The 140,089-nt window shown below is 37.2% G+C and overlaps 2 protein-coding genes and 3 pseudogenes across 4 annotated transcripts; all 5 read right to left on the bottom strand.

Moving 5' to 3' along the window:
- Positions 1-1,684: 1,684 nt before the first annotated feature.
- HAG1 (histone acetyltransferase of the GNAT family 1) lies at positions 1,685-19,672 on the bottom strand. The gene is made up of 13 exons (XM_090019610.1): positions 18,880-19,672; positions 17,699-17,763; positions 16,569-16,649; positions 15,034-15,105; positions 14,195-14,363; positions 12,331-12,374; positions 10,126-10,225; positions 6,904-6,972; positions 6,544-6,598; positions 4,940-5,058; positions 3,082-3,175; positions 2,239-2,380; positions 1,685-2,158 (listed from the first exon to the last, which is right to left on the bottom strand). The coding sequence occupies exons 1-13, from the start codon at positions 19,507-19,509 to the stop codon at positions 2,092-2,094; spliced, it is 1,707 nt and encodes a 568-aa protein (XP_089875736.1). The 5' UTR covers positions 19,510-19,672; the 3' UTR covers positions 1,685-2,091.
- Positions 19,673-46,312: 26,640 nt separating this feature from the next.
- AARE (acylaminoacyl-peptidase-like protein) lies at positions 46,313-88,680 on the bottom strand. Of its 2 annotated transcripts, none has more exons than XM_090019609.1 (19): positions 88,478-88,680; positions 82,565-82,746; positions 82,012-82,321; positions 81,612-81,833; positions 81,286-81,525; positions 81,108-81,185; positions 70,061-70,196; positions 69,195-69,346; positions 69,018-69,100; positions 68,795-68,925; positions 68,502-68,580; positions 67,293-67,497; positions 66,443-66,503; positions 66,206-66,328; positions 65,006-65,203; positions 54,413-54,481; positions 47,374-47,450; positions 47,186-47,270; positions 46,313-46,732 (listed from the first exon to the last, which is right to left on the bottom strand). In XM_090019609.1, exons 1-18 carry the CDS (start codon positions 88,600-88,602, stop codon positions 47,207-47,209), a joined length of 2,535 nt encoding a protein of 844 aa, XP_089875735.1. In that variant the 5' UTR covers positions 88,603-88,680; the 3' UTR covers positions 46,313-46,732; positions 47,186-47,206. The 2 variants fall into 2 exon arrangements, with proteins under 2 accessions (XP_089875735.1, XP_089875734.1); XM_090019608.1 differs by having other exon boundaries at positions 82,565-82,773; positions 88,478-88,627.
- A 1,390-nt stretch (positions 88,681-90,070) lies between these two features.
- On the bottom strand, positions 90,071-90,694 carry LOC149827768 (pentatricopeptide repeat-containing protein At4g21065 pseudogene; annotated as a pseudogene).
- A 118-nt stretch (positions 90,695-90,812) lies between these two features.
- Positions 90,813-91,592, bottom strand: LOC149827767 (pentatricopeptide repeat-containing protein At2g22410, mitochondrial pseudogene; annotated as a pseudogene).
- A 1,354-nt stretch (positions 91,593-92,946) lies between these two features.
- On the bottom strand, positions 92,947-134,539 carry LOC149827766 (light-inducible protein CPRF2-like; annotated as a pseudogene). Its single transcript, XR_016434694.1, has 7 exons — positions 134,192-134,539; positions 132,550-132,643; positions 130,939-131,140; positions 93,919-93,998; positions 93,703-93,824; positions 93,245-93,463; positions 92,947-93,208 (listed from the first exon to the last, which is right to left on the bottom strand). The product of XR_016434694.1 is annotated as a light-inducible protein CPRF2-like (transcript).
- Between the last annotated feature and the right edge of the window lie 5,550 nt (positions 134,540-140,089).

The raw sequence follows: 140,089 nt of genomic DNA, 5'->3' as shown, positions 1-140,089 counted from the left end.
CATGAACCAGTATATTGCATACTTGACACAAGTCACTCTGCAAAATTGTGAGAAATCTTACAAATGTGAAGTACTAAATTCGACAACTACCCGACCTAACAATCATGGGTTCAACTCTAGCAGCATCAAACACCGATTCACAGTGAACCACCACAACCACGAATCCGAGGAAATAAGCAAACAATTACAAGTTGATATGAGAAGAAAAAGACTGAAGCACTCATACTCGTGATACCTCATAAGTTTAGGGCAGATTAAACGGTGAAACTAAAAAAGTCATATAATCCAATCATCACCATCACCATCACCATCACCATAATACAAACACCCACAGCATTTGAATAAGCAAAACAACAAGACCCCTTGGCTACAACAGCCACGTCATTTTAAAACTAATACAGACGTCCACACAAGCTCAGTTCACGCCGATGGGTTGTGAGACAACACATTGCATTGCTTGAAAACAGAATACACTGCAAAAATCGCAAGAATCCTACCTTTTTCATAAGCTTTTCCCTCTTTGCTACAGCAACCACGTGAAGACTCCTCTTTCCTTCCCTAACTGTGAAAGAGAGAGAGAGAGGGAGAGAGAGATAACGAGAGAGGGGAATAGCGAGAGGGAGATAGACCCATGTCAAAAAATCTGAAAGCTGGTTTTTTGCAGACCGCAGTCTGACTTTGAAAGTTTTCTTAATATTGGAGTCTGGTTCAAAAAATACTGCAGGTGACCAACGAATTACAATCCACAGGTAATTTCTACTCGTCACTCATGAACTTGATTTTGTCTTGAGAGATTATTTAATGGAAATAGCTTTGCTGAGATGAGATAAAAATGTAAGATCTAGATGTAGTACTTTAATTTATCGTGTTATGGAAATAGACTTGCAAGAGAGGAGATCGAAATGCAATCTCTAGTGTGAATTATCCATAATGAAAAAATAAAGCCCATAGACATGAATGAAGACAGCTATTGAACACCATTCATCAAATATTTGGATTAGAATGGAGACTGACTTCATATTCATGATGATTCATCTGTTCCAAAATGGTATCATACGTTAATCACATTATAATACCTGAATTGCATTCTCCTTTTTCCAGGTGCACATTTGCCAACAGAATATTGTTCTGTGAAAACTTGGCATCAGTGGATGGAATAGCGATTCCAAGGAACCTGTGGATTTTATCAGAAAGTTTGGACATGCATTCTACATGTACCATTGAACATATGGATGTTCCATTGGCATACTAAATACCAAAAAATTGATTTTGGTATTAGCTATTAGTGATACGAGTAATAATGAGTACACTTGAAAGTTTTGGTTTCCAGAATCAATAGCTCTCTCTCTACGTGTGTGTATGCCCAGCATGTGGCAGGGGTCCCGGGTTCTGCCACGGAGCACCAGTACAATTTGTTAATTTGTGAAATCACTCACTGTACAAGTCTGAAGGAACCATACTTATTTCTTGGGAATAAATATCTTTGCTATCTGAGAAAAAAACAAACTTATTTCATGAGAAGGCCTTTCGAGTACATATTTTATGAGTTGTCCAATCTATTGCAAGTTAGTGAACACCAAGATACATGTCATCTTTTAAACAGCATTTTAGCCAGCATGACAGGTCTCCTGACTTAATGCCGGTTTTCTGTCTTAAGAAAAAAAAACATTTCAGCCAATTTACATTTTCTCTAAAAATGGGATCTCATATAAGATCATCATATGACTCACATCGGTACAACTGTTTGAATCTTATAATTACATAAATGTGATCATCTTTATTTCTGTCAGAAAAGCAATCTGACAACTGCCTTAAACTAATGGCAACCGATTTGGACAAACCTTCTTAGAGTTAAATCTTCACATAACTCATGGCCGATGCTGAGTTTCGTCATCGATCAGGCAATTAAGAAATGCAGAGGATTGATACCTTCATAAAGGCTCCACCCTATACCCAATCTCATTTCCACAATTTTTGGTCCTTCCAAACATATAATTTTGGAAATGCTAGAATGACGTGATGTAACAAATTGCATCATGTGGAAGCATGAACTTGCTTATGTTTTTCCGGCTCATACTCGTCAATTTAAAATTATTGTTGTGCCTTGCTGCAAGCCTGGAGTCCGGCTTGGACTTTGTTTGAGAAGAAATTCTCCAATCTAAGCACCAATGTATGCAAGTCAGAGTAAACTCGAAGCATTTTATCCATTACGCATAAATGCCAATGATGGACACTCACTTGGTAGCTAACTTATAGTAAATGGTATCAGGAGAGTTATACGTGCGTGCATTCGTGAACATCCTCTTCATATCTGCAACAAACATCTCAAATGTGACATAGTATTGCTCCGACTCCAGCCTTTTTGACATTGTCTTCAAATCTAGGAGGGGGAAAGCAACAAGAGGAATAACAGTTAATAGATACAAATCAGGACTTACAGATTATTTTGCAGCTACTGTTTGTACAAATATACAAATTGTCAACCTGTACAATTTACAAAAACCAACCAACTTGAAGGAATTTCCACACAAATATTACCCCTACCACTATCAATAAAATCCATTTTAGCAGGTCCCATAGAATAGAAGGGAGGAATACAATACTAACTAATAGACTGCAACACAATTTCCTAAATGTTTGTGGATCAAGACCTAAAGATATGATATAAAAAATTTATTTAGTGAAAGCGTATTGGAATCTGTAATCAGGTTTTCTAAAAGTTAAAAATCAATGGTTCATAATGAAAAAAAAAATTAATAAAATCAGGATTTTATGTTAAAACAACTCTAATCAAAGTATTTTCCTAATAAACAAACCACACTAATTGCATCATATGCATGCATGGGCCAATTTGAGCAGATAAAGTTGATACCTATAATTATATGCTACATGGTACAGTATTATTACACATACAAAAAACCTTGACACATACATTTAGCATGCATGTATTATTAGGAAAGATACTTCAGTTTCTATTATTTTTTCCAAGTCGATATTTCATCGAAATTAACTAGTGAAAATACAATCTGTTAAATAGAAAATGTCGGTACGAAGAAAAGTAATAATTTTAACACATCTCACCTATGGGGTCCTTGATAATATCATAATAATCAGGGACCTCATGAGCGTTAACCGGATCTCGGAATGGCCAAGCATCCTGATGATCATTCATTGCCTGTGCAGTGGGAAGATGGCCAGTTAATGCTGTAAAATGTCCACCAAAGATCACCAAAGGTTAAACAAGTAAAATTTATTTATGATTTGTCGGCAATCTCTAGCATGATTCTGATCTGGAAAGACATGAGATAGTTAGAATAACTTGCATGTTCCTCAGTTTCTTCCCATTCCCTATGGTCTTTTGCAGAAGTCCCACATACGAGTGCAAGCCAACCATCAAACATATTACTTGGGCTATAGTCCCAATAATGGGTAAATAAAGCACTTGTTTATTGCATCTTATTATAACTTGCATGTTCCTGAATGAATAGGTTGGTTGTGCAGATATAAGCCTTACATTAGGTATAACACAAATTGCTAAGTCAGCTATAGCTAATGTTACGTGCAATTTGTGTAATGATCAGTATTGTTAAAATTGTGCCTCAAGGCACAAAAGGAGCAGCTCGCCACAAGGCGATGGCCCTTTGGCCTTGAGGCACACATAAAAAGTGCAAACGGTCATACTAGCCACTCTTCTTATCAGGTCAAAGAGGTGCACACCTCATTTTATTTGGGTCAAATGGGGGCCTCCATTTGACACAAAAACGGGGGATGCCGGACTGATTAGGGCCTCTCTCTCTCTCTCTCTCTCTCTCTCTGCATACGCATGCAACACATGTTGTGTCCTTGTTAGAAGACCGACCTTATTATTGTTCATCAAGTTGAAAATTAACATTGTTTTGACAGCTAACCTTTTTAAAAGTTAACATTGTTTTGAAAATTAACACTGCTTTGTCCCTCTGAATTCTTTTTCCCACTCAAGGGATGAACCATGTAACCAGCTAATCTTTCTAAAAATTATATTGATGCGATAATTTTGCTGTTCAAATAATTGTCATGCTATTCATATCGATCACATTTCAAGTTTGCTTTGTTCTATATGTTTTCATGTGGAAGTTGCTTAAATGTTTCTATTTCATCTCTTCAAGTAACAATCTCAATTTCATTTGATATGCATCTGGATAGATATCAGATACTCTTTAATGAAATCTGAGATAGCCTACTTTTCATTTACTTTTCATTTAATGTTTTCTTGTGGCCTACTTTTAGTTTCTTAGATACTTACATAGATTAATATACACATTAATGTTACTTTTACATGTTAATCTCATATTTGTTGGTATTTATTTGAGATTTTTTATTTCTTATTAGTTGTTGCATTATCATTAAAGCATTTTTTATTTCTATTTTTAGATAATTTTTAAAGAAATTTTTTAAGGTTTTTTATAAATTGAGGCTTACGCCTTGCTTCAATTTTTGATGGAGTGCTACACTACGCCTCAATGCTTTTCACAACAATGGTAATGATAAATGCATGTAAAAGTTCCCTAAAAAAGAATCTCTTTGCCAAGAATTTTTTCTGTCCTGACACCACCCCACATTGAGTTCTAAAAGCCACACAGTTATGGTTTGTAGACGAGATGTACAAGCTGAACATATGGTGTTCATGCTTGGTTCGCTTTTGTGGCAAGTAGGATGGAGCTCGAGCTAAATGACTCGAGTTCGAGCTGGCTATTTATGAAAAAAGATACACTGTCCCAAATGCTGGAAGTAATAGGATTTGAACTCTAGACCTGTGGAAACAAGCTCAAGCAGACTCATTAAAAAAAAAAAGAGAAAACCTGATTCTGCACCAGACCACGCCCATTTCAATCTGAATAAGTGTGCATTCATATGATAGATATACATACAATTAATGAAAAGCAGTGGAATTTAGACTTGCCTTTAACAGTGTTCGCATGAAAGCATTCAATGACTGCCTATATGCAACACTATCTATAGGCGCATTTGTTACTCTAAACCGTGAATGTCCCCATTGGTCTGGAGTCCATCCTGCCTCCTCTGTAGATCAAATTGTCCGAACAGTTACACAATCATAGTAAAACTCTGTTTATTGACAAAAGCAAATTTGTATAGAATGAAATAATAATACATTATAGTTTGAAAAATCTATATTGAATATAAAACACAGATATTTTCACTAACAATTAAAAAAAAAAGAATAATTACTGAAGGTGTACACTTCGGCATTTGACCATTGATAATATAGGACTCAAGGCAATTAGTCTAGTGAGAATGAACATATACTAAAAGCACAAATGGAACACTCTAAGGGTGTGTTTGCCTCAGATATCAAATCTGAAGTGGTCTTAGATCCTAGGATCTCAGTGAGGCCAGTGTTTGATAGTCCTCGACAATTCTTCCATAGCGGTAAACACACACACACACACACACACACACACACACACACACACACACAGAGAGAGGTTCACGTATCTCTGGGGCCTGGGCCCACATCATCCTTCCTTTCATCCCCCCTTTCCCTTTAGCCATATATGAATGGCTGGCCATCCTCCATTCTGAGATCTGAGGATCTCGAATCCACAGAATGAGTAAATCATGAATTTGGCATCGGCATCATGCCAAATTCAATTATCGAATCTCAGATTCAATGCAATCAAACAAATTCTAAGACCCAACTTAACATTAAGAATCGGCCAAGGTTAGATGCTCATAAGTGGTAAGCCAAGGAAGAGAAAAAAACACATAAAGAATTGACACCTCAGTTTTTCGATTTCTCAAGAAATTATCCAGTAGATAAATCAGCACGTAGAAGCTTCTTTTTCTAAAGAAAATCTTTTAAGCTTTGATTTATAAAAATCCTAATGAAAAGAAAAAGAAATAATTCAAATTTAAAAGAGGTCAAACTTTATTGTCTTACACTGTGCAAAGGATATATGGAAATCCTATGCATTCTAGAAGTAATTATTTTTAATATTTTATATAGAAAATTATCAGATTACTTGCTAACATAATCTCAGTCCTCAGAAAATGGCCAAATAGACACTGCAGCACTAGGGTCATCATTCACTGATAAAAACAGAAATTTGAAAAACATCAAACTGTTTCATCCAGTTCTCTCACAATTAGGCACACAAACAGAAATCTGCAACTTAACATGCAGAACTGCCTGCTAGAACAACATAATTTCCACAACATAGAATGAAAAAATGGAGGCTTCACTTTGATTCACATAACTACTGGACATCTGCACAAAGGATACAAAATCTACACATGAAACTTATATGCGAGAAATGTTGAATTATTGATGGAATATAAATCCAGAGCAAGTTATTCACAACATTTTGAGTAGATTAAAGAAGGATGACAAATGATGTTCTAAACATATGAAAAACAAGAACGTTTCCAAACATGCCAAATAACAACTTCACAATAGAAAAAAGAATGTTTCCACATTCTCTATGGAAACTAAAGAATAACTGCTCAAGCATCTTGATCCATGAGAGAAATATGTGATTTACTCACTCAAGCCAGGAATGTCTTCAACCTTAGGCACCTTCTTGGGTATCCCAGCTTCTTTCTGGAATCATTGTCATGTAGAAAAATCAGCTCATGAAAGATGCAATTCATCACCAAAAGATCTCGATTGCATCGTACGTAAACAAAGAATCCACAAGCCGCAATGCATAGACACATACATATGCATTCTTTTGGTGTGTGGTTTCAAAATCAAATTATAGGTATAAAGGAAATTTCATTTTAATGAGGAAGAAAACAAGCTCCCATCAAAGATCTCTATTTCAATGAAATCAAATAGAGAATCTAGTAGTGCAAAACTTAAATACATGAAAAAATTCATATCAAATTACATAATCATGTACAGACCTTCTGAAAGTCAATCCCAGGATATACTATGTGACAATTGGAGAGTTCCCGTATTTTCTCATCAATTGCCTGCCATAGAAATGCAAGAGCGTTAGATGAAAAAATCACCATATTCTACAGAATCAAGGATGCCCATAGAGGTTGATCCATCATAATCTTTCACTCCTTCAGTACTTCAGATCAACGAATATCATGAATATTAGTGTACAAAATCTCATTCAGCTTGTGCAAGTCTTTTAAATACAAAGACTAAATTTCAAACATTTGTACAACTGGAACCTCAATAATACAAAGGATGAAGACTGAAAAGAACATGCCCTGAAGTCACAAGAGATCATAACAGTATGTCACATTTTTCCCACTTACGGAGTTCTGTAACCTCTCCCTCCCTAAATTGCCCTGATATCTTAGGTTTTTAATTTTTTTTCATTCAATGAGTATGAAAATTGCCTAATTTTCGTCCTTCCCCTGCATTCAGTGCGTTCAGAATATTGTTATAGTACCTTAACAAATTCTTTGCACACAAAATTTCAAATGTAAGATGTAGTTAATCGCAAGCCCTCTGTGTCCTCTGTGTGTGTGTGCGCTTGTGTGCACATGTGATTGTATTGTAGATGTAGGTATATACCACTTAGTAGAGTCAAAGGGAAATCTAGTGTAAATTTCATTTGCTTTACAAGAAATTCCAGAATCACAAGGTTTAAGTTTTTGTTATATGCTGTATTTTGTGCTTTAGGAATACAACTATAACAGAGTCTCTCTCTCTCTCTCTCTCTCTCTCTCTCTCTCTCTCTCACACACACACACACACACACAAACGCACGCACGCACACACAATCTTATTGCTTTTCTATTGTAGAATAAAAACTATTTTAAGAAACAAAAGGAAGAGTATCATACAGAAGTTTCAGTTATCTAAAATATGCCATGGTAAAACTTTTTTTTGTCCCACTTTGCGTTCAATATTGTTTGTTTACGAAAAATCATTCCTTGTACCAAATCACTTCAGTCAAAAAGTTATTTTTTTATTTAAAGCTTTTATATGAGCCTTTGATCTTTCGACTTCTTCTAAACAGAAAAAAAGCATTCTAATCCTACACATGTTTTATTCTGAAGTATACAGATCACACCTGCAGGACTGGATCTACAGTACTATTGAAAAATTAATGGAGCCTACTTGATAGTACGGCACTATTAATAAAACCACATAGATTCCATTTGCATATACATGTGTACATCCATATATGCATATAGTTATACACAAACACATAAGCAAGAACACTAAATTTCGAATTGAGCTTGGGTACAGTCTGGCACGACCTAGAGGCTTTGTTAAATCCCAAGTGAAAAATCCTGGCTCAGGCTGCATAAGGAAAGAAGTAATGAAATGAATCATCAGTTCCAACATTTCCATTTTGGACTTTGTGCTACATTCCTTTTCCCTTTTCTGCTCTGAAATAAAATTGAGAACTGCTTGCTATGTCACAGGGATTCGGCTAGCAGGGTGCCGCACCCGCATCGACGCGACTCGACGCGGGTGCGGCACCGGGTGCGGTCAACCCGACCCTGGGTGCGTTGACCGCACCCAAGGTCATTTTTTTGGATTTTTTTTTTTAAAAAAATTCCCTATGAAATGGGCTGCGGAATTTTTTTTTAAAAAAAAATTGGGTTGCTCAGCCCCTTGTCAACCAACTCCTCACAAAGGAGAAGAAAAGGAGGGGAGGTTTTTTCACCTCGAAAGGCCGCAGCAACGGGGCCGTCGGGGTTGCTCGCTGTCTGCGGCGATCATTGGGAACCATAGCAGAGAGGGGACAGCGACGGTGCTGTCGCCGGCAGCTGTAAACGTCAGGTGACCGGAAGAAACGAGACCGCCGATGTAACAGGGAGAGAGGCTCAGTGGAAGGGGCGCCGACTTTCTTGGCGTCGGGGTTCTGGCGCAGCCGATCGCCAGTCAGGAGGTCGCCGTTGATGTTGCAGGTGGCCGCTGGGAGGTCTGCCGAACTCAGAGAGGGGGAGGCGAAGAGGTCGGCAACGACGAGGGACACAGGCGGCGAAGGTGGGGGATCACCGGAGCTTGGAGGCTGCCGTCGGCTTCGATCGTCGACGTCCTGCGACACAGGGGACGAAGAGGGGGGGTGCTTGCGTCGTCGGGGTGTCTGCCAGACTGAGAGAGGAGGCGAACAGGTGGCCGGCGGCGAGTCGCCGACGCTCGGTGGCCGCAGAGAGGAGCGAGAGGAGAACGGGCGAGGAGAGAGAAGGGGCGAGGGTTTTTGCCCCCCGCCCGAGACACCTGCGTCTTTTAAAAGGCGCAGGTTCTCGAGGCTTCGAGAACCCGGGTCCGGGTTAGGCTCGGGTCTGGTTCGGACCCGGATCCGGGCTCGACACAGCGGACCAAACCCCGACACGTGTCTGGCACGAGTCTGACACGTTTTTTTTACGGGCATTACACATGGACCAGCTACCATACATTCATACATATACACTATACATGATTCGCACCCCCGCACCCGGGTTTTTTGGAAGTGCCGAATCCCCACACCCGCACCTGCACCCATGTGACATAGACTGATTGCTATTTATCATCTTGACTCTTATGCAATTCGATGTATTATCATGCATGCATGTTATTCTAACTATTGATTAAGTCAATATGCAAATAGTATTTTGTATGAAAATCAACCTTGCCCAGCTTGTTTTCTTTTGTACGTGAAGAAAACATTGCAGCTTGGATCATTTAAGTGCTAAACATAGCCCATATTAGAAGTCATCCATGCCAAGCATCTGGAAAGGTAGGGCTCCTAGCCACAGAAGCTCTAAAGAAGAAATCTAGAATTGTTTCCTACTCAACCCTCCACTTGATGCACCCATTCTTGTCTATTTCATACTAATGATGTGCAATACACGTGTGCTAAGAGCTTGTACTAAATTAAGGCTATTGAAAAAGTTGAACAGTTTTAGAACTCAACTGGTTTTGATTGGGTCAGATAAAAGTGTTTTATCAATTCGACTTAAGCTAACAAAAGGGGAAATTATAAAATTGGTTTCCCATCTCTATATTCCAGCCAAGGCCATTTTCTTATCAACAGGAACCACAATATGATGATTATATTGTCCACGATTTGAATAAGATTTCAAAAGCACAACGTACATATGCTCCCATACATTCACTATATCATAAGACAAACAGCATCAGATAGATTAAACTTCAACATTGAGCATCACCTGTCTCTGGCGCCGAATCATCGCAGATAAATCAGTATATGGAAGCTTTGGGTCTATTTTGCACTCCATAAGAATGCCCCCATCATAATCTTTGATATACCTGAAAATATTATATTTTGATCTGATCATCAAAATCAAGCTCTGCAATTAAGTAAATATCTACTTTTTTGTTAAAAAACACAACCTAAAGGTGGAATTGCGTTATTGTCAAGAGAACATCGTTACCCAGTTTGCTCTCTCTCTCTCTCTCTCTCTCTCTCTCTCTCTCTCTCTCTGTAATATATAAATATATATATATATATATACACACACACACACAAAAGCTGGCAGGTATGAACCAGGTTTGCAGCAAAATCTATGTGGACCAATGCTGGCTGCAGGATTCTTAAAAAAAGAAAAAGTGCAAACAACTTCTAGCGGCCTTTTGAAACAGCTGCTAAAGGCATTTAATGTCAGTTTCAAAATGCGGCTAAAAGCCTAGGATCTTTAGCAGCATTTCCATGCATTGCTAAAAGACCCTCTTTGCATGGCCTATAGGTGTGCCATCCAATCTGCTCGATCAAACAGCATACATCAGTTAGTGGGATGGCTTGCACGAACCATGGTTCATATGTACCTATTGCTCTACAATCATGCACGCATGTGTGTGTGTATATCTGTCAAAGTTCTGTCTAAAGTGATTGGAAAATGAGTGAAAATTTCTTGAGCTCAGGTGCCAAAGAGACATGATTGCCATTAAAGTGTCCCTTAAATATTGAAAATGTCCAAATTTCAGCCAGTTCCCCCTAGGGGTGTGAACTGTTTGGATTCAGGTTGGACATGGCCAATACCATATCCAACTAATCAGATATTGGCTAAATGGATTTGGATTCAGACTCGGATGGTGAAAAGCTCATATCAAATCCATTTTTTACATGTAATCTGATTCTAATATCGGTCAAATCTGGATATCCATCGATTTTGGCAGCAAAAAATCAAAACCATATCCGCATCTGATTATAATTGGATATGGTTTTGGTTTCTCAAATCTGACTAAACAGAGCCGAGATCAATAAAATATCGGATAAAATCTGATACATTAACATCCCTAGTTCCCACCATTATAATGGAATAGAATACAGAATGAGATCGAGGTGGATTCTCTGATCAAGATTGTAGCCTAAGTGGCATAAAAAGACTAATTTAAAGTAGTTGCATGAACATTAGGCATTAGCAAAGCACGTGCATGCATGCACACAGACACATTATATACATGAAATGTTCACAAAAGCAAAACAATTCTCAAAATATTCTGGAGCATTTCTTATTCTTTCATCTTCTAGAAAAGTTTTTCATGGGAAGAACTTGGGGAATGTGAAAATAAAAGTAGATACCTTTTGGAAGATCAAAAGCAAATGAAACATTTGAGAAAGGAAATATGTTTTCCTAGAACGAGAAACATACAAAGATATGAGAAGGAATCAATGTCATTTTTTTTCGACAGAGAAATCTGGGGTTAGACAGACCCCTACTAGTTATACAACCATATACCATTGGGATTTGAACTTGCAACATCCCAACACAAGGTGACGTGCACTAACTGCTCCTGCCAGACAAGCGGAGCACCCGTTGGTGAGAAGGCATCAATGTCAATTGAATTTTTCGTTTTATCATCAACCTTGCAAAGTTTTCCAGATGTTAAAAATCATGCAGATGTTTTCTAATAGACTAAGAAGAAAATAAAAAATAACAATATTTCTTATCACTTTGAATCTAAAAATGGAAAGAAGACATTTCTGCAAAGAAAATGTGACAAAAATGAAAAAAGGTATAATATTGGAAGTTTTTGTTTGTTAATACCTTGCAAAGTCTCTAAAGATTTTAAAAGACAGATATTTGTGAAGTATTTATCAATTAGAAATTCTCTAGGGATAATTCAGTAGATATGACAATGTCATAATTGATTAAGCCTAATATTTGTAAATTTAGAAATTCTGATAATTTGGTAGGCAGGACAATGTTATAATTGATCCTTGAAAAATTTTTTTTAGGGGGTGGAATTGATCCTTGTAATTATACCTAAAAGTATGAACACATGAAATTTCTTTCACCTTGCTCATAGCTACATTGAGATTCTGACATTTTCAGATCATGCTTCAGGCTGCCAAGCTGAGTGAATGAAGAAGGCCTAATCTACTAGCATTTTAGAAAAATTTAGAAAATTACCCTTGCCATTTATCCTTTTCGAATTCAATTTCCTTCGAAAATCCCTGCAAACACAAAATGCAAAGATCACTGAGACGCTGATGGAAAAGATCAATGACTAGAAAGTTAAATATGCATTGGGCAAAGGGTGAAGACAGAGGAAAACTCATTTCTGAACCAAGTAGATGAACCATAAACTGATTTTGAATACCTTAATCAATAGATCTAGAAAATACCTTGAAGAAAATATGATCCCAATTTAAGACCATCACACATGGCGCGGCGGACTTCTATTTGTCAAGCCCATATTCAAGCCTAAAATTCTCCTTTCCTGTTAACAATTATATAATTTTTGTAGTAGCTTTCAAGCTATCTGTATGTGTTCTTGACAAAAGTACATGTGCCTCTCTTGCATACGCTCTGATTCCTCTATCATGGTTTCAGTACCCACTGATTGACTGGGCGAATACTTCATTATTAATGTCATCTACGTGTGTCCAGGGCTCCAGGCTGCTGTACAGTTCATGTTAATAATGTCAACTTTGGGCTTTATAGCATGAATGTTCACGTCTCAATACTACTCTTAGGTCAGTGCATTTTGATAATCAAGACAGTGAGTGAACTTCCAAGAAGACCACTTGAGACCTCACCCATCATTTATCAGACACCATAGACCCTTGCCTAGGTTTTCACTGACCATTTTAGCAGCCTTAGATGATGCAAATCCCAAGCTGCTCTGGTATCCATCACATTGCAAGGTCTAGTCTATCTCATATCCCTTGTTTGACCCGGTTACGACTGATGTTTCTTTCTTTTTATCATACCTATATAATAGCTATACTTACTGGTTTTACCATCATTTGTTTCTAATTTTACCTTTTACCTCTTTTCTGTCTGCACATGTATTTGAGTATTTTTTTCTCTTTTTTCCTTTTTTCCCACAGAAGCTTCAAATGGTGGGGTGGCACAAGTTTTTGCATCATAAAGATAGTTTAAAGTTCTTGAAATACAAATGGACATCTCATTAGGCATTTCATTAAAAAATAAATGGTGGCGAAGCAGTTCTCAAGACCACTAAAACCTTGTTTTGCGAAAACATTTTTATGAGTGGTCTCATTCTCTTCCATGATTGCAAAGTACAGGCAATTGTTTGAACACTTTCAGACAAATTTTGCATTAGGTTCTCACTCTACACCCTCCCCTTCTCAGGATGCCAATAGAAGCATCAAACTTTCTCATTTATGCCGATCTTTACATTTCTAACAATATAATGCAATCATGGACACGAAAGAATAAGAGTGGTCATTGAATATATGGATGCCATATGAAGCAGTTCCACATAGGGGTGGCAATCGTGTCGGGTTGGCGGGTCGACCCGACAGGTTGGCGGGTCAGCATACCTCAACCCAAACCGACCCGTTTATTAAACGGGTCGGCTGTGGCAAACACGAACCCAGCCCGTTTAATAAACGGGTAACCCGACACGACCCGCCAACCCATTTAATAAATGGGTTGGGTCGGGTAAACGGGTTCTCAGGTTTGCGGGTCGGGTTGACGGGTCGGGTTGGCAGACGGGTTGGCGGATTGACCCGCCCGACTAACCCGTTTATTAAACGGGTCAGCCGGGTTGGCATACCCCCAACCCGAACCCGCCTAAGAGGCGGGTTGGCAGGTCGTGTCAGGTTTTCCCACCCCTAGTTCCACAGGGAAGTTCAGTCAATATGGAGTGAAATTGAGAAAACGAAGAATACAGCTGATCATATATCATACTGAAAGTAAAAGACAGGAACATATCAATAAATAAGAAAATTTTGGACAAAAATGAGGTGCTCATCATGTGTACCTCAGTACCTGCTTTATAAAATGGTCCCTCAAAAGAAAGTACCTGTTTTATAAAATAACCAACAGCATTATTGTCGGCATAGGTTAAAAAATGGGTGAGATGATCGACATCACGAGCATGTTGTTTCAGGTGGTTCATCAGTCTTGTACCATAGCCTTTGACTTGCTCATCAGCTGTAATAGCAAGAAAAGCTATCTCTCCAAATTTCTGGCTGACATATTTCAAGGACAGGGCATTGTTACAAGATACAGAATATAAAAAAATACACATTTGATCAAAAGTTTGAGTATCAAATGAGTTAAAATTTTCTGAGTAAATTTTGTTTGGTAACTACTTAATTCTCTTCAAAAGTGAAAAACAGAATAAGTTCAAGAAGGTTGGATGACAAGGAGCCAAAGAAACAAAAGACAAATAAAAAAACACAATGAAGTCACAAGTAGTTTAAAGTCAGTAAGAAGTGTATTCCTGCATGACAAGAACTTATCTAACTACAATCCAGACTAGACCATATAATGGCAAATTTTATTCTCCATGTTGGATGCAGATGAAGATCGATTTGGCAGGCTGCTTGCACAAAGAGCTGGTTTTCATGATATGATCAGGGTATAAGAAAGAAGAAAAGATTGGTTTTGGAATGCATATGTATATACATGTGCATGCATATCCATGCAAAAGTTTTTTTACTCAATAGAGGTCTTAGTTGAACCCTAGATCATGCTCATAATGCCCTGCATTGTGAAGGGCAAACTGAACTCGAGAGTTTTTGCACATCACAAGGGACATGGAACATAACAATCTTCTACTATCAACTAATGCAATATGTCACTTCACTCAAAACAATTTCATTTGAGAGGACAAAACGTAGATTTAGCTTCCCTTACCTAGGATATGGACGATATGTTATGCCCCCTACGACCAGATTGTTCTTGATGATCATCACAGACTTGTGACTTCTGCAACAGTACATTGAACACAAGCATCAAACAACCTCTAGATACCAAAAAAATGGAGGAAATAATACAAACTTATCTTAATTATTAGACAATCTACTGCTGTTACTCATAGTGCTTAGATTATTCAAGGCAAAAAGTCATCAAGCATGTCAGAAATGTAAAATGGCATAGAATACATTTATCAGTAACTTGACTTTTGTTGGATGATAGGTTATGAAAACATAGCAGGGAAAAAAGAGCACTTATTTGGTTCTGAAAAACATGGCATTTTCTTAATACAAATGAACTCTAGTATCATGCTATTCTAATGTTAGGGGCACTCAGAATTATTTACTCATGGCAGTCCATTATCTGTGCATATAGTATGTTTGTTCTAGTAGAGTGCCATGCAGTAAGCATTAAGAAATAGCAGATTACTGAAGAATGAAATTCCAAAGTAAAACACAGCATCACATAAGTCCGCTATTACAGACGAGAATAATGATTCTTTGTGGACAGAAATCAAGTAATTAAAAAATCCAGGCTTTTCTTGTCCTTTTTCCAACCAAAACTTACTGCATGGAGCATGCTGGAATCAAGTCACATGACACTTTCAAGGGCACTATGGAATAACTCCTGAAAGAAACTATGAAAAAGGGGAAAACGAAAACATGACCATGTGCAACTAAATGAACAATGTGACTCCAAAAATAAACAAATAAAATTAAAAAGCAAGCAGATAGCGAGTCTACTGTGCTGAAAATTCCAACATGTGACAATTCTGGTAACACTGTGGCTCACACCTTCACAACAATACTAGCATTAATCCGTCTTGAACTTGAGTCTAAACAAACTAAAGTCATGCTCATGTTTAAGCCTTAAGGACCTGAATCATCTTTCTATCCCATGGCATAAAACTCCAGAAGACAAGAATCCCACCACCCAGACTCCAGAGCTACTGTGTTATGGACCTTATGGTCCTAAATTACGATGAAGAACAAATGTCACATATAAACATGAGTCCTTGAACATATCTCTGAACACATCATAAGAGATATGCTGGCTGCAAATAATTCTAGATTGCTTGGGTTTCTTAAGAGTTAAGATTCTATTTGCATGTGCGCAGAATCTTCCAAGAGCACCATCTCAAAATTCAACAACCTTTAAATAGGAAAAGATTTTGTGAACAATTTAGCCTGTTTACATCTAATCAGAAAGTAGAGGTGGCATCCAATCATAAGAATGAATTTCATCTAATAAGCATGAGCTACTCTGAAAAGTGCATGTCATTCAGTCACAATCATAGGCTTGAATATCATATATAAAGCTCAAAAGAGATATGCATGCATGATGGTCAAAACAACCAGATATATAAATCAGAAAACAATTATCAGTTCATTTAGCTTCGACAGACAAATGTTCTATTCATTTAGCTTCGACAGACAAATGTTCTAAAATTGCTGAATGAAAGCATAATTTACTACCTATCCATCACGAGTCGGACTATGTATTCCCTGGGCATATTAGGCAATTGCCTAGCAAAGATGTTCTTCAATCCAATCAACCTGTTGAAAACAAAAACCAGAAGCTGAATCAAAGTAAGAGACAAATCCAATCCATCTGATTGTTAAAACATTTCTAAAAATAAAATGGGAATGCCAGACAAAATGTATAAAATGGGAAACTATCAAGATAGATCCCACTTTGCCAAGGCAGTCCAACAAATAAACTCTACCAGTGTCAACCACATGTCAATAACAATCGTCAATAAACACAATAAGACATGGTGTGGGCATGTCATGACACTTTTATCTTATTCTGTCTGACACGTGCAGACAACCAGAGATGCTTCTTCATGGTATCTTATAAAGTTCATACAGACAAGGTACATATAAGGTCTTTCTCGAGCGATGAGCAATGTTGAGCTTTTATACAAATCAGCAATTAATGAATTATGAAATGAGAAGTGGTTTTAATTTTCTTATTTTTTGTAAGTTGTTGTGGCAATTTAAACCTATCTCTTTGTAAAGTTGAAACATGTCTGTCTATGGTATCTTAGTTCAACTGACTAAAATAACCAAAATGACATCAAAAGTGGTGCCAGTTTTGAAAATATATAGTTTCATTCAAATATGCCTGAATGAATTTTACCATTGCTGCAGTAAAAGGAAAAGTGGAATTGGTGAAATTTTAGCTGTAAATCTACCAGTTTGTGATGGTACCTTATTCTCTACTACACACAATAAATGAATGTGAAAGATTCGTTGGAGACAAAGATAGGTTTGTTATTTCAAGTGCTCGCTAAACAAAAAGCATGTTTTAAGACCTATGGCTTCACAAATAATGAATACAAAGCACGGGGCACAGCATAGAAGTGTGACCCTATTAGTTATTTAGCATATGAGGGACACCAATTTACAAACCTGCTGTTCTCCTTTTGGCAGTGAAGTGGCTGATAGTTAGCCAACTTAAGATGCTTCTATAAAATATAATTTCACCATATAGTCCACTATTTATAACATGCACTAGGCACCTTCCTATGCATCTCTTCCGAGGATTGTGCATTGCTGAAAGAAGAAAAAGATGAGCATAGGTCCAAGAAGGAGAAGAATACCAAATCATATGCTCATCGATCCCATCATTGGAATAGCATGCAAACTTGAGTGTTCCAGCTTCTTCCTAAGAAACAGAACCCGCTCAATTTTATTTCAACCAGATCCAACAAATTTTACTTTATGTAGCCAAAAAAAATGAATAAATGAATGAAACATTGACTCAAGCAAGCTAAAATGAGAAACGAACCCAATTAAGAGCTTAATAAATATGACCACTAAGACAAATATTCAAGAGAGCTCTTCTTGAATAATCCTTCATGAAAGAAGAAAAGAATAACAGAAAGAGTTTGATGTAAAGCAGTGAGAGAAGCTCTATTGGACATCGTACATCCAACATTTGGTGGCAAGATCCACAAAAACGTGTGTGTACACCATATGATGTCCTAGTTCAAAACCACAATAGATTAGATCACGCAAAAAACACATGCAACTATGTTTTCTGGAGCATCCTAAAGATGACCTAACAAAAATGGGTCCCTACAAAACATGTGTGTGTGTGCAACAAATATTTGGTACAATCATTTGTACATACAATCTAGTAGAAAATGTTTTTTTTACGGTTCTACTCTTACAGGTGTGAACTACAGTTTGTTTAATAGAAAACAAGGTTTTGAATCATGTGTTTGCAACATGTAAGCAGGTTTTCAAGGTCTTTGAAAATTAACAGCCCACAACAGACCAAAATTTGAAGCAGAAAAGTGCTATTTTTATGCCAAAAAAATATGATCCAAGGTGCAATCGTTGCAAACAAACCATGTTTAACACATCTACTATGTCATATTGAGTGGTTGCAACTTACAACTTGCGCCTATGATTTTCCAACTCTCTCTCTCTCTCTCAACTTACAACTTGCGCCTATGATTTTCCAACTCTCTCTCTCTCTCTCTCTGTATATATATATATATATATATATATATATATATATATATATATATATATATATATATATATATATATATATATATATATCATGTAAGTGGGGCAAATTAAATGAGTATTTTGAAACTGCAGGCAAATTTGTGTCATAAGGGGGGGGGGGGGGGGGGGGAATGTTTAACTCGGGATATAAATAGCTAAAACTTTAGCAAAATAAAAAACAAAAAACAAGTCTTTTTAATTATTTCTAATAACGCCTGAAAATTATGAAAAATTAAAATACAATCACAATTCCAAAAATTACCTCTCTCTTTAAGCTCTCTTCTCTGGCACTATACGCCCCGCTGGTCTGTATGTTCTCCGTGAAGATCCCCTTGCCGGGATCATCCTTCACGACGATCCCCGCGCTAAACCCCACAGCCGGCGTGGCTGTTGCCTGGGCGGCCGGAGCCACGGCTGGCGCAGCGCACTCTTCCTTGGCGTTCTCGGATTCGGGCTTTGCCGGCGCGTTCTCGATCTTAGGCTTCACGTTCCTCGCGGAGGAATTCTCGAGCCGGGCGGCCGTGAAATTCCGCATGGAGTCCTCATCCTCGTCCTCCTCCTCATCGTCGTCGTCGTCGTCCTCCTCCTCCTCGGCCTCCGCCTCCTCCTCGTTCTCGGAGTCGGATTCGTCGGGGTCGGAGTCGGCACGGGCGGAGATGCTGTCAAGGTCGTCGTTGGAGGTAAGGGCTCCGTCGCGGGTGTCGGAGAGGGAGGAGGGGTAGAGGTGGTGGGGGTGATGGTGGGGGTGGGGGTGGGGGAGGTGGTGATGGTGGGGCGGGAGGGAGGAGGAAGGGAGGTCCTCGTTGAGCTTGCGCTTGTGGGCGGAGCTGGAGACGGAGGCGGAGGCGGAGTGGGAGGGGGACGCCGAGTGCGCGCCGGAGTTGCCTTCCATTTCTCTCCCCCCTTCCCCCTCGGTTCTAGGGTTAGGGTTTCAAGGAGTAGCTTAGGGTTTTAGCGGTGGGACTCCGAGCGGCGGTGACGCCACCGTCGGCGATGACGGTTTGCGGTTTTGGGGTTAGGGTTAGGGTTCTGGGGTGTTCCCGGTCTCTCATCTCTACGGGAGGTGGCTCGTCCTGGTTGTGAACAAAAACGGTTCGGGTCCTGGACCGGGTCAGACCACTCGAGAGTGGAGTACTGTCAAAGGATCGGGTCGGGTCGAGTTGGATCTGGACCATGATATGTTGTGGTTCCCAAGTCCATATCTAAGTGCAAGTGATGAATCCGGATGGTCAGAATTAGACCCAATTTACTTCATATGTACGGTTTTGGTTATATACTATATTCCCACGTTCAAACAGTCCCATCGGCTTAATCCTCGGGTCTACTGACCCAAGTCCAAGTCCACGTGAGGACTTTCTAGATCCAATCAAGACTGATTTGGTTATTGCCCTAGAATTAGAAGCAAACTGGACCTGTCTCTTATTGTATTATATGTGGAATTTAGTAAATACCCACATTCAAACAGAATCCCATTTTCTTACACCCTTAGATGTCTCAAATCTCAAGCCGAGATCAAGTCCAGATGAGGAATTTTTGATCCAATCAGTTAAGATTTGGTTAATGCCCTAAAAATAGAATCAAACTGGATTAGACTTTATGGATAACTCCATCAATCCATGATCCACATGCATAGTTACAAGTAGGGTGTCAACGGGTTGCAGTCCCACTAAAATGGTAGGTCCAAACCTGGATCTAACTAAGTGATGCGGGGTCTGACTGAATTTTTCATAAGAAAAACCATACCTTAATCTGACAAACATAAACCAGACTCAGTCCATACCAGGTAAAATACTAATTTTAGGTAAAATACTAATTTTAAGTGTTTTACATTAAAAATTTGTGGATCTTAATCGAAACTTGGATCTGATCTAGGTTTGATACCCTTTCTTTGTAACCAAACCCTGACCTTATAGGATTGGTACGGGTATAGATCAGGTCATGCCCAATTCGTTGAGGGTGGCAATATTTGGTTATCCTGACCATCCAAACTAGTAAAAAACATGGGTATGATCCTTAACATCCAACATAATTTGCTTGTTAGGAATACATCTTGTGATACAACCCAACTTGGTTTACCCCACACCTAGTGTAATGCTTCAAAATTTTAATATGAAAATTATGATTTTTTTATATAAATACTTAATTTGACGTGGGATCTTATTTATGGTATTGTGGAATGAAATTCTAAAGAGTTAGCCTGCACATTAACTAACTTGTAATAGCTCCTTAGAACTAGATTTGAAAAAAAAATAGCATAGATAAGACCAAGCATCAAATTACATATTTATAAAAAATCATGATTTTTGGGTTAAAATTTTGGCACGTTACAGCTTTGGTATCATAGCATAATAAAAATATTGGCTCTTGATACGTCCAGCAGTCTGACATCGCTCGATAAGTAAGTTCTAATTTATTTATTTTTTGCAATTATGGTGTTATTGTTTGATAAACATTTATTTGCGTAATTACGAACCTAGAAAAAAAATGCTAGGGACATTACATGAGAGGCTTGACTATAGGGCCTATGAACTTATACAAAAATTTGTTTTTTATATTAGAGGTAGTTCTTGGATTTGATGATTTGATATCAAATTTTGAAGACAATTTTTTTTTAGAATAATATAATACTCACAATTTTCATTTTTAAAGCTATTAATCAAAAGATAAAAGCAATATATCTAGAATTTATTCATTATTTAACCTCAACTAAATTTCGTAGACAAAAAATTTTTAAGGATGAAAAAACCACAAATTTTGAATATTTGTATGATGAATAACGATGAATTTAATGTTAAAATATTGTTTGAACTTAAGTTGAGATTTAATTTCAAATTGAACTCCAATTTGGATTTATGATGAATTTCAAGTTGAGAAATTATTTAGAATCGATTTTTGATTTTTAAACTTGATTTAATATGGATTTAGGTTGGACTTAATTTAGGAGTTTATTACGGAATGAATTTGGGTTTCAATTTAATTTGAATTGGTATTGAGAGTGTTTGAATTTGGAGTTTTATCGAGTTTGAATTGCAAATTGAAAATTTAAATTCAAATTTAATAAATAGGTTTCAAATATTATAAATGAATTTTGATTTGATTCGAATTTTCATCTAAATTAAGATTAATTGAATGTCAATTCAAAATGTGAATTATACATTAATTTGAATCTCAGTTGAATTTGAAATTATAATTTAATTTGAATTAATAGTTAATTAAGAGTAAATTTATATTATAATTTAATTTTATTTGAATGTAATTTAATGTGAATTTGGTTTGGATTTTTAGAAGTCAAATTCAGATATGAGTTTGATGTAAGTTTACCTAATTTGGTTTGGATCTCAATTGAATTTAAAATTCAAATAGAAATTCATAGAAAATTTCAAATAGGCAACTTAGTGGAATGAAAAAATAAAATTTAATTATAATTTATGAATTGTTGGAGTCCAATTCTAATATATAAAAAAATTTGTGATTATTTTAATACATATAAGCTCGAGTGATTTACATGCCTAATATGAATTTTCGCTAATAGACTTTGAATAAATACACAATCTATGATTATTGTTACTATTCTGCAATATGGATTTCTTTTTAAAGCAGTATTTGGGTTTGGATCTTGATAGGGGATCCAGAGAAAATAACCCACAAGAGAACCATGTTCGGAATATCCGCTTAAAATGTTTTTGTTCTTAAAACATATTCTAGATCCAAAGAGAAGATCTGAACTCAAACGTATTTGTATTGTCCTACAAGACTTTGATCTGCATTATTTGTATCTCTGAATGAGTCAGGTCAGCCCAGTTGAATTCAGGTAAGGTTTAAACCCATATCAAGATTTAAACTGGACTTAGGAGAAATTTGGATCAATTTGCAGGACCCAAATGGATCCCACTAAGAAACAAATAGTTTTGATCAATTTAAAAACTCAAATGGATCCTGCTAATTAAGAAGTGTTGTGGATCCATTTGGAAACCCAAATGGATACCACAAAATAAAAACACAATTTAGATTCATTTGAAAACTCAAATGGATCTTGCGAAATAAGAAGATAAATTGCCACAATCCTTCATTGAAAGGAAAAGAAGAAAAAAGAAAAAAAGGGGTAGGCAGCCACAATCCGCCATTGCCACCGAAGCCACTGCATCACCGGGAATTGAGCCTCCATTGTCGCCACCTTCACCCCTATCGCCACCTTTACCCCAACCTTTTTTCACTCACCGAAGTCCCACACGAACCCCTAGGTAGTCCTTACACTATTATTTTTGGATAATTATATAACATATATATATATATATACTTATTTTCATATGCATATAAATACATATATATTTACGAGAATACATACATATATATAATATGTGGAAAATACAAGAAGTATTAGTTATAAGCTCTTACTAGTTCCTCGAATAGATTATGAGGTTTTACAAGATTTTGAAACATTTACGAACATTTTAAATATTTATGAGCGTTGAAATATCTATGAGCTTTAAAAATATTTATGAGTTTTTTGAAATATTTATGAGCTTTAAAAATATTTATGAACTTTTGAAATATTTATGAGCTTTTGAAATATTTATGAGCTTTTGAAATATTTACAAGCTTTCGAAATATTTATGAGCTTTGAAATATTTATGAGCTTTAAAAACATTTACGAGTTTTTTATAAGCTTTTACAAACTTTTGAGGTATTTACGAGATCTAACAGAATTATGAGTGTTCGCATGTGTATGAGCTTTTGCAGACCTTGTGAAGCCTATATTCGTATGTCAAGTTATTAAAATGACTTCTTATAGAATTCGGGGTTCATGGAACCGGTCATGACAAGAAGCATGATTTTATGTCCTCTCTTTTTGACACATGAAATGAGGCTCTATTTGTATGAATGTGGACTCATATTGAAGGTGGGCATTCGAAGAACCGGTACAATGTCATTGGGCATGCAGTGTGTATGACATGTAATATAATATGGGCATACACGTACTTTTGTTGGCTCATACATGAGCTTAGATTGATACGAACCCGTGAGGTGCAAAAAGGTGCATTGTACCATGAGGGATACGTGAATACACATATACACATAAAATGTTGAGTTCACCTTCGCAGATGAAGTACTTGTATGGGCAAAAATGCGCTCGAGCGATGTCTGAATGGGTTGGGTACATAGGAATGAATCATAATTACCCTAAAAGGGTACTCAGTTATTGAACCCTGAATCACCCAATGATATGAGGCATATATAATGATGAGATCCCTTAATAAGAACCATGTAACCCATTCAAACCTATGGTCTACCAAGAGAGGTAGCAAGTACAAGCCTTGAGTGACAATAGAGTTCTATGGGAGCAAGGTGTCCCAAGATTCTCCAGTCACTCAGAGGTTAGGAGACTGGGGATATTAAGGTATCCTAGGTGATATATTCTCAACTATTGTAACTAGTCAATGATGCATCCTATATATGTATACGTCATAGCGGGTTTTCTCTCGGTCACCAACTGCCTACTTTGGGTCCTACTTAGTTTGGCACCTGGGTAAAAGTGCAACTCATGAATAATATACCTTGGATCATCGCGGTTGTTTGAGGTAATTGTTTCTCCCACGTACCTGAGAGGACTATTCAAGAGAAATAAAGATTCTTACTCACACAGTTTTGGATTGAAAATATGCATGCACAATTATTGATTTTTGAGAAATGTCATACTATTTTCTGTCAATTATTATTATATGTCTTGACAAACTATCTTAGAATTGAATCATGCCTTGATGAACTGTGACATCTTGTATGGAAAGAAATATTTTAATATTATGTAATTACCTGAGATTGGCGTATACCTAACAGGCTTTCACGAGTTTAACCCCTTAAAGGAATTTCAAGTGATTGACATGTTGGACAGTGGATGGCGAGATGCAGAAACATCATCGAGAATTAGAACCTCTGAGGAACCAGTGCTAGACTTAGGATGATATTTCATTTTTTTTTTACTAAGTACTTGTATAATTGCTACTCTGCATGTTTCATCCATCTCACTGCATTTTGTGAACGAATACTTTTAGACATATAAATCTGTTTGGTTTTTAACCGTGAATAGTTATTTGAGTTTATGTTGTTAAATATTTATGTTTTTGGGATAACATTTTATCTTATTAAACTTGAAAATGCTAAGAATCCTTTTGAATAAATGTCATACAATGCTATGGTCAAGACACTAAATGCCCTGACTGAGGTCATGAAATAAGAAAAGAAAGTCATACAAAACCTAGAACATCAAGTTCAACAGTTGGTCAATGGGAATGCCAACCGAGAATGGTTTAGTGATGGGCTAGAATGCCAGATATGTCATGGGATTCACCACTGTCAGTTGTGTCCATGAGAACTAGAATGCCTCTATTGTGGAGAAACATGTTATTCCACTTTTGGCTGTCAACTCAGGCAAGCCCATAGCAAAAAGCAACTTGTAGCAGACCTAATTGATGAGGCCTCGTGCAATGGTGGCCTCCGAGATACACCATTTTCAGTAGAAAAGATTTCTCCAAACTCATCATAAAGCACACCTAATGGCGAAGAGCCTATCTACACTATGCCCTCACCCGTCTATACATTGGCTTAGCCCCTCTACACCCTGAACACACCCTTCTACACTTTGAATTCACCCTTCTACACCCCAGCTTCACCCTTTTACCCTCCATATGGAGTGAGGCGTACAGGAAATAGGAGAAACTATGTTAACTACCATAAGTAGAACCGAAGGATGAATAAAGATTTTTGTTTTGGAGTTAGATTATTGAACTCTAATTAGATAGATTTCTTGTCGGCGTAAGTTAACCAACAAAGATGGATTTTGAAAACCTATTCAGATATGTACTAAGTTGACTATGCTTAATATATGCTTTTACTATGTGCTTATGGGTCATGGTATGAGTTGTTTATTTCTTTTACAAACCACTGACACTGTCACGAGCATATTTCCTTCAATGGGCTAGCACGACACGATGGTCCTTCCTTACCGCCGCAAGCCTACTTGTCAGCTCGCTTGCCAGTCACAGAAGCTTGTAATCAGAGTGCAAGAGAGCAAGAGAGAATAGAGGGAGAAGAATTGCAATCACAAGAAGCAATCACAATGAGGGTGAATAAAAAAAAGCTCAACACATTTAATTAATTCACAATTTTGCCCGAGGGCTATTACAGTTCAAGCATACGGGCTGCCCCTTTAGGGTATTGATTCACCTAAACTGGGCAACTTACATCATACTCAACAAAAGCAAAACAGACTCTAAGCAGAACTTTACAATGTAAGTCACAAGGGAACATGCTCCCCCCTTCAAATCATGCGTCGTCCTCGATGCCATCTTTTTCATAGTAAGCCCTGACTTCAGCTGGGTAGCGACTGTTCATTCGGAATGCAGGCTCCCACGTTGGTTCCGTTGTTTCCTCCCACTATACTAGATATTTCTTCGCTTTGCCCAAGTAGTTGACCTTGTGACGAAGGATCTTACTGAGGCGCTTCTCGGCCCGTTGTGCTGTTGGGGCCCTCTGCATAATAGGAGTGCATTATGGCACACCACGTTCTGGATCTCTATCGTCTGGATGGAACTGCTTGAGGTTGCACACATGGAACACTGGGTGCACCTTAAAGTCTGGGGGCAACTCCAGCTTATACACCAGCTTGCCCACCTTCTTTGTGATGGTGAAGAGTCCTTCATACTTTCTGAGCAGTCCGCAGTGCCATCCGCGGAAGATGCCTGTGCGCCCAGGATATAACTTCTCCAACACTTGGTCCTCAACTTGGAACCCAACGGGCCGACGATGCTTGTCCGCCCACTTCTTCATTTTCTTTGTTGCGTTGTGTAAGAATGCCTTTGCCAACTCATTTTGCTCATGCCAGTTGCAAACAAACTGATAGGCAAAGGATGACCTTCCCTTTTTTTGTGCGGCAAGAGTGTGCGGGGTCAGTGGCTACTGCCCCGTGGCTATCTCAAATGGGTTGTGGCCTGAAGACTCGCACTTCTGCAGATTGTAACAAAATTGTGCCACGTCAAGGAGCTTTACCCAATTTTTCTGATTGACACTAACAAAGTGCCTAAGGTACTGCTCAAGTATTCCGTTGATGCACTATGTCTGCCCATTTGTCTGCAGATGGAAGCTTGTTAAAAACAGCAAATCAGAGCCAAGTAGCTGAAATACTTCACGCCAGAACTTGCCCATGAAGCGAGCATCGTGATCACTCACAATGCTCTTTGGTATACCCAATGCTTCACTACATGCTTTACGAACAACTATGCAGTCTTCTCTACATGGCACTCCTTAGAAGCTAGGATGAAGGTAGCATACTTTGAGAAACGATCCACCACAACCAAAATAGAACTGAGGCCCTCTACCTTTGGTAGACTAACAATGAAGTCCATGGAGATGCAATCCCAAGGACGTTCTGGAATTGGCAGAGGCTTAAGGAGACCGACAACCTTCTAGTTTGTTCATTTATCTTACTGGCAGATAAGGCATGTTCGTACATACCCCTTAACATCGTTCCTCATTTGCAGCCAATAGTAGCCGTGCTCAAGAAGTGTTAAGGTCCACTCCTGATCAGGATGGTTAGCACATAGTGCATCATGGCACTCCTTAAGCAGTTCTCGGTGGAGGCTTTCCCACCGCGGCACGGAGATGCATCCCCCTTTTGTCATGAGAAGGCCATCCTGTAGCCAAAATCGCCGAGTCTTTCCTGTCTGTGCCAGAGAAATAAGGTGTTGTGTTGTCGGATCCTGTTGCGTCCCTTCGCGTATGTGACTCAACAATGTGCCCTCCAAATGCACTTCAGAAGTCTCTGTGCACGCAACTGCCAGTTCAGCCCTGCGGCTCAGGGCATCCGCAACAACATTGGTCTTTCCAACCTTGTACTCCAAGGCAAAGTCAAACTCAACCAAAAACATCTGCCACCAAGCTTGTTTAGGTGACAACTTTTTCTGTGTCTGAAAGTAGCTCGTTGCCACATTGTTCATCTTGACAACAAACTCGACACCTAGAAGGTAGTGTTAACATGTCCTAAGGCAATACATGATGGCAGTCATCTCATGTTCATGCACCGTGTAATGCCTCTCTGTATCCTTCAACTTTCGACTCTCATATGCAATCAGATGACCCTCCTGCATAATAACTCCACCAATGACAAAGTCTAAGGCATCTGTGTGCACCTCAAAGGGTTTTGAGTGATCAGGCAGTTGCAACACTGACTCCCTCACTAAGGCTTTCTTCAAGCCATCAAAGGCATCTTGGCACGCTTCTGTTCAGAGTCATACCCGATTCTTCTTTAACAAATCTATGAGGGGTGCAACAATGAGGGAATAACCTTTGATGAAACACCTATAATAATTTGCCAAACCAAGAAATGATTGCAATTCTGGCACTTTGTCTGGCAAAACCCATTCATGGATGTCGCTTATATTCTGATTATCCATACTCAGCACACCACGCCCCACAACGTGGCCAAGTAAGTTGATCTCCTCCTGCCCGAAGAGACACTTCTCTCGTTTGACACAGAGGTCATTCTCCTACAACACCTGAAACATTGTTCGCAAGTGCCCGACATGTTCTTCCATGTTGCTGCTGTAGATCACGATATCATCCAGATAGACTATCACGGACTTGTCTAAGTAAAGGTAGAAGATCTGGTTCATTAAAGTCATGAACGTGGCTGGAGCATTTGTCAACCCGAATGGCATTACTAAGAATTCGTAAGCACCATAGCGAGTGACGCAAGTTGCCTTCGGCTTATCACTTTCAGCAATCCTCACCTGCCAGTAACCCGATCGCAGATCTAACTTAGAAAAGATAGGGGCACTACCTAGTTGATCAAACAAGTATGCTATTAATGGCAATGGGTACATATTCTTCACCGTGACCTTGTTCAAAGCACAATAATCCACATATAACCATTTGGAGCCATTATGTTTCATCTAAAAAAGAACTGGGGCGCCAAATGGGGCTTTCGATGGACGAACGATGTCTGTGTGTAACATCTCGTCTAACTGCCTGCGCAGCTCCTTCAACTCAGCTGACCCCATACGGTATGGAACCATTGCGGGAGGCTTCGCTCCCAGGATCAACTCAATTTTATGGTCAACCTCACATCTTGGTGGAAGACACTTTGGCAATTCTGAAGGCATCACCCCCTGAAACTCCTTCAATAGTGAGGCTAGGGTCGACGACATTGCTGCTTCTACCTTTCCTTCTTCTATACGCACATCAACTAAGAATGTCTGTTCCTCATGCTTGACACCCTTTTTCAGCTGCATCACTGATAACACTGAAGACTTGCATTTCTGCGTAAGGCACTGCACTGTGTGGGACAGGTTTGGCCCCATAACCGTCAACGTGTTAAACTTTGGCAACATTATAACATTCTGGCTTCGCAGAAACTCCATACCCAGAATCATCTTGAAATAGTCCAGGGGCACCATAGAGAAGTTGACTTTGCCGGCCCAACTCTCCACTTGGATAACCACATCTCTTGCTTCACCAAGGATGGGCTTGGCCTCAAAGTTTTCCATTTTGATGGTCCTCTACTTTGGCTCGGGCTTTAAGCCCAACCGCTCTGCCTCTTCCTGAGAGACAAAGTTGTGTGTGGTCTCGAAGTCTACCATAGCTGAAGTAGACTTTTCATTCGTAATGACTTAGAGATACATCAGTTCTTTGCTAACTTTCCTGTTCTCAACTGCGTAACTTCTAGCTACATTGATCGATCGTATGACTCTCATCCGCAGTTGCATGGTTTTAGTGTCACTACATTCAGTATCACTGTATTCTTCCTGTGTTGCATTAGCTTGCCCGTCATCCTTTACGAGGTGCTTGGGGCACTGTCTAGCGATATGCCTATCGTCACAGAACCAACATGTCACAACTGTACCCTTGTTGTTGTTGTTATGCTTTGTGTAGTTCTGTTTCTTGTCGGATTAATGGTGTGTCGACGCCTCACCTTTATTGTCGCACCGCTCATCCTTCTTTCTTCCATGGTCAGGCTTCTTCCCGACTTTGGTTGATGGGGTGAAAGGCTTGCATTGAGTATCAACTAAGTGTTCGGCTGCCATATATGCATCTTCTAAAATACGGGGGTTGCTCCTTTCCACTTCAGACTGTGCCCATGGTTGAAGTCCCACAATGAACCAGTTGAGCTTATCCTCTTCTGGCATGTTAAGCAACTCCAACATAAGCTTCTGGAACGTTCTGACATAGTCTTGTAACAAACCAATATGTTTAAGCTCATAAACCATCTGGTACGCCTGCCTCTGCGTATTCCTTGGCATAAAGTAGTTGCACAACTCTATTTTGAAGTCGTCAAAGGCGTCTATTATGCATTAACCCCTCTCCATATCGCTGCACTTCCGCCTCCACCAAGCGATAGCATTCTCATCCAATAACATTGTTGTAGCCTTAATCTAGAGATCTTCAAGCGTCATATTTTGAATATCCAAGTAGTCCTCTACTTGAAATAAAAAGTTTTCAATGGCCTTGCTGTCTCGAGAACCATTAAACTTTGCAGGTCTTGGCACATCAATCCTTGATGGCCTCTCACCATTTCTGCCATTTAGGGTCACTGACCGCTGCAATGTGCAGTTTTTCAACTAAAACTCCTCTACTTCAGTCTGCAAGTCAGCCACTGTTGTCGTCAACAAAGTGATCTGCCTCATCTGTAAGTTCACCTGCTCTTGCAGGATCGCCACCATATCATTTAGTCCACTAAATGATTCAACTACACGTGAAATCACTTCCTCGTGCGAAGTCACATCTTCCACCAGCTTGTTAACAGTTACAACCATCTCTTCTTGGCTCCGAGGTGAACCTAACTCCTCAGCTTCGGCAACTGCCTTGCCTTTGGTGTTGCACAAATTTTGATAAGGCATCACAATGTCTTGCTCATAAATCGTAGCCTGTCGGCATGTCTGTCGACACCAACTCCGGAGTCCCTTCCCCAACACGAGAACGGGCTCTGGTACCACTTGTCACATACCTATTTTCTTTAATGGGTTAGCACGACACGACAGTCATTCCTTATCGCCGCAAGCCTACTTGTCAACTCGCTTGTCAGTCACGAAAGCTTGTAATCAGAAAGCAAGAGAGAATAGAGGGAGAAGAATTGCAATCACAACAAGGGCGAACAAAAAAAAGCTCAACGCATTTAATTCATTCACAATTTTGCCCTATGGCTATTACATTTCAAGCATACGGGCTGCCCCTTCGGGGTATTGATTCATCTGAACCAGACAACTTACATTAGACTCAACAAAAGCAAAACAGACTCTAAGCACAACTTTGCAATGTAAGTCGCAAGGGAACAAACACAAGCCTTTGATTATTTAAGATGACTCACCAGACGAATGGTGATCCACCGAATGAATAAGCGGATCAGCGAATATTTGTGATAGAAACACTAAACAACTTGGCAACAACCACGCAGGACCAAGCGCGGACCCAACAGAAACATACTACACATGTGGCAACAAACCGTAACCAAGGCATGGTCACATATAAAAAGTTTCTGAAGCTAGATCCTCTAGTGTTCATAGAAAAGACAGATCCTAAAGCAGTGAAGAATTGAGTCCAGGAGATAGAAAAGATCTTTTGAGTTCTAGTTGTCCCTAAGAACAAGAAGGTGGACTTTGCGACATATTTTCTGAAAGATAACGCTAAACGTTGGTGATCAACCACCTTAAAAGTGAATTTCTAGGATAAGGTGGTGACCTGGGAACAACTTATGGAGGTCAACTACATTGTCTACTTTTCAAAGCATGAGAAGAGTCACAAGATATAGGAATTCCTCAACCTACAATAGAGAGAACTGACCTTTTCTGACTACATCATTAAGTTCAGAGGATTGAAAAGGTATTGCCCAGGTGTCTACACGATCAAGGATGAATGAGCGATGAAGTTCGCCAGGGGTCTAAAGCCATCACTTCAGATCAAAGTCTACACTCATCTGCCAGAAACCCTCGACAAGGCTATTGAGGTAGCCACTTTGCTTCATAATGATTAGGTTGAGATACAAAAATCCCAATGAGCGAAGCTCGCGCCACAGTTCAGAGGCTAGAGGTGTTGGCCTAAGAAAAAATTTGGAGAAAGAAATGTTTGTCCTTCCTACTAAGAGGTAAATACCCCGAGGTGGAGACCGGCCACAACAACAGACCGCATCAACAATCTAGCCAGAAGTGTCCAAAATGCTATCGCTATCACGTGGGGAGGCCTTGTCCATGAAAGACTAGTGCGTGCTTGTACTGTGTCAAGATAGGCCACAAGAAAGAAGCTAACGATAGGAGAAGTGTTGGAGGATCTCAGCCTTCCTGACCGCCATCGCAACAATAACCATAAGATGCACAGAAGAAGGTAGCAGGGCATGTCTATGCTATCTTCGTGGAGTAGCTGACCAGGAGTGACTTGGTGTAAGATACTGTGTTAATCGTTGGACAAGCAACTCTTATTTTATTCAATTATAGTATAACTCATTCATTTATTTCTATAAACTTTGTCATGATCTTGAATATACACACTGAGTCCCTTGAACGTGATTTAGAAGTATATAACCCAATGGGAGCCAAAGAATTATGCATAAATTATGTGTCTAACATAGATGTCATGTTAGACAAGATATCATGTTAGAAAAAAAGAGTTTGCCTGTTGATGTAATCATACTCGATATTACCGAGTATGACATCATATTGGGCATAGATTGACTACCATGCTAAAGTACTATGTCGAGAAGGTACAGTACTATTGTCCCATTCTGAAGCTCCTAAGGTGGAGTTCAGACTATCTCGACCCGTGTTGAAGGTTAGGTGATATCATCATTGAAAGCTCAGAAATATATGAAGAAAGGATGCATTACCTTCCTAGTTAGTGTTACCTTAACAGAGACGAAAACCATACCAATCAGGGAGTTAGAGATAGTCCATGAATTCTCAGAAATGATTTCTAAGGAATTGTTGGGGCTTTCCCTGCATCGAGATACTGAGTTCATTGAACTCTTGCCTAGAACGACACCCATTTCCAAAGCATCATATTGAATGGCACCAGCAAAGCTCGAGTAGCTAAAGAAGCAACTGCAAGAGTTAATGGATCAAGTATTCATTCAGCACAATATTTCTCCTTGGAGAGAACCAATGTTGTTCATCAAGAAGAAAAATAAGTCAATGAGGTTGTGCACCGACTACAGGATGTTTAACTAGGTCACGATCAAGAATAAGTATATTTTTTAGAATATGGTTCGTGGAGGTTACAATGGTCGCTCATTCAGTAGTAGCCAGGCTCAACTTTCATCTTCACGGGATCCTGTGATAGGTATATCATTTAACTAATTGAATGCTTGATTAGTTCAAATGCGTATTCTGAGAAAGTCTAATGTATTTTTTTACAGATGATGTTTCGTCTGTACACGACCCACCTACACCAGTTGATCACACAAGTCATGAGTCAACACATGAAGCAGGGTCTTCTTAGTCTGGCACAAGAAGACTCATTCGAATAGTGTATATCGATAATCGATCGTAAGTATTTCGTTTTCAATTATTGCATATCTTATAAATATTTTATATTGATATTTACTGTGTACCAATTCATGTGCAGCATGAGGTTTCAGCCACAAGAAGTAGTACGGGAGATTAGGAATTCACTTCTTCAACATCTACCAGGACCAGTGGCTCAATGGAAAGAGTACCCAAATGAGGTGTTAGACAGATTGTGGTCCTCATTTATGGTATACAGTTGTTTCTCATAGTTAATGTGTTTCATATTTAATTTATTTAAGTAATGTCTACTAACTTTCTGAAAATATTTATAGGCTTCGAATCGCTTCGCAACTACGGTGGAAGAAAATGATGCAAGGAAGGTGTGACAGAAGGTGGCTGCCAATCGATTTGCAGACATGCTGCACAATATGAAGACTGCAGCAAAAAAAGCATCTGACGTAATAGATGATCCACTACAGTGGAAGGGCCATGACTCTATTACTATTAGGAGAGATTATTGGGATGAAATGTGCGATAAGTGGGCGGGAGATGCATTTCGAAATCGCTTTGCGAAGGCTGCACAAAATCGAGCGAAAATGCCCGAAGCCTATCTACACACAGGTGGATATAAGACATTTGGGAGCCACCTGAAGAAAATGGTAACTCATCAATATATCATATTAAATTTATAAGTATTGTTGCAAACTTATGAACTAAATCTTTTGTCCTTTAACTTTGCAGGAAGCAGAAAAATGAGGCATTGTACCATATAAGGATGTGTTTGTTGAAACACATAAACGGAAGACCACGGGAGTCTTCGTATCAGAGAAGGCGAGAACGACACGGTATGTATTTATTCTATTAATAATCATTGCAATATGCAAGTTATCATAATGTTATCATTAATTATTAATGCATACTTTAAACATTATTTTGTAGGAGGCATATGAGCAACAGATGGTAGAGCGATATGACAATGACGCTACTCAGCATCCATTATTTGATCCTGCAGCATGGGTGACTGCAGCAGGTGAACCCAAAAAAGGTCGCGTGTTCGGGTTTGGGAGTAATCTGAACACTTCACCAGTTATTGCTTCTTCCAATTACGACTCGCAGACTTCTTTCACCGACATAAGCTCCAAGCAACAACATATTCTTTTCGGTAATGATGTACGCCAGATCATTAAGGACACAATGAATGACTACTTCCATGACACCGTCGCCCCCTTTCTCCGAGATGAGATCAACAATCTTGTGCTGAACAGGGGATCTTCGATTGCAGGTCCCTCTCAGATAATTACATATTCAGTTTTTTGTCTGTCTGCCTTAGAACACATATGAGCATAATCGAATCACATATATAACGTTTTGCCTGCCTTAGAGCACATATGAGCATGATAGAATCACATATAGAGTTTTTTGCCTGCCTTAGAGCACATATGAGCATGCTATAATCACATATACAGTTTTTTGCCTACCTTAGAGCACATATGAGCATGATAGAATCATATATAAAGTTTTTTTGACTGCCTTAGAACACATATGAGCATGCTATAATCACATATTCAGTTTTTTGACTGCCTGAGAACACATATGAGCATGTTATAATCACATATTCAGTTTTTTGACTGCCTGAGAACACATATGAGCATGCCAAAATCACATATAGATTTTTTTTACTGCCTTAGATCATATATCATTCATGATATATTCACATATAAAGTTTTTTGCTTTGCCTGCCTTAGAGCACATATGAGCATGATAGAATCACATATAGAATTTTTCTGTCTGCCTTAGAACACATGTGAGCATGCTATAATCACATATTCAATTTTTTGATTGTCTTAGCACACATATGAGCATGATCGAATCACATATATAGTTTTTTGCCTGCCTTAGAGCACATATGAGCATGATAGAATCACATATAAAGTTTTTTTATTGCCTTAGAACACATGATAGAATCACATATAGTGTGCAATTTATTTCATTATATTTTGTTTATCAATACTGACTATTCTTTTCTTGTGTAGGCTGCTAGCGATAATCAGCGTAACAGAGTTGAAGAGACAGATAAAGGCAATGAAGAAGAAGACGCACAAAATCTTGGCGATGATTAGAGAACTGTGTTGAAGTTCTATTTTTTTTTTGTTTCTTAAATGTAATTATTGAATTGTAGTTAATTGAACTTAATTGTTGTAGATTCCTTTTATATGGAATTTTTTGTGTGGTTTGTTTTTTATTTACAGGAAATATAAATTGTACCGGAAATATAAATTGTACCGTTCTTGGTATTTAATTTTCAAATAAATTTTTTTATTTTTTTTTCGTGTTTGCGACGGATGTTTCTATCGCTATGCATATAAATCTAGCGAGGGCTTAGCGACAGATGTAAATCCGTCGCCAAGCCATGGTCGCCGTTTAGTACCGGCGGATTGGCGACGGAATATATCGCTCGTTATTCCGTCGCAATTAGCGTCGAAAAATTTGCGACGTAAGCCTACCGTCGCCTAGTCATCGCTAATCCGTCGCTAAGCCTGTTAGCGACGGAATAGCGACGGAATATGGTCGTCGCTATTCCACGACTTTGTTGTGGTGGATGAGGAGAGAGAGATATCTAGCAACTTAGCTGCGTTGACAACCTCAACACCCAGAGGCTGCAGACTAAGACACTGCCGAAGCAAAGGCATAAACAATTGGCTATCCTGACCTCACGAGGGACTACTGAATGTGACACCATTTGGCAGAAGACCAAAAGTTAGGGCGGATGAAAAAACCTCAATGACATAAAGCGATAAAGGAAGAGGACGCAGAATCAAGAAGCCAAGCACCATGCATCTGATTGCTAGGTTGGTTTTGGCATTAAATGTGATAAGATTGATAACCAAATAATCAGAACGTCTCAAGGAAAAAATAATGAGGGACGATGGCAAAATTGTCCTTTGCCTACCAAACGCAAGTGTACCCAACCGCGCCTCCAAGCTGTTACAGGAAGGGGCATAATTAGAAGCAAACATCGGGCCCCGAACATAAGAAATAATGAGCGACTAAACTCCAGGAAAGAAAACATTGCTAGCAGGGCCAAATTTTTGTGGGCCCACCCCTGAGAGAACTTTCAACGGTGATGAGGGCAAAATCATCCTTTGCTCCCCATGAGCATGCCTACCCAACTGCACCACCATTCTGCCTCGGGAATCGACACAATATGAATCAAATGTCGAGCTCCATGCAGGAGAAATAATGAGCGTCAGATCTCGAGGAGAGGAAACATTGCTAGCAAAGTCAGATTTTTTGGGGCCCACCCTTGTCAGAACTCTCGATGGCTGGGAGATGCCATCATATGCCAAAGATGGGACTGGCATAACCAGAGCAGACGACGAAAAAGAAAACCTGATGTGTTGCGGCTGAACCGAGACCCAGATAGACCCAATCTTGACTGCATGGAATGAATTCATCGGCTTCTGAAGATTGTCAATCTGCACCCACGATGAGAAGGATAATTGATGGGGAGGCCATTTAGAATTCTGACTTGCAGAATGATGCCCCAACCCAGAAAAATCTTGAGTGACAAGAGTCTTCCTCGACGAATAGGGATGGGAGGTGCTTGATCGCCTTCGCTTCCAGACTGGGTGACGATGAGAGAAAAAAGATGAGCCACACTTATGACAATCAAGGCATTTTTTAAAGTTCAGAGAGAAACAAGCAACACACTACCAATCCCCCGGCCTGGCATGACTCAAATGAGATATAGAGCGAACAACGTGGAAGGAGCTTTGCCAAGGAGATGAGACCTGCTACCATCCCGATCAGCAACCCATTCTGGAAGCTCACGAACAAAAAAAGGCGGAACAAGCATCTTTTTAGCAGAGCACGCTTCGAGAGGCTCCTGCCTAACCGCTCGTAAAAAATGCCTGACATCCGAAATACAAAGGGAGCCCACATCTAAGCAAGATTGAAGAATCTCCGAAAGCTTAGAGAAGAACTGATATTTGAGTTTGAAAGTCAGGACAACATTGAATCCCCACCGACGTAGCACAAAGGCTGCACCCCAGTCATTCACAACCTCCTGAATGAAATAGAGGGCTCGCTGGTTGACCCTCAATGGAAGATCAAGAGCAAGCCCTCAGAAAAAGCTCGATGAGGGGCGCATAATGAAACCACAAACATCCAGATGAAGAAGAGCGTCGATGGTGGATCCTACGGATATCCAAAAAAGGTAAAGAAGCGAGAGATGTGGCAAATCGAGGACTAGTGCTAACAATAAACCATGAAAGAAAACAATGTAGCCCTAACTCCTAATTTTGAAGGCAGATGCTCCGATCATCGTGGAAGAACGCCGATAGACGACCAGACGATCGATCCATCGCCAGGAAGAAGGAATCACTCATTAAGCCTAGTCAAAGAGAGGGAAGAAGCTCTATTGAGGAAGACGATTAGCCAAACAAAACACAGATACTACGGGCGATCGAAGCCTCCGTCTCTGCATCCTTTTCCGCTGATATGCTAGGGATGCAGAGAGGGAAAGAGAGGGGAGCTCGAGAGAGAGAGAGAGAGGCACACTTGCGAGGGTTGGGGACTCCGGCGGTGCTTGGCTCCACCGACGAAACTCGGCTCATGCTTGGGTCTTCGACGGTGTCCGACAAAGAGTGCCAGAGAGAGAGAGAACCTTCTGACAGGCCTCACTGGCTGTTGTTTTCTAGTGGAGTCCGACAAGTTCGCGAAGGCACTGCAATAGGGGATTAGGGTTTTGGGATGGGGCTCAGAGAGAGAGAGAGCCGTGCACAGAAAGCTAAGGGGACACTTCCATGACATCTTATAAGAGAGAGAACCATGTACAAAAATATTTTGCTTTATAAATAGCACATGCCAAACTAGGTTTAAATCAAGGTTGCTATACTATAAAGCAAAAGCAGGAAACAATATGTAAAGCAAAAGTGAGAAATGAGACAATATAGAAGGACGAGGAATCAATTTAAAAGCGAAGGAAGAACCGCTGCCGTGGTTATCGGGGTCCTGTATCAAGCTGAAGGGCCAGAATTGAATCCTACTTGTGTCCTCGACTTAGAATTTTTATTTGCAGGGAGACAGGCTGTAATGCCTCAAAATTTTAACCCTAAAATTTTAGAGAGAAGTGGAGGAAAGCAAGAGAGAAGAAGATATCTCCATCCTTTTCTCTCCTACTCGTTGGATTATTCTTTTTTTTCTTCTAAACCACCACAGATTGATGGCACAGAATCTAGTGGATAGGTGTAAGCGGGTCAGGTCCAGCCCTAGTTTAGGCCCACTTTGAATGGAGTTTTGCTTCATACTGGATAATCAATTAGATGTGTGCCAATTGCCTGGACCTGTAGAAAATCTTAGATATATGTAGGTGTGCAAATGGATAGGATACAGACCGGGTGATGATTGATCCAAATACGAAGTTGACATAGTGCATTATATCCCTTATTTTGATTTGATAAAGTATGGTGAGCATGGATCCTGACCCAAAATGTAGACATACTTGACCTGCTAAAAGAAATTCTCAAAACAAGTATTTTGCATGTGAAAAGAACGATCTAACTGATTAGATCCACAAAATCTGAATAACCGAATCAGAGATCAATCCGATCAAGTGAATCTTATAAATACGATAGGAATTTAGATTTAGATCTTATTCAAGAGCCCAATGTCTGAAAAGGTTTTTGATCGGGTGTCTGATCAACCCTGATCTGTTTACACCCGACCCGCACGTAGGTTGGGTTGGGGCAGGCCTGTCTCGAGCTTTATCAGACCCAGTTTTGAAAAGGGACGTAATTGGATTTAAACCCATACCAACATATATCAAGTCCATGTTTGAGTCTAGATGCATCAGGCCCATGAAATTTTAACTTAGGATAAAATAGTTCTATATAAAGGCTCATGTGAACAATGTAGATGGCACTATTTTTTAGCACAAAATCATAACTGGCCGTGAATACATGGCCAATATATTATTTTCTTGACAGTTTTGCTCCTTTGTTTGGTTCAAATCATCAACTTATATGTGAACTCTTTTATCTGACCCTCTTGTGTGGATATCTCATCCTCATGCTTGAGTTTTGTCTGCTTTTAATGAATTTCTTTTTCTTTCCCCTCAAAAAATAAAGAAATCATCAACTTACATGGCACCTGATTTTTCAGGCAGCAACTCAGACAAGTAGTTTGACCAAAGCAGCTAATTTTTCAGGCAACAAAAAGGTAAACCAATCAAGAAAAAAAAAACAAATGATCAGATTTGCCATATTTTGAGTCATGAATTGACCATGTTTGTCATATATTTTTTGTCTTGGCCAAAACACGGAATGGTGGCAAAAGTGAGTGCCATCTACACGTCATTGTCAGAAACTCATATGGATCGGGTTTAGACTTAAGTTAGTTGGACTAACTTCTTTTGCTCAATATGACCTACATCTTACATTGACATGAGCTCGAGTTGAGGCTAAGCCAAGTTACCATAATAAGCACAAGGTGAGTTCAAAGCTGGCTCATTTGGGGAAAAAAGAATGAATTGTTTAGCAACTAATCTATTTACATATTATCAATACGATTTGCTTTATATAAGTACTTTATAAACGAGACTGAGCAAGGCCAAGTTAAGCCAAATCGAGCAGCCTATTTTCAAGCTAAGATCGTGTGACATAAAGAGCCCATAATTAGCTGAATACAAACTTTCTTTATAAGTCCCGGTAAGCTAATTACCAAGCCCAATGGAACCAAGTTGGAAGTGGTTTAGTTAATTAGGAGTTGGCAAATGAAATGAGCCGCTCATGAAGAGCTCATTCAAACTCATAAAATAGGTTCAGTCAGCCTAATATGAACATCAGGTACTCAGTTTGTCTCATATAAACTTTTTGAAAGGCAATCTGGGGTTAGGCAGACCTCTACAGATATCTCTTACGCCTCACGTGGCAGAGGGATTCGAACCTGGGCCTTCAGCTTGGCACAGGACCCCACTTACCACATGGGATACCACCTCGGATGGCTCATATAAACTTGTCAAGTAAATGTGTCCTCGCAAAAAGAGCAGTATGGTAGGAGCTTTCAGCGCACGTCTTCTTGAGGTGGGACGTTGCAGGTTCAAATCCCAGTGGTATGTTGAATAATAACTGCTGGGGATCGGTCTAACCCCAGCTTTCCATTCAAAAAAAAAAAGAGAGCAGTAAGCTCAGTGAACTTAGGTCCCTTAAGGCTCTGTTTGGGAGCTGATGTTCGGAGGGAGATCAAAGGGGTGATGGGAAGGGGGTTGTAATTCATATATTTCACAAGAACATCCTCCCATGGATATAGTTGTTCACAGTTTTGATTAATGTTGTCAACATCAGAATCGAACCTGTATCATTCAGGTGAACCGGCCGATACCCATGCTCAAGTGAATCGTTCTGAATCGGCCAAAAAATAATTAAAAAATATTATGTGTCAACCAGAACGTGACACGTGTTAACGCAATTAAAATAATATTGAAAACATATTTTTGAACTATTTTTTACATTTATTAAAAAAATAGCCAATTCAGGTCAGTATAGTATCGATTTTCTGGCAATAAGATAAGTATCGGCACTGATACGCACCGATACAGAAAACAATGGTTTTGAAAGATGATCACCCCTCTCGTCTCCATCCCGCACTCCGGTCCCGTCTCAAATCCGCAGCACCAATCAGTGGAGACCGAATCCTTGTTGCTGCTCTCAAAGCAGACTCCCAAACAGAGCCTAAATTATTACAGTATCATGGGGGAACGTTGCAAAGATGATTATGTTAAATGCCTGCAAACATTAGTTTAATTATCATGCAAGTGGCCATCAAACTATGTGGATTGCACATGAACAGGCGTCATACCAAATCAGCTAAGCAGATTAGTTTACTGAAAAAACATGCTTTGAATCAATCTGATTTTCTTTGAAACTGGAGTTCTCTTTTTTTACAAAAATTTCAGTGTGTGCTAGTGATTCCTAGATTAGTTTACAAAACCTATACAAGTATTGTGATTGGATTTAACGCATACTCCATTATCTCATGTCAGATCAACAAAACATCCAATGCAAATGATAAAGAAAACGAGGATACCAGATAGCGTGGTACTGTCGATAGTGGGAAACATAAAAAGCACTAAAAATGGGCTACACAGTCATATGCATTCACGTTGACATTAGCATGCTATACACAGACCGGAAAGAACTAAACCCTCTGCCTCCCAAGTTTAAGAGTCATAAACCCACAAGATGACAAACCTACGGAAACCAACAGAGATTATCAATGAAATTCGAGTTGATAACATTTGTGGAGTTTCAAACCACGGACACCAAAACAGGGACATTCCAAATGACACATAATAGGACGTTCTAACCAAAGCTGTGTTTTCTTCCTGTTATCTCTCTCTCTCTCTCTCTCTCTCTCTCTCTCTCTCTCTCTCTCTCTCTCTCTCTCTCACACACACACACACACACGTGTGTGTGCATGCACCAACCAAATCCTTGCTCCAGTGCTGAACAATGGTCTGCATGAAGGTTTATGGAGAACAAGAGGCTCCTAGCGAGAGGAGGAAATTTAGGAAAGTGATGATACTAGAGTAAAGATTAGTGCATACAAGTCAAAAGACTCAAAACTCAAAGCTATGAACTTCATCTTGCCACCATTGTGTACAAAATCAGATGTATCAAGGAAAAAACAGAACAAGACCGTTAACACAAACCAGCAGAGTTTTGTCAAGCCTGCTTCTCAAACACAAGATTGCAAAACAATCAGCTGTCCTGTTAAATAGTAAATGGACTATATATTTTACGTGGCATACATCACAACCTCCCTCACCACTAGATCCTCAGGACCCAGACAAACTAGCTTCCATGTGCGACTCTTACATGCCTAGTAACTTTTGCATGGTCGATCCCTTTTAAAAAAAAACTTTTGCATGGTCGATAAGTAAGCACTAAGCACTTATTTCTCACATATTGATGGCTCATCTATGTCACATGGGTGTGGGTGCAGGTGCGGCGGCACTTTGAAAAAACTTGGGTGGGGGGTGCGGCAATATATATATATATATATATATAAAGTCCAAAAGTTGGACATAAATGACCCTGGGTGCATTGACTGCACCCAGGGTCAGGTAGACCACACCGGGTGCCGCACCTGCATCGCGTCAACACGGGTGCGGCACCCAGTTGACCGAGTCCCTGTGACATAGTGGCTCATGAATCAACTCTGCACCACTCGAGTTGCAGATTAGGTTGAGGGTCCAACTCCAATGAAGAAGACACTTGAATTCAAGGTCATTGCTCACATTAACATATAAAGTGCATTTTGTGGTCAGCAAACATGGAAGGTTAATAGTGTTAGGTGTAAGAAGTAGAGGTGAGGGAATTCAAATGAAGGAAAACGTGGGCTGTTGGAAAAGGTTGGACTTGATGATGTGGAATAGTCCCATATTGAGTAGGTTTGAGTTTGTTGTGGGCTTTATAACCTACATGTAAACTCTTACACTTGTTCTTAAGAACAAGAGGATGGGATGACTACCACACACATGCGCGCTCGCCCACCGTGCCGAGCTGGGCTTAGGCTCGGGTAATTGGCCCTTTAGGGCCATATCCAATCAAGATCAAAGTACCTTTTTGCCCAAAGTTTCTATGTTTATTTGGATGCATTAATGGGTTATGAGAAATGATAACGGGTCATGACTCCTCGTTATCCATGTCTGTTAACGGGTCTCGACTCTTCAGATTCTATTAATGGGTCTCGGCTCCTCGGATTTTATAACGGGTTTCTTCCACTTTTTGTAACTGTTCGTGGGTTATAAAAGCGTGGTTAGGGCTGGAGTTACGCATATTCTAGAGGCACAACATTCCGAGGATTCAAGACTTTCTGTTTTCTCTCTCCTTGTTGCTCTCTCTCTCTCTCCTGAGTTATCTCAAAAATGATTGTCTGCAACATCGGTTTGTAGAGGTTGTCTTTGAAGGACGATTCGCCGGAGTGCACCGGTTTTGATCGTCGAGGCTATTGTATCCTGGGAGAAAGACACCGGACTCTGTTTGCACTGTATGTGGGGGCGAATCTTCTCTAAGGAGAGTACTTTCGTACGCATTAGCCTAGTACAGAATCTAAACATGTTCATGTTGTTTTTATTGTGTTCTATGCAACTGTTTGTCGATTTGCTTTTGTCTGAATTTTTGTATGATGCGGAAACCAATATGTTTGCTCTTTGTTCTTGTTTCAATCAACTGTTAATCATGATTCTTATACTGTTGTATTTCTTGATATGTTGTTGATTGTGAAACTGCTTGATCTGAAAAACGATCCAACAAATAGCTCTTTTCAGTTTTGTGCTGTCACCTAGGTGCGGGTGCGACACAACAATTTAAAAAAATTTGTGTGGGATATATATATATATATATATAACTGAAGTTGGCTCTGGTTAACTGAATCCACTTTTAAACATCAATGGACCTCAATGCACTTGACTTCACCGATGCAGATGCATTGCTCCGTTAGAAGAGAGTTCATGCTACATAGGTTTTGTGACATCATGACTGACTGTGTTCCATTTTTAATAACTAGGTTTTGTGACATCATGACTGACTGTGTTCCATTTTTAATAACCCTACAGCTCAAATCTGATGACAGCAAGAACCAACACAAATTCTGCACAACAAAAAGACCACTCTATCTTGGTTCTCCAGAATAGAAAACCAATTAGGTTAAAAAGTAAGTTTCCTACAAATGGTCTAAGAATAGAACTAGCTTGATAGCCTGTGTAGCCTTGTATACTGTCAAGTGACCCATGACTATAATTTACCTAGTGTCCTGCCGTATTCACCAACATTAAAAACACAGATCAACTCAATCTCCTGTATTCACCAACATTAAAAAGAAGTGTTTACCTTAAATACTTCGAAACTGAGGCACCTACACGTTAATTATGTCATACATTAAGCTCCTTAATGTAAATAACCCAAAAAGGAAACACTAAAAATGGAGACGGTTCGGATTCGTAAAGGGTCCGGAATAGGGTCTTTGTGAAAGAGCCGCACGGTGAAACGGAGTTTCCTGAAATCTTATCCCACATTACAAAGCATGCCTCCCTTCACAAACGGCCTTCAATTGGATAGAGCACTCACTCCACTCCTCACACTCATTCCACCACCTCCAGATCCCTTCCAGACAACCAGAATCCCTACCACTCTCTCCCCATCATCCAGGTAAGAAAAATACCCTTCATGCCAAGCACATACACATGGTTGGATTTGCAAAAAAATATTGAAAATGCTCATATTCTAGTGACTATATATATATATATATATATATATATATATATATATATATATATATATATATATATATATATATATATATATATATATATATATATAAAGAGAGAGAGAGAGAGAGAGCAAACATTGCATTAGGAGTTGGAAACTCAACTTACACATCCAAAGCCTGGCAGAAAATTAAAATATCAAATACAAAGGTTCATACTTGATACTTCTTACCATACGACAGATCCATAGAAGAGCATACAGCTTTTCAATCGTTTCTCACTCTTTTTTTTTTCTTTTCCATTTAGCAAACCCACGTTACATGGGCTCTGTTTTGATTGCACAAGTCAGAAACCAAATGCATCATTATACTAGTACAAAGTCCCATTCTTGATCATCATTCTTACCTTCATTTCCAGCAACCAAACTATGATAATCCCCCAAGAACCATATCCTTCGAAAGGAAAGCAAAAAGCAAAAGCAACAAACCATCAAAATATCAATTAATCACCAACCAGAAGAAAACAAATTAGCTTTTTCTTTTGCTATCTTCCATTCACTTTGTAAGAACATCACATGGATTCATCAACATCCTATCATACCAACATGCTTCCAAAGTATTGAAACGGAATTTATAACTCCAATATCATAAACCCACATCAAAAAATAAGGAAATGAACCCGATCATGTAGAACTCATCAGTACCCACTTCACAAAATAGATCAAAACACCAGGAAATGTCAAAACAAGAGGGTGAAAATGAAAAAAATAAAAAGATGGATGATGGGTATTTTTCTTACCTGGATGATGGGGAGAGAGTGGTAGGGATTCTGGTTGTCTGGAAGGGATTTGGAGGTGGTGGAATGAGTGTGAGGAGTGGAGTGAGTGCTCTATCCAATTGAAGGCCGTTTGTGAAGGGAGGCATGCTTTGTAACGTGGGATAAGATTTCGGGAAACTCCGTTTCACCGTGCTGCTCTTTCACAAAGACCCTATTCCGGACCCTTTACGAATTCGAACCGTCTCCATTTTTAGTGTTTCCTTTTTGGGTTATTTAGTATGATACAATTAACGTGTAGGTGCCTCAGTTTTGAAGTATTTAAGATAAACCACTACCTTTTAAGAAATTGTTCGAATGGCCGCTTGAAGTGCTTTGTTTTTAGCTATTGAAATAACTTATTTACCCTTAACTATTGCTATAAACATGAAGAGTTACAAAAGTGACATTCAACCATCACCATCAGGAGAAAAAGAAAGGTTGGAAGTGTATTTTTAAAGAGCTAATTATTGTAGGTGACAAAAAGTAACTGTCAGAGCATTTTTTTAAAAATAAGTCTTTATTTTAAATATTTAAAATTTGAAGCCGCTAGACATAAATTTGTTCTACATTAAACTTCTATATGTGAAATCTTTTTTTTTTTTTTGATAGGCAAGGTAAAGGGATGACTCACCCGATTCCAACTGGTTATGATAATGCGACCTAAACCATCCAGCTATCTCATTCAATAGCAATAGCAATGTTGTCATCATGGTATCGGACACTAATCGATTTTTAAAACAATTCAGGGAATCCCTAATATGAATGGGACACTGCCAGCGATGTGAGGACACTCGAACCAAAACTGTTTGGGTGAGCTCATCAATAGGGCCCATGAAGCCTTAACAACTCTTATCGCCCACCAGCAGCCTCTGCGTCTTCCCACACCAACAGTCACCCATCTGCCATAGCCAGTTGGGAACTGGGCACACCCTGGTCACCGAAAAACAAGGAGGAAACAACAGGTGGTGGAGGTCGAACCACCACCGGCTTCCAACCTTAACCACGAAGTCAGGAGACCTGTCATGCTGGCTAAAATGCTGTTTAAAAGATTTGACATGTATCTTGGTGTTCACTAACTTGCAATAGATTGGACAACTCATAAAATATGTACTCAAAAGGCCTTCTCATGAAATAAGTATGTTTCCTTTCTCGGATAGCAAAGATCATTTATTCCCAAGAAATAAGTAGTTCCTTCAGACTTGTACAGTGAGTGATTTCACAAATTAACAAATTGTACTGGTGCTCCGTGGCAGAACCTGGGACCCCTGCCACATGCTGGGCATACACACACGTAGAGAGAGAGAGAGAGCTATTGATTCTGGAAACCAAAACTTTCAAGTGTACTCATTATTACTCGTATCACTAATAGCTAATACCAAAATCAATTTTTTGGTATTTAGTATGCCAATGGAACATCCATATGTTCAATGGTACATGTAGAATGCATGTCCAAACTTTCTGATAGAATCCACAGGTTCCTTGGAATCACTATTCCATCCACTGAAATCAAGTTTTCACAGAACAATATTCTGTTGGCAAATGTGCACCTGGAAAAAGAAGAATGCAATTCAGGTATTATAATGTGATTAACGTATGATACCATTTTGGAATAGTAAGGCTCAATAGCTATTATGAATCCTCTTTGGCACGACCCTCATTTGCAGAAGATTTTTTGTGAAAAAGGAAATTACCAGCAATGTGTTGCAATCTCAAAGATGAATCATCATCAATATGAAGTCAGTCTCCATTCTAATCCAAATATTTGATGAATGGTGTTCAATAGCTGTCTTCATTCATGTCTATGGGCTTTATTTTTTCATTATTGATAATTCAAACTAGAGATTGCATTTCGATCTCCTCTCTTGCAAGTCTATTTCCATAACACGAAAAATTAAAGTACTACATCTAGATCTTACATTTTATCTCCTCTCAGCAAAGCTATTTCCATTAAATAATCTCTCAAGACAAAATCAAGTTCATGAGTGACGAGTAGAAATTACCTGTGGATTGTAATTCGTTGGTCACCTGCAGTGTTTTTTGAACCAGACTCCAATATTAAGAAAACTTTCAAAGTCAGACTGCGGTCTGCAAAAAAACAGCTTTCAGATTTTTTGACATGGGTCTATCTAATCATTAGTGTTCACGTATAAAACAAAACTAGGCGTTGGACAAAAAAAGAGATACAAACCTGTCAATTGCATGGACATCCTTTGGAAACATAATGATCTTGACCTCCACGCCCTTTTCTTTCAGTGCTCTGGCATACTTCAAGTTCGAAACAAAAACTTAGGTGAAACAATATATTTCCACACAGAAAACACGTTTGAAAGAAAGAAGCCAGAGCAGGAGATAGAATTTATCAATACTACATCCACGTAGCCAGCTGGCAGCTGATCATGCAAAGATGACATAATCGTTTGCATGACATTTGGTGAAAAGCCCTATTTTCTTCAGTAAATGATTACACACCGTACGTGATTTTAATGAAGCGCATTGTGTGGTTTGGAAAGAACATATACATGATATACTTGCAGTAGGAAATCAAATCTATAGCAATAACACCTACAAAGGCATATGGTGCAATACAACATCAATACAATTGACAAAAATTTCACTATATTTTCATATGGTTTATTCCTCATAATGCAAACTGAAATGCTGAAAGTTTTGATGTTTAAGTGATTAAAAGTTTGCTTCAACAGAACATGGAAAACTAGAAAACTAGTAAGAGGCACAAAATGTCAGAGAAATGCATGAACCATACACATAACCAAAGGTGCAAATATGATGCTTTGTGTGCTAGAGAGTAGGTAGCCTTGAACTAAAAAGGACTTCTCGCAGCAATAGACAAGCTTGAATATAACAAACCAAGCAGGAGAATGATCAATTACTAGCATGATGCTTTGCCACATGGTAAAGGATGGCTTCTGACTACGAGCGTGATAAACAATCGAGTATAATGTGTAGGTAAAATCTCGAGTACTTTCTGTAATGAGATATGCAGAAATATAAAGAGTGCTATAAGCATTTGCAATGTCCTACGATGGACAAACAAAAGAGACAATAGCCAAGTCTACTAAGGGACAATACCTACACAAGCCTTGAGAAAGGCAAAAATATAAAAGCCTCTTTATTGAGAGAGAGAGAGAGTTCTCAAAGCATGAAGAAAATACAAAGGGGTTCACCCCTATTTATACAAAAAGAAATGAGAAATGAGAAGGGAGGCCACATGGCCTCAAAAGGAGAGCCAAAAAGGGGGCTCCCATGGAGTCGTTGGGAGCCCCCAACGGTCACATTTGTGACCGTTGGGGACCATTGGGGGCCCCAACGACTCTATGGTGGGGCCCCTTTTTGGTTATTGCAAAAAGGAAAAAAACAAAAAAAAAAACTAAATGTATTTAAAAAGGCTAAATTAAAAAATAGTTTTCTAAAACAACTATGTGAAAAGACAAAAATACCCCTATCGGGTATTATATATATATACGAATACATATTTTAACACCCCCCCCTCAAACTTTACGGGGATATGACAAAAAGTTTGCCAAGAGGAAACATGAAACGAGGAGCAGGAAAGGCTTTAGTAAAGAAGTTCGTCAACTGATATTCTGAAGTGACATATGGAAGAATAATTGTTCCTCATAAAAATTCATCCCGAACATAATGACAGTCCATCTCGATATGTTTGGTGCGCTCATGGAAGGTGTGATTGCTTGCAATATATGTGACACTCTTGTTGTCACAACATAACTTTGAAGTTTTAGCAATATCAACCCCCATGTCTTTGAGAAGACTGCGAAGCCAAACTAGTTCCATTGTTGTGGTTGTCATAGTCCGGTATTCAGCTTCAGTAGAAGATAGCGAGACTTTTTGCTGCTTCTTGCATCTCCAGGCAATTAAAGAATCTCCTAAAAAGACACAAAAATCGGTAGTTGAGATTCTATCATTAGGGTTACCTCCCCAATTAGCATCAGTAAAAGCAAGAAGGTTTAATGAAGAAGATGAGGATATAAATAACCCTTTATTTATAGTGTTTTTGATGTATCGGATGACCCGAAGCACGATGCTCATATGCACAGTTGTAGGAGCATGCTGAAATTGGCTTGCAGATTGAACCACATGAGCGATGTCTGGTCTGGTGATGGTTAGATAAGTGAGAGATCCAATGAGTTGTCTGTAGGGTGTGGGATCTTCCAGAAGAACCTCGTCCTCCAACCTTAATTTAGCATTAATGATCTCTAGAGTCTCTACCTTTTTATCATATGAAATGTTAGACTTGGTACATATATATGCAACAAGCTTCATTTCTGACAAAATATATCATCTAGGAGAATATGCGACTTCAATACCAAGAAAATATCTAAAGAAGCCTAAATCAGACATGTCAAAATTATTTTTTAACATGGTTTTAACATCAACAATACTATTTTAATCATTCTCAGTGATAATCATGTCATCAACATAAAATAATAAGATAACAATGCTAGTACCTGCACTTTTAACAAAGAGAGCAGTGCCAGTATAACAGGAGTGAAATCCTAATTTAACCATGATATCACTAAAACGATCATACCAAGCCTTGGAGACTTTTTTAAGATCATATAAGGCTTTTAAGAGTTTAAGGGTTTGACCTTGTCCAATATTAATTCCGGGTGATGGATCCATATATAATTCTTCATTTAAATTCCCATTTAGAAAAGCATTTTTCACATTGAGTTTTTATATAGGCCATTTTTTGGTTAATGCGCCAACTATTAGAGATCTGACACTAGTCGTTCGGGCTACAGGAGCGAATGTTTCCTCATAGTCGATTCCACATTCTTGCGAATATCTCTTTGCTACTAACCTGACTTTATATCTTTCTAAGGATCCATCGCTTTTAGTTTTAACTTTAAAGACCCAGCGACATCCAATAAGTTTTTTATGCGGAGGGAGTTTGACTATTTTCCAAGTATTAGCCTTTTTTAGCGCATCTAATTCTATTTTCATTGCTTCAACCCAATGTCGTAGAGTTTTAGCTTGATTATAATAAGCGGGTTCATAATATGAATGTAAGGTTATCAAACATGCCCGATAATTGGGTAATAAATACTCATAGGATACAAACCTATTATGTGGTATTGATTCTCTAGAAGAGTGCCGAATGGGGGGCTCTTCTGAAGATTCAGAAATTTGAGAGTATTTCTCTAAGGCACTAATAGGCCTTTCTTGATCTCTTCAGGTGTAAACATTATTATTTTCATTACCAGAACCATTACTTAGTGGTGACACATCAAAGTTGGACACATCACAAGTGTCTTCTATACTTTCAAGATGATTCATAGAATCATCATTTATGTCATCAATAAGATCATGTAAAAACATTTAATCACTTTCATTTGATTTTTCCATTTTTTCAAAACCATTCTCATCTTCTAAGAAAGTTACATCTTTTGAAACATACAACTTGTCATTTTTGAAATCAAAACACCTATAGCCTTTTTTTATTTTCCCCATAACCTAGAAAAACACATTCAATTGCCTTTGGAGACAACTTATCTCTCTTATGTAAGAGAACAAAGAATTTACAACCAAAAATGCGAAGGCGATTGAAATCCGAAGAGAATTTAAAAGGTTTTTCATAAGGAGAGTCATTCTTTAATTTTGAGGAAGGCATTCTGTTGATTAGGTATGTTGAGGTTAAGACGACTTTGGCCCAAAAAAATTTCGGAATATTTCTAGAGACAAGCAATGTTCTAGCGGTTTCTATAATATGCTTATGCTTTGTTTCCGCTAGTCTGTTTTGTTGTGAAGTTCTAGGGCATGATTTTTTGTGACAAATTCCATTTTGAGTTAAATTATTTTAGAATTCATCAGATAAGTATTCACCACCGGAATCGGTTCTCAAAGTGGATATATTACTTTGAAATTGATTTTAAATTTTTATATGAAATTTTTTAAAGAAGGAAAACACTTCCGATTTGTGACTAAGAAAATAGATCCAAACATATCAAGTATAGTCATCAATGAAAGTGATATAGTAGAAGTAACCCCCTTTAGACATGACCGGAGATGGACCTCAAACATCCGAGTGCACCAATTCAAAGGGTCTTGAAGAAAAAAAAGTTTTAGTTGGAAAAGGAATAGACTTCATTTTTTCAAAAATACAATCTTTACAATTAATGTCTTTTTCCTTACAAAATTTGTTTCCAAACGGAAAAAAGATACATTTTTCAATAGCTTGGATGACCAAGCCTTTTATGCCAAGTTTCAATACTTTTTTCTTAGACATAAAAACAAAAGTAGTTTGTAAGAAGGTTTAGATGATCCATATAGTAGAGGTCCCCTTTCCTATGACCTTGCCCAATCCGCTTCCCGGACCGAAGATCTTGCACAAAGCAACCATTAGATGAGAAAGATATTTCACATCCATGGTCGGCAATTTGGGAGACCGAAAAAAGGTTTAAATTTAGTTTTGGAACAACTCTAACTTTTGGAACAAAAAAAAATTTACGATTTTTTTGAGTTTAGAGTTCCAATACTAGAAATTTTCAAAAAGGTTCCATCGGACGTAGAAACACAACAACCTTTTGAATTGGTGCAAACATCGACTAAGGCATTTTCATGAGGGGTCATATGAAAAGATGCTCCGGAGTATAAGATCCAAGAGTACGTACCGGGTGTTGATGTAGACGCAATGGCCGCACCCGATGTGGAGGAAGTAACTTTAAGGATTTGTTGAAGAGCCACGAATATTTGACCAAGGATCTCTTTGAGGTCATCATTCTTGCCTTCATCTTCTTTGGTGGTAGATTCTTCAAGAGAGGCCACCTTAGGTTTGAAAGTTCCATTGAGCTTTGGGCAAGCGGGTTTAATATGACCCGGCTCATAGCAATGATGGCAAACAATCATTTTTCTTCCTCCATTGTAGTTTCCTTGTTTATCAAAGTGAGGGGGGTTATAGGTTTTTACATTGTTGCCGGGTTTGGATACGGCAAGCACTTCATCAACATTCTTACTCATGCCAAACCTTGTTTCTTCTTGAGTGATTTCGACAATGTCATCCTCTATTGGAGGAAAGATAAATCTATAGAGAAGTGATGACCTGCTCAAATTCGGGACGTAACCCAAATAAGAATTAAAACAATTGATCTTGTTCCATTTGCTTTTGTCTTAATTCGACATCTTCCATAGCAACCTATTTTGGCTCTAAAAAAGCCAACTCATCCCATAGTGGATTTAAAACACTATAGTAATCTTGAATACTTGAATCACCTTATTTGGTGGTTCTAATTTTTTCTTGCAAAAAATATGCTCTTGCAAGATCCTTTTGGGTATATATACCCTTCATAAAAAACCAAGCCTCATTGGCCCGGCAAAATTTAGCTATATTAGCACATACCTTGAGCTTGACATTGTTCATGAACCAAGCAAGGATTTTTGCGTGATTGTTTTCCCAATCTTCAACTTTTTTTTTATGATTTTCAATCTATGTCACAGGATTCGGCTAGCAGGGTGTCGCACACCCCCCTATAACCCCCCGCCCGTGGTCAGCGCAGCGGGACCCGCACCGGGGGGATCCCCCGGACCCCCCTTATATATATATATATATATACCGCACCCCCGCACCCGGGTTTTTTGGAAGTGCCGAATCCCCGCACCCGCACCCATGTGACATAGTTTTCAATGGCTTTGAAGTGAGCATCTCCTTCAAGAGCCTTTTCTTGACCACCTTTGATCTTTGTGAGCTCCGATCTCGGTTCCAGAATGAAACCTATAATATACCCTCAAAGTTTCTTACCTTTGAGGTTATTCTTTATAGCCGATGCCCACATCATGTAGTTCCATTGAGTTTGAAGGATAGGTCGATTTTTGCTTCCATAATGCCACCAAGAAGTGAGAAGAAGGGAGACAATAGATGAGAAATATACATACCACGCTTTTTCCTCTAAGAACCGAGTGGCTCTGATACCATGTAATGAGATATGCGAAAATATAAAGAGTGCTATAAGCACTTGCAATGTCCTACAATAGACAAACAAAAGAGACAATAGCCAAGTCCACTAAGGGACAATGCATACACAAGCCTTGAGAAAGGCAAAAATATAAAAGCCTCTTTATTGAGAAAGAGAGAGTTCTCAAGCATGAAGAAAATACAAAGGGGTTCACCCCTATTTATACAAAAAGAAATGAGAAGAAGGGAGGCCACATGGCCTCAAATGGAGAGCCAAAAATGGGGTTCACATGGAGTTGTTGGGAGCCCCCAACGGTCACATTTGTGACCGTTGGGGGGGCCAACGACTCTATGGTGGGGCCCCTTTTTGGTTATTGCAAAAAGGAAATAAATAAATAAATAAACTAAATGTATTTAAAAAGGCTAAATTAAAAAATAGTTTTTTTCTAAAACAACTATGTGAAAAGACAAAAATACCCCTATCGGATATTATATATATATATTAACACTTTCTGCACTAGTATGTTGCAGGTGGTCACTTATCAGGCCACATAGATGAGATTGTGATTGAATGGTGAAAGATAGCATGCCCTTAGAATGATGGGGTTTCAAAATGGTTGACAAAAGTATGCTGTATCCAGCTCAAAAAAATATAATTATTTGCATCTGATTTAGTTGATATTTTGAATGAATCTCATCACTTTCCAGATAGCCCCGAAGGCACTCTCAACCAGTCTATTGTAACCCAGTCAGTTGCTCCTGCCTAGACTATGAGGTTCTTAAAAGTCTTCAAAGTACAAAACTATTGATGGACGAATCTGTTTGCTGTAGATGATACATACTTTTTCTACATTTATTAACAACAGTTTTCTATATGTTCGAGCCATGGTGTGCTAGGCGGAGTTTCTGCAACCAATATCTAAAGGCACACAAAACCATACATAAAAAAGAAGGGATTTACATATACAATAATTTTTTTACACAAAAGTCCTGAATGAATGCTCAAACTTAAAGCTAGCCCTGTCATGCATAGGAGCATACACGTACATAAAGGCATCAGAAAATAGATAATCCTGCAGCTGCAGTATTGAGCTTAATGGTGTTAATCATACAGTGATCAGCTACATTGAACCTGATATAGGATGTACATGCACACTCGACTACATGCCTAAATGCAATTACTTGATAGTACATAGCATAAAGCTAAGTTAGAAAATTCACAAATTTGATGTTGAAAAGGGAGAACAATGTGCTGAAGACAGTTTTTGTATAATGTAGATGAATGTGTTTAGCTTACTTGCAGGCCATTTGAGACTGGAACTCGAAGATCCTGGGCACCTAAAAGGAAGAGGGTAGGTGCTTTCACCTGAAATTCACATCAAAGTGGAGAATTAACTACAATCATTTTAACCATAGTACATCACAGAAAAATTAACTGGAAAGAGATTGAATTTAAAATAACTGCAGGAAAACAAATTGCATCATTATGTTAGATGCTGGCACAGAAATTTGATTAAGAAGAAAATACAAAATTAAAACCATAGAACCTTATGGGTCAATAGAATTGCTACGGTTTGATACACAATCACAATTTCGTCCCATGAATTCAAAGTCAACATAATAGTGCTCTAATTCATCCAAACATTTGTCTCATGTTCTAACTGCAAGAATTATTTCAAGTTAAGATACTGCATGTCTTTTGTCTAGCATTTACGTAGTAATTTGACTAATTCCTCATGAATAATCAAATGCTGCAATTACTAACTATTTTGTGCACGTGTATGGTAATCTTTTTTTTGTTGACTGAGATAAAAAGCAAACACTATTAATAGGTAACATAAGCACGGGTGTGTTCTCATTGCAGCTCAAGCTTGAAGCTTGAACATACATGAGCACATATCATAATGACTCCTAAGAGGTAGACCACTTTAAGGGAAATTAGAAGGGAACCATCTGAATGGGCTAGGGTCACCTAGCAGTAAGACATTGATCTCCAGGTTTGTTGGACCTATGATGGCAACACAATTCCCTCCCTTCCTCGGTGTGTTCTCATTGCAGCTCAAGCTTGAAGCTTGAACATACATGGGCACACATCATAATGACTCCTAAGATGTAGATCATTTTGAGGGAAATTATAAGGGAACAGTCTGAATGAGTTAGGGTAACCTAGCAATAAGACATCGATCTCCAGGTTTGTTCAATCATATAAACCAATATGTGGGTCCAGGTTGGAAACGTGTCTAACCAACACATTTTACTTCACGTGAAAAATCAATAGATTTTACTTGTTTTCAGCAGATTCAGTCCTACAGGGTCTCATACGCTAACTTGTTTAGGAACTAATAAGGTATGAATCAGATCTAGTTCCAAGGTTTGAATCACTCTTCAAAAGCCGGGTGAAACCAAGTCAATACCCAACCATTTACATCCCTTAGTATGACATGAAATTTAGAGCACCATGCGACCAACCTTTTCTCAGATCTTTTACAGGTAAGGGCCATGATACATACAGGGTAATTTTCCCCTGTTTGCAGATGTTGCACAGAATCGAGTTAACCATGAGATGTCCACCTATGAGCTAGATCTGTTCTGTCTGAGATGAGCGGTAACTTTACTAGGCAAGAATGGAAGGATGAACACAAACTGCTCATCTAAAACAACGAAGGCTTGTCCACAAATTCAGCAAACTGAACAAAAACATGTTTTATTCTTACTTCAGAAGTGCATTGAACATTTCTTCCAAGTTGCAATTGGTTTATTATCACAGTCATTCTATTTAATCACTTGCCAAGTACTTGGTTTGGAACACACAAGCCAAGTTAAGAACGAAAGCAAATGGGTAAACATGACTTGCACAGATGTATCGATTGCTCATGAACATTTTTAGGAGACACACTGACAGCTCATGTCATTTCAAGGGTACTTTATTCAACTCTTGAGCAGATTGACATGTTCAAGAAGTAACTCAACCTAAGGATAATCAACCTGGAGAATGATTCAGCATGTAGGTTATATTCTCCTACATTATCCAAGAAGAAATAATGTGTTTACTAATATGTGGTTCCAATTATTTACAAGTCACACATGCATCAGGTGTAACTTGTTAATTGTGGAAGTAGAGTGACTTGTTTTGGTTGATTTCAAGTATGAAAGTTTAGCACAAAAGATGTAATATTGCATACTTTTGTACTTAGACATTTTACGAGATTTTCGAAAATTTGGCTAAGTCGAGGAGAAAAATCGTTGGAGGCTCGATTTTTAGACTGATGTCTTTGAGTCTGGGCTTGGCCCAGGTCCCATCGATAAGGTCGTAACGAGCGAATCAAAGCGAGATAAGGAGTTTTATCTTCGACTTTTAAATTCAAGCGAAATTCGAGCAAAAATCAGGTTATTTTTGAAATTTGATAGTAGTGTAATATGTCCTTGGATTCATCTTGAAATGCCGAGCGCAACGACTCCGGTTGACCCAAAAATCGTGTTTTTACAAAAAAGGAGCATTTTGTTAAACTGGATCCAGATTTGGATCGGATCCAATGGGTTTGACCCGAATTAATATGGATCTAGACTCTATCCAAGACCCGTATTAATCTGGATCTGGTCCAATCCAAAATCTATGGAGATTTGGGGAGTTGAATTTGGATCTTAGATCCGGATCCAAATCCACATTCATGCCCAATGTTTTTACAAGCTTTAAATTCAGTTAGGAGCTTTAAATTGGAGTTAATTAAGTATAAAAAGTCTTCCCGGTCAATTTGCCTATTTTTGAAAGCTTTTAAACAATTACAAATTAAATATTTAATTATTATTAATTCCGAGTTTGTAATTAGGGCTTCCTAAAATGGGTCCCCATGCTTACCTAAGAGGGCTTGAGAGGTTTTAAGAAAGGGGTTTCAAAGAAAAATGAAAATTTTCAAAAAAAGGCAAACTTTGGAATTGGAAGATTTTGAAAAGAAAAAAAAAAGGAAAGAGGAGAGGGTCCCAAGGGGGAAACCCACCCTCTCCAGCCCATCTAAAGAGGGCTGGAGAAGGGGGGAGGGGGGGTGTCACCCCCTCTTTGGCATCCTCTACAAAAAAAAAAAAGGAAAAGAAAGAGAGAGAGAGGAGAAGAGAAGGGGAAAGAGAGGAAAAAGAGAAAGGAGGAAGAAGAAGAAGGATCTTTTTCTTCAGCCATCCAACTTGTATTTTCTTGTTCTCTTCCAATCATTACAAAGGTATGGGTCTCCTCTCTTGATTCAACTGAGAAATCGAGTGTGGATGGGTTTTCCATGCATGATTTAGATGGAAATCCATTGAAAAAGAGTAGATCTATAGGTCTACTCTAAGATATATGAAAGAGGATTTGTGGATCCTCCTCCATGGGGTTGTTTTTATTTTTATCCACCAATTCAAAGAGAAATTTTCTGTGTTTCTTGTTATGAAAAATAGAATTTATTTCATGCTAAATTAGCCTAATGAATGCTTATTCCATGATTTCTCTTGATATTCTATTGAATGAACTGTTAGATTTATGTAAAAATATGTTGAAATAGTAGGGTATGCATACATACTTGTAGGTTCTTTTGTTCATACGTGCATGCTAAAGGAAAAGCTATACATGTAGGGCAGTGAACAGATGTTCTTAAGTTCACATGAATATAAAAATCTGACTTACCTGTATTTGGCCATAACAAGGCACTATCCATGCAGCCGATCATGACTGTTTTTTTGTACGTTGGAAGTTCTATTTTTTTTCTCTCCTTATGCCTTTATTGGGCTGATGGCCAGCCCAGCCGAGGCACACCCGGCTAGTCTGCCAAGCCCTGCACAGGTTCAGCCTTTGCAGGGTATTGGCAGGGTTTTTTTTTTTTAAAGAAGAGGGTATATATATATATATATATATATATATATATATATATATATATATATATATATATATATATATATATATATATATATACATTTGGTTTTTTCCAGGTGGGCTGGCTGTCATGCCAGTCGAACCTGGCCTGACTGTCATGCCAGTCGAACCTGGCCTGACTGTCAGGCCCTGCCTGTCCTGGTTGGGGTCTGGTCAGGCCGGACCAGCCCCGATCTTGTGCTGGCCGGGCACTTGGCAGCCCAGCCGAGTGGCTCGAACGGGGATGCCGGGCCTTATCAGGCCCAGTCCAGCCTCCGCCTGGCCTGGTACCGGCCTGGCAGCTTCTTGCCAGACTGTGCTAGGTCTGACCCAGTTGATTGGGTTCAGCTGGGTCTGAACCGAACCCCAGCCGACTAAGTCGGCTGGGTGCAGTTGGTTCTTTTTCAGAAAAAAAAAAGTTCCTGTTCGCTGACAGCGCAGGCTGGGTGCTGCCGACCCAGTTGAACCGGGTTCAGCTGGGTGACAGCATGATCTGTCAAGCCCAGCCAAACCAGGTTCGGCTGGGCGGGTGATGAGCCTGTTCGGTCCAGCCAACGAGTCCGCTGGGTCACATGTGTTCTCAAAAAAAGAGACCACCTTTTATATATATATATATATATATATATATATATATATATATATATATATATATATATATATATATATATGTTAATCCAGACTTTTGCACATGTTGATTTTATACACATATAGCTACTCATGTGTAGGTGCATAATTGATTCATATATGTTATATCCAATGTTGAGTTAAAAGTGTTAACACCTGGCTGTTTTCTTATGCAATTAGAGGTGAACATGCTTTGCTATACATATGCAATTTGATGAAAATATGCAATTGACATGATTATGTGTACTGAATGAAAGCATGCAATGGACTTGAACATATGCATTACATGAAACTGTATACGTGTCACTATCATATGGACTGAATATAAACATGCTTCTAAATATTCGTGTTTCCTGTGCATAGTTGAAATTCGCTTATATGAATGTGCATATAAAAAGCATGTGATTTATTTCATATATGGCATGTTATGGCTTTTGCATATGGTGCATCGATGATCGAAATGAATCATCATGGGCCTGGTGGGCCTCGAGCTTTAGTTTGCTCCCTCTTTATTTAATTTACGTGCATCGCAAAAATCGCATGAATGTTATTGCACTGTAATACATTGTTCTATGCTTTTCTGCAGGCGGTAGTCCCGTGATGGTTCTCGCAGAGAAATATGCAAGTTTTTGCCTTGGTTTGCCTACTGCATTGCAAATTAAAGAAATTGGATAATAATAATCAAAGAAATTGGATAATAATAATCAAATAAAAATAAGAGAACAATGTAATATACGTTCTGAGATCTCTCATCGAAAGAATGAGAATCTTAGAGTTTCGATTTTGAGGGACCACGAGGATACAAAAAATCGGTGTGCTTTATTGATTACCCCTGAACCCAATATTGAGGTTCTTTCTCATGGCCACGGTTTTAGGGAGAGTCCGTCATTTGACCTGGAGGTGGTGTGTAAGACACAACTGTTGTTTTGGTATACCAAGAAAGTGACACTATTGGATGCGGAGGTCCTCAGTGTTCCGACATTAGATGTGGATGTCTAATGTTCTGAAGATGATTCGGTCGAGGGCTAAGTTTGGAACCTAATTATAAAAATACAACTTGTGTGCTAAGTTACCTAGGGAACCCTACTTGACCTCGAGAAAATTCTGCCCGTTTGGTGTATCCGTGGGCAACGGTGATTAAAAAGAGAAACTTAAATTGTGTGCATTTAATAGGGACATGCATATGAAAAGAAAACCCTAATAAAAGATAATAATTTACTCATGCATTGCATTGAAGTCATGCATATTCCTACTATGCAATAAATCATGCATAATTACTTGTGATATATGGATGAATGCCTGATATGTATTTTCTTTTGCATCATAGCATGACTTTAATGCCTAGTTAATGCTCCCTGTTGATATAAGAACTTTCATCTTGCTTAGCAATTGTTCCATGTTAATTTCATGCTTGCTAAAATCATGGATCTGTCATAAATGCATTTTCTCTGAATTATTGCATGAAATCTTATCTGCGTTTTTTTTTGTTCATTTGTTTCATTAGGGGTATTTGTACTCAGGATTTCGGTTTTGACACCCCTACTTCTATGGTTTTTCGCAGTCGCAGGGGATCAGTGAAGCCACTAGCTTCTGAGAGAGCTACGAGTGTCACACTTTTTCTAGACAGTTCACAAAAGGACAACGTGACTCAGTTTTTTTTATTTACTTTTATTACTTTTATGTCATTTAAATAACTCGGATATATCTCTTGCAATTATTGTTTAAACACTCTTTCTTTCATAATTAATAAATAATGCATTGTTATGGTTTGAGGTGATATATGTAAGATCCCTTGTAGTGTGTTTGGTTATCCAATTGGGAGTGGAACTGTAAAGGCCCCGGGTCGCTGGGAATATTTTCGCAATAGTTTAAAAAAAAATGCACTTTTTAAGGGGTATGGGTTGGGGTCGTTACAGAAGATTTTAAGGATTCATATAAAAGGGGACATTGGTAATATGCATCAGTATGACAAATATTCTAAATTTCTTTGCTCTACTTGGTCATATTTTATTTAAATTGGGACAAGGTGACAAGCTTGTTTTTGTAGAGATAAAGGCCCCTAAGCCTTTTGTATCAAATCAGATATTCATCCCTCTACAAAATTTCTTCCAAGAATAAAAGATGTTTGAGTGAGTAGAAAAAACTAGAATAGAGGATGGTGGATATTAATTTAAATACCCATAATTGCATTTTTCATTTTCCTCAATGCTTTCAAAAGTGCACATGCACTGTGTTTTTTGCAAAGGGTTCACTATCCCAATCTATGTGTATATCATGGTATCAAAACCATCAATTCTTAGAAGTTATCATAGAATTTCCTGAAAATCACTAATCTAGATACATTGCCAACAACCTTTCTCCTTGCAATTGTTGTTTATGTCATTCAATATGGATATGCTGATATTGTATGAACAAAATAGGAAAATGTAGAGGGGCATCTCCAATGCTTCAACAATTTTTTTCATGAGGGGACCTGGGATTCCTAATCAACCATGTCCACCAAATTGTAGATCAGAATTTCTTGTTCAAAAGCTTATTCTCCACCACGAAACAGGTGGCTTTGAAAACTATCACTTTATTAGAGAGTTGATTTCCTCTACATGCAAGAGCAAAGTAGATTTAACATATTTTTCCATCCCTATTAGCTGTCATATATGATTTACAAGAGTAAATTTTTCATCCTATTTCTCCCTTGTTTGCACTTTGTTTATCTTTCAATGTTTTTGTTCTATGATCTTATTGTCCAAGTGTCAAATGGAGTAGCTGAATGTAAAAATTGGCAAGCTCTTTCTACTTGCAAAATGATTGTTTCAGCATTTGCATGCATTTTCAAGTGTGACTTATTGACACCACCAAGAACTCTATACTCCCTCTCTACCATTTGATGATACTCTTGTTTTGAATGCTAAGTACTTGTAAAATATGCTATTCCCTTGAGTGAATTTGCATTGACATACTGTAATATCGTGTGTTTTCCATGGTTTTTAAATTCGAAAACTATAAAATTTTGACCAAGTATTTTAATAAATATGATAAAAGTTATGGAAAATATCCTCAAATATAGGTGACGTCAGTTGGGTCTGGGTTGGTGCTTCATTTTTCTGAAATTGGGTTATGGTTGGCCCGAAAATCTCATTTTTCAAAAATGAACCGCCTTTATTTTTACCCTTTTTGGATTGGATCGGATCCGTTTAATCCAAGTTGATATGGATCTAGACCCAGTCCATGACCCAATATTAACTATGATCGGGTCCATATAGATTTTGGATATAAATTTTGATATTTGATCCAGATCTGAAATCCAAGTATAACCAATTTAGAACTTTAAAATCAAATTAAAGGTTAGATTGAGTAGAATTCTACTACGAGAGGACTTCCACAGGGGAGCGTCACCCTCTGGGATATTCTTAAAATAAATTATTTAATAATTAAATAATAAATAAATAAATTTTGAATTTATTTTTTAGATAAGGTGGAGTTCTACATGAAGTAGAACTCTACCTAAATGAGTTCTCTAGAGGGGGCGTCACCCTTTAGATAAATGAGATTAAATAATATAAAAAAAGAGAGAAGATAATGAGAGGATAACCTCTAGAAGAGATAGAGTTCTACCTTTGGTACCAAAGGAGAATCCTCTAGAGGGGGCATCACTCTCTAGAGGAGTTTTTTAGATAAAAAAAAACAACAATAAGAGAAATAAAAATTCTAGAAAGATTATAAAGAGGGGCGGGATTCCCCCTCTCTAGAATCGTTATTCTAGAGAGAGAGGGAGCCCAACTCGTGAGAGAGAGGGAAGAAAAGAAAGAAAAAAAAAGAAGAGGAAGGAAGAAGAAGAGGAAAGAAGGAAATCCACCTGTGTCAAACATCTGTCGTTTTTTCGGTCTCTTTTCACTTCTAAACTAAGGCAGGGGTTTCTCTCTAAGTCTTACGAGAAAAAAGGGTGTAAATCTGATTTGATATATACATATTAGAGGAAAAAGGGAAAATATGAAACTTAATACAAAATATATATATATATATAATGTCAATTATATACATATATATAGGTTGATTTCTTAGTGATAATCAATTTTCCTATGTGTACAAATCTGGAAATATAGGTAAACATATTTTCACATTTGCCGATACTTATGATTTTATTTTCACATCAGAAAAAGAAAAGAAAGCTTGTAGATAGATTTTCGATATTTTTGTTCATGCTCATGAGAATATGCATGTAAATCATGTAGTTGCCGAGTTAGTGTTTATGCATTGAAAGCATGCTTTGCGATTTTTGTTAGCATATCCATGGTTGTTGCCTTCATTGAAAAAAAAAAGTTTGATTATATTTTGACGACTGTCATTAGATTTTACTAAGTATTCCTCATGACTTGTCATTAAATCTGTTTCATGCTATTATGTTGATCAGATTTGAATGGTGACAGATGTAAATATGTTTTTTTATGATGATTAATCATAACTGTTTACAGACTAAATTTATAGGTTGTTATAAAAAGAATCAGATTTACTAGTACTGTTTGGACTATTATCAGCCATGTTTTCTTGTCTTCAAAAGCGATATTATGATGGCCGTTAGCAGGTTGAGTGGACATTGTCTTAATGTTATGCATATCGAAACTATTATTGAACTTTTTTTTCTGGCCATACCATTGACCGATAATTAGATTTGATATACTGCCCTGCATTAGTTTATGCATTCATACTTATTCTATCTCGTATGATATTTGTTATTGCATGATACTTGTTTAAATGCTTGAATGGTAAGTTGATTATGAAAATTTTTGTTGTTATATTCCTCTAAAATTTATGCATGAATTTGATTTATATTTTTCTTTCTGTTTGGATTTTTAGAAGAATTCGTACAACACAGTAATAAGACGACTTGCTATATGGAGCCTACGAGTTTTGCGTGAAGTGTTATGGGTTCTTGACAGAGTGGCTCCTTGTTACAGACTATTTTATTATTTCTGTTTATATAACATTCATTCAAGTGATTAATAAAGTTGATTATTTCTTCATTGATTCAATGCACTATCACTTGTGGTTTGGTATATATTAAATGTGTGAGACCCCGGATCTTTGGGTTTTGTTTCCGGAATTGTTTTAAAAAAAATTACTTTTTACGAGGATAAGTTGGGGTCGTTTCACAAACTTTTTTCTTGTTCCCAAAATTAACATGATGAACTATTTGCTCATGCATAAAATTTGTTTTATTTCATTAGTATTCTAATCAAGTAGGCCATAAGAGTTCCATTCTATCAACTAAGGCTATGTCACATAGGTGTGGGTCCGAAGGGTGTGGCATGGCAATTTCAAAAACTTGCATATGGAGGTATGGATATGTGTATATATATATATATATTCCATAAAATGCATTTGTAAAATTTTAAGTTTTTTCTTTTACTTGGACAATTATTAACTTGGTCGAAGTTGGCAAAGTCCAAAGTTGGACCAAAATGGTTGGGTACACCGCACCATACACTTGTTGACCTGCACCCAGTTGTGCAGCACCTTCACTTGCACCCTCGTTGCATCATGTTGACATGGGTGCTTTGGGGGTACAAAATCACCCATATTACATAGCTAATATGGATCTGTTTCCAAGCGCATGCTTCTGCTCCTGCAATCACTCTCCAAACCTCTTGTTGCTAGTCCACTCCAATTATAACATCGTAAATTGTGTGCCAAGCCCACCCATTCTTCAAACCTATTCATACAGTACAACCTCTTTGTTTATCAATGATAAATGGTAGAACACACTCTTGATGAACTAGAATATTGTTGGCCTAATTTATAGGATTGTCATGAAAACACATTCTACAGTGCACTTATTGGCCGATAATTCATATTGCATATTTGGTGATACGAAGAATAATGAGAACAAGAAAATACTAGTATATATTTTAATGTAGAATATATACTTAATAATATAAAATCAAAAGTGCATAGATGAAACAATAGGAGCCTGTATACGTGTATAAAGTTATGTATGTAGAGGACCGCAAAGGTCAAATTCTGTCTATTGCCCAAAGTCTAGGAGGGACACATGATCTGTTGAAAAATATCTACTCACGCTTCATGAAATTCAAACCTGCTATGTTTCAAATACATATCTAAGCTTGAAATGTGTAAAAATACTGTTATAAAATCTTCACGGGAGAACAGAATCTCCTTTGTTTCTTCAAGATAAGCCAAGCTAATATCCCCAAGCAAACCAAGATCACCTTAATTCTTCAAATTCATCTTTTTAACAATTCACACATCAATGAATTAATTCAAATATTAAATAAACTACACTGGAATACTTTAAAATTGATAATGTCACTTGAAAATTCAAAGTAGCAACACCAACCATAAGATTAAAACAGAGTATCACAGTGACTATTTTACCTTTGAAAGATGGGAAACAGGAGATTTCTTATAAAAGAGTCCTAGATGTTCAATTGAAGGTGCCTCTGTAAAGAAATTTTTTCCTTCATTGCCACATGCTTCCACATAACACCAATCAGGAATATCTGTTGTCCCAACCATCAATGCGATGTTACAAACAGGGTTTCTGACAGCAGCTGCAACAAACTTATCTGGTTCCTATAGAATAAAAAGAAAAAATAAGCTTGCTATCAATGGGAAACGGAAGGTTTTCCACTTTAAATGAAAGACAGATTTCCCGTGAATATCTTCTTTCACATGATTATTAAATAAAAATTTGGAAAATATATAAGATTTAGGAGCTCAAGTTGGAAAAAAAATGAAGTATCTCATGATCATAATTGTATCACAAAAGTTAAATATCATCAATGAATAAAAATGGAAGGAAATTGATTATAATCATTATATATTACTCTTGCAGTTGGTCAAGCTTGGAAATATAAAATAGAAGAATTGCGAGGTGAAAATTTATCGAGGTGGTCTTGGCTGTAAAAAATATTACTAAAAATTTATTCTTCTGTATCACATATTTTTATTTTTTTGGAAGGTGCCAAAGTCTTCTGAAGATTTTCCATGCATGTATATACATTTACATACACATACATATGTACGTGTATCCATGCATGTACTTTTTGTGCATTCTCTGTTTATATACACATATAACATGGATAACCTACACTGCTCAAAGATTTGATTGAAGGTTGAGTTTGTAGTAATACCAATTATTATAAGTGAACAAAAAAAATGGTGTACCACATAGATCACCATGCCATGTCTTTGTGGCACACTACATGCGCTATTACTAAGAAATGAGAAAGTTGTCAATCATAGACTGATGCCTTCTCACCATTAAGCATCTTTTATTGGTTTGCATTAGTCTCCTAAAAGATACTTCTCTAATAAGAGATATATGCAAATAACAAACATGTAGAAACAGATTAATTGCCTCAGTGCTCTTGAATATATTAAAATTGAGGAATGCAAAAGCTGTGTTGTAAAAAGTGAAAATTTATCATTTAATACATTAAAAGTGCCTAGAGACTCTAGTGGAGAAATAAATTAACCAAATATAGTTGTACGGAGAAAAGGTTATGACACCATATAGTGAAAACAAGAATCAACAGGGTAAAACAAAGAAATTCTGCACTTAGAGTGATTCACCTGGCCAATCAAATGAGTAGTCAAAAAACCACCATGTGAACCTCCAAGAACAGCTATCTTAGATGGGTCTGCATGTCCCATACTGACAACATGGTCTATCGCTGCCAACACATCCTTGACATCCTACTCACAAGCATAAAGAACATGGAATGTGATCAGTTTATAGAGAACATGAAGATAGCATCACCTATTGCTGTTAAAGTTAGAAGATTTTAAACAAAAAAAAAAAAAAAGCACTTGGCTTCCAATTTTCCCTGGAAGGGACTGCAGTGCCTCCTCCCCAAATCCTAACGAACCTCTGGAAAATAAAAGCTTGTCACAAACTGCTTTGAGCAAAACAAGGCTGACATAAAATGTAGAAGCAAATAAAAAAAGTTATTCATAACCTTGATCATGCATGTTCTAGAAAAACTCAATGCTATTGACATCTAAACATGATCTGGTTAACCTTATTCAGCAAGCATTCCAACTTCAAATTTTTCTTGTCTATCTGAAGTTAAACAACCAAAGCTAGAATAGATGTTACGGAACCAGGATTATAATCGTTTGGTTTTTTAACCCGACACACTATGTTTATTGTTTTATCATAGACTAGTTGCAGCATTTTCTTTCCCCAGTTAATCTTTCTGGAGTTCGGAGAAGGGCCTACAAAATTGCTTTTCCTTTAAACCAAACTCCATGGAGGGAATCTATCAGTCTTAGCTCAAAGCAAGTGCCAACAAAAAGTACAGAATTTAGTAAATCAATTCATTCCACTTGAAGAAGTTAAGACTACGCATATGTCAAAATTCTACTGGTTATGTGAATTTTTTGGGCAAACCATAACAATATATTTTTTCCCAACTGTGATTAGGTCTTGCTCAAGCCCATGCCTAGGGCTTCTGGAAAGACTTGAACATAGCAGGAGATATATTACAATGGGATGTAATAGATTTACTTGCAACAAGATCAATCATGAAACGACAAAAATAGGAAAAAAAGAAAGAAAGAATCTGCTCTACTAAAACATTTTACGTGAAGAATAAATTCGCAATGACTAACCCTGGCGAACATAATACATGAAAGAAATAGACAGTTGACTTATCACCTGTAATTCACTAAAAGCAAGCTGAAACCCAAAGAAGCAAGAAATGCTAGGGACTTGGAATAACTGGCCAATGAAACTGAATGTGGTCCTCCATGAAGAACAACAATAAGTGGGTACAATCCACCCTCTTTTTCTCCATTGCTACTTGAGTCTTGAATTTGAGAGTTGGAAGATATAAAAATAGCTTCAAAGGGCTGTTTTGCACCTGAAACACATTTTAAAGGTACAAACATGTTAAAACTTAAAAGCTTATCTAGTGGCATCAAGACTCCATGAAAGTTTACACTTCTAAAATCTGTAGCAATATCAACACAGAGGTTTTTGCTTAAAATTAATCAACCAAAAGAAATTTCAAATATCATCCTTTGAACCAACAAGACTTGAAAGGACAATTTATGGTCATTTTGAACAGGAATGGGATTATAATATATGTTTTCTTATATGTGAAAGGAAATAAGGTCCTCAGGAGATGTTCACCAAAGCAACAAAGTGAACACTCAAAGAGTTCCACCAAAGCACCAAAAGAACATACACGAGCCACAAAATGGGCTCACACACCAAATCCACCCAAGGTGGTTAGCAAAATAATAATAATAATAATAATAATATTTTATTGATGGCGGAATAATGCAAGAAGCATATATAATGGTGGGGCTTTGCCCCATATTTACATACAAGAGGGTCAAGAGAGAGTCGTTGGGGTCCAACGTCTCGAAATAGAGCCATTGGGACACCAACAGTTCTCTATTGTTGACTAGTTCTATCTCAAACAAAAAGAAAACCTAATCCTAACTAAACTAACCCTAGTTACTATCTAGTTACATATGAATATATATATATATATATACATATAAATATATATATGTACATTTACATTTTTAACAATTGTCGCCCGTCATCACTAACCAAAGAGAAAAGAAAAAGAAAATTAGTTGAAAGTCAGACAAGATGCAAAATGCTTCAGTCAACCATGATATCTATAGACGATAGGCATAAAAAATATTGTTTGCCACATGCAATTTATAATTTCTCTATTGCAGAACAAGAATGTAGATGTAATTACAAAAGATGGCAATACACATTAGAATTCCAAGAACAAGATTAGTATAGCCAGTAATTTACTGCATAAGAATGTTTAGTGATTGATACTTTGTGCAACATTTAAAAAAAGTTGTTTCCTTAATTACAATAATCAAGTTTGAGATTTACCATTAGCTAGATTTCCTGACAAATCACGGACATCAATTTTCAATATGCTGAACTGAAGCAACGACAGCATGGAATTAATCTGTTGAAGCAGGATTATATCTATAGGCATTAGAAATGTTGCCAGAAAGCTGTTAGAAAAGTAAAGAACAGAGACAAAAATGCAACAATGACAATGCCACCTTTTTAGGTAGTAAATAACAACTGTATTTATATCATTAAGTAATAGAAAAGATCCTACCCACAATTTGTCAGCAAAAAACTAGAAAAGCAAATTTTGCCAGTGAGATGTTAACCTTTTCAGAGTGGCCCAACTGGGGCAACGATACATCTTGCCAATACCATGCACAACTCGTAGTTGTCTTCTCCTTTGGATCAAGAATAGATCCATACTTGATCTGAGGGGGACTGACTGGACTGCTGGAAACTTATAACAGGATAGATTAAATCAGAATCATACAAAATCACCTAAAAAGAGCAATGAAACCCCACTGGGCTTCTTGCAATGATAAAATTTACCTGCAAGAACATTGCTACCATCAACTGCAAGAAGGTTCCATGAAGAATCAGAGTCATGGGGGCTAATCCTTGATAATTTGCCACTACAAAGAAAAAATTGCATCAAATAGATCAGCTAAAGGTAAAGCTTTTCAGAGCAATATCCCACTATGCAACCAGAAATAACAATCTACTAACCTTAACACATCTACTGAAATTAGTACTTGGATACTACCCCAAACAGAAGACAGTATTGCTGTAGATCCATCAGAAAGCCATGGTTTTTGAAGAATGCTATCACAATAAAGCCCTGGGAAGGAACCAACCTCTGGACACATTACAGCCGGGACCTACAAAATTTTAGTGGCAAAAACTTAGCATATAATAAGAACCAGGCAGGAATGGTAAATTTACATTAGATAGCAGACAAGCGTCAAAAATCATAATCCAAGGCAGAAGTCTGCATGCATCTAGATATAGAAAATGAAAACTAGGATCAATTGGACACATCAGCAATACAAGGCCCTATAAAACATACTAGGGCATTGACTGTGAGCATATCTTTGGCAAAATCCACATTAACCAGGAATTATACTTCTTGCAATTAACAGTTCCAACTCTGTGCCAATCAGATGTAAAAGATGCAATCCTTCATTAGGCCTTAATGAGAAGGTAAACATGCAATCACATAGCATACTGGGCTCGTATTTACATATGGATATGCCAGATGTCCAATTTCATTAAATCAACTAATTTTAAGTTCTGTTAGTGAGATATTAGATGAAAGCAAGAGGCAATATTGTTTTGGTGATTCCACCACAGCCATCAAGGAAAACCAACCAAACAAACAAGAATGTATAAATATGGATGAACCTCGCAATGGTATATCATTGATGCAATTTCCAAAACTGTGTGCACCCTATTATAGGTACTTACAGATTAGACAGACAAGAAATGCATTTACTAAAGATTCCTTTGGCATTCAATGGTCTAACATTTTCGGTCTGAATTTTCATCAAGTATGATGTTATAATCAAGAGTTACTGAAACTGAAAAGCACATACCAGATCAATAATCTTTGCAGAAACTGGTTTTCCAGAACTTGACCAGTTCATTCTGTGCAGTGAATTGGTTGCACAATGAGCCCCAGAATCCACGGCACTCTTTGCAGATAAAAATAAAAGAAACCTTCCGTCCGGACTGCATATAAAAGGAACTTAATACGATCAACTGATATTGAATACTAGTCATTTTCAAAATACTCAGTTATACATACCATAATAACTGGCTTTGAGGAGCTAGCAATAGATAGTGATTATATAAGAAGGTCAATCTTTACAAGAAAAATATAACAAATCATGGCAGATACCTACTTTAACAATGTCCCCTTCTACCTGGTTTCAAAAAAGGTTATCTGTTAATTATTTGCTCAAGAATACTCTATTTTTGATTTTTTGACATTTAGGATTACTCATTGTTGTAATTTGTCATAATAGATTGCCTACTTTGACTTTTAGGTGCAGATCATGAATGCACTTCACCACTCCCTTTAAATGGAGAACTTATGCATGAGTTTCTCAGGCGAGAAGACGAAGGCACAAGAAGATTGCATTTTCCCAGTCAGGACATGGTTTTCTATTCAAAGAGAGGTTTTCAATTAGGAAAGAAGGAGGTGTTATATTTGTATTCTACAAGTTAGGCTGGGTGTTTCTTTTTAGATGCTCTTTTTTCCTGATAGCCTCCTTTAGCCAAGTTGGAGGATAACCCATTTATCTATATTTGGAGAGAAAATGTTCATGTTAGTTTGTAACGCCCCGAAATTTAACCCAAATTTCAAGGAATTTTTTTTATAACAGTTGAAATATTCAAATTAACTGAGTTAATCATTTCAGGCACATCACAGGAATCATCAAAACAACTAACATTCATTTCATTTCTAATAAAAATGTAAAACATAAGATCAGATTTTGAAATAACTGAATGACATAATTAACCACAACTAAATTAAATTTTAACATCCCGGAAACACAATAGATCATATATCCTGATTCGCATATCATCCTGCAATCGTTCTTTATCTTTTATTCTTCTCCTCAAAAATAGTAAAATAATTTGTGTCAAAGTACAACCAGTCTGCGTAGGAGAATACTATAATTTTGCAGATGTACCATATAACAAGTATGTAATGTAATTCAATAGCTAGGAACAATAAAGTATGATACTAAGCATGACATAATTGAACAAATAACAAGGAAATTAATCCATTGCATATCACAATGATAACCCACTAACTAGTATAACATGAATAATCACATGATCAAATAACTAATCACAGGTTTAAATAATTCATCACATGCTCAATTATCTAATCACATGTTGTAAATAACTAATAACAGGTTCGAGTACAAAGCTTACAAATTTTTGTCTGACCGATATACACAAGAAGTTCAATTTAATGTTTCTCTTGAATTATTCCGCGAGTACTCGTAGGCTAAGGCAATCATAACAGAAGAGAACATTTAGGGATTTATTATGCATTGGTATTTTATTAACCTAAATGTCTAACTGAAACCGAAATCCTAAAAAAATGGTTAAATAACCGAGAGAACCTCCCAAAGGCCAAAACAAACCGGATGCATCCCTAACTTCTGTAGAAAAACTTGGAACTACCGCCTAGGACAAGTTGGTAGTCCACGTCCCCTAACTCCGAGGACTGAGGACCATCGAACCATTGTCACTCGAAGCAAGAAAACACTTGTCCCCGAAGTGGTGTACCACCTAACCTGTCCAAGGTAAGCCAAGTCTGAGTGGGTTGCTTATCTTAATAGTTACTTGACTTTTCAGGTTTTTTCCTGATCTTAACTCAGTAGCTCATAGACACTGAGATTCACAAAAATTATGAATCATACCACAATAGTAATGTTTTCTCAATCATTCATACCTTAAATATGTATGTTACCAATTTTATCCATTTAATTATGCAATCTCACCCAGAGTGCTCTGGTACCTTTAAACCGAATAAGCACAAATGCCTTTAAACCAGTCAGGCTTCACAATTTTGTTTATTTGTGCATGTACTTTAACTTTCTTAGTTTAGGTGTACTTGCGACACCTTGTTGGTGTAATTCAACACCGAGCCCAAACCTGGGCAACCCTGTATATCTTAAGATTTATCATACCAGTGCATGTCACAATCTACGAGAATATACCTAATACCATAATGAGATGGAGGATGCAAACAGTCATTCAGTAAATAATGGCATTAAATATGAAATTTGCAGATGCTACACCACCACCACTGTCATACACACATATGTGTGTATAGGTACTAATATTAATAACACAACTTTAGTATACGATTAAGTATATTAAGACGTCAAATGTTAAGATGAACACGCATAAACAAAAATTGTCATTTTAAGTACCACAGACAACAAAATCTGTCCAAAATTAAAGATTTTGGTCCAACATAAACATTCTTTTTTACTAAAAATGTGAACTAATACTTTTCACTACAAGTCCAAGACAATGCTAGTACTACCACAAACATCAACTACTTATTCCTAAATATGCAACATAGACTAACGAAAGTACACGAATTGTTCTATCTAAATGCATCTCTTCTCTCAAATGCGTACACCAAACATACATCAGGAATCATATCTACTCAACAGAGCAATCGGCAAAGATTACGGACATCTTTTAAAGTGTGCATGAAGTTATTTTTCACATATTCAACAAGAATAGAAGATACGAGAAAAGGCAACATGTGGGTGAACAAGGTAACATATGCACCAGCACACACACACACGCATATATATATATATATATATATATATGAAAGCCAAAGAATGGTGTTAGTAGCAGTATATGTTACTGGACATTGAGCTCTCTTGTCTTATTGATGGAAAGCATGCATGTGTAAGGTGCAAAAAAACATCAAATATGTCATTATGATGAGTAACGAATTACAGAAATTTCTCAGTACACCTGAAAGAAATACCAACAACCGACATTGATGACAGATTATAAATAACAAACAAACCAAAGGAAATGAATTTTGGAAACATTTGCAACTGTGTTCTGTGGGTTCATGGACCACCACCGGGAGGAGGGCTACATTAAAACAACTCAAGAATGCATATGGGCCACACTGTATCTAATATGTTCCAAAACAGATCTGTTTTTCTTTTTTCTCTTTAGGCATAAATTGAAAATGCATAGCAGCCCCGAACATTAGAATAGAACGCAGCATAAGAATCCTACTCTAACAATACACATACATACAGGTAAATCGTTATATATTCTTCAAAATAGTAAACGTGTGGGTCAAATAAATTTTTTTCAAACCAGATAAGTAGATCAAAAACCCGCATATCAAGTTGTTTGCGTACACACTTCATGCAGGGCCAAAAGATTTTTGGGATTTGCACAAATTTGGTTCACGCGAATGAGTTATAGAACAAACATTGCATATTTTGGAACAAAATACACAGTAATCAAAGTGAGACTCCTACCTTTGAACTGAAAATCTCCAAAAAAAAAAATCGATGAGTTTTACGGCAAAACTTTGCATGCCTGAAACCGGCACATATGCAAAAATCACAGTGAATCCTACAATTATTACAAGTACATATACACATACATACATATATATATATATATATTAAAAGAATATGCAAGTAACATAACTAATAAAATGAAATAAACTCACAGAGTGCTTGTCGGGTTGTTGTACGACCATGATTTATTGTTCCCAGGCTCAGATACCATAACTGTAACGCCCCGAAATTTAACTCAAATTTTGAGATTTTTTTTTTATAACAGCAGAAATATTCAAATTAATCGGGTTAACCATTTCAGACACATCACAGGAATTATCAAAGAAACTAACATTCATTTCATTTCTAATAAAAGTTTAAAATATAAGATCAAAGTTCAAAATAACTAAATGACATAATTAACCACAACTAAATTAAATTTTAACATCCCGGAAACACAATAGATCATATATCCTGATTCGCACACCATCCCGCAACCATTCTTTATCTTTTATTCTTCTCCTCAAAAATAGTAAAATAATTTGTGTCAGAGTACAACCAGTCTGCGTAGAAGAATACTATAATTTAGCAGATGTACCATATAACAAGTATGTAATGTAATTCAATAGCTAGGAACAATAAAGTATGATACTAAGCATGACATAATTGAACAAGTAACAGGAAAATTAATCCCTTGCATATCACAATGCTAACTCACTAACTAGTATAATATGAATAATCACATGATCAAATAACTATTTACAGGTTTAAATAATTCATCACATGCCCAATTATTTAATCACATGTAAATAAATAATAACAGGTTCGAGTACAAAACTTACAATTTTTTGTCCAACTGATATACACAAGAAGTTCAATTTAATGTTTCTCTTGAATTATCTCATGGGTACTCGCAGGCCAAGGCAATCGTAACAGAAGAGAACATTTGAAAAGAAGTGTATTCTTCAGTTACGGGTCACGGGTCTGGAAATCCAGACCCGTAACGTGTCATTAATGGCACTGTGTAATTTTCCTATTTGTAATAAGGGTACTTTTGTACCCTAGTCTTATATTTGTATGTTATTATAAATGAGATGAGATAGCAGCCGACCCTGAGTGATTAAGGGTTATCGGTTTTTTAATTTCTGCTCTCTCTCTCTCTCCCTCTCTTTCCCTGTCTCTTAGCTCTTACGAGTGAATCAAAAACTAACATGGTATCAGAGCCACGTTACAGGTGAAGCTGGAATCGATCCAAAAGGTACGTCTTAAAGATCCCTTTCTCCTCGATATTTTCTCTTTCTCCCAAGTCAAGAAAGTACTTTTGTTTTTCCCCAATCCCGTCTGCTCCTATTTTCTGGTTTACCCAAGTTCAATCAGACCTGAAGATATTCAGAGAAATATCTTTGTCTTTCCCTAATCTTGTCTGCACTTTCTTTCATCTCGTATTTATTTCCATCTCCAAATAATGATCAGATCTGACGTTAATCAGATCTGATCATTTCCTCTCCTTCTTGTCTGAGTTACAGAGTTAGATATCTCTTACATACATTTTAATATCCCTTCATTCTGTTTTTTTTTTAGATCCTTCATACACTTTGCTAGTTGATTTTGATCACTGCGTGACCTAATCACGCAATCGGCTTTTGTTTTGACACAGCTGCACTTCATTCTGTCCTTCATACACTTTGCTAGTTGCCCTCATACACCTTGCCAGTTAACTATACTGCTTTTCATTTCACAGTCGTGAATTCATATTCACGACTTTCATAGTCAATATTCAATCACTTTTGAAAGTCAGAAATCTGACAAATATTTAATTTCTGCTTCAAATTCAGCCACTGTCGTCGGCCATTGATCTGAATTAGAATTAGTTTCTGCTCAAAAAAAAAAAAAGAGTTACAGAAACGGTAGACAGATTGTGCTAAATTCATCCTTAATACTGTAAACCATGGATTCCTTTTCTAATCAGTCAGTTCTTTCTTCAAGCTTCCTCAGTCAACTCGTGTCTGAAAAATTAAACAATGGTAACTTCTTGACTTGGAAGAGACAAATCATACCTTTTATTAGGAGTCAGGATCTTTCTGGACATCTGGATGGATCTATTCCAGTTCCTCCTGAATTCATATCACATGAAGAAAGGGACAATAAAGGGGAACCTACTACAGTATATGTTAGAAATCCTGAATTTGTGGTTTGAATGAAAAGAGACCAAGCGCTTGTTGCTTATATCACATCTATACTGTCATAAGAGGTACTTGTAGCAATTCCAGATGACTGTACTGCCATGCAACTTTGGAACAGACTTGTTCAGACATACTCACAGGTTTCTCAGGCCAGGATTATGTTTCTTAAGAGAGAATTTCAAATGTTAAGAAAGGATTCCATGACCATCATGGAATACTTGAACAAAATGAAGGTTATCACAGATCAACTTGCAGTTGTTGGAAGTACAGTTACTGATAAAGATTTGGTACAACAAACTCTCAGTGGATTGGGACACGACTATCATATGATTGTTACTTCATTGTTATGTTTACCTGAGCTCCCCAATTTTGAAGATCTGCGTGCAAAATTGTTACAATATGAGATGAACCTAAAGGGGTTTTCTGAAGAATCATCTATGCATACTGGGGCACATGAAGTTCTTGCTTAAGGGGTTACTTATGCACGAGGACGAGGAAGCTATGATATCAAGGGAAAAGGAGGACAAGGGAGAAATGGTTAAGGAGGTTGTGGATTATTACCCACACCCAACACATATATCAACTCACAAAGACAGAGGCCAATCCCTACATGCTTTTTGTGTAATAAAAGGGGGCATATCAAAGCTAATTGTTGGTTCAATCCTTTAAATAAAGGAAAATCAACCCAAACTGAAGCAAAAAGAAGCACAGACAGTACAAGGACCAATGGAGAAGTAAAGGAATTATTGTTGTCAGCTTTAGCAGAATTGAATCTGAAACAAAATGAGCAAGGTACTTGGTATGTGGACTCTGGCGCGGCGACTCACGTTACTGGTGATGCAGGTAAGCTCCTAAAACTTGTTCCTTACATTGGTAAAAGCAGTATAGTTACTGGAGATGGATCACACCACTCTGTCTCTCATATTGGAAACTCCATTATACCGCTGTCTGAATCTTCTATCAATCTTTCGAAGGTTCTTTATGTTCCTGAAATCAAGAAAAACATCGTTTCAGTTTCTAAACTTGTTGATGATATCAAAGCCTCAGTTGAATTTACTCCCTCTTCTGTTCTTGTCAAGGATCTCTGCACGAAGGAGACGTTCGCTAGAGGAAAACGGCAAGGCAATATGTATGTTTTTCAAGAAGATCCTTCAACACATATTCGCTCTGCAGACCCAAACTTGAAGCTCCAATCATCGTTGCCCTCTCAAAATTCCACTTGTGTCTTCAGTGTCTCTGAAATCAATAAGCCAAATCTTTGGCATGGTCGTCTAGGTCATTGCAGTAGTAGTTTCATTGAAAAACTTGTTTCAAATAACCTTATTCCCAAGTCAAGTTTAAGAATAAATGTCGATGACAACAAATGTCCTAGTTGTCTCTTATGTAAGAGTCATGTTTTACCATTTCATTCTATCAATAAAAGAGCTTCAAGACCTTTTGAGACTATTTGTTCTGATGTTTGGGGACCTGCTCCAGTTGCTTCCATATCTGGAACTAGATATTATCTTTTGTTTGTTGACAGTTATTCTCGTTATTCTTGGATATTTTTCATGAAACACAAATCTGAGACCTTCAAGTTGTTCCGAAACTTCCATTCCTTTGTCAAAAACCAATTTTCTGAAAACATCCTTAGTTTCCAATGTGACGGAGGAGGTGAATTTTCATCCATTGACTTTACTAACCTTCTCCAAAGTAACGGGATAAGGAAAAAGGTGTCTTGCCCACACACACCTTAGCAGAATGGGATTGCTGAAAGAAAGCATCGCCATATTGTTGAGAGTGCGATGAGCATGATGCATGACAGCAGTCTCCCGATCACTTTATGGACAGAGGCTTTTCATTCTGCAGTTCATGTTATAAATCGTTTACCCATGACTATTTTGGAAAACAAGTCTCCTTACTTGTGTCTTTTTGGTGTACATCCCAACTATCATGATTTGCATGTGTTTGGTTGTCTATGTTACGTTCATGTTGATAGTTCAATGAGACATAAGTTTTAGGACAAGGCCCTGAAGTGCAGGTTTGTAGGTTATGCCGATGACTATAAAGGGTACAGGTGCTATGATCCGGTGAGCAAGCGCATCAAAATATCACGAAATGTCATCTTCGATGAATTGAATTTTGATTGTCGATGTACTAGTTCTTCAGAATCACAACCTGAAGTTGAGGCTTATCATCCTTGGTTGAATTATGAATTTCTTTCCGGAACTAGTGAGGTTTGCTCGAACTGTACTCAAAAGAATGAGGAATCTATGTCTGCTGATGAAATGGTTGCTCATGAAAATACAGACCCAACTTCAAATTCACAAAGGTATAAAGGTCTTGTCTATGCTCGCAGAGAAAGAGAGCCGCCCACCATGGTTAATTCAGAAACAGACAGATCCTCTACACCCAACATCGCTGATAATAGAAGATCGACACGTACTCGTCATCCAATTGAAAGATGGGTCAGTTATGAAAATTTCTCATTAGACTTTCAACTCTTTCTAACAGCCTTGAATAAAGAAGATGAACCCACAACGTTCTCTCAAGCATCAAATTCCAGAAGATGGATTGAAGCCATGAATGAGGAGATGGAAGCTCTACATGAATGTGGTACGTGGGATGTCGTATCAAGACCACTTGACAGAAATGTTGTTGGTTCGAAATGGGTGTACAAAATAAAGTATAAACCAGATGGGTCTATAGAGCGCTACAAGGCGAGACTTGTAGCCAAAGGATTTACACAAGAGCAAGGACAGGATTATGATGAAACTTTTAGTCCAGTGGTGAAGATGGGAACAATCAGGATTATACTTTCTTTAGCTATTGAACATCAATGGACTATTAGCCAACTTGATGTGAAGAATGCCTTTCTTCATGGAAATTTGAGAGAAGAAGTATACATGGAACAACCCACTGGCTACGCAGAAGGCGATCCTACAAAATATGTATGCAGACTAAAAAGGGCGATATATGGATTGAAGCAGGCATCCCGATCTTGGTTCGACAGTTTCTCTGTTGAAATTCAAAAATATGGTTTTAAGAAATCTCTTCTTGACCATTCTTTATTTATTTTTAAGAACCAAGACACAACTACTCTGTTATTGATATATGTAGATGATATCATCATCACTGGCAGTTCCAATGAGCACATTAAAGAAGTGAAACATCTCTTGAATCAAAGGTTCAAAATGAAGGACCTTGGCAAGCTGCGATACTTTCTTGGAGTTGAAGTCGACAGTACTTCTGACGAGATGACTCTCACTCAACATAAGTATACCATTGATGTTCTAAATAAAGCCGGTATGAAAGACTGCAAGCCTTTGAGAACTCCTAGTGTCCATCAAAGGCTTAGTTCTCAAGATGGGGATCCTTTTGATAATCCCACACAGTATCGTAGCATAGTAGGTATGTTACAATATCTCACCTTTACTCGTCCAGATATAGTCTACTCGGTGAATCAAGCTTCTCAATTTATGCATGCACCATGTGAAGGGCATATGGAAGCAGTTAAACGGATACTTCGATACCTCAAGGGAACTGTTGGAGATGGCCTCATATATCAGCGAAAGACAAATGGGCAAAATGCACATGAGATCACTGTTTATTCTGATGCGGACTGGGCAGGAGATCCAGATGAACGCAGATCGGTATCCGGCTATTGCGTGTTTGTGGGGATGAATTTAGTTTCTTGGAGTAGTAAGAAACAAAAGGCTGTTGTCAGATCCAGTACAGAGGCTGAATATAGGTCAATGGCAGCCGCCACTGCTGAAGCTACTTGGATTAGACATTTACTGACAAAAGTAGGGGAATCGATCTCTCGATCACTTCTTTTGTGTGACAACCAGAGTGCCATTAGTATGTCTTTTAATCCAATCAATCACAGTCGTGCCAAACATATTGAAATAGATCAGCATTTTGTGAGACAAAAAGTAGAAGAGAAAGAGATTGAGCCTGAATTTATACGAACCACAGATCAGGTGGCGGATATATTTACAAAAGGATTGACGAAAGACAGATTTTGGATGTTAAAAGGCAAGTTGTTCATGGTCCAAGATCATGCACAACTTGAGGGAGGGTGAAAAGAAGTGTATTCTTCAGTTACGGGTCACGGGTCTGGAAATCCAGACCCGTAACGTGTCATTAATGGCACTGTGTAATTTTCCTATTTGTAATAAGGGTACTTTTGTACCCTAGTCTTATATTTGTATATTATTATAAATGAGATGAGATAGCAGCCGACCCTGAGTGATTAAGGGTTATCGGTTTTTTAATTTCTGCTCTCTCTCTCTCTCCCTCTCTTTCCCTGTCTCTCAGCTCTTACGAGTGAATCAAAAACTAACACATTTGAGGGTTCTGTTACGGTTGCCTTGGCCTGCGAGTACCTGTGGGATAATTAAAGAGAAACATTAAATTAAACTTCTTTTGTATATCAGTCAGACAAAAATTTGTAAGTTTTATACTCGAACCTATTATTAGTTATTTACAACATGTGATTAGATAATTGAGCATGTGATGAATTATTTAAACCTTGATTAGTTATTTGATCATGTGATTATTCATGTTATATTAGTTAGTGAGTTAACATTGTGATATGCAATGGATTAATTTTCCTGTTACTTGTTCAATTATGTCATGCTTAGTATCATATTTTATTATTCCTACCTATTCAATTACATTACATACTTATTACATGGTACATCTGCAAAATTATAGTATTCTCCTACGCAGACTGGTTGTAGTCTGACACATTATTTTACTATTTTTCAAGAGAAGAGTAAAAGATAAAAAGCGGTTGCGGGATGATATGCGAATCAAAATATATGATTTATTGTGTTCCCGGAATGTTAAAATTTAATTTTGTTATGGTTAATTATGTCATTCAGTTATCACGAACTCTAATCTTATGTTTTAAACTTTTATTAGAAATAAAATTAATGTTAGTTCCTTTGATGATTCTTATGATGTGCCTGAAATGGTTAACCCGGTTAATTTGAATATTTTCGCTGATATAAAAAAAATCCTCACAATTTGGGTTAAATTTTGGAGCGTTACATAGTTAATTGGATTTTTGAAAGGGCCTGCAAAAAATGCATAGTTGGAAGACATGCATTTAATGATTATGCCATGAGATTCTCATTGAAGCACATGACTAAGTAATCAGACTTCTTTTCAAAAATGGCATGATCGTATACACTTTAGGAACACAAATTTTGAGAAAGTTGATAGAAGACACACTTGTTCATTTTAAAAGTAGATAAACTGAGTTTTCTTCAGCAGAAGGGAAAAGATATAATTATGGGAAAAAGGATGCAAATCATGAACACTCATATTGATTTGGTAGAAATGAAAATCATAAGCACCAATAGCCAGTAAGAATCTACATAATTGGAGATGTACATTACGTGAAACAAGGGAAGAATGCACTTTGTGTATCTTCTGTCAGATTGATGACTGATGTGATATATTCAGAATCTCCATCTCTGTTTAGAATTAAAAAAGTTGCATAAATGCTGCAATCATCTACAAAATAAATTGATTAGATGAATAGAAGGAAAATTATGTACTCATGAGATAACAGACTTTGTGTTAGGTTCTGCAGCCTTCGGTTCAAGAAGAGGAGCAGTGACTGCATATAAAGAACACGGCCTGTTGTAACAGTATTTTATTCCAAGCTTTCTTGCAACCTGATGAGGACCATTTTTAGATGTCCACCCAACAAAAACCAACATCCGCTGACAACCATCAGAAGATGGAGGTGCCCACACAACTTGCCCAACAGAAAGGTATTCTGGGATTCCTTCTACAGCTCGTGCTTCTCCACTGTAAAGAAAAAAACCAAAAATATGGTAACAATAAATCGACCAGATGGTAGTTGCACAATGAAGTTAAGGGAAGCATGCAGAGACCTATCGACATTAACAACGAAAAGCAAAGGTTTCCTTTTCCCAGAGTATGATTCGCCCCATTCCTCCTCCCAGTCTCCTTGGCCTTTCCAGCTGCCAGTGTCCTTTTCATCTGAAGTCCCTTTCTTGTAACCCAAATGATTAAAAACAGGCTTAGCTGGCGTAGGCGCTTCAACAACATAAGCAATAAATTTTTCATCATGGCTCCAGCTAATGCCCTCAAACCTATAAAATCAAAGTAAAGCTTCAACTAAACCTGCTTAATCAAACTTACTATAGAAAAAAAAAATTATGGACTATTTGTTTATTATATATATATATAAGAAGTCAGTTTCATAGTAAGAAAATCAAATCCGGTAGATCCAGTTCTCAATTTAAGATTTCAATGACAGACTAAAATTACCATCCATCTGTATATAATGGGCCATGAACAGATGGTGGAATATGTATTTCTTTTTGCATATGGGAAGTGCTCCAAATTTCAAGTCGTACTGCGGATCCACTTTCACCATTTCGAACTACAAGAAGCTTTGAGCCTGATGGTGAGGGAACAACTGTCGACACCCCCACTAGTTCAATAGGGAAAGGGGTCCACTGGTAGTTTGCAGTGTGATTTGCTTCTTTTGAAATGTAACATGACAGAATATATTTGCTTCTCTTGTTTGCTAACAGATTCATTTGACTCAAAGAGAACATTGCCCATGAACCATTTCCTACAAACACACAAACAAAATAGATAACAATTGAAAGTTAAACCACTGCCAGATTCAAGCAATCTAAAAGTACAACATTCAATTTGGCATCCATCACGATGGATAACTACATGAGATATATTTAAGGCACAAGAAAGAAATAATTTGCACAATCAAATAAACAAGTAATTAAAAGAATAATTTAAAACATTACAATTAACCATCAGTAAAACTAAGATAACCTGTAAGACCACAGAAACGTACCATTGCAAGAGTTGAAAATCCAAGCCTTATCAACACTAGAGACATTGCAAAATTCCTGAAGCAACTTAGCCTGGCGGGCATACTCTTCATCAAAGTTTTCATTGGAGATGCACTTTGTCTCCTTCGGAATGACACTCTCACAAGCATCCATCATGGACAAGGTTGAAAACTTTCTCCTATTTCTGAAAATAAGAGGTGAAAAAAGGAACCTGTATGTGCATAAGTTAACCAAAACAGTTGTAAAAGAAAAAATTGTAATTGTTTCCGCATCCACTCTCATCATGTAGATCATTTTATTTCAAAAAACCATGCCATTGTGGACATTCTTGTAGAGTATGAAGTAGTGATGATTTCAATAGTTCCTAACCAAGTTCATCCACAAATTATGTCAGAAGCACATTATTTGAACAGCAATACATTTTACAATAGTTGCTAGCAGATACTCTGGGAATTTAGATATGAACTAGGGTACATGCAAAGTTTCTCAGGTGTCATAGATCTCATGAAGATAGATGACTTCATCAGCAAGTGAACAATTCTTTCAGATGAATTCAAAAAGAAAATGAATGCACCTGAGAACTAAACAATGTAAAATAAATGTGAACTTGTGCTTTAATTGCTAAAATGCTATAACAGATGGATAAACAGATGACATCCATGTTATTGAACTATATCTGCTGTCATTAAGAGTTAGCCTCAATATCTTGTCCCTCTTTTAAGATCCTTGTACATCTTGTCTTGATATTGTATGGTTATTAGTCAAGTATCCTACTTATCAAACGCAAGCTTGGTATCCACCTAGATTAGTGATGAAGTGTACTGGCCTATCACCTACTAGGCCCTACGATGTGATGCTAGTGCACATCTCTTCTTGGCCAACAAGTTAACTTGGTTACAAACGATCCATATGGAAATCCCAAGATGCACATGCTTAGAAGGGAACTGCAATAAACAAAGTGATACCAACAGAGAAGAATACTGTACTCTTATAGGACTTTTTTATTCTTGGACATCCACATCCATGAGTATCCCAACTTTTTTTTGGGCTAGAGATATGAGCCCTAGCAAGGTCATAATCATCCATTAGTTTTACACATGGACATGGATATCCATGTCATTTGCAACCAACACTCAACACTAGGGTGGATACTGAGTGGCTGACCATGAGCATCGCTATAGACATGCATCCAGCAATCCAAACACAATACAAAAGAAAACAAAAAGAAGGCCACCTTGCTGGTAAAACCAAACCCCGTTTCCAATTCCCATAAGTTCTATGTATCATCTCTTAGCATCTCCAGTCAGCACTTTTTCAAGCATCAAGAATACTTGTCTTTTCTCTTTTTATTCTACAATAAGATATTCCTCTCACTTTTTTTTTTAAGTTTCTTTTTCCAGTATCTATACATTTCCCTTTTGTGCTTGCTATTATTATGCTTTTCAGAAAGATAAACAGAAATGCTAGAGTTTATTGATATGCTATCAGGGCATTCCAGTTATTTTCCATGAGTAAAACCAAACCCCGTTTCCAATTCCCATAAGTTCTATGTATCGTCTCTTAGCATCTCCAGTCAGCACTTTCTCAAGCATCAAGAATACTTGTCTTTTCTCTTTTTATTCTACAATAAGATATTCCTCTCACTTTTTTTTTTAAGTTTCTTTTTCCAGCATCTATCAATTTCCCTTTTGTGCTTGCTATTATTATGCTTTTCAGAAAGATGAACAGAAATGATAGAGTTTATTGATATGCTATCAGGGCATTCCAGTTATTTTCCATGAGAGGCCCATACAGGTTGATTTTCACCTCTTGCACTAAAAGAAAATGTTATTGAGACATTTTTTTACTTTTCCATGGCATGACCATGCACAAGGACGATGTCATTGTTGGGCATGGTCCCCCATGGAGAAGTACCAGAATGCCTCATAACCTTTTCTTTTAGCACAAGAGGTGGAAAACTACTCTTCCAGTCTTCAAAATGAAGCGATACAGTTTATTTTAAAAATATAAGAGCATCAATTATACTGAGCAATCTGAGCTTATAGTTTATGAACAATGAAGGGAACACTTTCATATTCTTCTGTCCAAAAATCATACAAGATTAACCTTTTTGGAATGAAGTAACTAAAATGGCTTTAGGAGGGCCATTTATCTACCAGGCTTTTCCAACTTTGAGGTCCCTAGCGAGAGCCTAAATATGGTACTGGATAATGATATGCTGCTCTACTCACTGATCATATATATATATATACTAGAATATGTTTACTGGAGTATGAACTGAGATTTTCGCGGTTTTTCTTTACTGGTTTTTTTTCTTAAATCCCACAGTAAGGATGTGATCTACACACTCAATTTTACGGGGACCGGCTCTCAGATCAGCCAGATACAACACATAAGCAGAATCTTTTAAGGCTTGAAAACTGACAGATCAAAATTCTCATAAATATTCGAGCATCCAAAAATTGTATTCTTCCATCAAAAATAAAAAATACGACAGTCAATTCCTAGCAAACTGATGCAGGGCAGGCCCAGAACATCCCAGGCATCACAGACCCAACCACACGCAGACGTTGTTTCGGGTCCGGACCCGAGACCCGGATCCAGCTGCACACGTTAAATACCCATCTTAGGGTTGCGTGCAGCACAGACGATGGGAATTTTCAAAAGTTTCTTTTTCTATTTTTCATTCAGCCGCACGTTCCTTGCTACTGTTTTTTTTCCTCTTGCATTCCAATCATGTTTTGCTTATGTTTTACTGTTAGATTACTTGTTTTCCCTTTCTTTCAATTGTAAGCATTATCAGTATTAAAAAAATTGTGCTCGGATCCATTGATCTGAGCCATTTATTTGGGTTTCAACGTTGCCATTGCATTATTACGTGTTGTACGATCAGGCATTGGAAGGAGCAGCCATCATCAGCCCATTAATGAGATGGTTGTGGTTCCCTCGCTGCATCAAAATGGTATCAGAGCCCAGCCCCTTCTCCTTCGTCAATGACATGACTTGCCTATAGTTTTATTTCCCATTGCTTGTTTCAAAGCCTATTGAATAAAATCAACATTCCAACACCGTTAGTTTACGGTGATCTCTTTACTCATTTCGGCACATCGCACGACCGTGAAAGTTGTGCCCCTACTTGCTGCAGCCCAAGTGCATCACCGAATCTGATCTTCATGTTGCATCACTGTGATCAGAACTCCGATGTCCACGATGCATCAACGAGTATCGACGTTGGCACCCATTAACGAGAGTTTTCGGTTTTCGCACTGCATCAAATGGTATCAGAGCACAACCCCTTCTCCTTCGTCAACAACATGACGCAAGAAGTGAGGAACGGTCCTATGAGCGGAAAGGCGCGAGAGGAGATCATGAAGCGGCTACTCAACAAGTTGACGGAGATGCAGAAAGATATGCTATGCCTAGAAAATGAGATAGTCGGTCTGTCAAAACGAATGGATAGAATAGAAGATCGGTTGGTCGTTCTTGAATCAACGATGGAACAACGCGCAGTTCCAACACCAACGTTGGTTGATAGCGCAGCGGCTCGCGTGAATCCCATCTTTGCGAAAACAGGCCAGCCGATGCACCCTCAACGTGAATCCCATCTAACAACAGATAACCATACCCTGCTCCACAGTTCAAAAGTAAATGAAGGAAAGGAGAATGGTACTCAAACAGTAGACCATCTTAAGTTGCCAAGAATGGATAATAAGGGTGTGAATGCCTATCCTGAAAATAATAGCAAGTCCGGGGGTGTGACACAATCTTGTATCTTCTTGAAGATCCTGATTCAAAGGGGTCTGAGATTCATGGTTCTAAATCCAATATTAATGCTAAAGATGATATTGGCACAAACAAATTCACCGGTGGGAACAATGAAAATCTGGAAGAAGATGTTGATTACTCTTTTGATTTATTTCGAGAAGGTGATGGAGAGCAAGCTGATAACTACAACTATGACTATCATAATTATGTTGATGACTCAATGTGGGGTATGGAGGAGTGGACAGAGAAGAAACATGAAGAGAAAGAAAATTTTGTGAGGATAGATTCCCACATTTTGTGCACTCTGGTAATAGCCGATATCAATGATGAGGGAATCTCATTTATTGGTGCCAACTTGCAAGTTGGAGATGTGGTCATTAGTAAATTTGCAGAGTCAAGAGCAGATCACAATTTTAAATGGAAGCGCCTAACTTCGGTGTGTCTTATCTATATGCTTACTGAGGGGAAGATCAGTCGTCGAAGCCGATTTCTTCCCAACCCGGGGAGAATGATGCAGGGCAGGCCCAGAACATCCCAGGCATCACAGACCCAACAACACGCAGACGTTGTTTCGGGTCCAGGTCCGTACCCGAGACCCGGATCCAGCTGCACACGTTAAATACCCATCTTAGGGTTGCGTGCAGCACAGAAGATGGGAATTTTCAAAAGTTTCTTTTTCTATTTTTCATTCAGCCGCACGTTCCTTGCTACTGTTTTTTTTTTCCTCTTACATTCCAATCACGTTTTGCTTATGTTTTACTGTTAGATTACTTGTTTTCCCTTTCTTTCAATTGTAAGCATTATCGGTATTAAATAAATTGTGCTCAGATCCATTGATCTGAGCCATTTCTTTGGGTTTCAACGTTGCCATTGCATTATTACGTGCTGTACGATCAGGCATTGGAAGGAGCAGCCATCGTCAGCCCATTAATGAGACAGTTGTGGCGCTGCATCACAAACAGACTGTGCAGAACGCATCTGCAGAGTCGAATCACGAAAAAAAATGTCAGAAATAACTAGTTCACACTCCGGTAAACATATTTCCCTCCTATATACAGAGAGAGAAGGGGGACCATCCAACCAAAGGAAGGCACAATCGGTCCAAACAACTTTTAAAAATCATATTTAAAGGAGGATTTTGGCAAATCTGATCATACAGATGTGATCTTCCCGATAAAAAAAATAAGAACTGTCTCTTGTTGCAAATTTTTTTGATGTATAGATTGGATTTTTATGATCGAGAAAACTCAAAATTTTCAAACCGTTGATTTTTAGTACATTATAGAATCCTATGTAAGTATTGAAAATATTTGCTACCAGAGCCGGTTCTTATGTTTTTAACCGTGGAGATCACATCCGTACGGTCAGATTTGGCAAAAATGTTTCTAAAATTGATTTTCAAAAGTGGTTTGGATGGTTTGTACCTTCCCTTGGTTGGACTGTCCCCTTTTGTATATATAAAGAAAGAGAGAAAGAGAGCAAACAATGCATTAAGAGTTTGCAATTCCTGGATTTGCAACTCAACTTATGCATCCAAAGCCTAGCAGAAAATTAAAACATCAAATACAAAGGTTCATACTTTATACTTCTTACCGTATGACAGATCCATAGAAGCGCATACAGCTTTTCAATCGTTTCTCACTCTTTTTTTTTCTTTTCCATTTAGCAACCCTCGTTACATGGGCTCTATTTTGATTACACAAGTCAGAAACCAAATGCATCATTATACTAGTACAAAGTCCCATTCTTGATCATCATTCTTACCTTCATTTCCAGCAAACAAACTATGATAATCCCCCAAGAACCATATCCTTCGAAAGGAAAGCAAAAAGCAACAAACCATCAAAATATCAACTAATCACCAACCAGAAGAAAACAAATTAGCTTTTTCTTTTGCTATCTTCCCTTCACTTTGTAAGAACATCACATGGATTCATCAACATCCTATCATACCAACATGCTTCCAAAGTATTGAAACGGAATTTATAACTCCAATATCATAAACCCACATCAAAAAATAAGGAAATGAACCCGATCATGTAGAACTCATCAGTACCCACTTCACAAAATAGATCAAAACATCAGGAAATGTCAAAACAAGAGGGTGAAAAGGAAAAAATAAAAAGATGGATGATGGGTAGTTTTCTTACCTGGATGATGGGGAGAGAGTGGTAGGGATTCTGGTTGTCTGGAAGGGATTTGGAGGTGGTGGAATGAGTGTGAGGAGTGGAGTGAGTGCTCTATCCAATTGAAGGCCGTTTGTGAAGGGAGGCATGCTTTGTAACGTGGGATAAGATTTCAGGAAACTCCGTTTCACCGTGCAGCTCTTTCACAAAGACCCTATTCCGGACCCTTTACGAATCCGAACCGTCTCCATTTTTAGTGTTTCCTTTTTTGGGTTATTTACATACAGGAGCTTAATGTATGATAAAATTAACGTGTAGGTGCCTCAGTTTTGAAGTATTTAAGATAAACCACTACCTTTTAAGAAATTGTTCGAATGGCCACTTGAAGTGCTTTTTTGACCTATTGAAATAACTTATTTACCGTTAACTATTGCTATAAACATGAAGAGTTACAAAAGTGACATTTAGGGGTGGCAATCGTGTCGGATTGGCGGGTCGACCCGACCGGTTGGCAGGTCAGCATACCTCAACCCGAACCCGACCCGTTTATTAAACGGGTCGGCTGTGGCAAACACGAACCCGGCCCATTTAATAAACGGGTAACTCAACACGACCCGCCAACCCATTTAATAAATGGGTTGGGTCGGGTAAACGGGTTCTCAGGTTCGCGGGTCAGGTTGTCGGGTCGGGTTGACAGGTTGGGTTGGCGGGTTGACGGGTCGGGTTGGCAGACGGGTTGGCGGGTCGGGTCGGCAGGTTGACCCGCCCGCCTAACCCGTTTATTAAACGGGTCAGCCGGGTTGGCGGGTTGGCATACCCCCAACCCGAACCCGAACCGTTTAATAAACGGGTTACGCGGGTCAACCCATTTATTAAACGGGTTGGCTTAAGCCCATCCCGAACCCGCCTAAGAGGCGGGTTGGCGGTCGGGTTGGCGGGTCGTGTCAGGTTTTGCCACCCCTAGTGACATTCAACCATCAGGAAAAAAAAAAGGTTGAAAGTGTAATTTTAAAGAGCTAATTATTGTAGGTGACAAAAAGTAACTGGCAGAGCGTTTTTTTTTAAATAAGTCTATTTTATACATTTAAAATTTGAAGCCGCTAGATATAAATGTGTTCTACATTAAACATCTATATGTGATTTCTTTTTTTCTTTTTTTTTGATAGGCAAGGTGAGGAATGACTCTCATCCGATTCCAACTGGTTAGAAACTACAGATTTTGATCCATTCATGGCTTCTTTTGGAGTGCAAGTATCATTTCTCAACATAGTCTAGGATCTCAGCTGAAGTAAAATGAAGAAATTCAAGGTCACCAGCTAATGCAAATGAATGACCAGCCCACACTAATGGAGGAGAGTACCGGAGCTTGTTGGCTGTCATAAACCAAGCCCCTCTGCACTCCAGCACAACAGTCCTGGGCCAGACCATGCCATGTTTCACGAGGGCGGACCACATCATATTGTATATAACTGATTCATTGCTTATACTCGATCCCCACCACTCATCTCACTTGATGGAGATGCTCATGGACCCCACGCTCACAGTTCTCAAGCGAGGTGCAGTGGGGATTGAATACAAGTTATGACTGGTTATATACAACATGATCTGATTTCAGTTTCACCAATAATCTTTGCATGAACATTGACCACTTCTGAAGTGATGAAATCGCTTGAGGTTTCTGATGATGATTTCTCGGTTGAAAACCTCAGCAATGCTCTTGATAGCCGAATGACAATCACAGCAGACCCTCAAGTTCTTAATAATATGTAGAGGCACATCAGCAGGTAGGCTTATGAGCCCAAAAGCAACAGCCATCTTCTCACTGTGATAGAAGAGGGCATGCTCCTTTTCCTCATCAATGTCAAGCAGAACATCCGCCTTAATCGGAACATAACCGGCAAACATCAACTGCTTTGATATTTCACTGATCATTGCCTGGATTTGTTCAAACTGAGGGTGATCTTTGTTGCCGGCAATGAATTCATGAACTGCACTATGAACCATGATTGAGCTACAACCAGATGACTTCTTTATCCCTGCCTTTTCCATCATCTCTCTAACTTTTGAAACATCACACCATCTCCTCAGGCTTGCATATATGATGTATAAAATCACATAAACAGCACCCTTATGAAGCTCCAATACTAGTAGTTTTTTTGCTGCTTTCTCTGCTAAATCAACATCTTTGTGTACTCTGCAGGCAGCCAACAAGGAAGCCCATATAATGGCATTAGGCTCCATTGGCATACTGTTTATTAGTTCTTATGCCTCTTCCAGGCAGCCAACTTGGCTGAAAAGATCGACCATGCAGCCATGATGCTGAACTTTTGGCGTTATAAGATGAATATCATTCATCTGTTTAAAGTTCAACTGGCCCTCCACGGCTGCAGGCACTCAAAACACCAATAAGTGTAATATCATTTGACTCGTTCCCTGATCTTTGCATCTCTGCAAAGTGGTCAAGTGCAGCCTTGGCTCTACCATGCATTGCAAAGCCTGAAATCATCGCCGTCCAAGCTAAAACATCCTTTTCATTCATGGAATCAAAGACGAACATAGCTTCATCTATCCTCCCACATTTGGCATACATGTCCAGCAGTGAAGTTCCTAAGAACACATCTGGTTCAATTAAACTTACTATGATGAATGAATGGATGATTCTACCAGCATCGAGGCCACCTATGTTTGCACAAGCAGAGAGTAAGCTAACCATTGTAAAACTGTCAGGTTTCAAATTTGCCAATCTCAACTCTGAGAACAATGTCCACGCTTCTTTGAATTGACCAGATTGAATGTAGCCCATTATCATTGAGTTGAAGGAGATGAGATCTCTAGTGGGCATCTCATTGAAAAGCAAGCGTGCAGCTCCTACCTCACCCTTTTGGCAATACCCATCTATGATACAATTCCAAGCTACCAAGTTCTTCTGAGGCACCTCATCGAACGTTCTTGCAGAGAACACATCCCCACACTTGGAAGACATATCAACTATGGCAACAGCCAGGTGGCTACTCGATCCAAATCCTTCTTTATAAGCAAACTGATGAACCCACTTTCCAAAGTCCAAATTTCTTGAATGCGCACACATGGACAACACTGATGCAAGCATGATGCAATCTGGCTTAACACCCATTGACATCTTCTCTTTAAAACAACATAAAGCTTATGCTTCTCGATTGCTCTCAGAATACCCTGATATCATGGTTGTCCATGACACAAACATTTCTCTCAGGCATTTCAACAAACAACTGCCGAGCGCAATCCACCAATGAAGTCCAAGAAGCAACGCTCTTCACACTCATCCGATCAAAAACTCCCCTAGCATCATCAACAAGTCCAAATGCTGAATACATGTGAATCAAAGAATCCCCAACAAAAGTATCTGATTCAAAGCCAAATCTAATAGCTTCACCATGCCCCTTTTTTCCAAATTGAGCATCCAAGGACTGAGGGCAAGCCTTGAACAAGAACCAAAATGTGTCGAGTCAGGTAGAATGCCCTTCATCCTCAACTCATGGTATAAATCAATGGAGATATTAGGGTCTCAGGATTCTCGACGCCCCTCTGATATTGGTATTCCATAGAAATGTACTAGCATTTTGAATTTGCCTAAAGACAAGAAACCCATAACCGTAATCCCCATGAACAGGGCCTACAAGGAACCCAAGAAGGTTGGCAAGTGAAGATGGGAGGAGACCTTTTACAATCAACTGTGCATGGAATTGGGCACATTGCTTCAGGCTTGTAAAGATAGGACAATGGGCAAGTGTGGAATAGCAGGAGGGCATTCATGGAGGAAAATGGGCACCAAAACTCCTCCGGGGATGGTTGGAAAGCTGAGTTTGCCTCTTCAAAAGCAAGGTGAAGTGGAGGGAACTAAGATAAACGGACCACTTGATGAATGCCAAAGGAGTCTTTGTAGACTCTAAAGTATGGCTAGTGTGGGGCCGTTTCCAAATCACCTAGCAGTTCAGGGTTGGGCCACAGTAATGGCTACGAGCAGACCAACCGTGACATTGGTCTCCTGCTTACAAAATCGCATATCAAATCTGCAAGTGTACAACCTTGTTGGCAATCAAATCCTGTACCTTTTTTTTGTTTATTACACGAAAAAACTGCACTTGGGATCAGAGATCTGGCTGCACTTGTCTTAGCCTGCCTTGCTTACAGTTGCTGTTCTGACAACATAAAACTCTGTCCCCTCTTGATCTCCAGGGAGCCTCCTGCTTCGCCTTTCAGAAGGGGATGCCTACATGGGAGTTGGGACTCAGGTTAGGGGAAGACCTCCCTATCGTGGTTCGCAAACCCCTGGGGTACTCAAATCCTGTGACACTTGCAGATACTAGTTCGACAAACAAGCGGGCAAAGTGCAAGCCAACCTCTGTCCACCAATATGTATCAGCTCCTTGTTCATGTGCTTGATATAGGCATACATCACATGCATATACGGAGTTGATCGGTTTTGGGCCTATAAATTCTAGAGAGAGAAAACCTTTAATCAAATTATTCAATTTAACAAGCAGAAACCATGAAGAGTTACAGAACAAAGAATGGAGAAAAGATTTCATTAGACATCTGAAAATGAATAACACTTTCTCAGAAGATTAATACTTGGGTCTTATTCTGTTTAAAGTTGGTATCTATGTTGGAACTTTCATGGTCCCAGCCTGCATCCCAATGGGCAGGGGAGCCAGCATCAGCGCCACCACGGATCTGTTTCTGCAAATGTTCTAGGCTTGCCACTCACTGCAAGGATGAGGTGCACCCGGTCTTGCCTATGGAACCATGTCATCCTTCACGTCCGTGATTGATGTTTGAGATGCCATTGTTCAACCTCTGTGTATGAACAGGCTGGAAAAAACATCCTGCCCCATCTTGCACAGGAAGAGAGCCTGTTGTGGTATCTGGACAGCCAGAAAATTGCATGTTCACATATGACAAGTCTGACAATGTCTGAAAGAAAGGCCCTGCACCAGTCACTCGCCTAACAGTGTCTTCAGCCATCTTCACCTGAAATGAGCTCAATTACACTAGTGATTAGCCCTTGGAGGTCACGGACAACGAAGGAAAGAGGGATTGAAAAAAAAAAAAGTGATTGATTCAATCTTTCAACAAATTCGTAACTACAACCAAGACCCCAACAAGGGTCTATATGATTGCAACTTTTGTCCAGAACCAACAAAACTTAAACTATGAAGAAGAAATACGGTCAATCAATAGAAAGTAGCATCTGAATTCACATAACTCACCTTGGCTCTCAATGTTTCCACATCTGCTTTCAAGACTCTATTATCTACAGCAGATCCACTACACTTTTGGCTAATATCAGTAAGTCGATTTAGTAATGATGAGTTCTCGAGTCTCAATTGTGCTACCTATTTATTATATACAACAGAGTATGAGAAAATCAGTATTGCAAAAGGAATAAAATCGTTGAATAAAAATAGAGATAAAATGGAAAGGACATGCCTGCGTCTCAAGTTCACCTAGATGTGCTTGTTTCCTTCTTCGTGAACGCCTTGCTGATTCTCTATTTGAGATCATCCTGAATCATATTAGTGGGATTAGTCGATGCTGCAAACAATGAGATAAACAAGTTCTACTGTTCAGAACCTGGGCCCCCAAACCAAACTACACCACATCACCCCCTCCATCCCCACACAAAAAATACAAAAGGAAAATGTAAGCACAGAGACTAGCAAATAGTCAAAATATTTTGGGGAAATGGAAAGGAAAAACAAGCTATGAGATATCAAAACAAAGTCTTGGAAATTTCCTCAGGGAGGAAGAACATGATCTTAGAAACTTTACATGGGAATATATTGGATACACAAAGTTAAATTATGGTGTATTTACATATATATAGATAGATTTTGTTCTATGTAAACTGAAAAAGCCATCAAAGGTATTTCAGTTTTTTAAATCGTGTAATAGGTGTCAGCCTAGTAGGAATTGACTTTCCTTTTTATATTTTCTTTTATTTTCTTTTATTTTTTTTATTATTTTTTTGTAGTATTTCTGTTGGGGCAGACCAACTAGTTGTTGGGCTGCTCCCAACGGTCATAAATATATGACAGTTGGGGGCTAGCCCATCGACTAGTCGGGCTGCCCCCATTCACTCTCTCTCTTCTCTCTTGTATTATAAATAGGAGTTTTTCCCCTTTTATCATCAATGCTTTTCTAAGCATTTCCAAGTGAAATATATATACTTTTTATATTTGTGTTTGCCCATAGTGGCTCTTGTGTGCACTTGTGCTTTTGTAATTGATCTCTCTTGGAATTTGTATTGTCCCTTGGTGGACTATGCTTGTGCACTTTTTTTGTATTCTTGTAAACCCTTATTTTGTTTTTTATTGTATTTCCGCTTGTTTCATTACATGGTATCTGAGCTTAAGGCTCTTGGGATTGTGTAAAGCTTCTCCAAAGTTTGTGGTTGCAAAGAAAAAGCTTCCCAAAGTTCGTGCTTCTCTCTATCAAGTTTGTTTTTATCAAAATGGGCGAAAAAGAATCCATGACGCTGATCGCATTCAAGCTAAACGACTCTAACTATTGATGTGGGTCGTTGTCATGGAGCATCATATTAAAAGCAAAAAGTTATAGGGGTACATGAGTGGTACTAAATACGAACCACAACTTATACTCACCAAAATAGATGGTGACCAAGTTAAAGCTCTTAGTAATGAAAAAAGAGAGAAAGCACTCAAAGAATACTACATCAAGGTAGAAGATTGGTAAGCCGAAAATGCCCAAATCCTCTCTTGGTTCCTTAATAGCATGGAACTCAAGATTGCGCCAAGTATATTTAAGTTCAAACAAGCATGTGAGGATCACGAAAAAGTAAACAAGTGTTCAAACAAGCATGTGAGTATATTATGCACGAAAATATTTTCTTCAAAGCATTAAACAAGGGAATAAGAGAGTGAGAGATTACTATGCTACCCTCTTACCTCTTTGGGATGAGTTAGCATTGTTTGAGCCTAGGTGGGAATAACCCTCTATTGAAATGACGCAAAAACAACTTGAAGAGGAACACTTGTTTACTTTTTTATTCAGGTTGAGACCCGAGTTTGAGTGAGTTAGGTCCACCATATTATATAGGACTACCACCACCTCTCTTGATAATGCTCTTGGAGAGGTGTACCAAGCTAAGACCAGACTTGGCATGACTAAAGGAAATGAAGAGATTATCGTTGTGCCAAGACCCGACAACAATGTTAAAGCATATAAACCTCCTCTTTTTGGAAAAATAACAATGGAGGAAGGCAAATTATGTCATTTTTACCAAGAGTTGGTGTTACGACAATGAAGTCATACATGATACTTCAAGTACAAGGTTTTGATGATAAGCAAGTGAAATCAACTGCATTTCAGCTAAGGCAATGAAGACATTGAAGAATTCGATGAAGAATCTTTGAAGACTAGTATGCAAATGTTAAATTTATTAAAAGTCTTAGATTCTTGTAAGAGCCTTACTTAGAGTGCATATTTAGGTTACATTTTACCTAAAAAGTCTTTAGAAAAACTTTTCTAAAAGAACCCCTCTTGAAAATCTTTTTAGAAAACTCATTTTTTAAATTTTCGTGTTTATTAGTCGACCAATAGACTTACCAGTCGACTAATCCTTTCACGCCATATTTTCTAAAAAGACATTTTTGTCAAGTTAGTCGACTGAAGTTTTTATCAGTCGACTAGACAAAATGTCTGTTTTCTGGAAAATTAGCAACAGTCGACTAATGGTTTTATCAGTCGACTGAACAGAACATGTGTTTTCTGAAAAATTAGCAGCAGTCGACTAATGCTTTTATCAGTCGACCGGACAGAATGTATGTTTTTCAGAAGATTTTAGCAGCAGTCGACTGAGAGGTTTTTCAGTCTATTGATGATATTATCAGTCGACTAATTTTATCTCTAGTCGACTAAGTTTCAAAAGTTCAGATTTTCAAACGGCTCGATTAACAGATCAGTCGACCGACGATAACTGTCAATCTACTAATAACTAACTATTGTTCCAGTCGACTAATTTTGTCGTTTTTCCTGAAACTTCAAAAATGTGTCTTTTCGTTTTTCAAATGTTTTGATCGTTCAAAATGTGGACTGTTTTGACACCCTTTCATACTCTCAACGTATGGAAACTTTCAATTATAAATATGAGTGCATTCTACACTCAAAAATATCAAATCCTATTGAATTACTTTTTGCTTTTCACTCCTATTCATTCAAGTATTTGTTTTCTCACTCACGTGATATTTTCACTTCAGTTTTTCACTCAAAATCCTTTGAGAGATAGTGAATTCGTGAGTAGAGTATTTCAACAACCTCAAAAGTCAATTGCATCTTATTTGCATTCAAAAGAAGGGCTCATAGGTTGTATTGTAAGTTGTTACTTATTTTCTGTAAAAGGAAGGACTCCTTGGTTTAAAGGAGTTATTTTCTTTCAGTAGGTGTGTTACTGAAAGTGGGACCGGATTTGGTCTGTATGATCTTGTAGTTACACAAGGTTGATAGTGGAAATCTCAAGCGGGTTTTGCTTGGAGACTAGATGTAGGTCGGGAAAGACCGAACCAGGATAAAATCGTGTGTTCCTTTGTGTGATTGTTTTTCAAATTGCAAAATATGTTTATATTCCGCAGACAATTTTTAAAAGCACTATTCACCCCCCTCCCCCCTCTAGTGCTCGTTGCCTCGATCCTACTGCACTTTCATTTGGTATCAGAGCAGGTTTGCTATTTTTTTTATTTGATCATCATCTAGCATGGCAAATACAACATCTCAGCACAAAGAAGGAAGCTCCTTTGTTCGTCCTCCTCTGTTCGACGAAACAAACTATGGATACTGGAAAGTGATTGCAATTCATGAATCTCGATATTTGGAGAGTTGTTTCAGATAAATACCAAACTCCATCAACTGATTTCAGCCGATGGACCGATGAAGAAAAAAAAGATTGTTTCACTAAATGTCAAGGCAATGAATGCACTATATTGTGGTGTTGACAAGGTAGAGTTCAATCGCATTTCTCAATGCTGGACAGAAAATGAAATCTGACATACTTTTCTCGTGACTCACGAAGGTACGTCAAAGGTAAAGGAATCCAAAATCGCTTCTTTGGTTCATAAATTTAAATTGTTTAAAATGAAGCAAAATGAATCTATATCGGACATGGTAACAAGAATGACCAATATAACTAATACTCTGAAATCCCTTGGAAAAAAATATTCACAAGTGGATTTAGTCAGAAAGATCCTAAGGTGTTTAACTCCTGAATGGCAGAGAAAAATCACTGCTATTGAAGAGGCAAATGATCTTAACACTCTCACTCTTGAAGATTTGGTTGGTAAAATTATGGCATATGAAGTCCAACTAAAAGACAGACAAGAAGAAGAGCCTAAGAAGAAATCTCTTGCTTTTAAGGCTACTTTTGACTCAGAAAATTCAGAAGAAGATGAAGATGAAGATATTGCCCTCATTACAAGGCAATTCAGAAGATTCATCAAAAAGGGAAGATTTCAAAGAAAGGTAAAGAAAGCAGATTCTTCCAATCCCATTGAAGTCAAGTGTTTTAATTGCAAAAAGGATGGACATATCAAGAAAGATTGTCCTCTTCTGAAAATCAAGCCCAAGAACCAATTCAAGAAGAAAAAGGCATTTCAAGCATGTTGGGATGATAGTGACTCCTCTTCCGATGAAGAATCAAATGAAGAAGTCGCCAACATGTGTTTTGTAGCACAAGAAGATTCGGTAAGTCAATTCGACTATGATGAGTTATTAGAAGCATTTAATGATTTATATGTTAAATTTAAAAGTCTAAGTTCTAAAAACAAGGAGTTAAAAACTGAAAATTTAACTTTTGACTCTCAAAACAAAGTGTTACTTCAAGAGATAGAAGATCTCCAGAAGGAAAACTCTTGCCAAGCATTTGAGATAAAAGAAATTGGAATTAGAACCAATCTCTTACAAAAAGAAATAATTAGTCTAAAAGAAAAATCAAATGATCTTCTTTCTATTGTAACCAAATTCACAAATGGAAAAGAGAATCTAGAAAGACTTCTTGGTTCTCAAAGATGCACGGTTAATAAAACCGGATTGGGATATAGCTTCTTTGATACTCAAAATAGACCAAACTATGTGGTGAAAAATCAAAGACAATATTCTCAACCATTTGCTCAAAGAGCTAAATTTTCTAGAAATGCATCTAATCATGGAACTTATAAAGCTTATAATGTTAGACATGATTACTCTAGAAATGCTAAATCTTTTTATAGAAAGAATATTTATTATCAAAGGAAACCAAAATCCAAATGGATATGTGTTCCTAAGACTAACTCTCATGGAACCGAAAATAGAAAGGGATCAAATGCTTTGTCTTCTAATTTTGTTGTAGGTACACAAAATAAAGAACAAATGGATATTGGACAGCGGTTGTTCCAAACATATGACTGGAAGGCCGAAGTTATTTTTCACCCTCCAAAATAAGGATGAAAGAACCGTCACCTTTGGTGACAATAACAAGGGAAAAGTAATAGGTATTGGTAATATTGGTAATCCAAAATTTCCCTTGATAGAAAATGTTCTTTTAGTAGATGGTTTAATGCATAATTTATTATCTATTAGTCAATTATGTGATAAAGGTTTTCATGTTTCTTTTGAAAATGATTTATGCTTAATTTCTGATTTTCAATCTAAAAATATCATTTTTAAAGGTAAAAAAAAGAACAATGTGTATGAACTATATCTAGATGAGTTACCCACTTTTAATGAAAAATGTCTTATTGTTTCAAATGAAATTCAATGGTTATGACACAAGAGACTTGGACATGTTAACTTTAAAATTATTTTCAAGTTATCCAAGAATGATCTTGTAAGAGGCCTACCTAGAATACCATATAAGAAAGATCACTTATGTGATGTTTGCCAAAGGGGTAAACAAATCAAGAGTTCTTTTAAAGCAAAAGATATAGATTCAACAAAACGTCCTCTTTAACTTTTACATTTAGATCTATTTGGACCATCTAGAATTCAAAGTTTGAATGGTAGCAAGTATGCTTTTGTTAAAGTAGATGATTATTCTCGGTTTACATGGGTGATTTTTCTAAAAAGCAAAAATGATGCTTTTTCGGAATTTTCTAAACTTTGTAGAAGAATTACAAATGAAAAATCTACATCTATAATTGAAATTCGTAGTGATCATGGTGGTGAATTTGAAAATGAATCTTTTCTAAAGTTTTGTGATTTATATGGTATATCTCACAACTTTGTTTTTCCTAGAGCGGCTCCACAAAAAGGAGTTGTTGAAAGAAAAAATAGAACTTTGCAAGAATGTGCTAGAACCATGCTTCAAGATAAAAATTTACCAAAATACTTTTGGGCTGAAGCAATAAATACAGCATGTTATGTTTTAAACGGTGTTCTTATTCGACCAATTTTACATAAAACATGTTTTGAATTGTATTATGATCGTATACCAAAGATCTCATATTTCAAAATTTTTTGTAGTAAATGTTTCTTGTTAAATACCAAAGATAATCTTGATAAGTTTGATTCAAAATCAGATGAATCAATATTTCTTGGATATTCTTCTAGAAGTAAAACTTAGCGTATTTTCAATAAAAGAACATCTTGCATTAAAGAATCTTTACATGTTGCATTTGATGAGAATTGTGAGCAGGTTATACCTCTAAGCGAAGGAGAAGAAGTAATACTTCAAGAAGAACCCTTGATAGAGAATACTTCTCAAGAAAATATTCTTCTTCAACCTGTTTGGAAAGAAGTTCATAATCATCCACATGAACAAGTTATTGGAGAAATAAAAAGTGGTGTTCAAACTAGAAGGCAATTAGAAAAATATATTGCAAATGTTGTTTTCATATCTAAAATAGAACCAAAGAATATCAATGAAGCTTGTGGTGATGAATTTTGGCTTTTGGCCATGTCTGAAGAACTTAACCAATTTACTAGGAATGATGTTTGGGATCTAGTTGATGGACCAAAGGATCATCCGGTAATTGGAACAAGATGGGTCTTCTGAAATAAGCTCGACGAAAATGGTGAAGTCATTCAAAATAAAGCAAGGCTAGTAGCACAAGGCTATAATCAACAAGGCATAGATTTTGATGAAACCTATGCACCAGTGGCTCGATTAGAGTCAATTCGAATGATGCTTGCTTTTGCTAATTACATGAACTTCAAGTTATATCAAATTGATGTTAAGAGTGCATTCTTAAATGGACACATCAATGAAGAAGTTTATGTAGAGCAACCTTCAGGCTTTGAAAATGAGAAATATCCAAAAAAAGTCTACAAATTAAAAAGAGCTTTGTACGGACTTAAACAAGCACCAAGAGCGTGGTATGAAAGACTACAAATTTTCTAGAACAATCTGGTTTTTCCATTGGTCTGGTAGACTCCACTTTATTTATTAAAAATCTTAATTCAGATATTCTTATTGTGCAAATTTATGTTAATGACATAATATTTGGTTCTATTAATGATTCTCTTTGTAAAGAATTTGCTAAAGCTATGCAGAAAGAGTTTGAAATGAGTTTGATGGGCGAATTAAACTACTTCCTTGGACTTTAAATAAAGCAAACTGAAGAAGGAATCTTCATCAATCAGACTAAGTATACAAAAGAACTTCTCAAGAGATTTGGGATGGACTCATCGAATTCAAGAAGAAATCCTATGAGTACAACTACTTCTCTTGATAAAGATGAAAATGGTAAAAGTGTAGATACTAAGCTCTACAGAGGTATGATCGGATCTCTATTATACTTAACTGTTAGTCGACCTGATATTACGTTTAGTGTTTGTATGTGTGCAAGATTTCAAGCTAATCCAAAGGAATCTCATTTAACTGCAGTAAAACAAATTCTTTGTTATTTGAAAGATACTTCAGATTTCGGTTTGTTTTACCCAAAATCATCTTCCTTTGATTTAGTTTCATATAGTGATGCAGATTTTGCAGGAAGTAAATCTGATCGCAAGAGTACTAGTGAAACTTGTCATTTCTTAAGAAATTTCTTAGTCTCTTGGTTTAGTAAAAAGCAAAATTCAGTGTCACTCTCAACAACTGAAGCAGAATATATAGCAACTACTTTAGCGTGTTCACAAGTACTATAGATGAAACAGACCTTAAAAGATTTTGGTTTGAATTACTCCACAACAACTATTTATTGTGATAACACTAGTGCTATAAATCTTTCTAAAAATCCTGTTCAGCACTCAAGAACTAAGCATATTGAAGTTAGACATCATTTCTTAAGAGATCATGTGTTAAAAGGAGAAATTTCGTTAAATTTTATTTTCACTAAAGAACAACATGCTGATATCTTCACTAAACCTCTTAAAAATGAAGATTTTATGAGAATTAGGAGAGAACTAGGTATTTGCTCGTTTTTGAATTTATAAAAATGCTGATTTTTGAACAAAATCGCACTATATTAGTCGACCGATAAAATTTTAGTCGACTGATGCTTTAAAATTTTAGAATGAATCGCACCATATTAGTCGACCGATATATTTCTAGTCGACTGATGTTTTAAAATTTTTAGAATAAGTCGCACATTCTTAGTCGACCGATATAGGTTTAGTCGACTGAAATTTTTTAAAAAAATTTTAACTGAAGGGACCTGATACACCTTGGATTTTTTAACACCCGTTTTTTTTAAAAGGCATCGTTTCATTTTATTTTCACACCTTTTCGTTTTTCTTAAAAACGAAACCCTTAAAACGAAAACCCTCTTTCTCTTTCCTCTCTCTCTTCCGAAGAACCCTCGGAGTACCGTTCGATCCTATCCTCGCCGGGATTTTCTTGCCATGACAGGGAGACGTCGGAATCTTCTGGCCGTGACCAGGAAACGCTGGAATCCTCTTGCAGTAACTGGCGCATCTTCAAAACACGCCGGAACCCTCTTGCCGTGACTGTGTATCTTCAGCCATTGCCGGAATCCCCTTGTGGCAGCCTTCACACTCGCCGTCAGCCACCGTATCTTCCTTTGTTTCTGTTTCACAACGCCGGACAGCATTTTCCTTCTGTCGGACATCGTTTGGAAGCCGACATTCTTTTTGGTAAATCTGTTTTTTAACCATGCCTCATTCGAAGTCTGCATCTGCAAAAGGTTTAGGTTTTCCTCCTCCTACACCTTCTTCAAGACATGGATTTTCTCTCAGATTACTCTGAAATCCTCTTTTATATGATACATTTGGATCAATTTCTGCACTACCTATTTTACCAGGCCGAAATGTATTGTTTCACCTGTTTTCTCGTTACAGAATAAGAAAATTATTTCCAGAAATTTCACATCTTTTTTATGTCTGTGCAGATACCCTTCATTATCCTTTTCTGATTCACTTGTTTTATACGAATTTAAATATGGATCATGAAAAAGGAGTTCTGTCCTCTCTTGTTCGTGATGTTGAAATCGAGTTTGATTCAAAACTACTTGGAGAAATCCTAGAAATTCCATCTTCACACACTCTTTTCAACACTGTTGAACTGAATGATGAGAGAATTTTTGAACAAATTCTCCTTCCAGGAGCACCTCATTGTCCTCCTTTCAAAAATACTAATCTTCAAACTCGTGCACGCATTGCTGGATGAATCCTTGCCCACAATGTTCTACCTAAAACTGGTTCTTTTGATTACTATTCCACAGATCTTTCTACGGCTCTTTATGTTTTATTTGGAAATATTTCTGTAAATTGGGCCAGTGTGTATTTTACAAATTTGTGAAAACAAAAACCATTTTTTCCTTATGGATGTCTTCTAACTCGTATTTTTAGACATTTCAAAGTTCCTTTAACAAATGAAAAATATATTGAGCAAAAAGAGTTCTTTAATCAAACTATTTTTAAAAGAATGAAAATTAAATATCTGTCTCCTTTAAATGTTGATCAAACTGAACCATCTGATCCTACTGAACCATCAATTTTTGAACCTTCACCTTCTGCGACACCTTAATCTCAAGCAAAAAGAAAGAAATTTTCTACAAGTCAAGACAATGATGAAGGTTTGCAGCGACTGAAAGCATTGGAGTTGCATCAACGCACTTTTTGTGAAGATGTGACTCAACAACTTTCTTCGATTCAGAAAGATGTGACTACAATTAAGGATTTGCTCAACCAACTTTTCGGATCTTTATGTTCTGTCTTTACTGAACTTTAATACTTTATGGATTGTAATATTTTTAAACTTGTATTTACATTTTGCTTATGTTATTTCTGCCCTTATTTTTTTTATTATGACAAAGGGGGAGAAAAAGAAAAAGATAAGCATTACATTGCATTTATGAAAAAGTTTTTAAATGCATGAAGTAATGATGAATGGAAATGTAAATCAATCAATATGTGATATATGCGCTTTAAATGTGCTAACTTTTAATGTTTTGCAGCATATTGATAGGGGGAGTAAAATCTCCATTTATGCATCTAAATGCTTCATCTTTGATTAAGTTTGTCATCATCAAAAAGGGGGAGATTGTTACGACAATGAAGCCATACATGATACTTCAAGTACAAGGTTTTGATGATGAGCAAGTAAAATCAACTGCATTTCAGCTAAGGCAATGAAGACATTAAAGAATTCTTCAAGTACCAGTCGACTAATCCTTTCGCGTCATATTTTCTAAAAAGTCATTTTTGTCAAGTTAGTCGACCGAAGTTTTTATCAGTCGACTGGACAAAATGTCTGTTTTCTAGAAAATTAGCAGCAGTCGACTAATGGTTTTATCAGTCGACTGAACAGAACATGTGTTTTCTGAAAAATTAGCAGCAGTCGACTAATGCTTTTATCAGTCGACCGGACAGAATGTATGTTTTTCAGAAGATTTTAGCAGCAGTCGACTGAGAGGTTTTTCAGTCTACTGATGATATTATCAGTCGACTAATTTTATCTCTAGTCGACTAAGTTTCAAAAGTTCAGATTTTCAAACGGCTCGATTAACAGATCAGTCGACCGACGATAACTGTCAGTCTACTAATAACTAACTATTAGTCGACTAACTACTGTTTTAGTCGACTAATTTTATCGTTTTTCTTGAAACTTCAAAAAGGCGTCTTTTCTTTTTTCAAACGTTTTGATCGTTCAAAATGGACTGTTTTGACACCCTTTCATACTCTCAACGTATGAAAACTTTCCATTATAAATATGAGTGCATTCTACACTCAAAAATATCAAATCCAATTGAATTACTTCTTGTTTTTCACTCCTATTCATTCAAGTATTTGTTTTCTCACTCACGTGATATTTTCACTTCAGTTTTTCACTCAAAATCCTTTGAGAGATAGTGAATTCGTGAGTAGAGTATTTCAACAACCTCAAAAGCCAATTGCATCTTATTTGCATTCAAAAGAAGGGCTCATAGGTTGTATTGTAAGTTGTTACTTATTTTCTGTAAAAGGAATGACTCATTGGTTTAAAGGAGTTGTTTGCTTTCAATAGGTGTGTTACTGAAAGTGGAACCGGATTTGGTCTGTATGATCTTGTAGTTACACAAGGTTGATAGTGGAAATCTCAAGCGGGTTTTGCTTGAGGACTGGATGTAGGTCGGGAAAGACCGAACCAGGATAAAATCTTGTGTTCCTTTGTGTGATTGCTTTTCAAATTGCAAAATATGTTTATATTCCGCAGACAATTTTTAAAACCACTATTCACCCCCCCCCCCTCTAGTGCTCGTTGCCTCGATCCTACTGCACTTTCAATTGGGACACATCAAATAGGAGCGACCCAAACTCAAAAAGAAGTTAGCAATCATTGAAGAGATATTACCCAAAAGAGTGATGAAGTTATCATGAAAAGATGGGACCTTAAAGTTCTATTCATTATCTAATGGAAGCATTACAACTATTCCTTAAGACTTCCTCCACATCTACTTCCAGTGCCGCCATATCTACTTCCCCTCCTCAAGGTACGCTTTCATGGATTTTTACTCTCGTGCTTCCTTTCACATGACTCCTTTAGAATCTCTCTTATCCAAATGCACAAAACCTTTTTATAATTCTTGGGTTCCTACAACCGATGGAACTAATTTAGAAATTAAAAGTATTACATCTTTCTCAAACATTTCAAAAAAAATTTCAAGTGCGTAAAGTTAGAGTGGTTTCAAAACTCAATTTGAACCAACTTCGCAATGTTGGCACATATCTTTAAGTCAACATTATTCATGAACCATGCCAAAATTTTAGCATGATTTCTTCTCCAATCTTCTACCTTTATTTGGTGTTCATTGACTGCTTTATCTCAGTCATCTCCTACAAAGGCCTTCCCAACACCTTTTTCGATTTTGGTAAGCTTTAAAGAGGATGCAAGAGTAGTACCCATCACGAATCCCCAAAGTTTCTTGCCTTTGAGGTGATTCTCCATGTTAGAAGCCCGCATCATATAGTTGGTTTTATTGAGTTTGTAAGAGAGCTCTATTCATGCTTTATGGTCCATGACAAAAAAGAGTTAGATAAAGAAGAAAAAACAACACACTTTAATCACAAACACTCGATCTTCAATCACCACGAACAAGACCTCCAAGATCGAAATAACCTAATGGGCTCTGATACTTTGTAAAATATATCACACGGACTCTTCTAACAGGGCACCACACCCGCACCCAAGTAGGTGCGACACTTGGACACAACTTCCTTTGTGTCAGGTGAAGTCAACCACACTAAGGTCCATTTATATCCAAAAGTATATTCAGTTAACCCTAATCAAGTTCATTTTTATCTATATTATATATATATATAAATACATAAATGCACACAAATATACAGTGTTAACTTAAAATTGTTAAAAATTATATATATATATATATATATATATATATTGTCCCCGCACCCAAGTTTTCTTAAATTGCCGCATTGCCACATCTGCACCTATGTGACATAGTCTATAATGAAACCTTAATTACATGGAGATGCCACAAAGGGCTATAAAGAGTGCATAATCACACAAATACAAAGCAACTAATGGGCAAGATACAAAGAGCCAACTATGGGCTTAACCACAAGATCATAACACAAGACATAAAAATAAATAATGTATTTATTAAGAGAGTGCCAAAAATCATAGAATGGAAGAGGGTCTAATACCCTTTATTTATACACAAATGGAGATCGGGGGGGGGGGGGGCTGCTCCCATAGAGCTGTTGGAAGCTCCCCAACGGTCATATTTATGCTTGTTGGGGTGGTTCCCAATAACTCTATGGGATCCCCAAAATAACCTTGGTAAAAAAGAATAAAGAAATAAAATAAAATAAAAAAGCAAAATACAATATAGTTCCAAGTAGACTATTCTAGTTACATATTCTAAAAAGACCAAAATACCCTTATGGGTTATGACTAATTACAAAAGTATATATATTTATACATATATATATATATATGTAAATACATTTTAACGAGCAAGCTACTTCAATAACTAGAAAATATCTTAAGAAACCAAGATCGGACATCAAAATGATTTTTAAGAATATTTTTAATTTCATCAACCCTTTTTTTTCACTGCCTGTTATGATCATATCATTAACATATAACAAAAATATAATAATGTTAGTACCTGTATCTTTAATAAAAAGAACATTGTCAGTATAAAAAGACTTATAATCCAAGTTTAGTATGACTTTACTAAACCGATCATACCAACCTTTGGGAGCTTGTTTAAGCCCGTATAAAGCTTTTCTTAACCGAAGAACTATTTTCCTCTCGATATCAAAACCGGGAGAAAGTTTCATGGACACCATCTCATTTAAGTCCCCATTCAAAATGGCATTATTGACATCAAGTTAATACATTGTTAATTTTCTAATGGATGCTAACGCAATGAATGTTCAAACACTTGTCATACGAGCTACAGGAGCAAAGGTCTTTTTATAGTATATCTAATACTCTTGGGGATAACCTTTGGCTAGTAACCTAGCCTTATATCGTTGTAATGATCCCTTTTTATTTTGAATTTATAGACCTGCCTATATCTTATAGTCTTTTTCATATAGGTAATGGTTGGATTTTCTAGGTACTTGCCTTCTCAAGGGCTCTTAACTCTAAATTCATGTCATCAATCCATTCAGAAATTTTTTTAGCCTCGTTGTAAGTTGAAAGCTCATAAAAAGAATGGATAAACATGAAACACACTCTATATCTAGGTGAAAAAGTTTAATATGACACAAACCTTTCACGAAGTTTTGAGGTTCTACTAGATTTCCTAAAATTAGTTCCTCTTAGATTTTGATTTTGTGAATAGTTATTAAGTGCACATGGAGGATGCTCAACAGATCTTCTATAATAGAATTGAGTATCACGAGTTTGGGTATCCTCCATGGGAACACCAGAGTCATCAATATGCATATCATCAAGATCATTATAAACATGTATAATTTCATTAGAAGCCTTCTTTGGCAACGAATCAAATAAAAAGGAGTACTCAAGATCATCCTTAGGCTTATCAAAATCAAAACCATTTTCATTTTCGAGAAAATTTACATTTCTTAAAACATATAATTTGCCATTTTTTTATCGTAGCATCTATATTCTTTTTTGTTATTGGCATAATAAAAAAAACATTTAATAGCTTTGGGGGATAATTTGTCTTTTCTCAACAAGTACAAAACATTTACATTCAAAAATTCTTATTCGACTTAAATCTAGAGAAGATTGATAAAGTTTTTCAATTGGGGACATGTCCTTAAAAGAGGATGAAAGCATATGGTTGATAAGATATACTGCATTTAAGGCACCTTTAGCCCAAAACCTTTTCAGAACATTTTTTGAGATCAGCAAAGTTCTCGTAGTTTCAATGATATAACGATGCTTTCTCTCGGCTAAGCCATTTTGTTGAGGGGTATTTGAACCAGATCTTTGATGTGAAATCTTTTTTTTTAATAATTTTTCAAATCATTAGACAGATCGACCAAAAGATAACAATATTGGTTTGAAATTGGTTTTGCACAATATCATGAAATTCCGTGAAACATGACCATTCATCTGAAGTTTGACTAAGGAAATTGATCCAAGTATACCTAGTATAATCATAAATAAATATAACATAATAAGAGAGCCCTCCTTTTGATATGACTGGAGCCGGTCCTCGTACATTTGAATGCACAAGTTCAAAAAGTTTTGCAGAGATAAAAGTTCTAAAGCTAAAATAAAAAAAAATTCATTTTTGAAACAATACAATCATTACATATGAACTCTTTAATACAAGAGTCTTTCAAAAACGTCAAAAAGATAACTTAGATACATTAGGATGACCTTGATGCCATATATAAATACCTTCTTCCTTAACAAAATTACCAAAATGACTCTTTTGGAAGATAAAAATTGATGTAGTAGAGATTTCCCTTCCTATAGGTTTTCCCAATCTACTTTTCCCTGACTGACGATCATGCATCGAACATTTTTTTTATGAGAAGATCTCATACCCATAATTCGAAATTTGAGAAACCAATAATAAATTCAAATTGAGTTTTGAAACAACACTAACTTTACGTACTTGATTTTTTTTTTAATGTTTGAGGAAGATCTAATAATTTTAATTTCTAAATTAGTTTCAGCGGTTGTAGGAACACAAGAATTATAAAAAAGTTTTGTGCATTTCGATAAGAGAGATTCTAAAGGAGTCATGTGAAAGGAGGCAAGAGAGTAAAAAATCCATGAAAGTGTACCTTGAGGAGAGGAAGTAGAAATGTTGACACCGGAAGTAGATATGGAGGAAGTCTTAAGGAATAATTGTAATGCTTCCATTAAATGATGAATAGAATATTTAAGGTCCCCTCTTTTCATGATAACTTCATCACTCTTTTGGGTAGTATCTCTTCAACGGTTGCTACCTTTTTTTGAGCTTGGGACGGTCTGGTTTGATGTGTCCAACCTCTTGGTCAAAGTGATAAATAATTCTCCTTCGTCCATTGTTATTTTTTTAAAAATGAGAAAGTTTATACGCTTTAACATTGTCGTCGGGGCTTGACACGGCGATAATCTCTTCACTTCTTTTAGTCATGCCAAGTCGGATTACCTCTCCAAGAGCATCATCAAGAGAGGTGGCGGTAGTCCTATATAATATGGTGGACCTAACTTGCTCAAACTCGGGTCTCAACCCAAATAGAAAAGTAAGCAAGTGTTCCTCTTCAAGTTGTTTTTGCCTCATTTTAATAGAGGGGTCTTCTTACTTCAGCTCAAACAATGCTAACTCATCTCAAAGAGGTGAGAGGGTAGCATAGTAATCTCTCACTCTCTTATTCCCTTGTTTAATGCTTTGAATTTTCTCTTGAAGAATTTTTTTTTAGCATAATTTTTTTATGTGAACATGTTTTTGAAAAAAATCCAATCCTCACATGCTTTTTTGAACTTAACTATACTAGCTGCAATCTTGAGTTCCATGCTTTTAAGGAACCAAAAGAGGATTGAGCATTTTCGACTTCCCAATCTTCTACCTTGATGTAGTATTCTTTGAGTGCTTTCTCTCTTCATTACTAAGAGCTTTAACTTGGTCACTATCCATTGTGGTGAGTACGAGTTGTGGTTCGTATTTAGTACCACTCACGTTCCCCCATAACTTTTAGCTTTTAATATGATGTTCCATGTTGACGACCAACATCAAATAGTTAGAGTCGTGATCACCATCATGGATTCTTTTTTGCCCATTTTGATAAAAGCAAACTTGATAGAGAAACATGAACTTTGGGAAGCTTTTTCTTTGCAACCACGAATTTTAGAGAAGCCTTACACAATCCCAAGAGCCTTAAGCTCAGATACCATGTAATGAAACAAGCGAAAATACAATAAACAACCAAATAAGGGTTTGCAATAATACAAAAGAAATACACAAGCACTAGTCCACTAAGGGACAATACAATATTCAAGAGAGAGTAATTACACACAAGAGCCACTATTGGCCAACACAAATATAAAAAGACAAGAGCCACTATTGGCAAACACAAATATAAAAAGACTGAAATACCTTTGACGGTTTTTTCAGTTTACATGGAACAAAATCAATCTATATATATATGTAAATACACCATAATTTAACTTTGTCTAGCAAATATATTCCCATGTAAAGTTTCTAAGATCATGTTCTTCCTCCCTGAGGAAATTTCCAAGACTTTGATTTGATATCTCGTAGCTTGTTTTCCCTTTCCATTTCCCCCAAATATTTTGACTATTAGCTCATCATTGTGCTTACATTTTCCTTTTGTATTTTTTGTGTAGGGATGGAAGGGGTGAGGTGGGGTAGTTTGGTTTGGGAGCCAGGTTCTGAGCAATAGAACTTGTTTATCTCATTGTTTACAGCGTCCACTAATCCCACTAATATGAATCAAGATGATCTCAAATAGAGAATCAGCAAGGTGTTCACGAAGAAGGAAACAAGAATATCTAGGTGAACTTGAGACACAGACATGCCCTTTCCATTTTATCTCTATTTATATTCAACGACTTTATTCCTTTTGCAATATTGATTTTCTCATATTCTCTATTGTATATAATAAATAGGTAGCACAATTGAGACTCGAGAACTCATCATTACTAAATCGACTTACTGATGCTACTTTCTATTGATTGACCGTATTTCTTCTTCTTCATAGTTTACATTTTTGTCGGTTTTGGAGAGAAGTTGCAACCATATAGACCCTTGTTGGGGTCTTGGTTGTAGTTACGAATTTGTTTAAAGATTGAATCAATATCAATTTTTTTAGATTATTTAAAAATAAAAATAAGATTTCACATCAAAGATCTTGTTCAAATACCCCTCAACAAAATAGCTTAGCCGAGAGAAAGCATTGTCATACCATTGAAACTACGAAAACTTTGCTTATCTCAAAAAATGTTCTAAAAAGGTTTTGGGGGTAAAGGTGCCTTAAATGCAGTATATCTTATCAACCATACGCTTATCTTCTAACATGTCCCCAATTGAAAAACTTTATCAATCTTCTTCAGATTTAAGTAGACTAAGAATTTTTGGATGTAAATGTTTTGCACTTGTTGAAAAAAGAGACAAATTATCCACCAAAGCTATTGAATGTGTGTTTTTTTATTATGCCAATAACCAAAAAGAATATAGATGCTATAATAAAAAATGACAAATTATATGTTTCAAGAAATGTAAATTTTCTCGAAAATGCAAATAGTTTTGATTTTGATAAGCCTAAGGATGATCTTAAGTACTCCTTTTTATTTGATTTGTTGCCAAAGAAGGCTCCTAATAAAATGATACATGATGATGATCTTGATGATATGCATATTGATGACTCTAGTGTTCCCATGGAGGATACCCAGAATCATGATACTCAATTCTATTCTAGAAAAACTATTGAATACACTCCATGTGCACTTAATAGCTATTTACAAAACCAAAATCTAAGAGAAACTAATGTTAGGAAATCTAGTAGAACCTCAAAACTTCCTGAAATGTTTGTGTCATGAAACTTCTTCACCTAGATATAGAGTGTGTCTTATGTTTATCCATTCCTTTTATGAGCCTTCAACTTACAACGAGGCTAAAAAAATTCTGAATGGATTAATGACATCAATTTAGAGTTAGGAGCCCTTGAGAAGGCAAGTACCTAGAAAATCCAACCATTACCTATAAGGAAAAGGACTATAAGATATAGGTAGGTCTATAAATTCAAAACAAAAAGGAATCATTACAAAGATATAAGGCTAGGTAAGTAGTCAAAAGTTATCCCCAAGGTTGCCAGACTAGGAAGCGAAAGCGGGAAACAATACGGGAAGTGAAAGCGAGAAGCGATGCATTTTAAAATGTATAGGAAGCGGGAAGCGAGGGATAAAAAAATAAATATAAGAATTGAATGCGAATCAAAATGAACTACAAATAAAAGTGATTAATATTAAATTTCATGATTTTTTTGTGTAAGAATTAAATTTTTAACAAAATTTAAAAGTTATGACTACCAATTTAGAGAAAGTACATGAAAGTGAGCGAGAAGAGTGAGAGAAAATACATAAAAAACATGAAAAGTTGAGTAAGAGAACATATAAGAATATATGAAGCATGTGGAAAGTACAGGAGAAGCGTGGGAGAATCGAAGTGCTCATCAAGTTTCGAAAGCGAGGAGTATCGTGATTCCGAAGCGAGTTTCCCGGAAGCGAGATTCCCACATATCTAAGAAGCTTCTGGTAACTCTGGTTATCCCCAAGAGTATAAGATATACTATAAAGAGACCTATGCTCTTGTAGCTCATATGACAAGTGTTAGAACACTCATTGCGTTAGCATCCATTAGAAAATGAACTATGCATCAATTTTATGTCAATAATGCCTTTTTGAATGGGGACCTAAATGAGAGTGTACATGAAACTTTCTCCCGATTTTGATATTGAGAGGGAAAAAGTTCTTTGGTTAAGAAAAGCTTTATATGGGCTTAAACAAGCCTCCAAAGGTTGGTATGATCGGTTTAGTAAAGTTATACTAAACTTGGGTTATAAGTCTTGTTATACTGACACTACTCTTTTTGTCAAAGATACAAGTACTAACATTATTATATTTCGGTTATATGTTAATGATACGATCATAACAGAGAGTGGAAAAAAAAGGGTTGATGAAATTAAAAATATTCTTAAAAATCATTCTAATGCCCGATCTTGGTTTCTTAAGATATTTTTTAGCTATTGAGGTGGCTTGCTTGTTAAAATGTATGATTAAAATGTATTTACATATATATATATATATATATATATATATATATATATATATGTATACTTTTTTAATTAGTCATAACCCATAAGGGTATTTTGGTCTTTTTGGAATATGTAATTAGAATAGTCCACTTGGAACTATATTGTATTTTGCTTTTTTATTTTATTTCTTTATTCTTTTTTACCAAGGTTATTTTGGGGATCCCATAGAGCTATTGGGAGCCACCCCCTTTGGTCTCCCTTTGTGTATAAATAAAAGGTATTAGACCCTCTTCTATTCTATGCTTTTTAGCACTCTCTTAATAAATACATTATTTATTTTTATGGCGTGTTATGATCTTGTGCTTAAGCCCATAGTTGGCTCTTTGTAACTTGCCCATTAGTTGCTTTGCATTTGTGTGATTGTGCACTCTTCATAGCCCTTTGTGGCATTTCCGTGCAATTAAGGTTTCATTACAGAGTATCTGAGCCCATTAGGTTATTTCAATCTTGGAGGTCTTGTTCGTGGTGATTGAAGATCGAGTGTTCGTGATTAAAGTGTATTGTTTTTTCTTCTTTATCTAACTCTTTTGTCATGAAGCATGAAGCAAGAATAGAGCTCTCCTACAAACTCAATGGAACCAACTATATGATGCAGGCTTCCAACATGGAGAATCACCTCAAAGGCAAGAAACTTTGGAGATTCATGATGGGTACTACTCTCGAACCCTCTTTAAAAGCTTATCAGAATCGAAGAAGGTGTTGAGAAAGCCTTTATAGGAGATTATTAAGATAAAGCTATCTATGAACACTAAATAAAGGTAGAAGATTGAGAAAGCAATCATGCTAAAATTTTGGCATGGATCATGAACATGTTGACTTAAAGATATGTGTCAATATTGCTAAGTTTAGAAGAACCAATGAAGCTTGGTTTTTTCTTAAAGGTATATATACCCAAAAAGATCTTGCTAGATAATGTTTATGTCAAGACAAGATTAGACCATCAAACAAGGGGACATGTGTGTCTATGACTATTTAGTAATTTGTCTTCTCATTGGGACAAATTAGCCCTACGTGAACAGTAATATCGTGCATTTTAACACAGTCATTTTGAGATTTTTCGAAAATTTGGCTAAGTATAGAAGAAAAATTGGTAGATTCTTGATTTTAAGTCGATGCTTTTGAGTCTGGGCTTAGCCCAGGTCTCATCGGCAATGCCTAAACGAGCTACTTAAAACGTGAGAAATAGTTTTATTTTCAACTTTTAAATTCAAGCAAAATTTGAGTTCTTTTCAGGCGAGATTCAGAAGCGAAATTCGAGTTATGTATCGTTGAATGCATCTCAAAATTTTGAGCATAACGGTATTATACTTTTCTGAATTTGGGCTATGATTGGCCCAAAAATCGTGTTTTTCCAAAAAAGGACCGCATCGACGGGCTGGTTCCGAATTTGGATCGGACTGGATCCAATGGATTTGATCCAGCCCTAGACCCATTTGGATTTTTGGAGATGGATTTGGATCTTGAATTCGGATCCATATCCAAATTCATGCCCAACGAATTTCCAACTTTAAATTCATTAGATAACTTTAAATTGAAGTTAATTAATGTTAAGAAGTCGCCCAAGTTATTATGGCAACTTTTGGAAGCTTCTGGATATTTCTTTATTATTTAATAATTAATTAATTCAGTTTATTTAATTCCAAATTTTAATTTTGATGGTTGTTTAGGAATCCTTGAGAGAGTCCTTATATAGGCTTAAAAGACTTAAGAAGGTTTTAGAAAGTCTATTTAAAATAAAACTTTGAAAAGTCAACTTAAAAAAGGAATTTCAAAATTTTTGAAAGTCTAGGGTGTGAGAGTCCCAAAAAGGGAAACCCATCTAGAAGGGGGGGGGGGGGGAGGGCACCCCCTTTTTGCTTATATAAAGCGCAAAAAAAATGTTAACTGAATAGAGAGAGAAAGAGAAGGAAAAAAGGAAAAAGAGAGAAAAGAAAAGGAGGAAGGAGAGGAGGAGGAGATCATCTTTCTCCAACCATCCGACATTTCCACTATCATATTCATATTCCTTTTCGATCTACACGTATGGTACGAGTTTCCTCTCTTGATTCAAGTGAGAAATTGAATATAGATTAGATTTCCATGCAATATTTTGGTGAAAAACCATGGAAAAAGAGTAAATCTAGATGTTTACTCTAAAATACGTGGGTGAGGATTTATGGATCCTCTTTCATGGATGTATTTTCTTTATTTTATTATATCCATCTTTTCAAAAATAAATTTATGTATATGCTTATTTCTATGTTAAAACAGAATTTTGATTCATGATAGAAGTGCTTATTTAGAGCTTGTCCTTTGATGAATATCGATTTTCCATATTTTATATACATGCACTTTTGTAACTGATCTGGCTGGTACATGCATTATGTAATTAAAAATCTGCATACGCGTCATCATAGGGTTATGAATAGATGTAAACCTGAAACATGTTTATATTCTTGAGTGATTATGCATATAAATGCATACGCAAAGTATGAATCTATACATGCATGCAAAACTGAGCAAAACCATGTATCTGTATGCATATTTGAACAATGCAATTTCCTATGCATGCAACCTAAATTTGAATATGCATGTGCAGGTAACACTAAACCTGAATATATGTGTTTTTGCATGTTAAATAAAAATTTGGGGGCCCCATGACTTTTAGCCATGTCAGCCCCCCGCCGACTGGGTCATATGCCTAAAAAAACCGTTTCAAAATAAAGGTTGCTAAAGAGAGATGCATTTTATCGCTAGTCTGGGGAATATCCAGATTTTTCTATATGCTTGTAGGATCAGTTGTGTATAGACGATTTCAGAATTTTTGTACATGACACAGTTGCACTCCACGCGCACTAGTTGGGTTTAATTGCACCCGAATCAAAATTTCAGTTTGGCACCAAAGTTTTCCAGATTTGCTTATGATAATAAAGTTGGTTCTATGCATGCTAAGAATCAAAATGTCCACGTGCTTGACTTGATATATCATGCTTAATCAAAATATTATTGCATAGTTGCTTTTACATTAAGGTGCATACATGAAATCGATATGCTTTGCATGTACATAATTGCATGAGTGTTCATATGTTTAGTTGAGATGATCTATGAATGAAAGCATGTACTTGGCATAGTTGTATGAACTCATGCACATGCATATGAATATTATTGTTTCATGCACATCTCTAAAATTTGCACATATAAATGTGCATTGAGAAGCATTTGAAAGGAATACATAGTGGCATATTCTTCATGATTTTTGTATAAGAATGCATCGATGATTAAAATGGATCATCGTAGGCACTGTGAGCCTTGAGCGTGTGTCGTTCTTTGTTTTAGTTGTTCTATGCATTGCAAAAATCAAATGTGATGTTATTGTTCTAATTGCATTATTTTATGTTGCCACGGGTTGTGGTCTCATGAAGAGTTTCACATGTGGATTTGCGAGTCTGTGTTATTAATTCTGCACGTGGAGTTGCAAATTAAAAAAAATGAATTAATAATATGATAAAAGAAACTAAAGAACAGTGTAATCTACGCTTCCTTGATGTCTCTTTTATAGCATGAGAATCTTGGACATTGCGGTTTTAGAGAACCGTGAGGATACTAAAACTCTATGAGTGTTGTTGTGCCCGTGAACCCGATATTGAGGGTATTCTCCTGACCACGGTTTTAGAGAGAATCTATCACTTTATTGGTGTTTAGACACAACTGTTGTTTTGGTAATTTTCATAATGTCCCGATATTATATGTTGATTTCTAATGTTCCGAAGGTTGTTTCAATCGAGGGCTAAGTTTAGAACCCGGTAATAAAATACAAATTATATACTAAGCTACAACTGAGAACCTAACTTGACATCAAGAAATTTTACCCGTTTGAAGTATCTGCGGACAACGATAATAAAAAGAGAAACTTAAATTGTGTGCATTTAATAGAGACATGCATATAAAAAGAAAACTCTCATAAAAGATAATAATTGATTCATACATGTGTACTAAAATCATGCATATTCTTGTTATACATTACATCATACATATTTACTTGTTCATTTAATTGTGACATATTGGGGAATTCATGATGTTTGTTCCCTAATGCATGTTAAATGTCTTTATTGCTTAATTTGTGGTCTCTATTGTTTATTAAATTGTTCTCTCACGCTTAATAATTGTTCTCTATTGCATGAATAGTTAATTGAGTTATGAATTTGTCATAATTGCATCCCTCTAAAATATTGTATGAATCATATTTGTGTTCTTTTTACTTATTTGTTTCAATAGAGGGATTCGCGAACAAAAAAAATTGAATTCTAGCACTCTTACTTTTGTATTTTTTTCAATTTTTGAGGCTCAATGAAGGGATTCGCTTTGCAAAGAGCTATGAAGACAATGTGACTTATTGGTAGATTTTTCCTGGGACAGCGTGACTCTTCTTTTTGCTTTATTTATATTTTATTTGCTTGTGTCTCAGACTCTATGCATTTTAATAAATAAAGTTGACTTGGTTTGGATGATGGGCATAAGTTACTTTCTGGTGGTGGATGTGTTTAAACTGTAAAGACCTCGGGTTTCTGAGAATGTTTTCGCACTTGAAAAAAAATTGCCACTTTTTCATATCGTTACATGAACCAAAATGGGTAGCTCTCGAAGATGTTGAGCTTAGAAGAGAGCGAATTGAAAAAGAACTGGGAGGGTGCCACTTTTATAACTATAATAGTACATCCAACTATAATGGATACAGGAAGAGTGCCATTTATCACTGTTGTAATGAACCGAGACATATTAGATAGGTTTGCCCAAAGCTTAAGGCCAAAATCACTTTGGTTGGAGAAATCACACCAAAGAAGAAAAAATCTAGCAAGAATAGAGGAGATATCAAAGACACTCTTACTCAAATATCAGTAACATTTCAACTTCTCAAATCATTTTCTACTTCATGTGTCGTCCTTGCATCTTCTTCCTCTCCTCTAGGTACGTACATTCTTGACTCAGATGCTTCCTTTCATATGACCCTTTATAAGAATGTCTTTTTCGAAGTTTGCACTAATTCTACTTCATCTTATGTTTCAACTGCCGATGAAACTTCTTTCAAAATAAATAATATTGAAACTCTTGATTCTAAAAAATCTCAAAATTCTCAAAAAAAATGTTTAAAAAATAAGGGTTGTTCCAAAATTAAATTTAAATCTATTTTTCGTCTCTCAAATTTTCGACCACGGTTGCAAAATTTCTTTTTCATCTAAAGATTAAATTGTGCAAGATCTCCAGTAAGGGAAGTAGATTGGGCAAGGTGATAGGAGAGATGATCTTTACTTTATAGATTTTTTTTGTCACTTTCACCCAAGTCATTTTGTAATTACGTACAAGACAAAAATATTGGTACTTGGCATAAGAGACTTGGGCATCCTAGTTTTTCGAAATTATATCTTTTTCCTTTTTTGAAAAATAATTGTACTAAAAAAGATATATCTTGTAAATATTGCATTTTTGGAAAAATGAAAGCTATTCACTTTACTCATGGATCCTTTGTTCCTACTCGACCTTTTGAATTAGCGCATTCGGTTGTATGGGATCCTTCATCGGTCATATCAAAAGGAGGTTACTCATATTATATTATTTTTGTGGATGATTTCACTAAATACACATGGGTTTGTTTTCTAAATCTTAAAATCAATGTATTTTCTTTCTTTAAGAAATTTCATATAATAATTAAAAAACATTTTTTTAGTAACATATCTATACTTAGGTTAGATTCGGGAGGGAAATATGTCAAATGATTTTCAAAATTATTTGAAACAAAATAAAATTTGTCATCAAAGATCTTGCCCTTAGAACTCCTCAACAAAATGGGTTAGCAGAAAGAAAACATAGACATATAATAAAAACTACAAAAACCCTTCTGATTTTTAGAGACATTCCAAAAAAAATTTGGGCCGAAGTCGTTTTAACTTCAACTTAATAAATAGAACACTTTCATCTTCTTTTAAAAAAATGTCTCCCCATTTGAAAAACTTTTTAAAATGACCCTCGACTAAGAATTCTTTTGTTGTAAGTATTACATGCTTACTCATAAAAATGATAAAATATCTCTAAAAGCCATTGAATATGTTAGGGTATCATTGTTTTAACCCAATAAATAACAAACTTTATATTTCTAAAGAAGTCACCTTCCTTGAAAATGAAAATGGATTTGATAGCAAAGGAACTAAAGAAGAAATTGACTATTCGTTTCTTTTATCTATTGCAAAGACATGAGTTTAATTCTATTGATGTGCTTGACCCTTGCTTGATTGATAACTTTAATATTAGACATCCGATTGTTGATGAAGTTAGCGGTCAAAATGAAAGTTTAAATGAAAATGCACTTAATGATATGCATGTATGTACTAGGTGTGGTCAAGGTGACCATCAATATGCACGACAAGTTCTCTCAAAACACATCCTTAGATAAACCTCAACTTAGGAGATTTAATCAAATCTCTAATGCTCCTAGTAGATTTGTATAATATGACTCATTCTCTCCTAATGTTAGAGCATATTTAATAGCTCTTCACTCTTATTATGAACCATCTCATTATAAGGAAGCCAAACAATATCTTCATTTGAATGAAACAATGAAAATAAAACTTAATTATCTAAGAAAAGCCAATACATGAAAAATAGTTTGTCTTCCTCTAAGCAAGAAACTTATACAATGTAGTTGGGTGTTGAAAGTCAAAACCAAAAGTGACAGATCATTAGAAAGGTATAAAGCAAGACTGGTTGCCAAAGGATATGCCCAAGAACATAGAATAGATTATGAGAAAACCTTGTTCCCCCATCGCAAGAATGACTAGTGTTTGAACCGTATTTGCCATTGCCTTTATCAAAAAATGGCACATCTAGCAATTAGATGTTAAAAATGTCTTTTTAAATGAAGAACTTTGTGATAAAATTTACATTGACCCCTTCTAGGGGTTAATATAAATGAAAAAAATTTAAAACTTAAAAAGGCTTTATATGGTCTTAAACAAGACCCCAAGGTTTGGTATAATAAATTTAGTAATGTTTTGATTAATTTGTGATTTATCTTTTGTTATACTGACATTGCTCTCTTTGTCAAAATAATAGGTACAAAAATTGTGATTCTTCTTCTTCTATATGTTGATGACACGATCATCACATGAAATGACAAAGGAGCTATTAAAATTAAATGTCTTAAAGAAAAAATTTGATGTCTTGGGTTTTTTTTTAGGAATTTGAGGTTGCCTAGTCACCCAAAGGATATATTAACTCCCAAATGAAATTGGATGCTGACATATGTGCTAGGTCAGGAGTTTCTGATGAAAAGAAGGTGGAGACCCCAGAAGTTATAAATGTCAAATTAAGACTTAAAGATGGTGTATTACTCGAAGATCCTACTCTATATCACCAATTGATTGGATCTCTCACCTACCTCTATATTGCCCGACTTGATATTGCTCATGTCGTCCATGCAGCAAGCCAATTTCAGCATACTCCTACCATAATGCACATGGTTGCAGTTACGAGAATTGTTCGATATATTAAAAACACAATCTCGAAAGGGGTTTTTTTATCCTCTTCTTCATCCTTAGATTTAACTACATATACTGATGCATGCAAATTTGGGTGGTAACTCAAATGATTGAATCTCAACTATTGGTTTTTGTGTTTTCTTAAGATATTCCTTAATTTCTTGGAAGTGCAAGAAACAACAAGTCTTGTTGTCTTCAACTAAGACACAATATCGAGCAATGGCTACAACTACAATGGAGCTCGTATGGCTAAGGACTCTTCTCCAAGACATGAGATTTTCCATCTTCAAATCGTCGAAGATGTTTTGTGACAACAAAAGTATCATTTACATTGCAAGTAAACACACCTTCCATGAAAGAACAAAGCATATTGAGATGAAATGCCACTATGTACGTGATGAGTATCTAAAATGAATTATTGAGTTGTCATACGTCACCACGGAGTACCAGCTTGCAAATTTTTTACCAAAGCTCTTTCAGCACTTCGGTTTCTTTTTCTCCTTAACAAACTTTCGGTGATCTCACTGCAAGTTTGAGAGAGGGTGTTAAAATGTATTAATATATATACATCTATGTATATATATATGTTGTATACATATATATGTTAAAATATATATGTATACTTTTGTAATTAGTCATAACCCATAAGGGTATTTTGGTCTTTTTAGAATATGTAACTAGAATAGTCAACTTGGAACTATATTGTATTTTGCTTTTGTATTTTATTTTATTTCTTTATTCTTTTTTACCAAGGTTATTTTGGGGATCCCATAAAGCTATTGGGAGCCACCCCAACGGTCATAAATATGACCGTTGGGGAGCTCCCAAAAACTCTATGGGAGCCCCCCTTGCTCTCCCTTTGTGTATAGATAGAGGGTATTAGACACTCTTCCATTCTATGCTTTTTAGCACTCTCTTAATAAATACATTATTTATTTTTATGTCTTGCATCATGATCTTGTACTTAAGCCCATAGTTGGCTCTTTGTATCTTGCCCATTAGTGATTTTGCATTTGTGTGATTGTGCACTCTTCGTAGCCCTTTGTGGCATCTTCTTATTGCACTTAGGGTATGTTTGATGGCTTGTTTAGGATTGAATGAAATGAACAAAAAAGACGACACATAATATTGATTTATGTTTGTTATGTAACAATTGTACCAAGTCCAATGTTTGTTTGAATTGTGGTCAGATGTTGTGTTCCAAATGTCCATTATTTGATGACGACTTGGACAATCATGAATAATAGGATGGATTACTTCGTTTTGGATTGTAAGAATCGATCCGCCTAACCATATGAGTGTTTTAACATGTTTATGATGGATTTTAACATCGGATATAGATATAAGATTGGATCTAAAAACGAAAAAAAAATGTTTAAACTTTGGGTAATTTGAAAAAAAATAAGAATCGATATTCTTTTTATATATAAATGCTTTAATCAGTGTCTTATTAGATCTAATTATGAAAGTTTATCAAAAAATTATGGATTTTAGCTTTAAATATATATCTCAAACTGGATCCAAGTATAAAAAAATGTTTAAATTTTGGGTAATTTGAGAAAAAAATAAGAATTCATATTTTTTTATATACAAACCAAAAACCCTAAAATGTGAAAAAGGTGCAAAAGGATGCAACCCGGGATCCGACCCGATCCATGTAAAAAAAAATGTGTACAATATACATTATATTTTAATCGGGTCTGGATACACCAGACCCGGATCCATACCTCTATAAAACTAAGTTATAAATGAATAGTTTAGGTCACGATTTCATATAGAAATTGTGACAGCCGCTCACCTCTTGCTTTCATCCCTTCGTCTCTCTCTCTCTCTCTTTCTCAACGCAGGTACGGGTGGATTTCTAACATGGTATCAGACCCGATACATGTAAAAAAAATGTGTACAATATACATTATATTTTAATCGGGTCTGGATACACCAGACCCGGATCCATACCTCTGTAAAACTAAGTTATAAATGAATAGTTTAGGTCACGATTTCATACATAAATTGTGATAGTCGCTCACCTCTTGCTTTCATCCCTTCGTCTCTCTCTCTCTCTCTTTCTCAACGCAGGTACAGGTGGATTTCTAACATGGTATCAGAGCGAAGATCTGTCTAAGGGCAAAAAAAAAGGAAGGAGGTTTCCGGCAGGTGCGACCATCGGAGTTTTGAGGTTTTTCCCCTTTTTTTCTACTCTTCTTCGTTTCCTTCTTCTCTCGTTCTTTCCTCCTCGTTCTTTTCCCTTTTCTGAAATTTTTTTTCTGTGTACCCACATCGCACGTGGGCATGCTTATCTCTTGGATCTGAGATTCACGTGAATCGTGTTCACGTGAACCCAGATCGTAAACAAAAAAAAACAAAAACGAGTGGCTGAAACCCAGACCTATCGAGTGCCCATTTCAGTTTTTTTGTTGGATATTGCCTGCGTGACTCCTTTTTTGTTATCGTTTGTCCAATCCCCTCCACGCATATATTTCTACATATTCAAATATATTTGTTGAACGAGTGGCTGAAACCCAGACCTATCGAGTGCCCATTTCAGTTTTTTTGTTGGATATTGCCTGCGTGACTCCTTTTATTGCTATCGTTTGTCCAATTCCCTCCACGCATATATTTCTACATATTCAAGTATATTTGCTGTGAAGTTCCCTTTCCTATTTCTCTTTTGCTACTTGTTTGAAAATATATTTAACGTGGGAAAGTTTCAACATCAATTTCCTCGAGTGCAAACAAAGGGGATCAGTCTCTCTATTCTCCGAATCTAACAGCCTCTCTCTATTCTCTGAACCTGACAGCCGTAAAAAAAAAAGGTTGAGCACTTCGTGAGCACTCTTGCTGAATTTCATTCTCTATGGATCCTTATTCCTCCCAATCACATATTTCTTTAAGTTTTCTCAATCAACTCGTTTCTGAAAAGTTGAATACCTCAAACTTCTTGATTTGGAAGAGGCAAATCATTCCTTTTATAAGGAGCCAAGGTGTCTTAGGTCACCTAGATGGAACCACCCCAGTCCCACCAGAATTTGCTCCGAGAGAAGAGAAAGATGATCAAGGGGCGAGTTCGATCGTGTATGTCAAAAATATAGAATTTCTCAATTGGGAAAAGAAAGATCAATCAGTTGTTGCATACATCACCTCAACCTTGTCTCAAGAGGTCCTTGTTGCCATTCCCGACAATTGTACAACACTACAACTCTGGGAACGACTGGTTCAGACGTATTCGCAGGTTTCTCAAGCAAGGGTGGTTTTTCTGAAAAGAGAATTTCAGCTGTTAAAAAAGGACTCCATGACCATCATGGAATATTTGAACAAGATAAAGATCATTACAGATCAGCTTGCAGTTATAGGATGTGCCGTAAGTGACAATGACATGGTGCAACAAACTTTGAGTGGATTGGGATCTGACTACAATATGATAGTCACTTCACTATTGTGCCTTCCTGTTCTTCCTAACTTTGACGAGCTACGAGCCAAATTGATCCAGTATGAAATGACTCTGAAGGGATTCTCTGAAGAAACACACATTCACCCAAATTCTCAAGAAGTTTTTGCCACAGGCGTGATTTATGGTAAAGGACGGGGACGAGAAGGACAAGGGCGAAGTGGATACGGAGGGCGTGGTCTGCTTCCCACTCTAAACATGTTAGCTCATGCGTAAGGACCAAGATCAATCCCTACTTGCTTCCTTTGTAACAAAAAGGGGCATATCAAGGCGAACTGCTGGCATAATCCAAAAAATAAAGGAAAGGGTCCACAGACAGAAACCAAAAGAAGATTCACAAATACCAGAGACAGTGGAGAGATTAAAGATCTGCTGATATTTGCCTTGTCAGAGTTGAAATTGAAGCAGAATGATGAAGGCACTTGGTTTGTCGACTCAGGGGCAGCGACTCATGTGACAGGCGATGTAGGTAAAATTTCTAACTCTATTCCTTATTTTGGAAAAAGTAAGATTGTCACTGGAGATGGATCCCACCATCTTGTTTCTCATGTTGGAAAAACTGTCATTCCCATATCATATTCTACTTTTACTCTTTCTAACGTTCTTCATGCTCCTGACATCAAGAAAAATATTGTCTCTGTTTCCAAACTTATTGATGATAATAATGCTTCAGTTGAATTTACCCCATCTTCTGTGCAGGTCAAAGACCTACGCACGAGGGAAACATTCGCTGAAGGAAAGAGACGAGGCAATATGTATGTCTTTGAAGAAGCTCCATGTCATGTTGTCCGCCCTGTTCATCTGAATTCGAAGCCTTCATTAGAGTCATGTTCACCCTTTTATGCTAATGTTTTTAGTATTTCTGAATGTAATAAGTCATTCTTATGACATAGTCGATTAGGACATTGTGGGGGTCATTTTATTGAAAAACTTGTCTCTAATAATCTCATTCCAAAAGAAAGTCTCAATGGGGATGAGAGCAGTCATAAGTGTTCTAGTTGTCTTTCATGCAAGAGTCATGTATTGCCTTTTCATTCAATTAATAAGAGAGCTTCAAAACCCTTTGAGATTATTTGTTCTGATGTATGGGGACCCGCCCCAATTGTCTCTGGATCTGGAAGCAGATACTACCTAATCTTTGTTGATAGTTATTCTCGATACACTTGGATATATTTCATAAAAAATAAGTCAGAAGTCTTCTCTTTGTTTCAAAATTTTCTTTCCTTAGTCAAAAATCAATTCTCTGAGTTCATTCAATTTTTCCAATGTGATGGAGGTGGGGAATTCTCATCCTGTGATTTTATTTCTTTTCTTCGAAATAACGGAATAGGAAGAAGGGTGTCCTGCCCTCACACTACTCAACAAAATGGAATTGCTGAACGAAAACATAGACATATCGTTGAAAGTGCCATGAGTATGCTTCATGACAGTAATCTTCCCATCAACCTCTGGACAAAAGTTTTTCATTCTATCGTGCATGTGATAAATACACTGCCCATGGTTGTTCTGGAAAATAAGTCTCCTTATCACTGTCTTTTTGGAGTTCATCCTAGTTATCATGATCTGCGTGTTTTTTGATGTGTTTGCTATGTGCATATTGATCAGTCTCTGATAAACAAGTTTCAGGACAAGGCCCAAAGGTGTAGGTTTGTGGGATATGCAAATGACTACAAAGGATATAGGTGTTATGATCCCACCAACAAACGTATCAGAATCTCAAGAAATGTTGTCTTTGATGAACAAAACTTTGATGACAGAGCTGACGCAACGAACATGCCAACTGAAGTTTACTATCCTTGGCTGAGTTCAGAACTTTTTGTTGGCTCCAATGAAGCATGTTCCTCAGATTGCGTATAACAGGAATAAGAGATGATTGAGAACATTGGGACGTCGGGATCACAGAATGCATAGGAAGTACCGGGCAGATACAAAGACATTGTCTATTCTAGACAGAGACCGACAGCGTCAAGTCATTTAGATCATGTCTCAGTCGTCAATCCAACTCCTCTTACTCTTGAGGTCAGAAAATCAAACCGCATACGGCATCCCATTGACAGGTGGGTTAGTTATAACAACTTCTTCTTGGATCTTCAACTCTTTTTAACTGCACTCAATAAGGAAGATGAGCCCATTATGTACTATCAGGCAGCCACTTCTACCAAATGGGTAGAAGCCATGAATTATGAAATGCAAGCCTTACATGAATGTGGAACCTGGAAAGTTGTTCCCAGACCACCTGACAAAAATGTTGTCGGATGTAAATGGGTCTACAAAATAAAGTACAAACCAGATGAAACCATTGAACGATATAAGGCAAGGCTTGTGGCAAAAGGATTCACTCAAGAGGCAGGGCAAGACTATGATGAGACCTTTAGTCTGGTTGTAAGAATGGGAACAATTCGAATTATTATTTCTCTGGCTGTTAAACATGGATGGAAGCTGAGTCAGCTCGATGTAAAAAATGCATTCTTGCATGGAGATTTGAAGGAGGAAGTATACATGGAGCAACCCCCTGGATATCAAGAACAAAATTGTAAAACCCATGTATGCAGGTTAAACAGAGGTATCTATGGTTTGAAGCAATCATCTCACTCTTGGTTTGATAGCTTCTCGCTAGAAATTCAGAAACATGGATTTTCACGTTCCATGCTGGACCACTCATTATTTATTTTTAAAAGTCAAATTGTAACCACTCTATTATTAATTTATGTCAATGACATTATCATCACAGGAAACTCTACTGCTCACAGTCAAGAAGTAAAAGGCTTGCTAGGTCAAAGGTTCAAAATGAAAGATCTTAGAGTTCTACATTATTTTCTTGGTGTAGAAGTTGATAACCAAACTCATGGTTTGACACTCACTCAGCATAAGTACACCGTAGACGTTCTCAATAAGGCAGGTATGAAAGACTGCAAACCTCTAGGAACTCCGAGTGTGCTTCATCAAAAACTTAGCGCTGATGATGGAGATCTGTGTGATAAGCCCACCAGGTATCGAAGCATAATAGGAATGTTACAGTACCTCACATTCACTAGACCTGACATCGTTTATTCAGTCAATCAAGTGTCTCAATTTATGCATGCGCCACGTACTGGACATATGGAAGCAGTCAAGAGAATCCTTCGATATCTGAAAGGGACTATTAGGGATGGATTGATATATTCACCACAGTCATATGGCAAAGATGAGCGCGAACTTACTGTATACTGTGATGCAGACTGGGCAGGAGATCCTGACGAACGAAGATCTACATCAGGATATTGTCTACATTGAAAGAAATTTAGTCTTTTGGAGCAGTAGAAAACAAAAGGCTATCGCTAGATCAAGCACTGAGGCTAAGTATAGATCCATGGCTGCTGCTACTGCCGAAGTCACATGGATGAGGCATCTACTAACTGAAGTATGAGAAAAGATCTCTCACACTACCTTGCTATGTGACAACCAAAAGTGCTATCAACATGTCATTCAATCTAGTACATCACAGTCGTGCTAAGCAGATTGAGATTGACCAACACTTTATGAGACAAAAGGTTAAAGAAAAAGAGATTGAATTCATCAGTACTGAAAGACAAGTTGCAGACATATTTACCAAAGGGTTAACAAAGGATCGTTTTTGGATGCTTAAAGGCAAGTTGTTCATGGTGCAAAACCATGATCAACTTGAGGGGGGGTGAAAAAGGTGCAAAAGGATCCAATCCGGGATCCGACCCGATCCATGTAAAAAAAATGTGTACAATATACGTTATATTTTAATCGGGTCTGGATACACCAGACCCGGATCCATACCTCTGTAAAACTAAGTTATAAATGAATAGTTTAGGTCACGATTTCATACAGAAATTGTGACAGCCGCTCACCTCTTGCTTTCATCCCTTCGTCTCTCTCTCTCTCTTTCTCAACGCAAGTACGGGTGGATTTCTAACAAAATGCATATTCGTATTCATTTTATATACAAACCAAAAACCAAAAGTGCAAGAAAATAAATCATATTCATATTTTTATACCAAAAACTAAAATGCAAGAATTCATATTCATTAAAACCAAAATGCAATATATTTATATACAAACCAAAAATCAGAGGAGGGTACTTTTACTTTAAATTTTTTTATATATGCAATATATTTAAATTTTTTATTTTTTTAATCCTCATCCACTTCAGATCTGCTTCACTCTCCCTTCCCCTGACTATGCAATTTACCCTCCTTTTTTATTTTTAAAATCATTTGATATTTTTTCCGACCAGGCCAGGAGGGGGAGGGGAATCAGAGAGGAGGAGGAGGAAACCATAGCCCCGGGGTGGAGAGTGGGGGGAGGGGTTGTGGAGATGGAGGAGGTGATGGAGATGGCACAGTCGAAGGACACGAAAGAGCAGATGGTCAGGGTGGAGCAACTCCATGGCTACCTTGAGAACTGCTAGAGGGGCATCTCCTCCGGCGAGGTCACCTCCCTCGTTGATTGTTGCCTCGATTTGCTCACGGACAGCAACTTCAGGGTCAGCCAGGGCGCCCTTCAGTCCCTCGCCTCTACCGCCGTCCTTGCCGAAGACCACCTCAACACCCTCGCCCCCGCCATTATCGAGCACCTCAACAACGACAAGCAGCCTGTTCGTGACGCCTCACGACACCCGGACATACTCCTCCGGCTCCCCTTCGCTGCATAAGAGAGAGAGAGACGGTGTTCCTCGTGTTTGCCGCATCCCACATTTGTTAAAAAAAGTGTAAAAAAGGGCATAGCCTTAAGGTTTCATTACATTAATCACATAGAGGATATATATTGTCTCAAATGAAGTTGACTGCAGATATTATTGTCAAATCTAGAATTTCTAATGATAAGCAGGTTGTCATGCCGAAGGTCATGAATGCAAAATTAAGATTGAAAGATGGAACTCCTCTGAAAGATCCAACTCCATACCGGCAACTGATTGGATCCTTGACTTACTTATCTATTACAAGATCAGACATTGCTCATGTTGTACATTCAGTCAGTCATTTTCAACATATACCAACTACGATGCACATTAAGTATTGTGCTATGAATTGTCAGATATATCAAGAGTTTCATAACCAAATGGCTATTTCTGACATCATATTCTTTAGATTTAATTGCTTATATTGATGCAAATTAGGGAGGTAATCCTAATGATAGAGTCTCAACCACTGGTTTTTGTGTGTTTTCAAGAGACTCTCTCATATCTTAAAAGTGTAAAAAACAACAAATCTCTTTGTCATCCACTTAAGTTGAATATCGAGTCATAGCAACAACCATTATGGAGATTATTTGGATGAGTCTTTTCAAAGATATGAGCCTAGTCATTTCTAGTCTCTCGAAGATATGTCGTGATAATAAGAGTGTTATCTATATTGCAAGCAGCCACACCTTCCACGAATGAACCAAGCACATAGAGATGATCGGTCACTATGTCCAAGAGGAGTTTTTATGAGGAACTATTGAATTGCCCTATGTGACATTGAAACATTAACCGACAGACTTTTTCATTAAGGTCTTACATTCACCTTGGTTTGTATCTCTTCTTAGCAAGTTAGCAAACTTTTGGTGACCACACTGTAAGTTTAAGGGAGAGTGCTAAATTATGGTGTGTGTCTATATATATATATATATATATATATATATATATATATATATATATATATATATATATATATATATATATATATATATATTGAAATACCCATCAAGGGCATTTCAATCTTTTTACTCATGTAATATGTGTCATCCTAGTAGGGGCTGACTTTCCTATTTTTTTATTTTATTTTATTTTTGTTTTGTTTTTTTATTATTTTATTGTAATATGGCTGTTGGGGCAGCCCAACTAGTCGTTGGGCTGCTCCCAATGGTCATCAATATGACCGTTGGAGACTAGCCCAACGACTAGTTGGGCTGCCCCCATTTACTCTCTTTCTTCTCTCTTGTATTATAAATAGGGTTTTTTTTCCTTCGTATCATCAATGCTTTTCTAAGCATTTTCAAGTGAAATATATATATTTTTTATATTTGTGTTTACCCATAATGGCTCTTGTGTGCAATTGTAGTGCTTTTGTGATTGCTCTCTCTTGGATATTGTATTGTCCCTTGGTGGACTTGTGTTTGTGCACTTCTTATGTATTCTTGTTAACCTTTATTGGGTTCTTTCTTGTATTTCCGCTTGTTTAATTACAGACAATTTCAAGCGATATAAGTCCGGACAAACTCTTGCCAAAAGCATTTCTTATCACAAAATAAAGAAAGAGAAGAATAAACACAAAAAAGAGTGCAACTACACAGTAGCAGGCTAACAGTGTGCTAGTTGTCCTAAAAACAACCCCTCTACTTAAAAGTGGAAAGGTTACCTACAACAATAAAACAACCTTGCTATTATATGACTAACAAAACCTTGAACGAAAAATTAGACCAGTCATGGACTGGCTTAAGCACCAATAGATTACTAGTTGTCCATAACACAAACCAACTATATTTTTCTGAAAGAACAAAGACAATAACCTGGTTCTTTGTTTTTTCCAAGTTCTATAAATCAAGCACCACATGGATCATGCAATTACCTTACATTAATAAAAAAAAACCTTCAACAGCATAGAATGGAATGATCAATTTTTATATTTATAAGATTGACAAAAATAAATAAATGAACAGTTTATTTTTCAAATAACAATTGGGAAATAGACTATAAACCAAGAAAAGGAAGAGAACTATTTCTCAAATTATGAGAATCATGTTTATTCTATACGCCACCACTACATTATAGTTCTGTGATCTTACTTTAGAAGTGATATCATCAAGAAGCATGCTTCCCATTCAGACTGGCATATCCAGTAACACTACCCTAACAGCATGATTACCTCCGCATACGTTTTGCATCAGCAGGATCCATTTGCTCAGACACCTCGTTCTCTCCTTCAAGATCATCATCGTCATCATCTGATTGCTCCAACGAGGATCCACTTGTTGCTTTATTGTGAGGGCCTAAATTTTTCTGCGTGACAGGCAAGGCTGGAACCTCAACAGGGCCACCAACAGCCTGATCTTGAGTCCTAGAGAGACCTGCAGAAATCCTTGTAAGGAAAACCCAAAAAAATCCTAATGAACAGAACAGCATATCATCCAAAGCACTTCTATAATTTAGAAGAAAAGGAACAAGCCACCTCCAGTAAGACAAGGACAAAATGAGATTTGGCAAACCGAATTTAGTATCGAGAAAAAATTGAGGCTTTGTACAGCTTAACTGAACTAATTTATTCAGACTTACCTTCAAAGTGCAATAGATTCGAACATTTAGATTATGTTTCAACAAAGTTGAAGGTATGATTGCAAATATCATTTTTCTCATCAAATAGCTCCTAAGCAGAAGTTTAGGATCTATGTCACAGGGATTCGGCTAGCAGGGTGCCACACCTGCGTCGACGCGACTCGACGCGGGTGCGGGTGCAGCATCGGGTGCGGTCAACCCGGTCCTGGGTGCGTTGACCGCACCCAGGATCATTTAGGTCCATTTTTTTTTGGATTTTTTTTTTAAAATTTGCCCTATGATATGGGCTGCGAAATTTTTAAAAAAAAAGTTCTGCTGACAGCTGCTGATGGGCTGCGAAATTTTTTTTTTTAAAAATTCTGCTGGCAGCTGCTGACAGGAAAAGGCAGGAGCTGTCTTTTCGTAAAGGATTTTCTCTCTACCCTTTATATATATATATATTACATTTTTGCCCCTGTCGCACCCCCGCACCCGGGTTTTTTGGAAGTGCCGAATCCCCGCGCCCGCACCCGCACCCATGTGACATAGTTTAGGATATCATGAAGCTTTTTATAGAAGGGGCATCTTACACAGATGGGAGCTAAGGAACATAACATAATCCATTCAAGAAGGCTAATGATAGTAAGGAACAGACTTCACATTTCCCCTCCCTTTTTTTTCCTTTCTTTCTTTACCTTCCAAAGAAACCTAATTGAGAGGAGATCATATCAGTTTCAACATTGTTCTTTAATCGAAAGCAACCATAATAATGATACCATAAAGATTATAAAATCTACACTCCATAAGATATATTGTTTGTGAGGACCTGGAAGAATGTGCCCAGTCCAAGAATCAATAACTACTTGAGTTTGATTTCCATATGTCCGGATTGAAAATTTTGGTTCTTGATTTGCTCTTGACACCTCTTTTTAACCACTAAACAATCCTCATAACTAACTGGCACCTGATAATATCATGGAAAGCACTTCCTCATTACACATTTTGATGCCCTCGAAGCATACTGAGGAGCAATGTTCGACTGGCATATAAGGGTGAACCTCACAATCAACTCTTCATACAGCACCATTTTATTTGAGAATGGAGATAAAAATTTACATGAACCTTCAATAGCTCACATCTGGTAATACAACTTTAGATCCAAAAAAACTAAAACTCAGGACTTCTCCCTGAGTACAACCAACAAGTCATGGGACAAAATGTTTACCTTTACTAGATGAGAGACAAGACAATTCAGTTATTTCTGAACTCTGATGTCCACTATCAGCAAGAGCAGGGTCATGTGTTTTTACACCTGATGCCTGTCAACATGTTAAAAGGATTTAACAGTATGTTTTCCATGGTATAAATGACTATCAAGTAGGCACCAGACTTGCCAAGAGCATACACAAACTGCATTAAGTTCATTCAACTGTATCAGTGTGCACCTAAAACATGATATCATTCCTAAACAAATATAGGAAGAGTAGGACATGAACAATGTATATTTTTCATTTATATTGAATTACATAGCACTCTTCTAAGACAATTTTTTATATATAGGAAAAGTAGTTGAGAGACAAGGTTTAAACCAAACAGTAGAAGAACCAAGACTTACAAAATAATATAGGAATGGCCAAAGGGGAAGCATCATATGGCCACACAAAAGAAAAAACAAATCACCAAACAACCACCACTAGTCATCTTAAACTTGACAAGTATAAATATCCCCGTGAATATGTGCAAGCATGGACAAAGAATGGTTGGATGTTGAATATGTCCAAATCGAATGTGAACTGTGACATTATTTTTCTCTAGGAATTGGATATTAGGAACTCTGTAGCTCACATGGCATCAACCACTGCATATCATTTGTGTGGGCTATTTACAAGGTCTTATCAATAACAATTGCTAGTTTTTTGTAATTACATCTCCATATAATTTCCAGACCCACTTCCATGAAAAAAAATGGATCAATGATAGCAGAGAAATTCTGAACGTCATCGCAAAGAAGACAGAAAAAAGACCATGTGAAAAAATATTATGAAAGAAAAAACAATGCAGGACAGCCAGAATACATCATTCAACCAGTGCAGAATGCACGCTTTACTAACAGACATATCGATAGTTCCCAAATTAAAGAATGATTTACAGGACTCGCTATACTCAATTAGTTCACCCCTGCCCATTTGTTACACGTTGATTCATTGTTATATCCTAGGATAGATCATGGTATGATGGAAACAATAAATCAAATATATATCCTTGGAAACTGGAAAGATAAGGATATGATGGAAATATTTGCCAAATAAATAGAACGACATTTTACCATTCTAACTGTTTCAGATGTTCTAATATCAAAGTTAACGGCACAACATGGATCCAACGGCATCGTAAGGAAAACAAATTGATGACGGCATGAAACACCTCAAATAGTTTTGTTATATGCCCTTGGATAGACTCGCATATGATGGAGACGATCTTTAAGAGAAGGAATACATCATACTGTTCCCGTTTTTTTCAGATAGTTTAAACTGGAAATCCTCAAATCAATGAGAATTCTTTACAACTCCTTGCAAGGATACAACTTAACAATAAATGGAAGCAAATAATTCCCTGTACCACGCCAAAAAATGAGGGAAAATCCATCGCAGAGACATGATAATCGAATATCCATGAAAATTTTCCAAAAGCGCAAAACATCAAAACAATTTCCAAAAAATCAATAAGATCACAAAAAGGGAAACCCTAAAAACACAATCCGATTGCAAACTTTTTTTTGACGTCTTTTGAAGAGAATCCGATTGCAGACTTATTCAGCACCAAAGAAAAATCAGATACCTAAAAGCAAACAAAGTAATGAACCGTACTCGGGCCAGAGCGACCGCGGCGCACGCGAGATCGAGGCGCTGCTTCAGAATGGCCTGGTAATCGGCTGAACCGATCGGGGGCAGAGACGGGTCGGGATCCTTCTGCTCGAAAACGTCGTCCTTGTTGGCGCCTCCGCCGCAGCCACGATCGATATTGTTGCTCTCCGGGGAAGAAGGCGAGGGCACCGAGGGGCAGGCCTCCTGAAGGAACCTCTGGAACGCCCATTCCGAAGGGTTCCTGTTCAACTTGCTAGGGTTTTCTCCATGGGAAGAAGACATCCAGAACGACTCCGCGATCTCCTCCACTGAGTAATTCCGATCCATCTCTCTCTCTCTCTCTCCTGGTTTGACTATGAATGAAACATATCCTCTTCCCGGGTTTATATACCTGTTTCTTTTCTAAATGTCTCTACGCTATTTTAAGAATACCGTTCATGTCCCAAGAGGTTGCAGGATAAGGTGTCGTTGACTGCCGCCACCATTATTCAAACCCAAGTGGGGCCCGGTCTTCATGCCTGACGTGGCCACGTGGACGTCTCAAGCATCGGGTTCGGGCCAGAACTAGTCCTAATAGGTCCGTATCCGAATCTGATTTTTAGGTGGCCGTATTGGGTCCGCTAGGCATAGAGACAAAACTGTTGGATTTAGAAATTCATCGAAAACTAAAATAATCGATTTACAAATTCTCGTTGAATTATTGAAACAAAAAATAAAAACTAAAGTTGATGCGGAAGTGTAACTGAATTCATTGGTGCTCTGATAAATCGTTGACGGTATCATCTTACAAAACCTGTATATCTGATCATTTTCCTTTCTCTAGACCTAACGAGGGAGAAACTAAATTCTCTTTTTTACTTATGAAGAGCCTAGAGAGATGACTATTATATAAGGTTTGGATACCATAACCTAGTGTGTAGGAGTCTGTTTATGTGGTTTTTGTAATAGTATTTTTAAAATATTATTTTATCGTTGAAATCGTTTAGAAAATCCCCAACCAAGTAATAATAATGATCTTCCACGTGAGTGGTGAGTTGGATCGATCCACAGGGAACGGGATATACTCATGTTAAAACTAAAATTTGCACTTTATTGATATTGAACTTATTCAATTACAGAGAATAACACAATAACAATTGAACTGAACAAGTTAAAACAAAAACTACACGGAGACTTAAGCCTGTGAATATAAGGGCATTCTCGTTATTTCACTACTTAAGTACGATCCGACTTGGACGAATTGCTCTTAATCTGCAACTTAATATCACCTACACAACATTAAAACAAGGTTAGTAAAACTACTTAAACAATTCAAACAACTACGTTTACGCTAATTTCTAAAATTAACTATTAAACTAATTTATACGTAAAACGAGAACTAACCAAAGTTAATTCGCTAAACTAACTATCCTAACACTAAAATTAACTCTGTATTAATACTAGAAATCTAATAAAACACTTAAAATCGAAATTAGAAAATCTACAAAAAATGGAAAATGACTATTTTGCCCCCGTGATACGTGAAACCCTAATTTCTGATAGACGGTCAGAAAATAAATCGTAGTTGGCCTAAACAGAGTTCTATTGGAGTGATTTTCGTTGCATTGAATTTTAGACAGAATCAGGAATTTAGCGAAGCTCTCAGATCGCGACTATCACTCATTGGTGGATTTATGATCTTTTAAAGGATTCTCAACTTTATAATTCCACCACCTCTACGAAGAGTGTTATATTGGGCGTGACTCATTATTTGCTTATTCAAGATTGTAATAATTGTCATGAGACATCTTGTATTGCATATAATTGCGTCCATTGACATATTGTTGTGCATATGTTTGTACTAATTTTTATACTAAGTTTTTTACCAAACTTTTTTGGGATTTGATTTGAAACTTCTCTTTTCAAATCAGATATTTGATATAAACTCACCTATTTGAAAATTGAGTTATGTGAGTATGTAATACCTTTTTATGGTATTTTGATTTGTCCATCACAAAATTTTATATGATGCATCATGTCTCTTGGGTTAGGATTAGCTGTTGAGGTGAGTTGTGTGTGCACCACATGTCATCTTATCAATCAAGATTTCCAAAGTTTAGATGTGTCATGTTAACACCAGTCTTGGATCTGATTGATAGCTGATTGGCCTCTGAATCCATATATGTTTTTATTGATTCAAAGATATTTGTTGGGGTGAGTTGTGTGTACTTCATTTTATATTAGTTTAGATTGTCAACTTATGGTTTGGCTCTAATTGGCAGTTGTTTGATCTCTGGATCTGAATATGGTGTTTTACTCATTTGTTACATGACCATTATTATTATGGATGCTTATAACTCTGTTTATCTGCGATGCCTCTCTATTTTTAAAACCATAGTATGTTAAAAGATTGTTAAAATTAATATTCTTATTGATGACATTAGTGTATTTTCATTATAAGCCTTCTTACCTCGAGTGTCTTCTCCCTTTTATGCATTTTATTTAAGTGTCATTATATAGAGACAAAAGATGTTTGTTTACACATTCATGTGTGATTTTAGCTCATTGTTGGCATTATACTCTTGATCTAGTTGCTGATACACTTGTTTTTTAAGTGTCATTATATGTAGATAAGAAATGTTTATTTACACATTCGTGTGTGATTTTAGCCTTTCGTTGACATTATGCTCTTGTTTTAGTCGTTGATATATTTGTTTTTAAGTGTCATCATATGTAGACAAAAGATGTTTATACAAACCTTCGTGTTTGTCTTTGGCCCTTTAGTGGCATGATGATTATGCTCTTGTTCTAGTCACTAATACACTTGATACTTGAGGTTTGGAGGCCTAGGAGGTGATTGCTTGTGGTGATTAAACTAGTGTTTTAATTTGCAAAATTCATTCATTATGATGTATGAGATTTTTTAAAATCTATTCGTAATTTGTCTAAACTCATTTTCTGTTTTATGAGAAATGGTTGTTGAAATATTTTCATGCATTTTGCATTTTATATGCTTTAGTTGTATGAGGTATCCCACAATTAATTGTTTTGCATAAGATTATATATTTTTAAGCATATATTCAATAAACAAATATATATTCTTTTGCTTATGATGTCCTTTGATGGCTCTTTGTATTGTCCCATCATGGACTTGTGCTTATGCACTTTTGTGCTTGTATTGAGCCTTCATATCTTTGTGTTGTCAATGCTTGGACTTGTATGTTGTTTTGCATTTTGTTTTTTGTAATTTTTGCATATTTCATTACATACTTTTCTAAGCATTCCATTAGTGAAATGTCTTATGTGTATGCCCATAGTGGCTATTTTGTATATTTGACACTTGGTATTATCTTTTGAAAAATTAATGTTTCTTTAACACTCTTGTCTTTTATGTTTTCCACTATGTAAAACTGTCTTATAATTTTTAACTCTTTTGTGAGTTCTTTTTTAGTAATTATGTATTTTATGTGACAAATATATATGTGTATTCACTTTAAATAATGCATGTTTTAATGTATGATTAAAATGATAAAAATTTATTGTATTTAAAATTAATGATTTGTTCACTTTAAATGATGTTAAATTAAATAGTTTTTATATTGTGTGATTGGCCATCCTCTCTCCATAATATATAACTAACATAATTATCATTTGAATTCTTCTTCAGATATGTTTTTTTTTGTATAGTTGGATGTTTTGTTAGCTCTATTTACAGGTTCTCAAGAAGTGATGATAATTAAAGATCCGTAATGGATCATGTGATAGAGAACCTCTTGAAGGAAGCAATGAATGAAAAAATTGATGAAAACAAATGATATTTTATGCAATGGGTTGCTTATTTGTATTTGCAAACTTACAATGAGTCAGTGTACGTTTGAGGGGGTGTTAAGATTAAATGTACCATTTTCAAGATAAACGTATACACATATGTATATATGCATATTGTTATAAATATATATATACATATTTATGTATATAGTATAGTATATACATATACGTTCACATGTATACACATATCTTTTTATATACATACAATATAACAATAGCTACCACGCTAGCATTGACATGGCTCCTTACGAAGCCTTGTATGGAAGGCCTTGCAGATCGCCTATATACTGGGATGAGGTTGGCGAAAGGAAGATGGAGTCACTGATAGTGCTTCATCATTACATGCAACAAGTACAGATAATCCGAGAGCGACTCCGTACAGCTCAGAGTCGGCAGAAGAGTTATGCCGACAGGTGTCGCTGAGAGGTTACCTTCTCGGTTGGTGATAAGATGTTTGTTAAAGTATCACCGACGAAGAACATTTTTTGGTTCAAAAAAAGAGAAAGCTTAGTTCCAGGTTTGTTGGACCCTTCGAGATCTTAGATCAGATTTGTGAAGCGGCCTATCGTGTGGCATTACCCCCTTAGTACGCCCAAATCCATAACGTCTTCCATGTGTCCATGCTGAGGAAGTACATTCATGACCCATCGCACATAATTCATTATGATGATATGGACATTCAAAAGGATTTGACATTCAAAGAAAGGATAGTAGAGATAGTTGATCATCGCGATCAAGTGCTGAGATCGAAGACGATATCGTTTGTCAAAGTTCGATGGCAGCATCATGGGATTGATGGATGTACATGGGAGCCTGAGGCTGATATCAGAGAAAAATACCTTGACTTGTACTTCAAACCATGAATGTAATAATATTTCATGGACGAAATTCTTTTAAGAGGGGTTGGATGTAAAATTCACATAAAAATATTGGACCTGGGTCAGATCTAGATCTGGACCCGACCCAGATCCAAAAGGGGCAGGTGGTTGGGGACCGCCTCACTGCCCACCGCCTGCGTGTTTTAAAATAAAACACACAAGGGGAGGGACAGCCGACGAGTCCCTCCCCCACGTATCGGTCACCACTCCCCACCTTGCAGCAACCGTCGTTCCCCCTCTCCTCTATTTTTTCGGCAACACTACCGACCACCCTGCGCCCCCCTCTCCTTCGTCGTTCTCTCTCACCCTCACAGAGTTTCTCTCCTGTTGAGGCCCTCGTCGGTGACCTTCAGTTGCTCCCTCTCTGACAACCGCACCAACGACCCCTGTCGACCCTCTCAGGTATACCTCTCTCCCTCTCTCGCTCACCCTCGTTGTCTCCTTCAACTTTTTCATTTTCTTTCTCATTTGTGAGAGAGGGGAGGGCGTCAAGCCCTCTTCCCTCTCTCGCCTATGATACATGTGATAGTGAAGGGGGCTCAGCTCCTTCCCTGCACCCTCTGCTCGTAGAGGAGGGGCTCGACCCCTCCTCGTTCTCCTATCTGTTCGACGGGCAAGGCGGGGTTCCAGTCTGATGACCATACCCCCTCATCTTCTTCTTCTTCTTTTTCACCTTCTTCTTCTTCGTCCTCTGTCTCTTCATCTTCTTCTATCTGTCTTTCTTCCTCTTTGCATTCTTTGTCGGGTAGGGGCCTCGGCCCCTACCGTTCAAACTTTTCGACAAGCAGGGCGAGACCCTGCCTCTTGTCGCCTGGCAGGAGCCTCGACTCCTGTTGCTCGAGTTTTTTGGCATGCAAGGCGAGGCCTTGCCTCCTCTCATTGGGCAGGGCCCCCAGACCCTGTCGCCCGGAGGCAAAGGGCTCCTCCCCTTGCCTCTGCAATCTTTGGCATACAGGGGGGCTCTGCCTCCTGTCTCTCTATTTCTGCGACCGGCAGGGGGAGGAGCCCTTTGCCTCTGCTTCTCGGGCAGACAGGGTGGGTCTCCACCTCCTACCTCTACCTCTGCGATGTTCAGCAGACAAAGGGGGCTGAGGCTCCACCCTCTGTCTCCTGGTTTCTGGCATGGAGGGGAAGGCCCCCTGTCACTGCCCCTTTTTGTTCGCTTTCTCATTATAAATTGTAATTCTAACTATGTGACTCTTCAAAGTTTTTGCAA

This window comes from Nuphar pumila, chromosome 10 (genome assembly GCF_984573655.1).
Source record: "Nuphar pumila chromosome 10, dmNupPumi1.hap1.1, whole genome shotgun sequence".
Lineage (NCBI taxonomy): Eukaryota > Viridiplantae > Streptophyta > Magnoliopsida > Nymphaeales > Nymphaeaceae > Nuphar > Nuphar pumila.
This window is presented reverse-complemented; position numbering and strand designations above follow the sequence as displayed.

What these genes read in the sequence shown, in the direction of transcription:
- HAG1 (XM_090019610.1), bottom strand. Translation starts at nt 19,509, where the DNA reads ATGGAAGGCAACTCCGGCGCGCACTCGGCGTCCCCCTCCCACTCCGCC. An exon ending in GAAAAGGATAAATGGCAAGG is followed by an intron (nt 10,226 to 12,330) that starts GTAATTTTCTAA and finishes TAATATTTTCAG; the next exon opens with GTATATCAAAGATTATGATG. An exon ending in CTGGGATTGACTTTCAGAAG is followed by an intron (nt 6,599 to 6,903) that starts GTCTGTACATGA and finishes CAATGATTCCAG; the next exon opens with AAAGAAGCTGGGATACCCAA.
- AARE (XM_090019608.1), bottom strand. Translation starts at nt 88,602, where the DNA reads ATGCCTCCCTTCACAAACGGCCTTCAATTGGATAGAGCACTCACTCCA. An exon ending in CCATTATATACAGATGGATG is followed by an intron (nt 81,834 to 82,011) that starts GTAATTTTAGTC and finishes TTGATTTTATAG; the next exon opens with GTTTGAGGGCATTAGCTGGA. An exon ending in CAGTCTCAAATGGCCTGCAA is followed by an intron (nt 47,451 to 54,412) that starts GTAAGCTAAACA and finishes TCGAACTTGAAG; the next exon opens with TATGCCAGAGCACTGAAAGA.